Here is a 144,179-nt window from a genome sequence, read left to right on the forward strand (position 1 = left end):
TGTTAGTCTTAATGATTATATTGTCATTAATCATCAAATTCATAATCATGGCCTAATAGTGTCATTTTCGCTACATATATGTCTCTGTTGAGGAAGCTTGGTCACACTTGAGCTGGGTCTCTTTTAACCATTTTCCTCATAAGGTTTCACACATGCACTCTTCTTCTCCACTATGGTCAACTCTTCCTCCACTCCGAAGGTGGTGAGTTCCGCTACTACTTCCAGACCTCCTCGCAATCTTCACTTAAGGAGATCGCCGATAATCCACCACCGAGCCGTCTAGGGGATGGTGGTCTCCAAGAGTAACAAACTCCTGAACTCACGCACGATCAACGCTGAGTGCTCAAACACACGCAACTAATATGACACATATGAGCAACCCAAGCTTCCACACCTCACCCTATTCTCACTAAGCCAAAAAACTTGATTCTCACAAATTCTTGATAGAGAGGGGAGTGGAGCACTCAAAGGTGGAACACCAAGTTTCAACACCTCTCAAGCCTTTGCAAACACCAGAAAAATACGTTCAGACCCCTTCAAATACTTTCCCCCGCGTAAGGAGACAAAAGGGTATTTATATCCCCAACTTCAAAAACTAGCCGTTGGACATATTTTGCACTGATCGGAACATCCAATCTTTCGAATCCCAACGGTAAGATTTGGGAAAAACAACACATCGGAACATCCAATTCAAAACTAACTCCAAACAGAGAACACCGCGTCTTAAAATCGGATGTTGGAACATCCGAAAGTTTAGATCGAAACATCCAATCAGCACAGCTAACACTCAGGAAAACAGTTATAACTTTTGACCCTGATGTCCGATTTCGGTGATCTCAGACTCTACAGAAAGCTTATTCATAGGGATACATAACCCAGCTAAATTCATAATCTAAACCATATTGGATTAAAACTAGGAACACTCCAAAAGACGATTTGAACACTTCCATCCATTGTACAAAGTTTAATGCCCTAAGATTAAACTAGATACCACATGGAACATGCCAAACACCACTAAGGATTGGTTACAACTACTTTTCTCCACTAAGGTCGACAACAACAAAGGGTTAAATCTAAAACACATTTTAGATACCCTGGACTCCTAAAACGAACTCTCATCACAAATCCAACCCACACTAAGCACAAGGTTTGAGCACACGATACAACAATCGAGCAATGCTTTTGGCAGCCCCTCTTGATAGTACAGATATCGATCGTATAACTCGGTCTCCCACCAAACTCCTTGAGACCAGTAAAAACTAGAAATCATATTCTAATTATACATTTTCCTCACGCAATGACATTCGGACTTGACGAACACATCATCCAAGCCCCGATGCTTCTCGTAGCTCTTCAAGGCTCATCATCAACTCCTCTTCTCTTGATGACGATGATCATCCTCGCTTCCCATCTTGATCCTCTCTTGATCTTCTAGAAGCTTGATGAAGTTTACTTGATTGCTTTCCATGCACCAAGCTTGGAAGACTTCTCTTTTCACATCATATTCATTTGGTTCACCACCAAGGTATGAACCGCAAGCATGAAGCATATAAGTTGTCCACTAAGCTTGTCTTGATCTTGCTCTTCCAACTTGGCATATTGAATATCTCAATTCAACTCATGACTTCTTATGGAACCTAACCCTAACTCGCTTTCAAGCACAAAGCACATGAGTTAGTCCATAAAATCTAATTGACAACTTTATACCTTAAGTCACTTGATCTTCACAAGTAACTTGACATTCACTCTTAAATCTTCATATAGAACCTAACCCCACTCACTCTCAAGCACATAGCACATATGTTAGTCCATAAAACTCAATTGACAATAGCATACGTTTAGTCACTTAATCTCTACATGTGACTTAGCCTTTGTCGGAGAGTGAACTCCTGTCGCAGGGATCCCGAGAGACCCCTTTTTAGAGATTCGGCCGGGGGATGATCCTGGAAAAACTTGTTTGGGAAATAAGCGGGAACGGAAATAAATGCGATGGCCGGCGGGAGACGATCACCCTAATGCAAGAAAAAGTGGGTACGCCGGGTTTTAGACAGGTTCGGGCCGCACGGAGGCGTAACACCCTACTCCTGTATGAGCACTATATTTATCCTTGAAGGGAATTCTTCAAGGAGGTATCTGGTTCTAAGGGGAGGGCTGTTTACAAAGAGCTTGAGGCTCTTATGTTTTAGCTTAACTTGAGCTGGTTCGAGTGTCTGTCGATCTATCTTTGGCCCGGTTCGTCGGAGATTGTTGGTCGTCTGGTGGTCGGGGGGCCTTTTTTCCCTTGCTTTTAGTGTTCTCCATCCTTTCCTTTTATAGGCGCGCCGACCTCAACATATCCTGAATGGGAAAGAGGGGACGCGAATGCCAAGGTGCCACGGAGAAAGGCGTAATCATTTCATTTTGGCGAAGTGACAGGGGCGGTGGAGAAATGCGGCGCGCATTCGACCACCAGCCGCTGCGGAAGCCTCGGGGCGCCCTAAAAGGGGCCCACCGGTCAGCCTCAGAGGTGCCCAGTGCGCCCACCCTGTCTTGTTCTTCTGCCAGGGCAGGGTGGCAGGCGGAGTGCTTCGATTCTGGCAACGTTATCCCGAGGCACCTGGATGAAACGGGACGGGACCCGTGCATTTAATGGACCCACGGCCCCCTGCTAGTGCATGGCAGGGTCTGACACTGGGGCGTGGGCAGCTGAGAATGTCAGGATGTCAGGATGTCAGACCGCGCGTGCCTATTAAATGCGGCATTGGGCCTTTGACTGGATGACACCCTGACGACGGGACCCTTCGGGTCGTTGAATGATCTTGCGCGAACCTTCGGGGCACCGAGTCCTCGGGGGCTGCCACGTGCAGCCCCGAACACTCTCTCCTGAGTACTGCGGTGGGACCTTCGGGGCACCGAGTCCTCGGGGGCTGCCACGTGCAGCCCCGAGCACTCTCTCCCGAGCACTTCGGTGGGACCTTCGGGGCACCGAGTCCTCGGGGGCTGCCACGTGCAGCCCCAAGCACTCTCTCCCGAGCACTTCGGTGGGACCTTCGGGGCACCGAGTCCTCGGGGGCTGCCACGTGCAGCCCCGAGCACTCTCTCCCGAGCACTTCGGTGGGACCTTCGGGGCACCGAGTCCTCGGGGGCTGCCACGTGCAGCCCCGAGCACTCTCTCCCGAGCACTTCGGTGGGACCTTCGGGGCACCGAGTCCTCGGGGGCTGCCACGTGCAGCCCCGAGCACTCTCTCCCGAGGACTTCGTTCTTAGTATTTGGACCCTGCAGATCATCGGGGAACTAGGGTGCTCGGGAACCAGAGGCGGCGGCCCCGAGCACCTTCTCCCGGGACTTAGCTTTTTCTTACCTCGCAGGGTGGTGACATGTGGTGGATAGCCGGCCTGGCCTCGGGACTTAGGGACCCCTGGTTCTGAATACACCGACAGTAGCCCCAGGGCCCGTTGGTAGCCGATGGGACGGAGACTGCGAATGGGCCCTTCGTCGCGACCGAGGCCAAGGCTAGCGCGGACGCCATGTGGCAAGCTTTCGAGAGGTGGCCCTTGCGGACCTAGACCTTAAGTACGTTCCAACGGGAAATGAGTGGACGCGTGTCCACACAACTTCCGAAGGGTATGATAACCATACGGGCGGCACGCGCGGTCGCCGCGCAGATCGAGGAAAATACGCCTGGCAACCGCTGACATCGCGCGATCGGCGGGAGATTCGTCTGACAGTTGCGTCGATCGAGGCGACGCTTCGCCGAGCGAACCGTCTGGGGCGGCAGTTTTCGAATTTTGAGATATAAAAGGGGGAACGGATCGGTCCGTTTCCCCTTTTTACGCTCTCTTGCACTTGCGCTCCTGCCTTCTTGGTGCTCCGAAGCCCTCAGGAAAATCCCAGGCGACCGGAGCATTCTCCCTTCTCCCTCTTCTCCACCAAAAAACACCTTCCACCCTGTTGAGATGACGAGGGTTGGAGGAGGACGCCGGGATAGGACTTCGGACAGCATCTTGCCGGAGTCTCGTCTGAGGAACGAGGAGGCGGCGGAGAAGATTAGGAAGCTGTTGGTACCGGAGGGTCAGGAAGGTGCCGTGGTGGTGAGGCCGGCGACTCTGACGCCGGCGACGACCGTCCCTGGGCGGACCGTTCTCTTCACCTCCTTCGTGGCGGCGGGGCTAGTGCCGCCATTCTCCGCCTTCTTTCTGCAAGTTTTGGAGACGTACGGCATACAAATGGCGCACCTAAGCCCCAATTCCGTCGTGGCGTTGGCGGTCTTCGCGCATCTCTGCGAAATGTTCGTGGGGGTGATGCCGTCGGCGACGCTGCTTCGCCATTTCTTCATTCTCCGGCCGGTGGGGAAGAAGAGGGGGCACTCCACGGCGGACATCGCGGGGTGCTGCAACCTTCGGCTCCGGGAAGGCCTGGGGGATCATTATATTCCCCAGGTGCTGCGCAGCAAGTGGGAGGAGTGGCGGCGGGACTGGTTCTTCGTCGATATCGACCCCCACGAGCGCCTCGAATTGCCAGAGAGGGCGGCGGAACCTCGGCGGTCGACGTGGGAGGCGCCGCCGCCAGAAGATGTGAGACTGAAGCCGGTGCTAGAGCGCATCTTGGAACTGCGCGAGGGCGGGCTGACCTCAGTCATGGTGGTTGTGGACTTTCTGCGTCGTCGGTTGGCACCCTTGCGAGAGCGGGCCCGACCAAGCTAGTTCTACACCGGGCCGGAGGACATCACCAGGACCCAGATTGGCGCGAGCTGGGATCTGGGGCAGGCGGAGCTACGAGGGATGACCCGAGTGATCACCGGGACGGAGGACATGAGCCGGGCGGAGCTCCCGTGGCCGGAGATGGCGCTCTGCGCCAATCCCAACCGGGTGGCCATCATGGCGGGGCTGCCGGAGTTCGATGCCCAGGGGCCCGTGGACCAGCCACGAAGCCGGAGTCCCGAGGCCTCCGACCTCCCCGGGCTGGAGGAACTTCTTGGCGAGGAGGTCGCAGGTAGTTCGGCGCGGGCTGGCGACGGGGCCGCCGCAAGCAGCAGCCGCCGTGCCGGAGAGGAGGGCGCCACTGAAGTTGTTGAAGAGTTGGCGCCGGGAGACCGGGGAAAGCGACCCCGGGCCTTGATCCTAGTGCCGGATTCTCCGCCGTCGCCGACGGCAGCGGCGGCATTTCCGGTGCTGGAGCCGCGCCTGGTGCGGATGGGGCCTGCATCGACGCCTGCGACCTGCACGGCGGAGACCGAGACCCGTCCGGCGGCACCCGAGGTTCGCACGACGGCGCCCGTGGCCTGCGTAGTGGCTCAGCCGAGCCCCCAGCGGAAGAGGCGGCGGGAGGAGTCCGGACCGACGGCACCGGACCCGGACATCAGGCTCCCAGCGGCCAAATGGCGGTATCGGTGAGTCTTCTTTCTTGCTTTTCCATGGGCATTTTCGGCCCGAACTAAGTTTTGTCAACTTTCACTTGTCTCCCGCAGGCCAGCTGCAGGCGCTGCTTGGACGGAGAGAGAGCAGGCGCCGGAGCCAGAGCCGAGCCTGCCCGCTGCGACGGCGGAGGCCGGCATAGGATCGGCGGAGGTGCCAATTGACGTGGCGGCCCCTGGGAGAGAGGCGGAGGTGGCAGCCGAAAGAAGGGTGCCGGCGGAACCTACCCCGGGCGCGGAGAGCCCGGGGCGGATAACGGTGGAGGCGGATGTTCTGCCGGGGCCGGTGGACAGGGCGGCCGATGCGGGAACGCGGCCGCCGTCCGAGACCTTGGCTCCGGCGGAGCCTACCCCGGGCAGGCAGAGCCCGGGGCGGATGGCGGCGCAAGGCCCGGCGGAGAGCTCGGCCCCCCTGGAGGCATCGCGCGGAGAAGCCTGGGCGCCCGCAGTGCCCGGCCGGCCTGCCGATCCCTTCCTGGCCGCCATTAAAGGCGTCCAAGCAGCAGTCGGGCAGCTGGGCGCAGTGGTGAAGGCCAAGGAGGGGGAGCTCGAAGCCGAGTGCGCCCGCCTGGCACTGGAGAAGGCGCAGCTGGCGGGCGCCCAGGAGGAGGCCCGTGCGGCAGCCGCGCGGGAGCAGAAACTCCTAGAAGACATCCGCGCGGAAGCCGCTCGAGAACGAGAAACTCTGAAGACCGCGCGGGCAGAGGCCGCGCTGGAACGAGAAGACGCCGCCCGCTTGGCCGAGGCGTCGAGGCAGCAAGCTGCCGAGGCCCTTGCCAGGATGGGGCAGGCGCAGGAGAGGGAGGCGGCAGTCGCAGCCCGGGAGGAGGCTGCGGAGGAGCGGCAAGCCGAGCTGGCCCGCCGGGAGGGCGCGGACGAGAAGACGCGCGCCGACCTCCAGCGCCGGGAAGACGACCTCCGGAAGATCAGAGAAGAAATCAAGCGCTGGGAAGAGGACGTCTCCGTCCGGGAAGTAGACAACGAGCTATCAGCGTCGGATCTCGGAGCCCGGGAGGATTCGGTGGTCCAGCAGGAGGATGTGCTGGCCCGGCGGGAGAATGAGCTGAGTCACCGAGAAGGCGAACTGAGTCGCCGAGAAGGCGAACTGAGTCGCCGAGAGGGCGAAGCTGCTGCTGCGGTGGCCGCCGCGGCTACCAGGGCGGAGGAGAATGCGAAGCACGAGGCGGAACTGGCCGCCCGTGAACGCGCCTTGTCCGAGATGGTGGCCAAGGCGAAGCAGGCTGCCGTCCCCGCCGCAGCTGGCGGTTCTTCTGGTCCGGCCAGGGACCAGGGACTCGAGGCACAGCTGCGGGCCGCCAAGGAGAAGCTCGAGACCGCCTTTGTCTCGCGGGTCAACCTTGAGCATATGCTGGAGGACATCCTCCGGCGGATGCGACGAGCCGTGGAGAAGGGTGGTCTCGGACGGCTTGTCGACGACAAGAAGGGCGACGGCCCCGCACGACAAGTGTTGGGGCTGCAGCAGGTCTGCGAGCGCCTCGAGACCCTGCCCTGGGCAGTTCAGGAACTTGCCGCCCGGGAGGGACGTGGCTTGGCACGTGCCGTGGCCGAGCACGTCCTGGCCTACTACCAAAGCAGGGACCCGAACTTCCCATTGGAGCCGGCGCGGGAGGGAGTAGTCGAGGCTGAGGAGGAGGCCGCCCGGGCAGCGGTTAGGAGTACCGCCTCCGTGGTGGCGGCCGGCTTCAGGCGAGAGGTGCTGCCGCCGCCAGCCCCCGGGGACGACTCGGAGGATTCAGCCGACGCCTCTGCCGCCGACTAGGCCTTCTGTGCCCTCTTTTCTTTTGTTGTAGATGTAGGAGTGAATATTAGGAGTGAACCCTTAGAAAATGCCTTGTATATGTCTTGTGAATATAATGGCAGCTTTTCCTTGGGCTCGCAACTCCAATTTCTCTGTGTGTTTGATGTTTCTTCTGGTGCTCTGCCTGGAAGTCCCGGGGAGTACTCAGTCGGGCCGTTCCCGACCTTCCCATCCCCGAGAAAATGAAGTTGTTCCGGTCGCTGGCGTTGGCGCAGCCAGCCCTCAAGCTCTCGCGAGTCCGCACTGCCTAGGTTAAGAAACGAAGACACAGACTCCCTTGCCCGGGAGATAGATCGATCCTGCTCGGAACACGCCGTGCCTAATGAACACTTTTTCACTTTGCGACCACTCAGTTAGTAGAAGGGAGACGCGTGCGGGCGAGAATGTGACCAAAAGTCCTCGCGGTCCGGTGGTGCCCGGGCTCAAAACGGGCCGGACCGAGCACTGACAGCCCGCCCCCAAGGCCGGAGCTCCGGACTACTCGAGCAGCTCGAGCGATAGGATTACCCAGGGCACCCGAGGACTCGGTAGTGCTCGGGGTCCATAAAAGCAGACCGAACACCACGACGACCACGAAGGGCTTCGGTCAGACATTATCGCAAGCACGGTACTCCTTTCTACAAACCGCTATGTCGTTCTGGGAAAAAGTAGACACGCGGCAGGGTTTTTGCGTGCAAGGAGACCACCTCGCCGAACAGATTAAAGCGCGAGAGCCCCCGAGAATGACTCGGGAACATAAATTTACTGAAAGCAGACTTGTCTGAATATAACCACTCACCGGACAGCTGTCGGCCTTCCGGCCAACCGATCCAGGAGGGGTGTGCTTCCGAGCTCGGGGGCCCAGGGACTTGATTCTTTCAACGGAGCGCCCGAGGGCCCAGAGGCATACGAGGCTCCTAGGTTCGGGTGGCCTCGACCACCCAAGCCTAAGTGGTAGGACCACCCGAAGACCCTTGGGGCCGACCAGAGACCGGGGCATTGAAGCCCTCGCGGCCGAACTGCTTGTGATTGCCAGCCTGTGACTTGAGAGAGAGAATATAGAATTTCTTTGTCTGGTGCGCTCTGTTAGTGCGGTACTTGCTATAGACTGTTCTCGTTTTTGACCCGAGACCTCTCGAATACCCAAACCGGCGAACAAGAGCGGACAGAGGCATAACCTAGAGGTCCTATGGTTCGGTGGCGTCCGGGTATGACAGACCAGACCGAGCACCGACAGCCCGCTCCGAGGGCCCGAGCTCCGGACTACTCGAGCAGCTCGAGCGATTGGATTACCCAGAGCACCCCGAAACTTGGTAGTGCCCGGGAGCCTGCCACGACACCGAACACCACAGCCTACCATGCCGGACATAGGTCAGCGGCGACTGCTCGCATGCATACCGATCGGGATTCTTTTGTCAGCGGGAAAAAAGAGAGAGCGAACTTTTTCTCGCACAACCGAGCTCCTCACCAGACATATTAAACATACGGAATCCAGAAAAAGTATTTTGATATAGCGATTGCTTATTGAAAAACTTAATGTGCAATATTTACAAGGTTGGGTGACATCGACTTACCCCACGGGGCGAAGCCTTCAGACTGCTCGGGCGGGGAGAAGCCCCCGGCCTTACTAACCTGAACCGCGAGCACGACCATCTACGGGTAGAAGCGTCGAAGATGCTCGATGTTCCACGGATTCGGGAGTGGCTGTCCTTCCTCCGTCGCCAACCTGAAAGAACCTGCCCGGGGGACCGCGATCACGGTGAAGGGACCTTCCCACACAGGGGACAACTTATTCATTCCTTCGCGCGACTGGATGCGTCGGAGAACTAGGTCCCCCACCTCGAGAGACCGGGCCCGGACATGGCGCAGATGATAACGCCGCAGACTCTGCTGGTACCGAGCCGCCCGGACAGCAGCACGCCGCCGGCGCTCCTCCAGGTAGTCTACGTCGTCGCGCCTTTGATGCTCCTGCTCACCCTCAGAGTATGCATGTACTCGAGGGGAGCCCAGAGTGAGCTCGAAGGGGAGGACTGCTTCGGCGCCGTAGACGAGGAAGAAAGGAGTCTCCCCGGTAGCGCGGCTTGGCGTAGTCCGATTGGCCCATAGCACGGCTGGCAGCTCGTCCACCCATCCCTTCCCGTGCTTAGCGAGCACGTTATAGGTCCGGGTTTTGAGGCCCTTTAGTATCTCCGCGTTGGCGCGCTCGACCTGCCCGTTACTCCGAGGATGAGCGACGGAAGCGAAGCAGAGCCTGATGCCGAGATCTTCACAATAGTCCCCGAACAAGGCACTTGTGAACTGGGTGCCGTTGTCGGTGATGATTCGGTTTGGGACGCCAAAGCGGCTAGTGATGCCGCGGATAAACTGGAGCGCCGTGTTTTTGGTCACCTTGATGACTGGGACCGCCTCCGGCCACTTGGTGAATTTGTCGATAGCGACATATAGGTATGCATAGCCCCCGACTGCTCGGGGGAATGGACCCAGAATGTCCAAACCCCAGACCGCGAAAGGCCATGACAGGGGAATGGTATGGAGAGCCTGAGCTGGCTGGTGAATCTGCTTTGCATGGAACTGGCATGCCCTGCAGCGCCGAACCAGCTCGGAAGCATCCTGGAGAGCTGTAGGCCAGTAGAAACCTTGCCGGAAGGCTTTCCCGACCAGCGTGCGGAACGATGAATGGCCACCGCACTCGCCCTCGTGGACCTCAGCGAGAAGATCGCCGCCTTCTGCCCGAGAGATGCATTTCAGGAGGATACCTCCTGCGCTACGTCGGTAGAGATCCCCATCTACAATGGCATAGCGTTTGGACTGCCGAGCAACCCTCTCGGCAGACGCCTCATCCTCGGGTAGGAACTTTTCTTTCAAGTACCCTCGGATGTCAGACATCCACGAGGCATCTTGAGAACATTCGGCGAGCACAGCGCACTCGTCGGACGGCGGCGCCCTGACGGGGCTTCCCACTGAGGGCACCGCCGGGGTCTCCTGAATTGAGTTCGAGGTTTCCCCTTCATCCTGTTCGGTAGGCAGGACGGAAGGCCGTGCGAGTCTTTCTTCAAAGACTCCGGCAGGGACGCGCGCACGTGATGAGGCCAGGCGAGAGAGCTCGTCGGCCGGAGCATTGTCGCGGCGAGAAATATGCCGCAACTCGAGGCCGTCGAAGCGTCTCTCGAGCTTTCTGACTGCAGCCACGTACGCCACCATTTGAGGATCCGTGCACTGGTACTCCTTGGACACCTGGTTGACGACCAGTTGGGAGTCCCCTTTGACCAGGAGGCGACGAATCCCGAGCCCCACCGCAGCTCGGAGGCCGGCGATGAGACCTTCATACTCCGCCATATTGTTGGATGCGCGAAATTGCAACTGTACGACGTACCAGAGCTCTTCACCCGTTGGGGAGGTGAGAACCACTCCGGCCCCGGCGCCTTTCAGCGAGAGGGAGCCGTCGAAGTGCATGACCCAGTACCCGGGCGCGTCGTGCCCGGGATAGGCAGAAACCTCTTCTGGGACGACGCAGGGGACGGGCGTCCACTCTGCCAAGAAGTCAGAGAGTGCCTGGCTTTTAATTGCCTGGCGACTGACGAAGTGTAGGTCGAACTCCGCCAGCTCTACTGCCCATTTGACAACGCGCCCGGTGCCTTCCCGGTTCCGGAGAATGGGTCCCAGTGGATAAGTGGTAACCACCGAGACTTTGTGCGCCTGGAAGTAGTGGCGCAGCTTCCGGGAGGCGATGAGCACGGCATAGAGCAGCTTCTGAGCTTGGGGATACCTTGTCTTGGCCTCCCGGAGGACCTCGCTGACGAAGTACACCGGTCGCTGTACCCGGCGGGCCCGGATGGTGGCCCCACCCGGGGGGCTGCCACAGCCCCCAGGGTCGGCGGTATGGTCGGGGTTGGCCGGGCATTCGAGCTCGATTCCTTGGCTGGGAAGAGCAGTGTGCTCGGGCTCGACCCCTCGCTCCGGGGGAGCCACGAGGACAGGTGAGTGGTCGGGGGCCTCTGGGAGCTGGGACCCAGCACCCGGCCCTGAACACTCGTCTCGCTCCACCACCAATACTACGCTCACAACCTGAGGAGTGGCTGAAACGTAAAGCAGCAGGGGCTCACCTTGAGAAGGAGCCACCAACACGGGTGACGAAGTAAGGTACTTCTTTAAGTCGCGGAAGGCCTGCTCGGCCTCCGGCGTCCAGTCAAAATGACCGGATTTTTTCAGAAGCTTGAAGAGGGGGAGCCCTCGTTCCCCGAGCTTGGAGATGAAGCGCCCGAGGGCGGCCATGCAGCCGGCGAGGCGCTGGACTTCCTTGAGTCGAATCGGGGGTCGCATCTGCTCGATGGCCCGGATCTTCTCTGGATTGACCTCGATCCCTCGGCCAGAGACCAAGAAACCAAGGAGCTTGCCCGCCGGCACCCCGAAGACACATTTCTCCGGGTTGAGCTTGAGGCGGGTAGAGCGGAGACTGTTGAAAGTCTCGGCAAGGTCCTCGAGCAGGGTGGCGCGGTCTCGGGTTTTGACCACGAGATCGTCGATGTAGGCCTCGACGTTGCGGCCAACCTGCGAGTTAAGAGTGATACGAATGGCGCGCTGGAAGGATGATCCAGCGTTGCGCAGGCCGAAAGGCATTGACATGTAGCAATAAGTCCCCACCGGGGTAGTAAAAGCAGTTTTTTCCTCGTCCCCTACGGCCATGCGAATCTGGTGATACCCAGAGTTTGCATCTAGGAAGCACAAAAGATCACATCCCGCAGTTGAATCTACGATTTGATCAATGCGAGGTAAGGGGAAGGGATCTTTAGGACAAGCCTTGTTAAGGTCGGTGTAGTCCACGCACATGCGAAGCTTGCCGTTGGCCTTCGGGACGATGACTGTATTTGCTAGCCAGTCGGGGTGGAGGACTTCTCGGATGAATCCGGCGTCGAGGAGCTTGCGGACCTGCTCGTGGATAAACTCCTGGCGCTCTGGCGCCTGCCGCCGGACCTTCTGCTTCACTGGGCGGGCGTCCGGACGCACGGCCAAGTGATGCTCGATCACCTCCCTAGGGATCCCGGGCATGTCGGACGGTTGCCAGGCAAACACGTCCACGTTAGCCCGGAGGAAGGCGACGAGCGCGCTTTCCTATTTGCTGCCCAGGTCGCTGCCGATTTGGACAACCTGGGTAGCGCCTTCGCCCACCTCGACCTCCTTCGTTGGAACAGAGGTGTCGGCGGCGAGTCGGGGTCTGGATGAAGAGGGTCCCGGGCCCCCTGAAGAGCCATCAACCTCGGCCTGTGCTGAGACCAGAGCCATGTATGATTGTTCGGCGCAGGAGACGGCGCCGCGGGAGTCGGTGACCACGGAGATAGAGCCTGCGGGGCCCGGCATCTTAACCGTAAGGTATGCATAATGCACGGCCATCATGAACTTGGCAAGCGCCGGACGCCCGAGGATGGCGTTGTAGGGGAGAGGGAGCTCCGCAACATCGAAGAGGACGCACTCCGTGCGGAAGTTGTCCCGGCTCCCAAATGTGACAGGCAACTCAACCTGCCCGAGGGGCAGGGAGTGCCCGGGAGTTACTCCACAGAAAGGGAGTGACGGTTTTAGGCGTCGGGAAGATACTTGCAGCTTCTCAAAAGCCTCCTTGGAAAGGAGGTTGAGGCCGGCACCACCGTCGATCAGCACTCTGCCGACCTTAACATTGCAGATAGTGGGAGACACAACCAGAGGTAGCCGTCCCACGGCTGCAGTACTGACGGGGTGATCTGCCATGCTGAACGTGATCGGAGCATCCGACCACCTCAGGGGTCTTGTGGCCTCCTCGCTCGGGGTTGCCGAGCACACTTCGCGCCGCATGACCTTGATGCCACGGCGCGAGCAGGGTGTGTAAGCGCCCCCGTCGATGAAGGCAACCGCATGCTCGGGCTCCTGGAAGCCGAGCTCGGTGTTGTTGGGGACGACCTCGGCATCGCCTCCTCCGTGGGACTCGTCGCGCTCCCTCTGGCGCTGCTCCACGAGTCCTTTGACCGTACGACACTCCGTGAGGTCGTGCCATCTGGTCAGGTGTATGGGACACCATTTACCTGGCTCGGGCCCCGCGGGAGCGGGGACCCTCGCTGGAATAGGAGCTCGGCCAGGGGCCGGGGCTCTTGCTGGAGCTGACGCCCTAGCCGGTGCCGGGGCCCTCGCGGGCACAGAGGCCCGAGGAGGAGCCCGAGCAGGGGCCCTGACGGGGCGCCGATCGGCACCCGGCTGACGCTCTTGCCGGCGATCGGGCTCTTGCGGCTCCCTGTGAGCGGGGACTTGGGCTAGCTCAACGGGAGCGGCCTCGCGCTTCCTTCTCTTTTTCTTTTCCCGCTTATCAGAGCGGGAAGAACTTGGCTGGTCGGAAACGGGGCGAGGAGCATGCCATGCCCTGGCCTCCGCAGCCTTGGCGCACTTATCGGCCAGTGCGAAAAGCTCCGCAGGGGTCTCGATCTCGTGCGTACCTAGCTTCTCGAGCATCCGCTCATCACGGACGCCCTGCCGAAAAGCAACAATAACAGCATGGGGGGCCACTCGCGGAATAGTGTTGCGAACCTGGCTGAAACGCTGTATAAATCGCCGTAGCGTCTCCCCTTCCTGCTGTTGGACGGCGTGGAGGTCGCACTCCAGACCGGGACGTGCGAACGTGCCCTGAAAGTTGGCCACGAATTGGTGGCATAGGTCATCCCAGGAGCTGATAGATCCTGGGGGTAAGTTCATAAGCCAAGAGCGGGCGGAACCCCTCAAGGCAACATGAAAATAGTTTACCATCACCTTTTCGCTGCCTCCGGCCGCTTGGACGGCCGTCGTGTAGTTCTGGAGGAACTCGACGGGATCGATGGACCCGTCGTACTTCTCCGGCAGCTCGGGGCGGAACTTGGAAGGCCACCTCACCCGGCGGAGCTCGGTGGTGAAGGCACGGCAACCGGTGCCGTACCCCGCAGCACGAGCGGGGGTTCTTGGTGGCGAGAAGCGGCGAGCCGGGGATCCCCGGTGGTCATGGGCCGGGAGAGAGGAAGCCTGGTCCTCTGCCCCAACCCCCTGCCGGGTCTCCCGCTGATGTTCGAGAGTGACTCGGGCATCTTCGTGGCCCCTCCGCTCGTCAAGGTGCAAACGAAGGTCCCGGGCTCCGGACATGGCCAGGGGGACGGCACTCCGCCTGGAGACCCCTCGGCCCGTGCGGGTGTTGCCCGCTGAGGAGCCGGCTCTGGCGGCACCGTGCTGAGAAGTGGCGCGAGGACTCCCGGCCTGCACCTGGCGACGAGCAGTGCCGACCAAAGCGACGACGTCTTGCATCCACCGGCCTTCCGGAGTGTTTGGCGTGGCCTGAATGGGCGGGTGTCTGAGGAGAGCTTGTGCTGCAAGCAACGCGCTCCCTGGGCTGGCCTCACTGAAAGCGAGCCTGCACCGAGGCGGCACCCGACGTGGTCCAGAGGCAGACCTGGCGGCCGGGGTCCTGACCACCTGCTGGGGGTCGGAAAGTACGTTGGCAGCGGCGGCGGCGCTGATGGGCCCAGCGCCTTGATCCCCTTGGGCGGGAAAAGCCGCACGCGTGGATGGCGGCTGCCGCGGGTACGCAGCAGCGACGGGGCTTTCTTCGTGGGGCAGCGTTCCGTTACTGGAAGTGGAGCCGGAACGCTGGAGACGGTGCCCACCTACCATCTTTTCCTGTGGAGAAAAAAGTGAAACAAACAATCCAGGGATATTCCCCCCTACCTGGCGCGCCAGCTGTCGGAGAGTGAACTCCTGTCGCAGGGATCCCGAGAGACCCCTTTTTAGAGATTCGGCCGGGGGGATGATCCTGGAAAAACTTGTTTGGGAAATAAGCGGGAACGGAAATAAATGCGATGGCCGGCGGGAGACGATCACCCTAATGCAAGAAAAAGTGGGTACGCCGGGTTTTAGACAGGTTCGGGCCGCACGGAGGCGTAACACCCTACTCCTGTATGAGCACTATATTTATCCTTGAAGGGAATTCTTCAAGGAGGTATCTGGTTCTAAGGGGAGGGCTGTTTACAAAGAGCTTGAGGCTCTTATGTTTTAGCTTAACTTGAGCTGGTTCGAGTGTCTGTCGATCTATCTTTGGCCTGGTTCGTCGGAGATTGTTGGTCGTCTGGTGGTCGGGGGGCCTTTTTTCCCTTGCTTTTAGTGTTCTCCATCCTTTCCTTTTATAGGCGCGCCGACCTCAACATATCCTGAATGGGAAAGAGGGGACGCGAATGCCAAGGTGCCACGGAGAAAGGCGTAATCATTTCATTTTGGCGAAGTGACAGGGGCGGTGGAGAAATGCGGCGCGCATTCGACCACCAGCCGCTGCGGAAGCCTCGGGGTGCCCTAAAAGGGGCCCACCGGTCAGCCTCAGAGGTGCCCAGTGCGCCCACCCTGTCTTGTTCTTCTGCCAGGGCAGGGTGGCAGGCGGAGTGCTTCGATTCTGGCAACGTTATCCCGAGGCACCTGGATGGAACGGGACGGGACCCGTGCATTTAATGGACCCACGGCCCCCTGCTAGTGCATGGCAGGGTCTGACACTGGGGCGTGGGCAGCTGAGAATGTCAGGATGTCAGGATGTCAGACCGCGCGTGCCTATTAAATGCGGCATTGGGCCTTTGACTGGATGACACCCTGACGACGGGACCCTTCGGGTCGTTGAATGATCTTGCGCGAACACCCTGACGACGGGACCCTTCGGGTCGTTGAATGATCTTGCCACGTGCAGCCCCGAGCACTCTCTCCCGAGCACTTCGGTGGGACCTTCGGGGCACCGAGTCCTCGGGGGCTGCCACGTGCAGCCCCGAGCACTCTCTCCCGAGCACTTCGGTGGGACCTTCGGGGCACCGAGTCCTCGGGGGCTGCCACGTGCAGCCCCGAGCACTCTCTCCCGAGCACTTCGGTGGGACCTTCGGGGCACCGAGTCCTCGGGGGCTGCCACGTGCAGCCCCGAGCACTCTCTCCCGAGCACTTCGGTGGGACCTTCGGGGCACCGAGTCCTCGGGGGCTGCCACGTGCAGCCCCGAGCACTCTCTCCCGAGCACTTCGGTGGGACCTTCGGGGCACCGAGTCCTCGGGGGCTGCCACGTGCAGCCCCGAGCACTCTCTCCCGAGCACTTCGGTGGGACCTTCGGGGCACCGAGTCCTCGGGGGCTGCCACGTGCAGCCCCGAGCACTCTCTCCCGAGCACTTCGGTGGGACCTTCGGGGCACCGAGTCCTCGGGGGCTGCCACGTGCAGCCCCGAGCACTCTCTCCCGAGGACTTCGTTCTTAGTATTTGGACCCTGCAGATCATCGGGGAACTAGGGTGCTCGGGAACCAGAGGCGGCGGCCCCGAGCACCTTCTCCCGGGACTTAGCTTTTTCTTACCTCGCAGGGTGGTGACATGTGGTGGATAGCCGGCCTGGCCTCGGGACTTAGGGACCCCTGGTTCTGAATACACCGACAGCCTTCATGATTATCGTCAATCTTCTTGAGTTTATCCTTTATTTGCATCACCTAAAGCTCATATGGTATTCCTCAATGAATCCATACTCAATCCTCCATGCATCACATATAGAACAACTTACTAACAATTCTCAACACAATTGTTAGTCCATATGTTTTGTCATTAATTACCAAAACCACATTTAGGGGCTAAATAAACCTTCACAATCTGGCATGTTTCGCTCTGAAATGCCGGGAAACAACAACACACTCTTGTAGGGAAGCCAGTGAACAAGATGTATCCAAGTCTTTGGGCCGATGAAGCATGCTTGTTGAACGAATGTCCTCCCTCAAACCATCAATAAACCGTGTAGTGAAGAACATGAAGTTGAAAGCCGGATTATGTGCTAGAATCAGATGCATGAGAGGTTCAAATTGCTCTCTGTACTCGGTCACCAATAGTGTCTGATAAAACTCGAACAATTGGTGAATATGGTCCTCGTACTGCTCCTGACTGAAATGATCAATCTAACGGCCACATAATTCCTCCCAAGTCAAGGCACAATGTTGAGATTGCAACCAAGCTGAGGCAAATCTTGAGAAATGATAGGAAGCTATGCGAACCTATTGCTCTTTTGGCACCTTGTAGATTTTGAAGTAATCCCCGCATCACGTGTGCCAAAATTGTGCATGATTGTCATCGAAATAAGGAAATTCCAGTTTAAAATGTTGCCCAAGCGAAACACCATAAGAATCAGAACAACTAGAGCAAGCGGTGGCATTATACGGATGTGCAGACATGCGAGATGAAGAATGGTACAAATCAAAGGGTGGTGGTGCACCTGTGACCGGAGGTGGCACATAGGTGCTTGAGCATCTATGGACCGATCCTTAGTGATCATGAAGTTCACGGTGGCACTCAGGCTTGGAGCGGGTTTCCATAGTAGACACTCCTATCATCGCAGCAGGCGGTGCTGGAGTGGAGATGACCACGCTATTGAGCATCGGGTGGTCTTTGATCTACTTGATGTGCACGCGTAACTCATCCATCGCAAGATGAAGCTCTTGAACTCGAGTCTCCATATTGGGCTTTTGTGCATAGAAGGAGTATCGCATTGCTTCGATCTTCTCCTGCGTCAGACGAGAACGGGTTTTCTGCTCCGTCCGATCCACCTTCTGCTTCTGCCGATCCTCATCAAGCCGACGCATAATCTGAGTATCCATGGCTTCGAGATGTTGCTGCTGGCGTGATGTGTATCGAGGCTGGATATATGGAGTGGTGTTAGATTTGTGAGCATACGCCAGGATGATGAGAAAAAAATTGGTGATTTTTTTAGTGGATAATGCTAGATCAGAACTCGAAGAACATGGCTCTGATGCTAGATTGTTAGGAACCTAAGCACAGATGGATCGGTCACATCGAGAGGGAGAGAGAAATGCTAGGAACAACGTGTACCTCATGAAGTGGTCATGCCCAAAGCACGTCATCGTTCATCATCCAGTTCATACCTGTTTGTTACTGCCCCTTGGGCCTGGCTTATAACAACCCGTCGGTCCTGAGCACACACACTTACAGCTGTCTCTCGATCATATAGTACACATACGTATACACTCGACTCTATACGCTTGTATGTCATAGTCGCACTGAGGACGCCCGTCGACTGGTGTGATAGGCCTACCCTGCAAGGCTGTGGAGTTTCGACAAGATGCCAGAGTTTGGGTGATCACCGAGACAGACATGCTCATGTACTGGGCGATGATCGAGGCGTACGACCGTGCTGGGAACGCCGAGGCAACCCTAAGCTTGAATGACCATGCATGCGTGCAGAAATGGCAGCTCAACCCGTCATCTGCGCCACAGTGATCAATGTGCCAAACCGAATGGTCTGTTTGGTTGGCGCCTAACTTTGCCGCAACTTAGGCAAAGTGTGGCTGCCACAAAAAGTATGGTGAACAAAATAGCTGCCACACTTGTGACAAAGTTTGGCTGGAAAATGAGTCTATGACATGTGAGATAGATAGCTAAGAAAGTTTAGTAAGCCACAATTATAGCGTTGAACTAAACACATATCTAAAAATATGTGGCATGCCTAACATGTGGCTAACAACCAAACTGGCACTTGTTTTACACAACCACAAAGATCATAAGTAGTACATCTTATAAATATGGGATAAATGCAAAAACCCCCCCAAAAGTCACTTGGATTTTGACTGTCCCCCCCAAAAGTTGTTTTGTTGCAAAAAAAACCCCCCCAAAAGTTTGATTTTGTTGCAAAAACACCCCTAAAATTCAAATTTTTTAAAAAAAATCATAAAAATTCTAAAAAAAATAGAGACAATTATAAGACCTTTTGTGAAATTTGTTTTCAAAAATAATATCCTTTGCATCATATTTCATGGAGAGTAAGTTTGAAAAAAAAAGTGCAACTCATTTATTAATTCGAGTTAAATGCATAGTTAATTATTTACTAATCTAAAAATCATGAAACAAAATTTTTTAGTCTTCTTACATGATCCTCTATCTTGTAAAAATACATGAAATCTTGAAATAGTTATTGTAACGTGCAGGATTGAGTAAATATGTTACAGATAGATTAATTCATAACTAATCCATAACACCCCCAAAATTAGTGAAACCACTTTTATTAGTTTACTTAAATAATTATTTGTGTAGGAAAAATAATGGTAGAGATGAAAAAGTTAAAATAACATGAGTTACTAAATGAGTTGCACATTTTTCTTTTTTTTCCAAACTTCCTCTCCATGAAATATGATGCAAAGGATATTATTTAAAAAAAAAAATTCACAGAAGATCTTAGAATTGTCTCTAGTTTTTTTAGAATTTTTTGTGATTTTTTTATTGTTTTTGAATTTTTAGGGGTTTTTTTGGCAACAAAGTCAAACTTTTGGGGGGTTTTTTTGCAACAAAACAATTTTGGGGGGGGAGTCAAAATCCAAGTGACTTTTGGGGGGGGGGGGGGGGGTTTGTAGTTTTCCCTATAAATATTGTCCAAACTAAAAGCAACTAGAATAATTAGTTAAGTAGTGTGTAGCCAACCATCCAATGTTCCAAATGCAAGTCAGCAAGTGCAAAACTGCCCATCCAGCCATCCAGTTGCAATTATCAATCAACTCGACCTAGGATCATCCTAACAACAAAAGGAGTAAAGACAGTTCAGTAAACAAAGGACAACACACTGAGTAGTAACAGTGGCAAGTGGCAAACAAACCTCGTTTGGCATCCACAGATTGCGAGCACAACATCGTTAACCAGCACTGATAATGAATTATCAGTGTCGGTTCCCTGTTAGGAACTGGCACTGATAGATATTCGGTAGCCAAAAAAATTGCACAATCCAAAATGCATCACATGCACATGCATCTATTCTTCTAATATTTAAGTCACGATAAACACTTAATACATTAATTCAAACTACAGACATTTCTAAAATTACATCAAATGCCATTACATGCATAGTTGATATCTAAAATTCAACTCCAAATATTACATCAAAATGATTCAGTGCATAAATGAGCGTACTAGTTGTTGCTTCAAATAGAAGTTTCATTGGACTTCCGTAAATAACGAAACTATTACTATCACACTAAAACTTAAGGTATGACTGATACTTTCCTTTTCGGACCTTCCTGCATTGAGGACCAAGTAATGTGTACCCCCACTGCTAGGCAAGAAGACATAAGATTGAAGTCAAGCTAAGATCCATCCGTATCCGAGTGTTCCAGTAAAAATTCTATAGACAAAGAGCAACAATATAGAGGAAAATTTTAATATTATTGAAATAATCCTAGCTACAAACTACAGGTTCATATCACCGACCGTTTCAGTTGCATGTAACCGCGAGAGCCTAGGAGTCATTTCAAGCACATCCTCATTTTGTTCAAGCGTTTTCAATTTGAAATAGCTGTAGTCCGAAAATATGTATCTAAGTTGCAGGTTAACCGATTGTAGAAGCGCATGAACAGCAGATCTTTCAGCCATAAATCTTTGATCTGTTTCGGAGCTTGATGATGTTAAAGTGATATATCTTTCTTTAGAAAAAGTAATGCTAAAAGAGATAGTGATCTTCATCTTATTGTTATCAGCCAATGTGGTCGTCATCACAGGTGGTGTGCCACCAAGGTCCGCAATAATGTCATGTAGCTATTGTAGATAATGAAGCATCTACATCAATCGGCATGTTAGTTTCTAAATTTGTTAACTATAAACTGTAATATTAATTGACCTTCTTATAATTTATAGCAAAGGGATTTTCATCTCTAAGCATACAGATGTACCTAAGAAAAGTCATAGGTATGTCTACATGCCCAGAGAAAGAAACGTCAATACCATATCAATCGGCATATGTGGATAATCTCGCAATTATGTCAAGTCATCAATTGTAGAATAAGGAAGTACCAAACTAGTTACTCACTGGGAAGTAATAGTAACATCTAAAACATCGATATAGCGATACACATCTAATATCATGACATACACATCTAATAATAAGCCAATATATTTTGAACTAAAATACATATATAATTTCAGGACCTAAATTGGCTAACTAAAATTGCTAACTACAATTTGCTAACTTGAATTTGAGAACCAACCTAGGTGTTTCGTGGCCCTTCTGGGTAGGAAGGGGATACACCGTTGAGGATCTAAGGCCAGGAGTACGAGGGTAGTCACCCGGACCTGGGCGGATGGATAGGATAGAACGACCGCCTCCACGCTGCCTAGATCTACGCCCTCCACCTCCACTGCCGTTGATGCTCCCCATGTGGACATCAAGGAGGCGACGAGGAGGCGGCAGTGGGTCGGCGCGTGATGAGGACGAGGAGGCGGCGGTCAGCGTGTAGCGACGACGAGGAGGCAGTGGTGGGCCGACGCACGACGAGGACGAGGAGGTGGCGGTTGGCACACGACGAGAAGAAGGAGGCGACGGCGGGCCGACGCACGACGAGGATGAGGAGGTGGCGGTCGGCGCGCAACGAGGAGGAGGAGGTGGCGGGCCAACGCACGATGAGGATGAGGACGAGGAGGCGACGAGCCGACGCACGATGAGGATGAGGACGAGGAGGCGACGAGCCGACGCGCGACGAGGAGGCTGCGGACAGGGACGAGGCAGCAGTCAGGGAGGAGGAGCGGCGTCAAGCTAAATGAAGCAAACGAGGAGAGAAGCTAAGTGCTGAATATAAATATAACACAGGCATCAGTGCTGATTCTAGTTCCAACCGGCACTGATAGTAACTATTAGTGCCGGTTCTTAAACTCCCACGTGCGAGCAATAATTGAGGCGCCAAGAATCGGCACTGATAGCCTCAATCGTGGTTCGCATGCGGGAGTTTAAGAACCGGTACTGATACGTCAATAGTACCTGTTATGCTCGAACCGACACTGATGAGGCGCTACTTATGACATGTTCTGTAGTAGTGATGATTGATTGTGAAGTGAGGGGACTCAGAGATTTACGTAGAGTATCTTAGGGTTGTTGACATATATAACGATCTTCGCTGGGTTAAGGTTCACTTGAATATAATTTGATTAAGACTAATCAACGGTTACACTGTAGATGAAGATGTCCGCCTCGTTTCCTATCACGCCATAGGTTGTGCCAAGGTCATCTACTAATGTACTATGTCGATGCTATCAATAAGTGTAGATCCAAACATCCTATTTGCGTTTATCCTACTAACATATACCAGGATGTTACATATACGATAATGAAGTATGCATCGCAAACACTGAATTAGATTAAATAGATATCAAAATCATCTCAGAGTTACATAGCAAGATCATCGGTGACCCCGAAAAGAACAAAAAGATTACCCCATAATACCTTATGGATACATAACCGAAGATGCTAAGAAACCTCTTTAGAGGTCCTCCGTTGAAGGAGGATGCCACCCTGCCACCAGTAGGGCAGTGCCACGTGACACACTAGAGTGGTGCCGTGTGGCACTCCTCAGATCTATACGGTGGCACCTCAAACTTCACAAAGGGTGGTACCTTAATGTGTCTAACCCTAATAAGGTATATTTTTTTAGAAAATCTCCATCTTCTCACGGTTGTGAGGTCCTCTATTTATAGGCTATCAGGTGTAATCTTTTTTTAGGCGGGATGAAATAGTCATACATATTTCCTCATCACTCTCTAAAGGTTTCAGGAATCCTAATTCGGGGTGAAGCGGCTCTCGGAGCCGCTAGGACTTGGAGTTTCGGAGGGTGGAGGGGAGAGGCTGGAAGAGCAGCCTTCTCTCGCACGCCGCCACGCGTCTCCTCTAATGGTGCTCGCCCTTCTCCCCACCCCGACTGCCATATGGGTCCCATAAGCAGACAGACAGAAAGGCTCAGCTGCGTCGTCACTCGTCACGCTCCCGGGCCGGCCACTCCCGACCCCAATCCACAAGGAGCGCAGCAACCCATGGCTTCCTTGCCTCTGTGCCGCTCGCCTTCCTCCCTCCTCCCCTCATGGCCTCACCGGCCAATCTCCGCCTCCTTCCACCCGAAGAACCCCTCCTCCTCAGCCGCCGCTCACGTCTCCGTCCAGGACCCGCCTCCCTCGGACCCGGCGCCTCCCTCGGACCCCAACAAATCCAGCAGCAACACGAGGTACCTCTGGGTTAACCCCAACAGCCAGCGCACCGCCGGCCTCGCCCGCGCGCGCGCCGGATCCAGCCGTCGCGCGCGCCTCGCCTCCGCCGCCGCGGCGCTCGGCGCGTGCGAGCCCGCCGAGGCGGCCGTGGCGAACGTGCTTGAAGCCGCCTTCCCCGAGCGTCCCTCCGAGCAGGACGCCGTCATCGTGCTCAACACGGCCGCAGCTAGGCCGGACACCGCCTTGCTCGCGCTCCGCTGGTTCCTGGGAAACGCCGAGGTCCGGAAGAAGGTCATCCTCTACAACGTGGTACTCAAGCTGCTCCGCAAGAAGCGGCGCTGGAGCGACACAGAGGTGCTCTGGGGCGAGATGCTACAGGACGGTGTGCAGCCGGATAACACCACATTCTCAACCGTCATCAGCAGCGCTCGCGCCTGCGGCCTGCCTAGCAAGGCCGTGGAGTGGTTCGAGAAGATGCCGGAGTTCGGGTGCTCACCGGACATGCTCACGTACTCGACGGTGATCGACGCGTACGGCCGCGCCGGGAACGCCGAGGCGGCCCTAAGCTTGTACGATCGCGCTCGCGCCGAGAAATGGCAGCTCGACCCCGTCATTTGCGCCACAGTGATCAAGGTGCACTCGACCACCGGTAACTTCGATGGCGCGCTCAACGTGTTCGAGGAAATGAAGGCGGCTGGCGTGAAGCCAAACCTGGTCGTGTACAACACCATGTTGGACGGCATGGGCCGCGCAATGCGGCCTTGGGTGGTGAAGACCATCCACAGGGAGATGGTTGACCAGCAGGTGCAGCCCAGCAGGGCGACGTACTGCTGTCTCCTGCACGCGTACACCAGGGCGCGCTACGGCGAGGACGCCATGGCCGTGTACCGGCTGATGAAGAACGAGGTGATGGACATCGACGTGCTGCTGTACAACATGCTCCTGTCCATGTGCGCCGACATTGGATACACCGATGAGGCCGAGGAGGTCTTCCGGGACATGAAGGCGTCCATGGATGCCCGGTCTAAGCCTGACAGCTGGAGCTACTCATCAATGGTGACGCTGTATTCTTCCACTGCCAACGTCCTGGGTGCAGAGGGCATACTGAACGAGATGGTAGAGGCTGGCTTCAAGCCGAACATCTTCGTCCTCACCTCGCTTATTCGGTGCTACGGTAAGGTGGGGCGCACCGACGACGTGGTCAAGTCATTTGGCCTGCTCGAGGAGCTCGGTATCAGCCCCGACGACCGGTTCTGCGGCTGCCTTCTCAGCGTGGCGGCGAATACGCAGGCGGACGACCTGGGCAAGGTGATCAACTGCATCGAGAGAAGCAATGTCCAGCTTGGCGCCGTAGTTAAGCTTCTGGTGGACAGGAGCGCCTCCTCTGAATCTTTCAGGGAAGCGGCTAGCGACCTGCTGAGCAGCGCCCGCGGCGTGGTGAAGATGCCTTACTGCAACTGCCTGATGGACCTGTGCGTGAACCTGAACCAGATGGAGAAGGCCTGCGCGCTCCTCGATGCCGCGCAGCAGCTCGGCATCTACGCCAGCATCCAGACCAGGACGCAGACGCAGTGGTCGTTGCACCTCAGGGGCCTCTCCGTCGGCGCGGCACTGACCACGCTGCACGTCTGGATGAACGACCTGTACACAGCGCTGCAGAGCAGCGGCGAGGAGCTGCCGCCGTTGCTGGGGATCCATACGGGGCAGGGAAAGAACACGTACTCGGACAGAGGGCTGGCTGCCACGTTCGAGGCGCATCTGAAGGAGCTCGACGCGCCGTTCCACGAGGCACCCGACAAGGCCGGATGGTTTTTGACGACGAGCGTTGCTGCCAAGCACTGGCTGGAGGCGAAGAAGTCGTCAGAATTGGTTGCTGTGTAAACTGGCTAATTTAGGGCGTACATAGGATTATTTTCTGTGTAATCTGCAGGTGTTTTCTCAGATACCCTCCTCGGCAGATTTCTGCAGGTAGATGCTCAATTGCTTCCTTCTACTTTCCAAAGATCCCTTTCTATTGCTTTCCAGATGCTCAGACCAATGAATACCAGTTCCAGTTCTTCATTCAGTTGAGAAAGTAGTCCTAACTCTTTTTTAACATCAGCATGATACATGCAACCGAGACCTACAATGTTTTCAGAATAATTGTTTGTCCATTAGACAATGGCAAGAAAATGGGGAAGCAAAACTTGACAACAGGCTGATATGGAAGGGGACAAATATGTTGGGCCGGAGCTATTGTCAGTTCAATCTAATGTCATCTAGCAACGCCAAGCTAGTACAAATGGAAAGCAAACGAATGTAAACAACAAGAGTGTAAGAGTGATGATAGCCAATGTGCGACACAAGAGTTCCGAATGGGGGAATAGTTCCTTGAAACCATTTTGAGAAGGAAAAGATGTATATATCGTAATTGTTTGCAGTATGGATGCTGCAATGAAACATTATTTAACTGATTTAAGTATTGATGCTGCAATGCAATGCCTCAATAGATATATCAAAATAACAAGAATCAAAAGATTGGCTATCCTAACCCCATCAAATGGCAATGCCTACTTTAACTACTAGTACTTCATATACATCAATGCTTCATCGTTCAGGGATGCCTTCAAGCAGGGTAACATAAAAATTCACGGTATTTTGGGCCAACTATCTGGAAGCCAGCAGTTCTCTTACTGTACGCATATTTTCATGCTGTCAGCTATTCAGTGCCACCTGCTGCTATCAAGGGCAGACATCACAGGGAGCATGACAAAATCACTGAAATTGAACATCCCCTGTGAAATTTGCTCATTTGTCGAGAAATTCCAAGCCAGTAGCTGTTGGTGTCAGTCCATGATCAGCCAAATACTGGTCATTGAAGAACTTGCTCAGATGCCTCATCCCACTGTCGCAGAGAATTGTCACAATTGTATGCCCTGGACCCAAATCTCGAGCAACTCTTACAGCCCCAACACAATTCATGGCGGAAGAACTCCCAACGAATAGTCCATCATTTCTCAGCAAGAACCTAAGATATGTTCCAAGTAAATTGAGGTCAGAATAATTGAATTATTTCCTGGATTATTGCATCCATTTCTGCAAGACATGAAATACTAAACTGTCCTGTAACTATGGCATGTGACTTCCATTCGGTGCTCCAAATATTTTGACGTGAGATGTGCATAACACTGATCATTGCTTCTAAAACATGCTTGACCCAACAGTTGATTAAGCCTTCCATTGAACTCGGGAGAGTCCCGCATAAAGACATGACAAAAGTTGAAAACTAATATTAAGAGGAACTCCAGTTTCCGGGAAGCAGTACAAGATCAATACTATGTTGTGATAAGATAAAGCAGAATGAAACATGTGAATAGCAATCTGAATGTGAAATGCCATATAGGAAGAAAAAAAACATGGTCTAGTCTAATATTTTAGCAAATTATAGTAAACAAACAAATATTGCAATGCTGAGCTAACTTTTGTGTGCTCATTACTATTAAAAATCATAACTGCTAAACATCAACAAGAGCTTCAACTCTGTGAGTGTGTACCTTGACATCTCAACAGCTTCCCTATCTGTTCCTTGATAAGCTCCATCCAGTTTCGCCATCATGAAATTTCTAGTCAACCTGTTGATTCCGATTCCTTCAGTAATAGTATCGAAAGGGTTCTTCAGCCTTTTTCCCTCAGCCTCCTCTTTTGTGTACATCACCCCTCTAGTAACCTTATTGAACAGACCAGATCCAGGTGGGTCCATTAAAAAGCATCTGACATTTCTGTTCTTTTCCTAAATAGGAAGTATCATAGGCATAAAAAATGTTTATCTGAGAAGAAAATATATGGAATAAATAAATTAATAAGCATGCAAACCTTAAGATACCGTGAGACTCCAGCAATTGTACCACCAGTACCAGCAGCAGCAACGAAGGCATGCAGGGCCCCTTTAGTCTGTTCCCATATCTCAGGACCAGTCCATTCATAATGTGCTCGATAGTTTGCCATATTCTCAAACTGGTCAGCAAAGAAACCTCCCTTTGAATCAGAATTTGGATCACATTTCCCACTGAGTGGCATTTCAGTATTTACATGTGCTCGACCATTAGACTGGGTCTTATTTGACTCTCTCTGCATAGCTGCTAACTTCTCATCCGTCATTTCAGAATTGGCATGTGTTAAACCATTGGGTTGTGTCTCGTTTGATTCTCTCTGTGCTGCTGCTAATTTGTTTGCTTCTAAAGCTCTTCTTCTGGCAATATTGACAAAATGATCGCTGTGAGTGATCGAAACAGGGCACACTTGTTCAACAGTAGCTCCTAGCGCCTGTATTATTTGAGACTGGAAAACAATAGTTTAAGTAAATTACATAAATAAGAGCAAAGGAACAAACAGGGAACTTCTGACTGCTAAGCTGTATAACCTTATACGGTATTACAGCGAGTAGTTTGTGAGAGTCTTTAACAGAAATGCTCAAATGAAACATCTTGATCAGCACTTCAGCTGCTGGGGTAATCCCTTATTTGCCATTGCAAAATTTTGCAATCCCAAAATGTGTCACTGACATGTGGGCCATGGACCCACATGTCATTGACACATTCTACAGAATTGCAATGGTATAGGAGGAATTTACCCCATACAATGGTAACTCAAGTAGCAATTCCATATGCTAGAAGATAGAAGGTTGTAAGCAAAACGAAAATATCATGGAAAGCATAAAACTTCCCTACCTTCTCAATGGCAGCATCATCAGGAATAACAACATGAGATCTACAGCCATATGCAGGAGCAACAGTAGCCAAGCTAATGGCTGTGCTTCCAGCACTCCCCTCTGTTACCGTACCACCGCACACCAGATCTCCAGATTCTAGAGCCTGGAATTGACAACATTTCCAGCGTCATTGAAGTTAAAGGATAAGAGTATAATATAGTATACCAATGTCATATATCAGAGCAGTGAGTTACCAATATAGCAAGGATTCCATGACTCATCAATTAAACCAGTAAAATAGAAAGAAAAAAATGTGCTTAGTGGAACATTTTCAATTTGGCATATGAGGTTAAAATTTGAAGTGCGATTCTTGCTCCAGAATCTAAAAGGGGCAACTCAATCTACCGACAAATATCTACATGCTCAAAGTACCAATAGTGCAACTTCTCACCATGAACTCTGCATTGCAGTTCTTCGCTCCTACTAAACCATTTCAACATAAACAGAATTGCGGAAATTACCTCCTCGATGATCTTAACCGCCACGCGGTCCTTCACGCTCCCTCCCGGGTTCAGGAACTCGGCCTTTCCCAGAATCTACAACACAAAGAACAATCACAACTCACCGCCTCCAAGATTTGCTCAGAGGAGCAAAGCGGAGCAACATAAGTAAACATTTACCACCCACCTCGCACCCCGTGGCGTCGGAGAGGCTGTTGATGCGGATGAGGGGCGTGTTGCCGATGGCCTCCACGAGACCCCTCCGTCGAGCCCGCCGGCCGCTCGCGCGGAACGGCCAAGACGGACGCATCCACAAGAGCTTGGGGCTGCTCTTGCAAAGGAGGAGGTAGCAGGCGATCAAGGATACAGCGGCGGCCGCGGCGGCTGCTCCTGCCGCCGTCGCAGCCGCCATGGCGAGCGAGAGAGTCGGAGAGAGGAGCGACGGAGCGAATTGTGGTTTGGGCTGGGCCTGTTGAGGACGAATGGACTCGGTTCGCATTCACGCAAGGGAGCATGTGGGATGATACACTTGTCAGGCTTAGGCCATGAGCGAGGAGGATTGTGAATAGTAACATAAAAGTATAAGTATTGTACAATAATTTTATATAAAATCTGTTTTTAATTAGATTTATTAAAAATGATCTTATATTTATCTAAAAAAATTCAATTTTTTTGTATGTGCTTTATATTTGTATGTGTTTCATAATTTATGTGCAACATATTTTAATTAAACTCACTCAAAAAGTTTGTGTAGAAATTAAACTAAAATTCTCTAAAAAGACTATTTTTATAACTTCTAACAATTGTTAGGATCTCCAATAAAATCTTAAAAATATTTAAAAAATTCACTAATATTTTCTTATATGATGAACTAATTCTAAAATTATTTTTAGTCTTAGATTATATGGTGAAAAAGTGGATTCCTTTGTAATGCTTCATTTATATACTTACAAAGTAACTCACTTTTAGTGCTAGAAATAATTTTAGAAATTATTTCATCATATAAGAAGAATATTAGTGAATTTTCCCATATTTTTGAGATTTTATTTGAGACCCTAACAATTATTAGGAGTTATAAAAGTAGCTTTTTTAGAGAATTTTAGTTTAAATTCTAGACATATTTTTTTTGGTGAATCTAATTAAAATGGGTTGCACATGAATTATGGAACACATACAAAAAGATCTAGGATTTTTTAAGAAACATAAGACAATTTTTGGGTGAATCTAATTAAAATCAAGTTTTATGTTAAATTAGTGCACAATACTTGTAGTTTTATGCTGCTAGTTATAATATTTATAATTTTGTGTGATAAATAACACAATACTTGTAATTTTGTGTTACAAATGGCACAATACTTGTAGTTTTATGCAATTCACTCTTAATTTTATGATAATGAAAACCAAAAGGGGTAATAGTTGAATGATAATCTATGATATCGTCTCAATAACAAATTTTAGTTCTTACTTTATTAGTGTTAATTTTTAATATATCTGATTACATGTCATTTAGTAACAGATGGAACTCAAAAGGGACAATGGATGGAAATAACAAATGACAGGCTGAGAGCAGCAAATGGAAAAACAGCGACAGTCCTTTACAAATTGATTGACAGCCGTGGTGACAAACACCCTTCACTTCTTTTTGTATCGCTTCCGTTGCATCAGCAACAACATTTATTTGGGCAAAATAGTCATTTCCTCAAAACCCCACAAATTGATTTCTTTCTTTTCAGCAGGCACAAATTACATTTGTAAAGTTCACGGTATAATTTATATGTACAGGAGAGAACAAAGAAACAAGACAACATAAGACACCGCTGCTGGTTTTGTTGTACAAACAATCTCCCAAACTGAATAAATTGAAACATGATCTTCAAAATAAGTCACATGTTGCACCTGTAAGATACAAAGAAATCAACAATGTTAGATCAAGTCTAGGGTGTAGTAAGCTTTTTATGCAAAATGTTTGGAACAATTATTTAGCTTCCAAGATACCTATAAACGAGTACTGGTGAATAAATTATTCAAGAAGTACCAAGCATCTAATGGTAAATTGAGAATGCTTACATGTACATGATAATTGTATTTGCCCTTCTATTAGGTACCCTCATGCAAAAGGGAATCCTCAATACCTCAACGTTCCCTGTTGTCCCAAGTACTACTTCAAGCATCGGAGGTATATGCATTTCCATCATCCTCCATGGCTTCTTGATGTTCACCACACTGAACTCCACATTCGCCATTTGCATCTATAACAGTGTGTGATATTGTGTCATCACGTCCTTGTAAACGTGAAGCATTCAGATGTGCGTTGGAATTCGGATTTTGTTCTTTGTTCTCCTTCCCAGCATCAGAGGTCATTTTGCTTCTCGGCGCCCATAGATGATTTTTCACTGGGCGCTCCCCTTTACCGATAACAGTTCTTGCTCTTGGACTCTCCGATCGCTTAACACTCCTAGTCTTCTCTGCAGGTTCGGTATCTGAATTAGGCTGCTTCAACACTTTCCCTGCCATTGATGCCCTGGGTTGAGATATTGGCCTTCTCCTGTCAATGGCTTCAGATGATGGTGGTTGATGTGACACTCTGGCTGTGCTGGGTTGTCTTTGTTGAGATGTTGATCTTTTGGGGGTAGCTCGTTTGTTAATTTCCTTTGCAGATGAGTTGGATGTTTCATTTCTCATGTCATCTTCTAGTGACTTCAGTCTCCTTTTGAGTTTGTCCTAGGAAACAAGCCAAAATTAAAGAGATTTCTTGAAGAATTGAACGATGTAAATTGCTTCAAATAATTATTTAATATTGCTTACATTAATCTGGGCTTCAATCTTTGCAGATTTCTCGGCTATTGTTATCTTGTCACGCAGTCGCTGTATCTCTCCCTGCATGATTTTAAATGGTTAATTCTCCATGTACAAAATTGTAACACAACTTATTTATGTCAGGCCATCCTTTCAAATACGACACAACATAGGGTACCTGCAGAAGCCTTCGTTCTTCCAGCCATCTCTTGACAGGCATCAGCTTATCAGAGTCGTCTTTCCATTCATTCGCCGCTGTCGATGCAACACGATTGACATAAACCTTGGCTCGAGCTAGCTCCCTCTCAAGAGTCTTCTTTTCCTCCTGCAAGTTTTAATATGTTATAAACAACCAAGGAACTGATGGAATCCAAGTATCCAACATCTGAATTACTTGCGCACTAGCACCCGCACTTACATTCAACTTGGCAGCCTGATTCTGAAAGAAGTGTACTGCATTAGCAACCTCGCCAGTAGCAAGAATGGACTCCTCAAGCTCATTGATGGTATGTGAGAGCTTCTCGATCTCCAACACCTGTTGTCTGTTATTCTTCTCTAATAATTTGTTCTCTTCCTACAAATGTAGTACAGGAAAGAAGCATTAGTTCCACAAGATCCCACCAACACACAATAAGATTTGACTGGTGTGCAATTAAACAATGATGTCATGTACTTAGGTCCTGTTTGTTTCAGCTGTAGATTGTGAAAAACAGTTTATAAAAGCTGGATTGTTAAAAGCTGGATTGTGAAAAGTTGGATTGTGAAAAGCTTTTAGACTGTAGATTCTAAAAAAATTTAATGGACAGTTTAGTAAAATGGACTTTCACAATCTATCAAAAGCTGAGGAAAACCAGCTTCTCAGATTCTCACAATCCAACCAGCAGATTTTAAAAAGCTATAACCAAAAGCTGTCTGTTTGTTTCAGCTTCGGATTATAAAAGCTGAAAGCTAAAATCCGAAGCTGAAACAAACAGAGCCTTACATGGTAGATCTCCATCTGCTTCTTCAGTTCAATGTTCTGGTTCTGAACATCTTCTACTATTAGTGCCCTCTCAAGCGCGCTACGCAAAATGTTCCCTGCTTCGACAAGCGCCGCCTCCTTCAACTTTAGATGTCGTTCTAGCGCCTTGTTGTCATCCTGGAGCACTGCAATCTTGTGACCGAAAGAGCAGCCATTGGTAAATAACTAAACATGCTATGGAAGTTCGTTAGTTGCATTGATGGTGAAACTATGCTGAATTTTAGACTACCTCATGCCTGTACTTTTTTATGTCCGACTCCAGGGGCGCTATGATGGCATCAAAGGGAATTGCTTCCTCATCTTTCTGAGACGAGTAGATCCTTCTGAGTGTTGCCTCCGCAGCGAACTGTGCAGATAATGCTTCTTTACGCTCATTGCTTAGTCTTTTCACATCCAGATTCTGTCATATCAAATAAACTTATTAAATCATTGAGCAATAGTGAAGCATATTTCAGTTCCTATGCAAAAGTATTCTCAAAGTAAAAAAGGTAGAAATACTAAAGTCAAATTGAAGGAACTAATAAACCTTCTGCTCAAGCTGTTTGTCCAAACTTCTCATCTTCTCGTCCTGTTTCCTCAGTTCCTTGCTCAGCTACAACAGTATGAAGTAATGTCAATACCGTAAGCTAGTGACTAGGCATGATTTGTCCGAAGTTACATTCACTTTGTAGTGGAAAATAGTTGAGTAAGCTAGTGACTTTAACTTGCAACGGACAATGCAAAACAACTCAAGCAAAGGGATGGTGAGTAGTTAAGTAGCTTGGTTTCAATAAAATAAAATAAAATAAGTCGAGTAGCTAGGTGTTTTATTAGTCCATGGTGAGTCCTAAGATTTTTTATGCATAGGTGGTGTAATTTGGTACTTCCCCTTCTGGAGTGCCCAACTCTCTTTTCATGAATCTGATGAGTTCCTCCGATCCGTTTCGGAAAAGGAAAAAAAAAAAACTCAAGCTGAAGGGAAGTAAACTCGTTGAGCAAATTACCTCAGCAATAGCCTTGTCTTTCAGAGCTTCCATCACCTTCAAGCCTTTTATTTCATTATATGCATGTCCTAGCTCTCTCTCCTTTTCTGCATCAACGTCCAACATTTAATCTCAGAAAGACAGGACAATATCCTTTTTATACTTCTAGAAAAACATTTCTCAGAAAATATATTCTTGGAAAAACTTATGGAGTACTACTGGACACTTTCCCTTGGAAAAACTTAAGGTTTACGAAATTTCTTTCTTAGTCTGTCCAAAGTGACTGAGAAGTGGAGTAATTTGATAAGAGTGAAGTGGTTGGTTGAGACAGATGACAGCAATAGATTTGAACAAGGAGCTTTGGTGCTTAAAAGTATTAAACAGTAAACTCAGACTGGATGGTTCTTTTCTTGCAATGCAATATCTTTTTAAAAAAAGATATTGGGTAAATCCACTATTATGAAAAAAGGTTAAAGCCAATGGCAGTTCAAAACTTCTAAACCGATTTGCCCTATGGATCAACCATGTAGCTCATAGGTAACAACACCATGGCCCTATACTGTCAACAGACACAAGTAACTGTCCTGAATGTTTGATGATAATTAAGCTAACAAAACTATAGTTCGGCATACATATAAGTGCAGATTAAGGACCCAATAAAACGTGTTCTGAACTTCTGATAGACATCCTACCAACTATGCATGCTATTTCTCCGTTCAATTCCTTGACATGCTACCAACCACGCATACACTAAAATTTCAAAGTTTTTGTCACACCTGTAACTTAGAATCTGAGCAAATCTCCCCACCAACCCACAAGAATGGGTTACTTGTACCACTCTTTGTGTTTACTTTTGTACGGTAGAAAAGGTTGTTTCATCTGATTAAAGCTGATTACTTAGAATCTAGAATTGCGATCATCTAAAGCGAGCATGATAAATTTTTTTGGATAAAATTGGTATCTCTAAAGTTAATATGTATGCTTTTCTGAACAGTTCTTACACGCTTTTTTTCCAGCATGCAGCATATTGGGTCACAACACCCCCAACTGCCAATAGCTATTTAATATGCATGAAACTGAAATGAACACGGCATATGAATTTTCCATTTTAATAACACACAGGTAGTATTCCCTAAATAGAATAAAACAAGGTGAATACATTCATATTGATCGACCAGGTGGCTTAATCGATCTTGCATAGCTAGGACAGAAGTTTCTGCTTATGTTGCCAAGGCAGTCACAAACTTGGGTAAAACGGTGAACTCGTTTAGCCTTTGCACACAGATGAAAACCTTCTTTCCAGATACCAACCTCACTGAAATTCTTGGTCACAAACTCACAACAGTACAAATGGAAATTGCCCCGAAAGTGAAGAACTCTAGAAACGTGCATGACTGCATGGCATATGTTCTAGCCTAGCAGGCCACCTCTCCTGGTCGCAAACTAGGACTTGAGTTTGATGCTCTGAAACTAGGAAGACGAAGCATGCAAATTCCTCAATTTGCCCATAGCCCCATACACATGTCATGCACACATAGTTGCATTGCGTGGGATAAACAATATACTACTCCATCCTAGCACGATTTGTAAACTGTCAGTACTGTGTAATGGTGCAAAGGGGCCATAGTAATCAGAATCACAGTAATATCAATGCGCCGAGTTTATCTATGATTCATGTTGTGCAGTGCGCCATCAATATGGAGTTTTAGGATTTTTTTTTTTTGAAAAATCAGCGTACAACTACGGGTGCAATGATCAGTCTCACACAGGATGATCCAATGCATATATACATGCTACGTACAGCGTTACCTCTGAGAAGATTCTCCAGTCTGTTGAGCTCGTCGACGACGGGGTCAGAATGGCCATGGCCATGGAACATCTCCTTGCCATGATCAACCTCTCCCAAACTACCCATCCCTTTCTCCCTCGCAATGCTATGGAAGACTCGGCCACAAGCTAGCTAGCTATAGCTCTAGCTGCTACAGCGGTAGCGGTTTCTGCTGTTCTCATCTACTAAGGAGAGGACGAAGCGATGCACACCCAAACGAGTGGGCTTGGTTGGGATTATATGGCGCTGCGGGTTTCTTCAGGTGCACCCCATCGTCGCCGCTCGGCTTACGCCATGAAATTGACTGCCGAAGGGAGTGCGGATGAAGAGAAGGCACACGGCCGGGCCGAGGTGACAAATGGAGCCGTGTCCCGAAGTCACAGGTGAAGCACAGAGCTGGCATGAGAGCGACACAGACTTCGGTGGCTTCCTCTTGGAATCGAGCTGCAAAAGAAACATTTGGTCCAAGCAAGCATAATCAGCAGATGAGCTGTTGAGAGGAGATATCTTTAATTACTATTTTACTTTATACTCTGGTTTGTATACTGATTTAAACATGCCATTTTCACTTTTCAGTATTCATTTTTTACTGTTAGATCTTCAGAAAAGAGGAGTATGTCGGTAACGTGTGGCATCACATAACTGGCTAGATATTTCCAAGGGTTGGGCTGTTAAAAACCGGAGATGACTAATCGAACGATGATCAATCTTCTCCGTGAACACAGCGTGACGAAACCAAGTCGTGTTAAATGCAACGTTGATTTGGCAATGGATACTGTTAGGAGTTAGCTAAGCAGACAATGGTCTCTTCTTAGGTACGATGCACTGCGCCTAATCAAAACCCAAAAGCAACCATGTATCTTACCCGTCACTGAGGACCCATAGATATATTGATGCACACTGAAGCGTGTAACGCCCCATTGCTGATGTTGACGAGCGAAGGAGCCTTCCCTTTGTCGTCCGCATCGCCACAGAATTACTCATTGGATAAACTCCAAGGTTCCAAATGGCAGAGAGACAGAGGAGAAGCATTGTGGGCATGAAGTCTTTTAAGGTAAGGACAGGAGACTTTGCTTCTCTTATAAATGAAAATGGCACTTTCAGGACACTAAAAAACTCCTAGCAAAAGGTCGAGCCAAAGTGGCAACCTACCCTTTTTGTGTGATATGCTGTTAAGCTAACCCGTCAGTTAGCAGTTCATATCACTGCTACATAAATGATTTTTCCAAGGAGGCAGATTATAGTCGGATTTTTGGAACTGATGGTAATAAAACTACTACATTTGGTTCCGTAGCTCAGACCAACTGAAACTAATCGTCTAGCCAAAAACTGACTGTAATAATAGTTTATTATAGTCGGTTTATAGTCAGAATCGACTGTAATTATTACAGCCGGTGTAATGTATTTTAGTCGGTTTATGTTACAAAGTGATTGCAATAATTGGACTAATGCAGTCAACTCCGAGCAAGAACTTATTGAAATATGTTGCAGTTGATTCATACATTGAACTGACTGTAGTTAGGGCATTAGTGTAGTTGGTTTCTTACACCAATTGACTGCACTACATCTACATCAATCATCCACTCGAGCAGGTTAACTGAGATGGATGTCTATTTTAATCGACCTCACCATTTTTACATTTTTTTGTTAATGAATTTAGTTAAATAACATTAATTTTTGTTATACTGATTGTAGATGGATCAAAGATGGATACATGATGTCCCCAGACACGGATAAGAATACATCAATGGCGTGAAAGAATTTAGTTAAATAACATCAAGAGTGTTTGTAACAGGTTTAAATGGTTTTCATATTATTTTTTTTCAATATGCAAAGGTTTGTTCTATCTTTGACTCTCTCTTTTATGCCTTGTCATGTAGGTGATTAGATACGAAGGTCACATGTTCAAAAGGTAATTTTTGTTTGAATATTTGCTTATGATTTTGCTTCTATGCTAGTTGGTTCAGGTTGTTGCAAATTAAGATTAAGATACTTGGTTCATATATATTGTTCTTCTATTTGTACCTGTTAACTTGCACGTTCAAATGACCATCAATTAACAATGATATTTCGTTTAGATTACATAAGAAATTCATATATGACCTTACTCTATGCTCATTTTGGAGGTTCTTATCGAATGATTTGTTTATCTGGATCCACTGCATTGATATTCATGTGACATTTGGTTGTTCTCCAGATGTGGCTAATTTCATACATGTACTTTTAGCACCCTATATTTTCATTTTGTCTCTACATTTTTGCCTTGATATTTGGCTCAGCTTAAGCTTATTGCATCTTTTGTTTCTTTCTTTCCTTATTCCTATTTAAATATCTGATTCTTCTATGGATCTTTATCTTTCATTCCTATTGTGATCAGTACATATAAGTTCTTTTTGGACCAAAAATACTGATATTAACCGATTGGTACATTTATTGTGATCAGGTCTCTTATTCTCTCATGTCAGTCATGCTTAGTATTCTGTTGTTTCTACCATTAAGTATATTAGAGAGAGATATGTAGCCATTTTACATGTCTAGAATGTACTTCTGCTATATGAATATGCTAGTTTATCAGTACGTGTTCATGATTTATCTAAGGATTAAATTAGACCTAAAAGTGTAGAAGTTGGTTAAACCGATCTCCACTCTCGGTCTAATCGACTGCACTTAGGGAGTGGTCAATTTGACCGAGGGTGGTGGCCGGTTTAACCGACTACTCAAAATATTGCAATCGGTTATGGTAACAAACCAACTGTAATTTGGAAAGTGCTACAGTCAGTTGTAGTCAATACCCGACTATAATATTCTTTGTATTGCAGTCAGTTTTTCATATGAAACCTAAAATCGATTGTACTATATTGAGTATTGTTGGCAAAAAAGAAGATGTCTTCCACGAACAGAGTGCGGCGTGAGTCTTTTCTAGAGAGGAGACTGAAGCTTGGAGAAAAAATAGAGAGGAGGGAGAACAAAAAACGTGTTGATGGTAAAAAAGATTGGGTCTCCTGGTCTGGTGGCTAAGAGTCTGTATTTATAGTGCCTTTAGGGTGTAAATATACAGGTATATCCTTACAGAGATAATGATACAAACTATCACTACATCGTGAGGATCTAAGGCCAACCGAATCGCACAGTCTGGGTCTAGGTAGAATACTCTTAACCTACTCAGAAGATATTATCTACTATGGCAAATACATTAGTGCAAGTAGCCTTAGGGACACGATACCCAACCGGTTAGTAATTGCAGTGTCACACTGTCCTAGGTGTCAGAGTGACCTTTACTTGCATTGGGATGTCAGGGTGATCACCACTTGCACCGGCATTAACTGTAGGTAACTTCGTGTTAGGTCAATTTTCTTTGGTGTTCTTCTTTTGCTGATATTCTCTCCAAAAGCCAGCTTCTTCTCCTGTCTCGAGAGGTGGTGGCTTGATGGGTTCACGACCTCCGGAAGCCTTAGCTTTTGTAGGGAGTCCAGAGCCCGAGAGCTCCAGAGAAGCTCTTGACGACGTCCCCTTAGTATTATCTGTGGGATGAGATATTTCTCTCAACAGTACCCCTCCATCTATTGGCCCTGAGGTGTGGAGGGGCGAGTAGATATAGAAGGAACTAGCTTCAGTCTAGCCTCATATTAAGGATATCCTAATATAACTTCTAGTCGTTAAAGAGCCTCTCGGTGATGACCGTAGGTGATGGTGACGAAGCCAAATGGAGATAGCATAACCCAAAGGAAACTGCATGATCCAGAGCCCAATGACGAGAGTCGGAGATATCGACTTGGTTTATTTGAAGCTCGGCGGGGATGATATAGTCTAGAGCCTAGCGGGGGTCGCCTGAGGTTGAGTCGATGTCGGAAGGCCATGGGGGTTTGCTGAGATATACGTGCACTGGAGCCTATGCTGAGGTCGGAGGCATAGTATACATTGGAGCCGAAGGCTGTCAGGGTTCGAACGGAGGCAATACACTCTAGAGCCCATGCTAAGGTCGGAGGCGTAGAGGTGTTGGAGCCGAAGGCCGTTGTAACATCCTGAGTTTTAGCATGTTAATTAATTACAAATTTTGCTTCAAATAAAAAAATTGTGATTAATTAAGCTAACTAAAATCAAGGAATTATGTATATGAATATATATATATATATATGTGTGTGTGTGTGTGTGTGTGTGTGTGTGTGTGTGTGTGTGTGTGTGTGTGTGTGTGTGTGTGTGTGTGTGTGTGTGTGTGTGTGTGTGTGTGTGTGTTAGTTTGGCTAAGTATTCCAAAATGCACTACGATAATTTCTAAACTTCTCCGTACATTAAAATGATTAATGTGAATTGGTTTATTGTTTTTATAGTTCTTTGTGTGTTCTTAGATTCTATTCGGCTCAAATGCAATTCGAATCATTCAAAATATATTCAATTCAAATACAAATTGAATTATCCCAATCCAATCCAATTCAATTCATTCATTGAATCATCATACAATCCAAATTCAAATTTGAATCTCATAACTCAAATGCTTTTATTCAAATTGAATCTTCACACATCCAATTTACAATTCAAATACATCAATTCGATTATCACACAAATATCTCTCTCAAGATCTTTCACTCTTTCTCTCACATCTCTTCACTGATCTCTCTCTCACTCATCCCTGGTCTTTTGCTTGGGTAGCAAAAGTCTTCTCTCAGCTTACACCAGCCATCACTGTTCTCCCTCTCTCTTTGTTCATCTGCACCAGCTAAATTGTCCCATGGCTCTCCATGATCTTTCCACGAGCAGGCAACTTGTCCTTCTCCTCCTTCATAACTTCACATAAAAGCCATCAGGCCATATACATATACACAAGCACATGACACCAGCCCCTCACAAACAAGACAGCAGCACTCCCCTCTGCTCCACTCTCCTCTCCCAACACCGGGCAACCACAACCATACACATACAAGCATACACACATGCATACAACACACAGAGAACACACATGGCACAAGTAGCAGCAACACCAGTCCCGTCTATAGCTCCTCTCCGCTCTGGCCCTTCCCCGTGGAGCTGTTGCACACGCCATCGTTGCGCATTGCCATGCATGTTGTCGCCGCACTTCCACTGACCTCCAAGCGTCGCCATGCTGCTGCTAACCCGCACCACGTCACCACACTGTCACGTGCATGCTGCTACTGTGCCACCCCGGTGAGCCTCCCTCTTCTTCCTTCACCCTTCTCTAATCCTTCGCACATGCCGCTGTGCTGCACCTTCGTCCTCCTACCGCCATGGCCCAAATCCGAGTTGTGACCGTCGAGCTTCGAGCCTCGACCTGCCTTCCTCCTCTGCTAGGCTGAGTCGTCACTGTCTCACGCGCACCATTGTTCGGTCGTGCCGTCGCATCCACGTCCTCCGCCACGTCGTGCCGCCCGTGCATGCATCATTCCGCGTGAGCCGTCGCTGGCTAGCTCATGCTGCCACCCGTGTGCCCCTTCGCACTGACGTCGTGCATGTCGCTGCTCTCCACCACGCCATCGCCGCCTGACCATCTCTCCACCGCACTGCACCTTCGTCGCCCGGCCTCGAGCCGAGCCCCCACCGTTGTGCCATCCACGCCTCCTCCCGCGCTGTGACCACGCGCCACTAGCTCGCGCCGCACCGTGTCGTCGCTCGCCGTCCTACACACGCACGAAGAAACCCGCCACCAGTGAGCTAGCCATTATGACAAACAAGTTTATTTTGAAATGTATCAAAAATTTAGTTCACAATGATAATTGGGTATTCTTGATCCCTAAGGTGATTCTATAGACGATCAAAGGATATGAGCATCAAGATTAAGGATCTTCTAGTTCTAAGTGTCACAAGGAGATTAATGACACTTATAGTAGTAGAGGATCTATTTCTTAGTATTTTAATCGTACTATAAAGAGAGGCTAAGAGTAGTATCTTGATCTAGATGAGTCTAGACTTAGTTGGATGCATACTTGTGAAATTCTAGCACTAGGTAGCTCAAAGAAGCTCATGGATGAGTTGTCGAGAAGTTAGAACTCAAGAAACGTTGAATTGGATGAGTTCAACAAAAATTGCATACGTCAGATGGTCCGACGCTCAACAAATTGAACTCGCCAGAGTGTTTTTTCAGAAGAGGTGCTTCAAGTCAACACATTGGATGGTTCGGTGTTGAGGTTGGAATACGCTGGAATTTTTTATACAGAACCGAAGTTTTGTGTAGAAAAAGTGGTTATACACGTTGGATGGTCTAGCGTACACATGGTGGCTTCAGCGGAGTAATTTTTTCGAAGAGGGTTCCGCAGCCGGTTTGGCGTGTGTCGGAGGGTGAACTTCTAAAGTAGGGATCCGGAGGGACCCCCTTTGAGATTCGGTCGGGGGGATGATTCTAAATCTGTTTGTGGGTGAAGTAAATGGGCGTAAATGTGATGGCAGGTGGAATGGAATGATCGAATGCAGGATGCAGTAAATGCACTGGAGGGATTTTTAGACAGGTTCGGGCCGCACTGAGCGTAACACCCTACTCCTGTGTGTATGCTATAAATGCACTAAGAATGTCTCTCAGGGATATTGCTGGTTACAAGAATGTCTGTCTATCCTAGAGCTTCGGACTTCTTGTTCTTCGGTGGTCTCAACTTCTGTGCTTGTACTGGGGTGTTCTTCTGTCTTCGGTCTTCGTTCCCATCCGAGAGAGAGAGAGAGAGAGTCAGAGAGCTGGATTCCGCCCTCCTCGTTTCCATCGGCTCCTCTTAAATACTCGCCGGCGGTAGCATGCCCCGAAAGGGAGGGCACGAGTTCCAAGGCGCCATAAATGGAAAAGCAGCTATTATGGGCTGCTGCGCTAAGTGACGGCGGGGTTGAAAACACGCCCCCCGCCCGGTCTCGATTGTCATGATGACGTTGGCAATGGGCGCCACGGAGAGGGCCCACCGGGCAGCCACAGAGCAGCCCGGTGTGCCCGCCCGGTCTTGTTCGTCTGACACAGCAGGGCGGCATGCGGGGCGCCTTGGCCTCGCGATGCTATCCTGAGGCGCGCCGGATGACGCGGGATGGGACCCGTGCATTAAATGTCCCCACGCCCTCCTGCCAAAATGTGGCAGGGACTGACACCGAGCGTGGCTGGAGCAGTTGGAAGTGACAGGCCACACACCCTCTTAAATGCGGCATCAGGCCTTTCACGGGCCGACACCTCACCGCTGGACCTCTGTGGGGGCCACCGGTGAAGGACTTCTTAGGCCGTCGGGGAACCGAGTGCTCGGGGGGTCATTGTTCACATCCCCGAGCACTCTCTCCCGGATATGCCCTTTCTTGATCCTCGGGGAACCGAGTGCTCGAGGGCCATTGTTCACGGCCCCGAGCACTCTCTTCCGGAATTGACTGTTCAGATCCTCGGGGAACCAAGTGCTCGGGGGCCGCTGTTCGCAGCCCCGAGCACTCTCTCCCGGAACTTCCTTCCTTGGGTCCTCGGGTGCTCGGAGGCCACTGTTCGCAGCCCCGAGCACACCATTCCCGGTACTCAGCTTTTTTGGTCGTCGGGGAACTTGAGTGCTCGGGGACCACTGTTCATGACCCCGAGCACTCTCTTCCCGGCACTTGGTCTTCGCAGATAATCGGGGAACTCGGGTACTCGGGGACCACTGTTTATGGCCCCGAGCGCCCTCTCCCGGGACTTAGTCTTCTCGCGCTTCGGGGAGATCATCCCCGCGGGAGGTCGCCACGTGGCAACCTGCTGGTCTGGCCTCGGGACTCGGGGACCCCTGGTTCCTGTGTCACCTACAGCGTGGTTATGCACACCGGATGGTCCAACATGAGTATAGGAGGCTTCACCAGAGTGTTCTAAAGTAGTAATGGCTATTGACAACTGGCATCGGCTAGCTTTTAGAAACGATACACGTCGGATGGTCTGACGTATGTGAGCTGGTGCGCACCAGATAATCCGACATTCACAGAAAATGTGGGTGGTTGGGCAACGGTTGGATTTGGACCTATAGCCTATAAATGCCTCCTCACTTCGTCTCACTTGCACCTCTTGCAACCTAGATGAGCCCATACATTGTCTGGGTCATCAAGAAGCACGAGAGATCACTAGAGTGATTTACAAAGTTCCTAATTGAATATTAAGGACATCATTAATGCTTAGAGAGTAGCAAGTGTGCATCTAGCTGAATTTTGGACTTGATCTCGGTCAAGTAAAGCTATTGGCTTGTTACTCTTGGTGGTTGACAATACCTAATCGATCTTTATTAATAGGAGGTATTTTGGTGAGCTCTAAGAATTCTTGTGGGAGTCTTGAGAAGAAAAATATACTTGGTTTGATATCCGTCAATCTAGAGATAGAGAAGTAGTAATCATGAGGGAGCATTTGAGTCTTGGTGACTCAACAGGGAGCGATATCCTAAGTGGATCCTCCAACGAAGACTAGAGGGGAGTGCTAACTCCTCGATATCCTGGAAAAAAGTTGGTGTCTTCTTGTCTATCTCTTTACTTTCCTGCACTTAATTTGAGCATTTACATTCTTGCAAACTTTCAATTATGCATTTACTTTGTATTTCTAGTTTGCTGATTAGTTACTTATTCATGCAGTTGTATTTCTTTCCATCTATGCTAAGGTTGCTTACTTTTCTAGAATTCGGTATAAACAGTTTTAATTAGAGCCCAATTCTCCTCCCTCTTGAGCCTTTCGATCCTTCCAACGGGATTTAAGAACAGGCGACCGACGCTATAGAAAAGGAAGGGGATTCGGGAGGTTAGGGGTGACTCTGACATGCGAGTCCGGTTCGAGAGAGAGAGGGGAGGGGAAAATTAGGCTGTCACAGTCAGTTCATATGAAAAACTGTATGAAATACAAAGAATATTACTGTTGGTTTCGTTAACTAATCGATTGTAATATTTTGTATAATACAGTCAGTTAATATGAAAAATCGACTGCAATACGGAGAATGTTACAATCGGCTTCATTAACTAGCTGATTGAAATACACAATATAGTATAACTAGTTCATATGAAAAACCAACTGCAATATAGAGAAATTTACAGTAGGTTTGTGAGTGGAACTGACTATAGTACTTTGGTTAGTTCAGTCAGTTCTTATAACTAACTGCAATAGTTGATGATTTTTGCAAACCCCTTTTGTAGTCGGTTCGAAACCCGACCGTAAAAACAGTTACAAACCCGTTGTGAAAATGATTTCTATAGTAATGTGTATATTTTTCTCTTGAAGAAGGTTCGTGCGCATATTTTGTAGTTAAAAAACTTTTTCCAAGATAAAGTTAGTAACTAGCTTACTCATAAATCAAAATAGTTAGGAAATTATAGGTGAAATCTGGGCAAATCAATCTATGGTCTCTGCCCTTCTCTAGTCTATACTAAGTCTTTGAGCTAACCCAGCAGTTCGTAGCTCATGTGCATATTTTGTAGGTAAAAACTTTTTCCAAGATAAAGTTAGTAACTAGCTTACTCATAAATCAAAATAGTTAGGAAATTATAGGTGAAATCTGGGCAAATCAATCTATGGTCTCTGCCCTTCTCTAGTCTATACTAAGTCTTTGAGCTAACCCAGCAGTTCGTAGCTCATGTGCATATTTTGTAGGTAAAATCTTTTCTAAAATAAAGGTAATAGTTATTTTACTCATAAATCAAACTATTGTGGAAGTTCTGGATAATGTCTGGGCAAATCAATCTATTTTGGGTCTTTGAAACTTATGGAACTCAGGATATGTTCTTGTGGTCTCTGCCTTCTCCAGCAACCTGTGTTAGTATGCGGTGGTAGGTAGCAAGCGATAGGAAGTTAGCAACGGAAGCCTCCTGAATAGCCTGATCAACGTAGATCATGTTGTAGGCATTGAATAGTTGTGAGCATGGTACTAACTGATTTAGCTGGTCAGATTGGGACTACACAGTTAATGGCATCCTTTCTTTCTTCTTCTTTTTTGCTTCTTCTTCATGAGATATTCCTGGCACTAGCCCAAAAGTATTCTTCCTCTGTAAGTTTAACTACTACAGAACAACTCTACTTTTTTTTTGCAAGGAAAAGGGAAAGAAGCTTGTTCCACTGTTACCTTCTTACTTGTAGCTAAAAAGTGGCACTAGGCTTGCGGTGCTAACTCCTACAAGGACTCCTTTAGCTCTCCAGTAGGTGTACCGTAAAGGCATAACAAATAAAACAAAGATGCTGATTATTCAGTTAACTAAAATTGGTTAGTTCACTTCACCCCCAAATAGAGCTGATAGAATTATCCATGAATACTTGCATTATTACCATCAATTGAGTTAATGATGATGCATGAATTGGTTGTCGGCAACTTATGGAGGTCAGGACTCATCAGGATATCAACAACGTCAGTGCTAGTTGTTAATAGTCAGATCGAGATTAATCCACTAATCATGCTTGTCTAGAGCCAATAATTTTGATCATGAACATGACATTTTTCTGAATTGCGACGTGGACCTAACCGTGTGATGTGTGATAATCTGAGTGACTCATTGGCTCATTGCATTTCCCTCTCATCCCATTGAGCCTATGGAAATTAGTTTTTATTGTAGTGATTAAAAAGTGATGACCCGCAAAAGGAAGAGGGTTAATTTGTAGGTCAAGCTGCAATAGTGCTCATGCTGTCCCTAATGTGGATCAGGGACACATGGACTCAGCTTTTAGCAATGTGACATGAACCAAACAACATGATGTACTAGTGTGTTAATTGCTTTATACCTTCCTTTTCCATCCATTGTGCCATATACTTTATATCTTGAGTACCCCATGATTATAAAGTAATGTACTTGACAGTGGCGTTAATTTGTAGGTTAAGCTACAGCAATGTGGTTCTCAAAATTTTATATGTATTACCATCTCAGATTTTTTCTTGGAACTCTTAGTATTTTTCAGGAAGCAACACAATGTGCACTAAAGTAAATGAAAAAGAAAATCCAGAATACATAGAAGGATCTACACATCTCTTGTCAAGAAGGAATCGGGCTTGAACTCATGCCCTTAACCACCAAAACCATGCGCTCTACCACTAGGTTACACCAGTTCGTCACAGAAGAAAAAGAAAATTGCTTCTGCGCAACTTAGTTGCTTGGTTCAGTGGATGCTCAACTCTGAGGATTGGTTGAGAGTTGAGACTCATGTCCAGATGATAGTTCCGTTCTCTAGATAAGAAAAAGAAAGCGCGTGCTTGTTTTCTAGATATTTGATCGACTTACTGGTACTATGACCATCTTGCTCGGAGGATTACTGTTTACACCTCTTCTGTACCTTTCCTATATAACTTTCATAGTGACAAAGAGAAATATCTTTGACAGTTTTTCAATTTCACAAAGAACAAAGTAAAGATCATTAAGCAGCTTTTGAAGGTACTCACGACTGAAGTTCTTCAAGCCGTTAGAGGAAAACTGATAACATAGGAGTACCTTGTTCAGGACACCTGCACCAAAAGCTTCAGGTCCACTGTACTACAGGCTTTTCCAAAGTTCATCAACTGAAAAGCAAAACGAAACTATCAGACCAGTCTGAAACTCCTTAGTTTCAGTCATAAACTCTTGTTCAGTGCAACGTAATAGAGATAAATTTTTCTTCAAATCAGCGGGGCAGTAGTTCAGCACTGTGTTCATTACACAAAACAATTATTTTCACACACTCACATTAGCAACCGGCAAGATTTTCAGCATTGAAGTTTTCCATCCTGGTGAGTTACCATCTCCACCGTACTGACAAATGCCCCCAAAAATCCGCTGGATGTGAACCGCACGATCCAAGAACCAGAGCCATGATTTGGTAACCCAAATTAACAGACTGATCAAAGCATCCAAATTGCCAAATTACTCAAAAAGGAAGTATTACTCCGATTCCTGAACTCTTCTGAAAGCGGCGGCGAGAGGGCTGGCGATGAAGAGGGATTCATGCACTCAGTGGACGGCGGCGCCGAGCCGGGGAAGACGACTGGTGCCGCGGCGGTCGGCGGGGCAACAGAGACTCGAGTTGCTTTACGATTCCAACTCCCGGAGTACGGTGCAAGACATGCTTCAAGATTCGTAATGTCACTGACATACCGGTCCCACAGTCAGAGGTCCAGAGCGTTTACCGGGTATAGACTCGAGACAAGTCGCTCGCACAAACCATCGCCTCCTAGCCCAGTAACCCTAAAGCCTCCGTTCCATGGCGTCCTCCTCCCCCCCGCCGCCGCCACCGCCGAAGCTGCCGATCCCCGGTCGCCGCAACATACTCATTACCAGTGCGTTGCCATATGTCAACAACGTCCCCCACCTCGGGAACATCATCGGCTGTGAGCATCCCTTAAGCCCCAAAGTATTCCTCGGTTTCTCTCTGTTCGCCGTTCGTTTGATGGGGATTCGATTCGATGTTCGTGGTATGCGCAGGTGTGCTCAGCGCCGATGTGTTCGCGCGGTACTGCCGGCTGCGGGGGTACAACGCGATTTACATATGCGGGACTGACGAGTATGGTACGGCCACCGAGACGAAGGCCATGGAGGAGAAATGCACGCCCAAGGAGATCTGCGACAAGTAAGCACGCCTCTACTTCACCTCACTTTTCGGTGCTTCCTAGTTGTTGTAGAGGAATCGGTTTGGTTTTATATGGTCTCGCTCGAGCTGTCTGATTTGGGGTTATAGGTTCAGGACGAGCTGGAGAAGTGACTGAATTGCCTGGGGTAGCATATTCTTTGCATTTGACGTTAATTCGTACACTCCTCGTGCATGGTTTTGAATTTTGGTGGTATGAGGTTGGGGTGTTCGATAGTGAAGTACCAAGGTAAGTATGATGTTGAGAATTAAAAACTTGAATACGGAGGGATTTATGGGCTAAGTCGATAAATTGGTTCACATATCAGTTGATTTGCTTGCTTCAACTGATTTCAATTTACTAATTTTGGTTAGACTTTTCCTAAATCACATTGATCAGGAGGACTCGTGCTGCAATAGTTAGTTGATTGGTGATTTGATTTGTGCAATAATTTGTTGATAACATAATCAGTGATCATGTGATTTTGTTTGATTTTGCGTGTTCAATGACTTCAATCTGCATGTGTTGAATGAAGCTTGGCATTTATATATCTTCCATAGTTATAAGATTTGGACTTCTATGAAATCCACTGTATTTTACTTTGCCTTCTAATTTACACATGAACATTTCAGTTATCAACCTGTGATATGCTATATACATTTCTTGGAAACCTCAAATCTGCATATATTACATAAAGAAAAGAAAGCACTTTCTTCATAGGAAGCTTTCCCTGCTGAAAATGTAGGTATCATGCTATCCATAATGAGGTTTACAAGTGGTTTGACATAAAATTTGACAAGTTTGGGCGGACGTCCTCTCCTGAGCAGACAGAAGTCTGCCATGCAATTTTCCATAAATTGATGGAAAACAATTGGCTTACTGAAAATACCATGCAGCAGGTACAACTTATTCTTGGTGTTGTACTTGTATATTCATCTTCACATGTTGTTTCTGTTATACAAAAATTATCTGCTTTGCAGCTTTACTGTGATATGTGTCAAAGATTTTTAGCTGATCGTCTTGTGGAAGGAATATGCCCAAACAAAGTCTGTAATGCAGCGGCACGAGGTGATCAGTGTGAAGTGTGCACCACAATGTTGAATCCAACTGAACTTATTGACCCAAAGTGTAAGGTAAGCATGTCCAGTTACTTACTGTGCACTGCCTTTTTTTTGGTCTGTATCAACATAATTGATTTAAGCATATATAATGTGTCATAAAACTGTGCATTATGAACTTCCCTTGTGTCTTCTGGCTTTCCTTAGGTCTGTAAGAATACTCCACGTATTCGTGATACAGATCACTTATTCTTGGAGCTTCCTCTATTGAGAGACAAGTTGGTAAACTATATCAATGAAACTTCAGTAGCTGGTTCGTGGAGTCAAAATGCCATTCAAGCAACAAATGCATGGCTGAAGGAAGGGCTAAAGTCGCGCTGTATCACCAGAGATCTTAAATGGGGAGTTCCTGTCCCACATGAGAAGTATAAAGACAAGGTTTGGGAATATCAGATATGAAGGAATTCTGCAGTAATGCATTTATCCGATTTCCCCATTTTGATTATTTTCAGGTGTTCTATGTTTGGTTTGATGCACCTATTGGCTATGTGTCTATTACGGCATCATATACACCTGATTGGGAGAAGTGGTGGAAGAATCCTGATAATGTAGAATTGTTCCAGTTCATGGGCAAAGATAATGTGCCATTTCACACGGTAAGATGCTTATAACATTGTGAGCATTTTCTTAAGCCATCCGAGAATCGAGATTTTTTTGTCATGACAGGATCAATGTCTGAATAATGGGCTCTTTTTCCCCTTTCATAATGTTGCTATAGCTTCAACATTTATCAATTTATCATCTATTGAAGGTCATTGCTCTGTAGGGATGGTAGTACTTTCTAGGTACAGTTTGGTTGGTTTTCTCCATATAACAGAACTTACATATTAAACTCAAATATCTAGTTGAATGATAACGACTGATCAGTCTCTATTCCATTCGCTTCATTCAACCTTGATCTGCATAGATTCCTCAAGTGTGTTCTATCATTGATCATATGCGATTATTTTTATTGTTAAGGATGTTTTATTTTATCTTAGATCCCAGCACTCCTATTAAGGACTGCAACCACAAAATTCCATGTTTTTAAGTGTATAGATGGCACTTGTGTATACTGCCATTTTCTTCTTATGATGTACTCCTTTTGGTTCAAGTTCTTATTTGATGAAAGGCAATTTTCAGATCATGTTCCCTTCAACACTACTTGGAACTGGTGAAAATTGGACAATGATGAAGACAATAAGTGTTACTGAATATTTAAATTATGAAGCAGGTACATGCTATGGTATTTACATTGTTTTTTCCTAATGATGGGTGTGTACACAGTTCATGTGGGTTATTAGTATCTGCTAAATGCTTGTATACTTTAACTGGGGTCCTTCTGGTCTTGGAAGAGATGTTTGGTCTTTTGGTCAACTAAATTGCATTTGTTTTCCTTTTGGCTGTACTTCCTTGTTGATCTTGTGCTGCAAGAGAATAGTGGCATGAAACTGGACTGATGCTCATGCGACAAGATTGCCTAAGATGTTAAATTACTATACCATTAGTTTTTCATTCTCCTTGCTGTTCTGCCTATTTTTTTAAAGCTTTCTGTTCTGGATTTTTTTCCGAAGCTTTCTGTTCTGGCTTTTGTCTTCAGACATGCTTCTCTTAGTCTTCATTTGTTATACCCTTGTACTGAACTACCATTTTAAACATTATTTATGATGAAATATAATTTAAGTGGTTTCTCTTAAATGGCCTACTGGTATGTCATTCAAATCTTGTTGGATAGGAGCATGGCAATCTAATGTGCTTTGGAATTTTGCTTGTGCTTCATTAAAAAGAACATGATGTAAATGCACTCCTAGACCCCCTAGTAGAAGAACAAATCCCCGGTATGTACACAATATACACATCTATTTCCCGGAAATAACTAAATATTGTTGTGCCTGCAGGAAAATTCTCCAAGAGTAAAGGTATAGGAGTCTTTGGTAATGATGCAAAGGACACATATATTCCTCCTGAAGTGTGGCGATACTACCTGCTTATGAATCGCCCTGAGGTCAGTACATATACTTGTTTAGTTGATCGTCAAGTTTGTGTGATAGTACATGTTACTTTTACTGACATGTTTGATCTGATCTACTCAGGTATCAGACACACTCTTTACTTGGGCCGATTTGCAAGCCAAATTGAACAGCGAGTTACTGAACAACTTGGGGAACTTCATCAATCGTGTGCTAAGCTTTGTTGCAAAACGAGCTGGTTAGTCACAGTCTTACACCAGACATCTTTACTGTCTATGAGGATTATCAATTGATAGGTTAATCTTCTGTGATTCATCAATGTTCTTGTTCCATACTTCTCTGTAAGTTCATTTTGTTATTGCTTTTGTAGGAGCTGGATATGATTCTATTGTACCTGAAGCTCCTCATGCTGAGTCACATCCATTGACGAAGGCGCTTGCGGAAAAAACTAGCAAATGGGTTGAGCAATATCTAGATGCAATGGAAAAGGTAACTTATTTTTAACTATGTGAAACAGAACAATTCCAGCACTGCATGTTTAGCGTTCTGTTTTGCCATGCCAGCTACTAGCTTTTACAACATTGTGTTGGTCTTTTTTATGGCAGGTTAAACTGAAACAAGGACTGAAGAGTGCTATGGGCATATCTAGTGATGGAAATGCGTATCTGCAAGTAAATCTTTTTCTGCCTTTGTTTGTGTTCATTTTCCCCCATGTAGTCTGTAGTGACTCTGAGTTATCCTTTTGCTTTGCTAAATTTATGTAGGAGAGCCAATTTTGGAAACTTTACAAGGAAGATCCAGCAAACTGTGCCATTGTGATGAAAACTTCAGTTGGTCTTGTCTATCTCCTTGCCTGTTTGCTGGAGCCTTTCATGCCCTCTTTTTCTAATGAAGTATGATCCTATCTGTCACAGAATCTTGTAAGATTATCTTTGAATAGTGTTCACCCCCTGAATCTCGCTATGTGTTCTCTTTTGTAAGGTGTTGAGTCAGTTAAACTTGTCCCCAGAAGATCTGTCATTCAGTGAAGAGAAAGGAGAAATTGTAAAGGCAAAAACTCCTTGGAATTTTGTACCAGCAGGGCACAAAATAGGAAAGCCTGCACCTCTATTCAAGGAATTGGTGTGTCTTTGTATTTCACAGTTGTGTTCGTGTTCATCAGTTGGCCATAATTTTACATCTCTGGACTTCCAATGAATGCAGAAAAATGAAGAAGTAGATGCCCATAGGAAAAAATATGCGGGCAGTCAAGCTGAGAGGAGCTTAAAAGTGGCAGCTGTCGCTGAAGCCAACAAAGTTGCTAACCAGCTCAAGGGCACAAAATTATCTGGTAATTCTCTGGACATTCTCATTTATTCTTCTTCGGTGTTGGTTAGAATCATGTCCTAGACTATCGATCTCCTTTTACTACTATTACTATTACTTTTATTGCTATTACCTTGTTTACTTTTTTGTCCTCTTTTAGTGGCTCTTGTTGGATTTATCTCTAGCCTACCCCATCTTGCTTGGTATTAAAAGGCTTTGTTGTTGTTTAGAATCAGTAGGAAAAACATCATCTTTTTTTTTTGCTGCACGTTTGGAGACACAGAAAATCCATGTTGCTGGGCATAACCTTGATGAACTCTGCACGTGTTTACTTGCACAAAACTATGATGCGAGTGTCCAACTGTCCATTACATGGCAGATTTCAACCCTTTTCAGTTTGAAGTGCTTTGACTATTCTTTGAGTTATTCTCTCCCAAGATATTTTAAATTCCAAGTCATTGGTTAGTTTTCCTCTCACATTTCTTATCCAGAGGGAGGTCCAAAAAAGGAACAAAAGAAACAATCTTGTGGTTCAAAATCAAAGACGACAGCTGCAGATGTTTCAGTTGCAAAGTTGGATATTCGGGTGGGACTTATCAGAAAAGCAGAGAAGCATCCAGATGCCGATTCCCTTTACGTAGAGGAGATCGATGTTGGAGAGGAGGCACCAAGAACAGTGGTTAGCGGCCTTGTCAAATTCATTTCTCTTGAAGAGATGCAGGTTGATCTTTCATTCTTTCTAAGCATCATTTCGTCTTTCTAGATATGTTCTTGTGATGCCACGCATCACTGATCTTGTATATCTGTTATGAATGAGCAGAACCGGAAAGTATGCGTTCTCTGCAATCTGAAACCGGTGGCAATGCGCGGTATAAAATCACATGCAATGGTTTTGGCTGCATCAAATGAGGACCATACGAAGGTAAGACATCCAATACCTTTTCATTTGATAAAATTTACATTAAGCCCTCTTATGCTCACAAACTGGAAATGCGTCGTCATAATGCAGTACCAGTCATTTTGATTTCTGATTACGCCGAACTCCGTGTGAATTTAGGTTGAGCTGGTTGAGCCACCAGAGTCTGCTGCCGTGGGGGAGCGGGTCAGCTTTGCTGGGTACTCGGGAGAGCCTGAGGCTTCTCTTAGTGGCAAGAGCAAGACGTGGGAGAAGTTGGCCGCTGATCTGCACAGTAACGGCGAGCTTGTGGCGTGCTACAAGGATGTGCCGTTCACAACTTCGGCTGGAGTGTGCAAGGTCAAGACAATAGCAAACGGAGAAATTCGCTAGACACATTGCCAAACGGCGGCTAGCTGATCGGATCTGTCTGATTTCATTGAAAGTAGTATTGCTGATTTCTTTTCCGAAAATTTTGATCTTTCCATTTGACGAGTTGTATTTTGAGAAAATCCAGTACAACTACTCCAAACCATTGTGATTTAAAAGAATGCCATTTGGGTTTCCTTTCTTGATTTTCACTCCGCGACTCCATGCTCCATTTCCCAAGCCTGATCCACTGCCTGACATCTTTTTTCGCTCGTACAAAAAAAACTCCAGTGCATCCAATTACCCTTTTGAGGCTTGTGTACACAAATCCGTCGCTATTGTTAGGAGTTCTGAATTGCTGCTCGATCCAGTCCTCGCTGCCTGCCTGTTGATCCGTGGAAACTAGCGAAGAGAACTCGAATGGCTGCCTGGACAGGTCCCTGGTGAGCAATCACGCTCAGTCGCTCGCCACGAGCCAGCCGCCCCACGTCCCCACCTCACCATGAATCCATGATCGCTGGGTACTGGGTAGTTGTTTTTAAGGGTGCAACAAGGACGTACACTCACACCATACTATACGCGTATGCGTGTTCATACACACGCTAAGTAATGGATTGAAAGGTACGAGAACTCTAGTGTGCCGGAACGCGTAGTACAACTGATTGCTGGGCAGTTGCATGGCATACAAATGTCATTTGTTGCGCGTGTCTCTTGGAGCCGAAGGCGCGCGGTCTATAGTGCTGCGTACTGTGCGCACATCACAAATGGAGTCGCTTGTCCTTCCGGGCCCATGTCCTGCTTAGATAGTGTTTGGTTTTGTATATCAAGTGATACATATGAGATGATTCCGAATATATTTCTGTTCATGTGTTTGGCTGGCAGAATGATACTAGCTCATCCACGGCAGGATGATACAAATTGTAGAAATATTCTCTCAATACCATGTACCATCATATTCAGAAAAATTAGCCGAACGACCTGCACATGTTTTGTCAACTCTGTTAATCATTTATGATTAATGACTATCAATAGTTATTAAGAATTTTTAGTTAAATATTAGTTACAATTAAATGTTATTAATCATAACTAATTATTATTGTAGGTATATAGTGACGATGATTGATAACTTAAATTATGGTTAATTGTAATTAGTAGTGATTAGTACTAATTAGTATAGTTTGTTGATAATAGTAAATATAAAAATTATTATTTTTTAAAATAATTAAGTTATACATAAATATAATACGTGACTTTTAGGTAATTAAACATGTTCTCATATCATCCAATATACTCAACCAAATACGTTCTCATACATCTAACCAAACAACATATATTTATCCAGTTATACCACCTTATCCAAAACTATCCTATCTATTTAGAACCATCTCATCCGATTCAATTTGAACCAACCATACAAACAATACCTTACTTTTTACCGATCCCCACTCTATATATACAGCACCGGCCAGGAAAGCTGCTACATCACGAGCAAGTACCAACTGTTTGCTGCTGGGGATCTCGGACTGTACATGTGAGACCGATCCAATAGCAAATGCATCCAGCCAAGTACTCCCGCCGCACGTACTCTTTTGATTTCCACCACCTTTTCCCCTCAAATTAATATGCTTGATGTTATGTTCTTGTCGAATTAAACCGAATTGCAAAAGTCGGGAGCTTTTTAAGAAGCATGTACCAACGCATTGCTTATTGGTAACGAAGAAGGATTGCACAAGCGGCTAATTCAGTTTACAACTTTTTTTTTAGTAGAAAGGGCAAATAGTATTTGAAACGAAAAGGTAGTACTTTTGGTTTGGTATTTTTGCACAAACGTTTGTTGTAGGAGGGCGTTCCACCCACGTGATTGATGCATGGAAGGCTTTCTTATAAAACACAATTGAAAAACCAGAAATGAACAACCTACTTCCTCGGGTTGGAATCCTCCATTTTGGAATACTTTACCTCAATGTTCGAAAGGTCATACTGATGGGCCTACCTCCTGTTGGCTGTGCACCTCACTTCCTCTGGGAGTATGGCAGCCAAAATGGGGAATGCATCGAATATATTCGGGAAAAATGAGGCTCTTGTCTTTTTTATTCTATAACTGGGCACCGCTTATCTCCAGCCCCTGAACTTAGCGGATATTATGATAGCACCGAATTTCTAGTTACTTCTAAATAATGGAAGAACTTCTTTCTATAACTGCAAATATTATGGAACTTCAAGCCAGAAAAGAATCTCCTAACTAAGATTCCATTCTTCGAAACAAAACAGAAGCATATAAGCACTTTCGACTTGATTTGCAGTAGGCACGTTATTCGCTAAGAATAGTTTCGTGATAGGTTTTTAGAAATAGGAAATTTGATCAGCTTAACTGAGTTTATTATGGATCCCTGATTTACCAATAGTGGAGACTCAATCTGGAGACGTTTCTGACGGGCGGAGTTCAATGGATGCTATTTCTCCTGCAACTGATCCAACGAGTTCAACAATTGGGGACTTGAAATGATAGCGGATACTAAACTTGTTGAAGAGATGAAATAGAACCAAGGTCTATCTTTTTTATCAGAGGTTGAATCGATCATCAATTTTTTTTGAATAAAAAAATTCTGATTTTCTGAGTCTAGTGAATAAATGGATAGAGCCTATTGAGCATAATGATACGAATCGGGCTTTAATGAGTTCTAATATGCAGCGCCCCCGAGTCGCTCGAGGGCATTTCACTCCTAGCCCGGAAGAGAAGGTTATATATAAAGGGCTTGTTTGCGACTAGCAGTAGCTGGAAATGACATATGACTTTATGGATCCCAAGGAAAATGGTTTACTCAGAGCCTTGTTTTGGACAACTATGGATTAAATATTAACTCTTTAGCTTGACAGGGAAACTAATTCACGTTCCTTCTAATCAGAATAAGATGGGGTGGACTGCATGCCTACAAGTCTACAAACCATGTTTGCCAGGATAGAAATGTTGCTATATGATTAGGTTGCAAATTTATACAGAGCTTAAATATTCCATGTTACGTACATATAGCTTCAGGCAGGCAAACATATATATCATCCTGCTCTTGTTTACTAAAGTTTAGACGACTAAGTAAATGGATCAGACTTACTTCAAGACAAAGACAATACATGTCTCGTGTGACTCATTATTCACACGAAAATTAAAGTTTGGTATTCCAAGAGCATGCATTTGCTAAAAAAGACAATAACCTTTTAAGTTCATGTTTTTTGGCAAGACACATATTGTATGTGTTCTAATACTGGGAACTCACATACAAATTCGATCCAGGTTGCCAAACATTTGACATCTAACAATGCCGTAGTACACTGGATTCCAACTTCACAAGCATTTTGGATCTGAGATACACTGAACCAGTTCCATTTGTTTTCCTGGACAAAAAAAGGGGGAAAATGTCACTTGCAAAGACCAGGAAAAATAGGAGAAGAATGTAAGATCAGATCCACGTGTCAGTGACCCATGTCCGGAAAAATAGTGTCCTGAGTTCCTGACAGGAAGGGAAGGGAAGCCCGACAAGCCCTAGAGCCGAACAGCAACGCTGCGATAGGCCAATAGCTAGCTTCCTTTTCCCTCTCTCTGCAGTAGCTTTTCGCTTTGTGGTGGGGACCGCGAGGGGACGAAGCGCGCAGCTGATGACAGCCGTAGAGTGATAGAGGATGTGGCGACGCGTGTCGACGCGCGTGCGGCTGGAGGGGCGGAACCGACAGGGCTGGCCCGGTGGGGGTGGACGAGCGAGAGAGATCGGTTGCTAGACTGATAGATCGATAGATAATTGAGAGAGAGAGAGGGGAGGGCAAGACATCTAGAGAGAGAGATGTAGAGAGAGAGAGAGAGGGGAGAGAAGGGTCAAAACTCTCTGAAGGCACCAAAAGCATCTCCGCCAAGGATATGATCACACAAGCCTCAGCTTCTTAGAGAGAGAGAGAGAGAGAGAGAGAGAGAGAGAGAGGATGGGTCGCGGGAAGGTGGAGCTGAAGCGGATCGAGAACAAGATCAGCCGGCAGGTGACGTTCGCGAAGCGCCAGAACGGGCTGCTCAAGAAGGCGTACGAGCTCTCGCTGCTGTGCGACGCCGAGATCGCGCTCATCATCTTCTCCGGCCGCGGCCGCCTCTTCGAGTTCTCCAGCTCATCATGGTACGTACTCGCGCGCGCGCGTGCTGCCCAACATCTACTCCACAACATGTCATGCATCCTAACGATGAACAACTAAACAAGAATAACCGTCATATATACATCTAAAACGGAATATAATCCATCCAGCGCGAGCGAAGTTTGGACTAAACTTCTTGTATCCTTTTAGTTTATCCCCCCCCCCCCCCTTTGCCTTCGCTTGAATCTTCATGCGCAGATTGTTGTAATTGCCTTGTTAAATTCGTGCTCTCAATTTATGGCTGAGAAGAACGGGCTACGTTCCGCAACTTGCTTACAGATCTTGTGTATCTGTATCAATCTCTTTGGAAAGCTTCCTCTCTCTTCTTTTTGGCCTTGGCTGGCTTTGTTTTCTTTCTTGGTTTCAGTTATTCTGTCTGTCTGTTCATCATTTTATTTTACATCCAAGATCTGGCCAAATAACTAAGCTGGGATCTTTCTATTTCTTATGTTCTACTTCTACCCACAACAAAAACGAAGTGCTATATCCCTCAACGTTTATCATGTAAGGATTTGATTTTTTTTCAACTCGCTTTCTTGCTATAACGGCAAGAATAAAGAAGCTATCCACCTGCTTCCTTCTTCCTTCCATTTTTAGCATTGCTACTTCACATCTTCCACTTTCAAGTTCTCCTTCCTGCATGTCTGTTCCTTTTCCCATTTCTGCTGGTCATATCGGCTGGATTGCTTAGCTTGATGACTGAGCTCGACACACGCACGAGCGCACAGGCTCTCAGCGCGAACACACACGTGAGGAGGCACAGGCACTCAGCTCCTTCAACTCATGCGAGAACTCAACGCTACGTACTGTGGAGAAGCTAAGAACTCAACGCGAACGTGCATGCACTCCACGCCTAAGCAGCGCCTACTAACACACGAACGTGCATGCACTCCACGCACGACTCAGCTGGCCGCACGACTCGGCCGATTACATGCCCACTAACACATGCACACAACTGACTCAACTATCATACGCGTACTGCTAGTCCGGACTGGATCACTACGGAAGACTCGATCGACAGCAACATGGACCAGTCAAGATTAACGCTAACATAGCTGGCGGTCCACTGGTCCAAGCATGGACTTGTGCACGGAAAAGACTTCATCTGCCGGTCTAGCTATGCCACTACGTAGAAATTCTCATTAGTATCGGTTCAAAATCGTTATTAATGATGAGTTTTGAACCGACACTGATGAATCGATACTGATGGGCAATGATCATTAATGTCGAGTTTGGAACCGGTACTGAAAATCACTAGTATACGATATGAACTGTGTTTTTCATCCTTTTCAAAACCTGTGGGTTACCACCAATTCGTGCATATTTTTAAATATTTGCGGTATATTTATAGACATACATATTTAAATTTAATTTACAAGACGTTAAGTTTCATCATAGCATATATACACAAACATTTATAAATTTCAATTATAAAACATCAAGTCTCGTCATAATATACATAAACCGCATACATATCAAGTTTTACATGTCAAGTTTTATTACAATAAGGATAAGAAATTTAATTACATGTCAGTTGGTTTTACATGTCAAGTTTCCTTATAATAAGGATCTGGAGTTTAAAATTTCTTGTTAATCAAAGGGTCTGAATTTTGACCTTTCTTGTTGGTTGAAGGTAACAAGAATAGCAAGCGCGAAAGAGATTCATCTAAGGTAACAAGAATAGCAAGCGCGAAAGAGATTCATCTCTTAAAATGACTCAGTATAATTGTCGCATAATCCTTATCATTCTACCAAAAAACTATGAGGACAAAATCACACAGATACAATACAGTTCAATCAAATGACCTAACTACTCAGAACAGTTGAGCTACAAAAATCAATCTTTCAAGAAATTGATTTCATATATATGTGATTAGCCAAATATCAAAAAGGAAAATTTATAAGACATTAACTAGTTTGGACATTAACTAGCCTAGACATATGAAACTTCACACAAATGACGAATGGATCACAATGAGTATTTTCACTTATCTTCAAATTAATACGTTCAATGTCACAATATTTATGAAGACGTTAATATATAGCTCACTGGCTACTACTTATAGCTGGTGTAGGATCGAGAGGCTGACTAGAGGGGTGAATAAGCGGTTCTAAAAACTATCTATTAATTTCTCCGATAAAGATGTGGAATTAAAATAATTAGTTACAACACGTATAACCCCCTCCCCTCCAAACTCTATGTCTCAACAAAGTGACACATTCTATGTTTATATTAAGGTTTGCAACCTAGGGTGACATGTAAGCAATTATGATTCTAAGAATATAAATTGCACGAGGTAAATTGCATGAAAGTAAATATCATAATATAAATGTAAATAGCTCGAGAGATGACACCCAAAGTTTATCCCGTGGTATCGGTGATTTACCGATCACCCCTAATCCACGTTGAAGTGGGTTCAACCTTTTAACCGCTCCTCTATCAAGTATGCGATTCTCACCACGAGAAGAGACTCTTCACGAGCAACTTGATCTTGAACTGGTTAATCCAATGAACCACCCACTACCTCAATTTCACTAGAGTAGTACTTTACCTCTCCAGCGAGGTGTGAATAAAGCCTCTCACAATCACCACCGTGGCTCCTTCACAAGCTTCTTTGAAGGACTCAATGACGCAACCACCTCCCAGTCGTCTAGGAGGCGGCAACCTCCAAGAGTACTAAGCCAAGACGAACTAGACTCTCACCAAGCGTCTAAAGCTCAATTACTAGTACCAATGCACTTGATTATTGCCTCATAACCCTCTCGTGTGCAACACATGCACAAATGTATGGAGAGGACTTTTCTTAGCTCAAATATGATCAATGGGGGCAGAAGTGATACTCCAAATCGCTGTAAAAGGAGTATATATAGGCCACACCACCCAAACTAACTATTATACCAAAAGCTGACATCTCTGTGCATCTGGCGGTCAGACTGCAGTTCACCTAGCGGTCGGACCGCCATTGGACCAACGACTCTAAAATTAGCCTTTACAGCATTTTCACCTTTCCAGGGGTCAGACCGACCCTGTTGGCGGTCAGATCACCACCTTAGTGGTCGGACCGCCATCCTCTCCAGGAAAATGGAGGTTCTCTACAAGCTCCGACAGTCAGATCGTCGGATCGGCCTCCTTGGTGGTTGGATCGCCACCCGATCTAGAGAGATAAGAGTTCTCTGTTAGTTTCAGGAGTTAGACCCCCATCTTGGCGGTCAGATCGCCACACTGGCGGTCAGATCGGAATTCTTAACGGTCAGACCGCCACTCCCAAAACAGCATTGCTGACACTCAGAGAAACGACGATAACTTTTGAACTCGATATCCGATTTAGGTGATATTGGACTCTAAGAAAAGCTTATTCAGAGGGCTACACATCCCAACTGATTATTTGACCTTCAAACCCGTTGGATCAAACCTAAAATATAGTCCAAAGATCCACCACAATGAAAACTACATGAACCTCAAACTTTTGCAAAACAAATTTGCAACATAATAGTTCCATGAGACCAAGGGTTAATGCATTCACTATGTCAACTTGCAAACCACATTTGTAAACTTAGTGACATGCTACATAGAGTAGGAACATGAACTTAACCTATTTGCAAACAATAGCATCCTACCAAAGAGAGTATGCACATGCAAGATTGAGTTTATCAACATATGGTAAAACTCAAGAAATCGTCAAGACCCCTTTTAATAGTACGTCATTTATCATATAAATCTGGTCATTACTCTTCTCTAATCACCATTGACCGGTAAAAGAAAATACCCTATATTTTATACCTTTGCCTTGAGCTAGTCATCTCGTTGAACTTGATCAACACATCATCCGAGTCCTGATGTTTTTTCTAGGTTGTCCTTAACTCTTCACTTGAGCTTGATAACGATGTTAATTCTCACTTCTCATCTCGATCATCTCTTAATCTTTCGGAAGCTTGATGAAATTCACTTAATTGCTTCCTATGCACCAAGCATGAAAGACTTTTCTTTTCACATCATCTTCATCCGGTTCACCACCGATATATGAACCGCAAGCATCAAGCAAATAGGTTGTTCACTAAGATTGTCTTGATCTTCTCTTTCAACTCAACACATTGAATATCTCAATTCAATATTTACCTTCATATGAAATTTAATCCCAACTTACTCTCAATCACATAGCACATGTGTTAGTTCATAAAACTCAATTGACAATTTCATGCCTTTAGTTACTTGATCTCCACAAGTAGCTTTGATCTTCACGCTTATTGTCAATATTCTTAAGACCATTCTCAAACTCTGTGGTCTCTTTCTCTCTAGTTTCTTCTTCTTCACATGAGCATCACTTAGAGCTTATTGACCTCGATGCATATCTTTTGATCTCATGAAATTTCTCAACGAATCCATACTTTATCACTTTATGCATCTCCTATGAAATATCGTACACACAATTCTCAACATAATTGTTAGTCTATAGGTATTACCATAACTTACCCGAGAATTACCTAGAGCTCATTCATCTTGATGCATTTCTCTTGATCACATGATATTCCTCAATGAATGCATGCTTAATTCTCCATGCATCACCTATAGAAATAACTTATTAACAATTCTCAACACAATTATTAGTCTATAGGTATTGTTATTAATTACCAAAACCATATTTAGGAGCTAGATGCACCTTCAACTGGCCGAGAGATGTGTGTGCATAGCAAGCTATTGTAATTGAACAATTACTCTTCCTAATTACAATCTCTCCACTATCCTTCCCAAATTCCTGCTTCCAATTCCTGCTACATTATATCTAGGTTATACGAATTGCATTCTACTTTTGTTCATTGACTCTACTAGGATCCAATAATTATATCGTGGTTCATATATTGCTTAAAGTTCTAGAAAAACTTGTGAACCTATGGTAAAATTCTTAGAGTGTGCATCACAACAGATTCAGTTCAATTCACACAGATGACAATTTCATGAATTTGTTTAGCAATACAAATGGAATCCAATAATTCTGCAAAAATTCACAAAAATGCCTCTAAATCTTGTGAACCTATGGTAAAATTTTCAGTACCGAAGCACACATTCATGTTGATTTGCTGAAGCACACATCCATGAGCACAAAAATACAAATGAAAAACCTAATTTGATTGCCACCATGCGACTGTGGAGCACACATCCATTTTACAGTACCTCTAATTTGCCCTAAACCCATATACACTTTATCTCTGAATTCCTTGTATTTGGAATCGAACCTCATCCATTGCATACCATCAGCAAGGTGTTTAAGCATTCCATCTTTCTTACGTTGTTTGGCGTGCCATCGCATCAGCTCGGCATTCGTTCTGTTAGCAAACAATCGCTTCAAACGAGGAATTATAGAGAAATACCAAACAACCTTAACATTGGGTCTTTTCTTCTTTCTCTTCACCCTACATCATCGCTCTCGATATCTTCAACGAGACACGCTTCTAAGTCTGCATCCTCGCCGCAAAAAAACATGCAGTCGTTTCTACATGTATATATTTTCTTTACTTTCAATCCCAACAGGTAGACAACTTGCTTTGCATGGTATGTGTTTTCGGGCAACACATTGCCCCTTGAAAGCAATTCCCTTAAGAATTCTAACAATTCATTGAATCCATTATCGATCCAACCGTTGTTAGTCTTCATTTGCATCAGTGTCAGCACCGTATGCAACTTGTTGTGCTCATCTTTACAGTTCAGGTAAACTGGTGTTTTAGAGTCCTCTATCATGCGCTAGAATTTTTGATGTTATCTTTCACTGGTGAAGTCACCCTCCTTATCACGCAATATTTGCTCTAAGTCGTCTTCATTATTATCAACTAAAGTGTCCTCTCCATCGTTCTCGACAAAAGTATCTTTAAATGCTGACATATCGAAGTTTTTGTTAGCCGTCATATCATTGTTTATGTCTTCTTCGACTCTTGGTTGCCCTTTATGTCCAACATTTTTAAGTTCACCGTGCTCAGTCCAACAGGTATAGCTAGCCTTGAAATCCATGCAAATCAAGTGTGCACGAATCTGCTCTATGTTTAAAAACTGTTTCTCGTTCTTGCAGTCGACACATGAACAACATATATAGTGATCGGTACACTTTCTTTTTGGCTTCTTGTATACCATGACAGTCCTCAGAAAAGCCTCAACGTCAACAATGAACTCTGGCCTCGATCCTTGTACATCCATGACCTGTTCATATGCAAATCATTATAATTAAACAGCTCTAAAAAAAGCCTTAACGCCAATAAAGAACACTGGCTCTCGATCTTTGTACATCCATGACCGACCATCTATAAATCATTATAATTAAACATATTCAACATATAATCATTAAACATTTCAAAATCTAGAACAAATTCATTGAATTACCTCGCATCTTGATTGGTCCTTATTTGAGGGTCCATCTCCTTCTGGTATTTGGGCTGGGTCGGGGGATCCATCTTTCAAAGGCTGCCGTGTCTGATTGTGATCCGTGGGTGGACGTGTCATATCTAAAACACAGTATTATATCAATTTTATTAAATTCACTATGTTGATTAATGAACAAAAGAAATCCATCGAATTGTTATTTAAATTTAAGACTTTAAAAATAAACGCAATCCACATACTAGAAAATTTGAGCTAGATTTTAGGGTATTTGTAAATATCTCCTTAATTTTTTATTCTTTACAAGGATGCTACTCGAATGACATTTCTAATGGTATTTTTGTAATTTTTTAATGGTAATAAGGTTCAAGTAGTAGCAAATTTATAATTGTCTCTAGATTTTAATGTGCGCACCCACATCTATTTATATGTGATTTTAATCTACTCCTTAAATCATCTATAGTGATAAAATTGCGATCTTTATCTAATTTATATCGATATTGGAGCTCTTGCTCATTCTAAAATTCAACACTAAGGAACAACCACTTAAATTCAAATCTAGAGCAATCTAGCAATTAAATCTAACTAAGATTCAAATGTACATCATCTCTATACATCTAACAATGACAAAGATACAATTTTTTTCTAAATCAGATCTCAATTATATCTCTAAATCTATAACCATAGAACAAGCACCAACCATCAACCCTAGAACAATCTGTCAAGTAAATCTATCTAAAAAGAAATATAGATCATCTTACTAATCTTAGAGTATTTGACTCCTCTAAATCTTGAATCCTCCAACCATAAAGATGGTAAAAATAACGGCCAATATTGTTCTAGTGGGCTTGCGGTGGTTCTATTCTGATCACGTTTGGGAGTGGGCTTTTATACTATAGCAACTATCAGTACCGGTTGATATATATAACCGGTATTGATAGTGACTACTAGTATCGGCTTTTAAGAACGGTTTAGTCGTGATTCATATGTGAAAGTTTAAAAATTGATATTGATACATCAATAACAGTGATTACACCTAAACCGATAATAATGAAGGTTTTATGTATGTGGTGTTCCATTGAAGCGAAGCGATGTAGCTAGCTGGTGCTCGAGATCGATCTCGTAATGTTATCTAATCTTCCTTGAGCCCCGTGTCGAACTACTCGATTGCTTCTTTGACCGTCGAACCTTATTTCATACACTGACAAGTCGCAACTCGCAAGTACTACACGCTAAGCGGTGAGCTTTTCCTTCACACGTCATATCAAGGCAGCTCTCAGCATCTATCGCATGCAATATAATGGAGTTTGAGCAGTGCTTTCATCCTTGTGCGTAAACTGGATAAACAGATGCACAGTGCATTAAATCATATGTTGGAGTATTTCTTTTTGATGTTTCTTTCTGAAGATTGCCCCGTACCTACAGTTCTTGTCTGTCAATTATTTCTGAAGCTGTAATAATATAATGGAGCCCTCTTCTTTCTTATGCATGCAAGTCAGTTCTTAATTTTCAGTTCAGTTTTGATGGCTCTGGGTTTTTTTTCCAGACCCTTATTGTTTTTTAGATATTTTCCTTCCAATGGTTCATAATGGTGAATTTTTATACAGCAGTACGCATATAAAGAGAGATCTTCAGTAGCAAGAGTGTGGATGTAGGTGATAAGTAGGCAACGGGCAACCATATGAAAAATACTACCTTGTAGCTAATAACAAATTGTAGATTGAACATGTGTGTCCTAACTTGATTTATAGATTGCATATATGAATAGGGTTTAGTATATGCTTACTCTAAAAAAGGTTTAGTATATGCTTATTGCTACAAATTATATATAGTGTACTCTCTCTGTGGATTGTTAGATTACAAGATAGAGGCACCAGCCACTCACGTACTCCACATGGGAACGCTTCTATGCATCCACTAAGCATGATAGGAATAAAGTCTTCGAAGATAAGGGAGTAAAGGCACACGCTATATATAACACTCATGTTTGAATTTTAATAAACTAGTACATTTAATTAAACTATACAAATTTCATGGATAATTAAAAGTCTCTTTGTCTGATTATAATTTATACAAACTACATGAAGTCTTGGAACAAATGTAATTAATTAGGCATGTAATTTACATATAATTGTAGTTGGAAATGACTCATTATTTTTTTCTAGAAGTTTTAAATATGAATATGTTGATAGAAATAGATCTACAGGCAGATTTGTGCACGAGGTTGGAGTCTATTTGTATTTTGAAGTAATTATTTGTCTACAAGTTAATTTCATGAAGCTACAATTTTACATGAAATCCTTTTCTTTTCCGAAATTGGTCGTTCATAGATATCTATTTGAAGCCTATAAATTAACTTGAAGCATTGATATACATTACATAAAAAAAATCATAAATAACAGGTGATAACCGTCATGCATGACGGGTCCTGCATATGTCATCTTGAACGTGTCATTGATAACTAGTCATAAGTGATGGGTAAAGATCCATCACTATGAGGTCGTAAGTGACGGATCATAACTGTGATCCGTCATTTATGATTGATAAACATTTTTTTTATTTTCTGAACATGAAAAAGGTCAAAAAGAAATATTTTTTACTCGAGCCATCTGAACGCAGGGGCCACCATCACTTGCCACGTGTCACATGCTATTTTTCACACTGTTTTTATACTCTGCGTCCTGTAGGAATCAAACTCGCGACCTCCGCTCGCTTGCGTTGCTCCTTACCACCTCATCCTCGCGTGCATTCTAAAGGAAGCTGGATATTTTATCATTTTAACATTTTTTGCCGAATGTCATAAGTGATGGGTCATAGTTATGACCCGTCACTTATAATTTTTTTTGTCGAGTTATAATTTGATAGGTGATCCAGAGTGATCTTTGGTAAAATAGGTCTAACTTTTGTATACAGACTCTGATTTCAACATTTTTTTTTAACTCTACAGACATCTACGGAAAAATTTATATCCATTTCTTTCCAATTTTGTCGGGTTCAGTGAAATTTTCAGGACCAAAAACGACCTAGAAGATTGAATTCTGGCCCCCTGAAGTTTCTGCACAATTTTCAAAACGTGCGTTTATGTCTATAGCCACCATCCCTTACATCAAACTTGAACGGAAATGTACAATGATTTCTACTCTAGTGCTACTGAGCTTAGAAGAATAAAATAAAATAAAAAATAGCATCATTAACATATATTCTCAAGATTGTATTGTATGTGTGTATACCCCTGATGATTAGAGAAAAATAACATAAAATAATTGGAGTATATGGATAAACCAGTATACATACATATATATACACACATGACATAAACTAGGGGTACATGCACTTTTGCAACACATGAAATGATAGCTCTATGTACATATGGATCATGTACATCTATAAAAACAACCATAAATGTCACTAATGAGTTAGTCATTGTTGACGGGTCACAACTTGACCCGTCACTAATGACTGGCTAGGATGATTCATCACTGATGAGTTAGTTATTGGTGATGGATTACAACTTGATCTATCACTAATGACTGGCTAGGATGACCTATAACTGATGAATCATCATAGGTGACGGGTCATAATTTTGACCTGTCATCTATGTTTGGTCTAGGATGACTCATCACTGATAAGTCATTATTAGTGACAGGTTATAATTACGACCTATCACTATTATCATCAGTGACAGGTCATGTTCATGTCTCTTTTGTCTGTTTTTCACATAGTGATAGTAGTCCAACCATATATAGATGGCTAGATGTTTTTCACTTAGATTAACGTGAGATTTTTTTAGCTATTTTCCTTTTTATTTTGTTAATTGGCAATTTGTACTTTTTAATTAAATATTGATCAATCTGAGAGCTATAGAAAAGCCTCTAATTAGTACTATGTATAAAGATAGTTTGGCAGAATTTAGAGATAAAGTCGAGGAGCTAGAGACAATTTGCCTTAAGTAGCAGCTAGCATCTCCTTGCAACCTGAGGTTGACATTTCTGCCCTTTGATGTTTGAATTTGATGGGTTTAATTAGACAAGATTGTTAGGTCGGTGTCATTCATCAACATAATTATCACTCGTCATGGAATCCAATTTATGGGTCACAGAAGAATATGTATATGGTCATCAAGATTATCACTAAATGTAAGCCCTACAGATCAAAATACTTTGGTACAGTTCGTTAATGTGGAGCATTGTGGCAGTTAGTTTTGTACAATAAATAGGTGCTAGAAATACGGACAGCTTCTTTTAATTATTATGTTTAGAAGTCAGAGGGGTTTTATGGATGGCTACCATTAACTAATAATTTTGAAATTAAGAAAGGAAAATGATGGTTATCATTAAGCACAGATCATATCATCACAAGTTGAAAAGCATTGGCCAACTAGTGGGTTAGTCCTACTGCTGTGTAATGTGGGGTTCTCTGTCGAATTTCAGTCCAACCTACCTATTTTCTTTAGTGCAGACTGACCTAGTTAATTGTTTAGATATTTTGAGGAACTACCACCAGCATGAAGTTTCCACAAGTAAGCGCTATATAATATTTGTGCCAAAAATACAACATTTGTGTTTCTTGCATTTACTATTTAATTAGTATTATGATCCGATACTACAAAGATCAATTTATCAGGGCTAAAACCATGGCAGAAGTAAGACACATCTAGATAATCCTCTGAATAGTGGTGTTGTCTCGAAGCTCTGACTCTCGTGAGAAAGTCTTGCCTTTGGCGGAATAATGTCCAATAGTAACAAATGGTGCATCCATAGGTACTGAGGTCCGTTAACCTCCAATTTTACAAATTAGCCAGGGGCAAGTTTTTTAACAGTTAACTATCCTGTGTTGCAAAGGATTAAAAGAATTGTATTCCCAGTTAACGAGAGCTGCCATTGCTTCTCATGGCCTACACCACAACATTAGCTCCATCAAAGGCCTAATAAGCAACCTTATTTACCCTAGCACACTCATACTTCGTCCTCTATGCTGCATCTACACTGCTCCCTCAACTCGGTTGCTACGCCTAGATGAGCTCTACCGCGGCACAAGGAGCACCTCGGTTGCCATGACTGTATGATGTGCCAAACCATCGGCCCTAGGACCACACATGGCGATCATCATAGCCAAATTGGGTCAAAATGGGACTTAAGGAGGTGGTCTCATTGCTAGAACACCATGAACAAGATGTGTCCTGACAAAGTTGGAGTCTACTATTGCTTCATTCTTTATTGTGGTGACTGTAGGGGTGGCAATGGGCCAGGTCAGATCTGGGTGAAGCAAAATCATGCCCGACTCGAAACCCACCAGTCTCAACCATACCCGAACCCAAATTGATAAATAGGTGAAAATTGGCACCTAAACCCGCACCCACTGGGTGCTCATCGGGTTTCGGTGCCTGTCGGGTTTCAATCAACGTAGCACGCGAGGATGGATCAGCTCATGCATGGAAACTAGCGGTGAGGGCGTGCGGCGGTGGCGGCGTGTGGGCACGGGGAGCCAGGAGGTTTGGAATTGAGCGAGGATCCCAAACAAGTAGCCGAGTGGGTGGCAATTAGGTTTCCCAGCCGTGGAGTGGAACGTGGATGCGTGGGCTGTCTAGGCCGACTAGGCAACTGAGCCTCAAAAGTGAGCTATAATATACTAATTCGGGCGACTTGATGGCACCCGCAGGCGAAAATTGAAACTCGAGCCTAACTTGACCTAGTTCGGGTACTCGACCCGAAGGACCCGTGGACGAAAAATGTAATCTGAACCCAAACCCGTTGGGCGAACCCACAAGTACTTGAACCCATGGATCCAATTGCCACTCTTAGGTGACCGATAAAACTAAGATGATGCATAAGGGAGGGTGAGGATCAAAAGAATGAAGGGATAATTGCATAAATTCCTTTAGAAGTCAGTCCCATTTCCAAATAGACCCTAACACCTCCAAATATTGTGTCCAGGAAAAGGGAGAACAATTGCACGGAAAAGGGAGAACAATTGCACTAGCTAAGAGATAGCGTGTCATACATTTGGAAGGTGAAAGATGAATGAATTACCGTGACGAACTATAGTTGTAAGGATAGTTGGGTGTGGTTAGTTTTGCACCAAAGGGGTTGTATGGGTATTTTTGTTAAATGTAAACTGCTAGCTTGTTATCATTCTTAAAATTGAATAGAAATGGATTTCTGTGTTTGGCTGGTGGTGTACAAACAGCAGTAAATTTAGATCATATGCATTTTTTGCACCAAAATCAAAGTGGATGTATGGATTTTTTTTTTCTAAAATGTAAACTGCTAGCTTACTGTCAATCTTGAAATTGAATAGAAGTGGGTTTCTGTGCTTAGCTGGTGGTGTACAAATAGCAGCAAATTTAGATCATATGCGTTGCATCACTCGTGATTTGTATAAAAATGGAATATTTATAGAGGTGTAAGCTATGGAATTTGCACCTTAAACCAAAAATATATCTAAACTGAGTTATATCTAACAAATGTATAAGTCGTGCTGACATTTTGAGCGGCGACTGAACTTATTTTCTTATGAAAACCAGTGGGCAGATGCTCAAACACATTAATCGGAAATCTCAGTCGAAAGCTTTATAAAGTTAATGATGTTTGTCGGAACCTTATCAAAGAAACTTCGCTTTTTTATTAATTTTCACTGAACATATACATTTTTGTAAACAGAGATTTATATAAATAAGTGCATTATATTTTTTTATATGGCTACTGTGTCTTAAACAGATACTAATCACTCGACTCCACATTTGTATTTATTAAATATTAGTAGCGGTGCTTTCGCCAGATCATGGAATCAAATCCCAAGTCTCCACGCATGTCTTAACAGAAATTAGTAGCTCAATTCAGTCTCGCCATTCTATGTTTATTCTGTCAAATTAAAGCTCCTCTTTTAAAGAGCATACAAAAAGGAGTATTAAGATGAAAGGATGTGCTTATGCTATCATACAATAACTAAACAAGTCCGATCGATGCTGCAACTTTCTCTGGATTATTTGTTTGCTGCTAAATATCTTTATTTTTTTGTAAAAGGCTTGCTTGTTCAATTAACCAGCCACTGATTATTTCGATTACTTGTGCCAACAGCATGTACAAAACACTCGAGAGATACCGCAGTTGCAACTACAACTCACAGGAATCAAAAGCTCCTCTGGACAGTGAAGTAAGCCTTATTAAGTTCTTAACATCCTTTTCAACATTTGTATTATTATATACACAAAAGAATTTAATAAGTTAGCGACTCTGTTGGTCTCTTTCGGTGACATATCGGTCACTCCAAAAAACAATAATCAAATATATTTTCTCATTGGTCAAACGATTACATTCATGTCTTTTTCAAACTTATTAATGCCATACTGTTTATGCTTCCATTTTTGTCTTTTTAGTTCACACAAAAATATAGTTTATTATTCTAGAGCAATATCATAGAGTCTCCTTGACTATCCAGCTGGAAGTGTGCAGACATCACATAACAGTATATCATTGTCGGCTCTAAAAACTCTTTCATTGTCAGTTTTGGAACCGATAGTGGGTAACAGACAGTGATAGTTGGGGACTATCACTGTTGGCTCCGTGGACCGGCAGTGAAAGGGGTTATCACTGCCGGCTGAAGGATCCGGTCGGCAGTGATTCCCTGGGTATCACTGCCGGCTGGTGGTTTTAGCCGGCAGTGTTGTACCTCCCCCTACTCCGACCCGGTCATCCCTTTATGTTCTTTCTGTCCTCCCTCTCTCCTCAATCTCTCCGTCTCTCTCCCACTCAATACATGCATACAATGAGACATATGTAATGTAAATCAATAATAAAGGCACATTCATTAATACATAATAATTTATGTCACACATATATACTTAATAGTTCTCATAGGTCACCTCAAAAAGTCGATCTTGTTGAGTCAGTCCAGTATCCCTCTACCTCTCTCGTGAAGAGGACCGCGTCTCCGCACGGACGGCTGATGGCATATGTACATGCGAGGATGCAGGGGGCGATGGTGGTGGAGCGGAGGACCCAGCCATGCCTCATCGATCGTAGCGTAGACTAAGCTCCAGGCTCGTCGGCGTGTCAAAGACATCGAAGTTTGACTCCTGAACGCTAGTACCTTTGAGCATTCGGTCTCCTCCGTAGCACACTGACGGGCCACCCTCTTGTCCTCCTTCTCCTCCTGGGCACGCTTATAGGATGCTGCTTCTTGCTCCTCCGCAGCGCACAACTGATGGGCTAGCCTCTCATCCTCCTTTTGGGCGCACTGACGGGTCACTGCTTCTTGCTCCTCTTTCGCATTATCGTTGGAAGGCCATTCTATCGAGGAGGATGGGAATGACACCGAAGAGGAGGACGACAGTGTCGAGGAGGATAGGGACAGCGGGCTCGGGCTCGTGGTCCTTCGGCGGCATAGGCTCCTCGGTGTCGGGAGACGTTTTGTCAAAAGGCACAGGACGGAAGGGGAAATTTTTTTGAAGTATCATAGGGTGCAGGCGTTGAGCCATTTTATCGGGGAGTGCTTTCCCTGCTGGCTCAATACGCTCATCGGCAGTGAAAGGATACCTTCACTACCGACTCAAGAGGATCACCCACTGCTGGCTCAATAAATCTGCCGACAGTGAAAGTAGTTTCACTACCGGCCCAATATGTCCACCGGCAATGAAACCCCTTTCACTGCTGGTGCCGCAGTGTGAAAAAAATTGTTTTAGTTTCGCACGCGCGCACAGAGACTCGAACCCACGACCTGCACCAAGTAAAATCATACAAACTGCTGTGTTACCCACAACCCGATACGTATTTTCTAGTAGCACATTTTCCTTTGGAAGCAATTTCTTCAATAACGGTAACAACTCTGTGAAGCTTGTATCAGACCACCCGTTGCATGCCTTCAATTGCAGCAGTGAAAGCATAGTACGTAACTTTGTGCGCTCCTTCTCGCAGCCCGGGAACAACGGTGTTTTAAAGTCCTCTACCATATGCTGAAACTTTTGAAACTCTCTTTCATTGGTGAAGTTTCCCTCCTATCGCGCAACATCTGCTCTAGATCATCAACGTCAGTGTCGGCCAACATCTTCTCTAGACCATCATCGGCCAACGTATCTCCGACATGCGGCATATCGATGTATTCGTCGACCGGCATATCGGTGCACATGTCTTCGTCTTCTCTTTCAATGTATTGCCCTTTCTCTACGATCTTAGCTTCACTGTGCTCGGTCCAACGAGTATAGCCAGGCATAAAGCCTCTTGGCATCAAGTGGGAATGTATCTGCTGGGTGATGAAAAATTGCTTCTTGTTCTCGCAATTGACGTATGGACAACACATATATTGAGACTGTGTATTTGACTTGTGCGTCGCGGCTGCTACCAGGAAACCCTCCACGCCGTTCTTGTAATCTGCGCTCACACGACTCACATCGTACATCCATCTTCTGTCCATCTACAATTATATCATTATTGTAAATCCAAATTTAAAATATCTAAAGATTTTGCGATCACCAATAAATAAATTACCTCGCCATCTTCTACCGGCAATTGACCCGGGTTGGAGGAGTCGCCTTTTGTATGCTTTCGCCTCCGCTTTTGATGAGTATTTGTTGGTGCCATCCTTAAAAATTTTCTTTATTATTCAACCCTTATCTATAACTCGTTAAGGAAAAATGAAAAATAAATACACTCATACCTAAAGTTTCTATATTGGAGGTTGTTAACTAAATAAAATATAAAAAAATACAATTGGATCTTTCTACATACCTAAATATCATGGCTATTTTTTCTAATTCATTAAAAATCAAAAATAAATATACGCATACCTAAAGTTTCTATATTGTAGACTTCTAAATTTATTCCTATGGTTCATTAGGATTAGCTTTGAAGATTTGCCTAGGTCTCTACAGGGATAAGATCATCTTTGGTTTTTCAGGCAACATTTTGAGATAAAATGCTAAATATGGGATTAACTTTGTGGATTTCAACTTACTTGACCTCAAGAGGCTCCTGCTAGAAGCTTACATGTTGTTGGGGAAAAATCCAGAGTTCACTTGCCTAAAAAATGAAGAAAAGGCAAAAATGAGCAAATGAAGAGGAAATAAGGGATTTTGTTTGGATAGCTAGAGAGAGCTCATCTAGACCTCCTTCTTGACCAGAATTGAGCTTGAGTGATGGGGGAATTAATGCGGGAGAAGGGATGAAGTGGTTGTTGCTATAGGAGATTTTATGAGGAAGAGAGTTCTGAAATGGCTTTGTTAGTTCGAGGTAGAAGAAGGTGGGGAAGAAGAGGATATCACTGTCGGCTCATATATTCTGCCGGCAGTGATGTAGAGATATCACTACCGATCTGTAGATTAAGCCAGTAGTGATGAGAATGGGTGCATCACTGTCGGCTCAATCCATCAGCCGGCAGCAATGACCCTTATCACTGTCAGTTCATAAGTCACGATGGCTGATTTTTTCCGCGCGGCTAATGAATCGGCAGAGGACCGGCAGTGATGGGCCATCATATAAGCCCAGTTCTGTAGTAGTAACCCTGATGCAACTCCAAGTAGAATCCTCTAACCTTAGGGATTCCAAGCTTTCCATCGATGCTCATGATCTCCAGCTGGATGTGACATCTTCTCGTCAGAACAACTGAGTAACCCAAACCCATCACCATGCTTCTGCTACCCAATTCATCATGCCAATTAGGCCATGGCTTCAACTCCACCTGCACAACTTCAGCCATGTTGTTTGTGTTGGTTTCACCACTCTTTTGATGAACATAGAAATGATGAGTAATTGTGCCTTGGACAGCTTCAGCTTTACCACCCTGTTGAATTGACTCCTCAGTGTTGTACATTAACAAATCAACTCTTTGTGCACCTACTGTTGCCTTGTGCTGTTGTAACCGATATGTATACAAACCTCTCCAGTGCTTGCAAACAATATTTTTCAGCTTGCCTATTTGATTCAAGTATGGAGATTCTCTTAGCTCAGACGTGCACATTTTGTTAGGATCTGCAATGATGTACCCCACTGAGATGCTCTGAATTCGGCATTTGTTGGAGCAACCCGTGCAATACAAAAACCATACATCCAGCAGTTCTATAAGGTCAACAACCTTTGACAACTTGTCACCATTGTATATAGTCATGTGATAGCCTTTTGATTTGGTAGCTACAGCAAGGAATATTGTACCACTGAAGTTTAACCTACCCCCAAGCTTCAGTTGAGCTATAATTTTGTTCAATGAAACTCGAGCATTCTGATCACTAGGATGTGCTACGAACTGAAATTCCAACATTTCGCCAATCAAAGCTCTAGGATTTAGCAAAATACCTCTATCAAGCCCTTGCCGATTATTATTGCACCATGCAATTGCAAATGATAAGGTAAGTGGAATCTGGAATGCCTTGCTAAGAATGGGGAATTGTTCAACTAGAAGCCTGAGCTGACCAATTCTTGCAGTTTTAGTTAACAACTGAACCCTTCTATGAATAGTGAAGAAATGGAAAGGAAAGACATCCCACTGAATAGCATAAACATGCTTCCATCCACACACCCAAGATTTGTTGTAGACATCTAAATTTGCATCAGAAATATATCTAAACCACGAGAGAGTAAGCTCAACTCCTTGTTTGGCATGCAAGGAGACATTGCAAAGGACCCTAAGTACAAAGGTGGGCAGGCAAGGAAGACTTAAATCCACATTCTGAATATTCCCAGTTGCAAATGCCACCTCTCCTCTTCCAACAATAAGTAACATCGACCTCATAGAATATTTGATCCTTCCAACAGAAAATAACACAGAGCCAACACACCATCTCATAGCAAAATCTTTTGAAAGTATTTGTAGTACTTGTAGTAGGACAACTACTCATATACATTTCAATAGAAAAATTGGACCATGTTGAAATTTTAGGAAACCCATCATTGAATGGAAACACTTTTAATCCACTTGGACTGTGCTGAAACAACACTTACTTAAGCTCACTAACGCCAGAGCAAATTCATCTCGAAACAAACCTAGCAAAGCAGGTGGTGGCCAAGGGGTTTTAAAATGCATGAACACCACATATTCTTTGCATTTGAGGATTTTTAACTTGTGTTATGCACTACACAGGACAACGCCCAAATTGAGAACAATCCATGGGCATGTACAAGGGAGTCGTTTATCTTGATTGGGTGGCCCTTGTAATGCATTGTCAAGTAACTCGAGTCCTTGTTTTCTGCACTTACAGATCTTCCAATGAGAACACATATCCAAGAACATATTGATTGGCCAACGAGTTACACAAGTAGCAAACTGTAGCATATACATTCTACGAACTGGCATCGGTGGCGCTATTGCTCAATAGTAATTTAACCAAGGCCATAGTACTGCTCGCCTCTTGGCACCGTTACCCTCAGTGGCAGGATGTTCTTTAGGGGAAGCTTTAGGACAGGGAGGTATCATGGTAGTCGTGGCATCAATGATGGGCCTCAATAGGCCAAGGCCACGGCCATGTCCCTGCGTCAAGCACCTGGCGGGCGTCACCTTGGGGAAGCCAGTGGCGACAACCAGAGTGGCGATGGTAGCTTCGTGAAAGTCCCCCAGCTCCACGAAGGACGTGGTGGTGAGGGAGACATGCTAGTTCGGCGCAGCCTCAGTGGAATGCGCGACAGCGGCCATGGGAACGATGAAGTCGACAGTCATCGGTACAACAGCAACCGACGGAGCAGGATTGTTGATGACGATGCCGAGTGTCGAGGTGGGCATGACGGAGGATGGAGCCATGGCTAGAACATCCATAGACACCATTTGCCGACTGGGAATTTCATCAAACATCTTGCACACACGTTGGCAAACTTGCCTCCTTCGACCCTTGGCCTAGCAGCAACCACTGTGTGGTTAGTGGCACAGACAAGAGAGGTCGCTGGCGCCATCTGCGAGGCTGTCGACGCTCTTGCAACCTTCTGAGCGGTTGTCATGTCCTTCACCCTCGCAATAATCGCCACGTTGGAGGCTTGCACTTCGGCCAACTCCTCGGCGATCTCCACCAACTGCTTCTCCATCTTCGTGTCACTTAGAATCACCCTGGAGCATGAGGCCACCGGAATCGAAGGGTTTGGTACCAGATTGTCATGTACCCTATAATCAAGCACCGATCAACACAAGTATAAAAGTTGTATTGTCAAAATCCCAACTGGATACTTGTTGTTTTAGGATCCTAATTTGGGGAAATGGAAGCAAAGACTGGGGAAGAGCAATCTAGAGGAAGAAGCACGTGAATGGGAATAGAGAAATTAGCATGAGGGAGGATCAGAGCTCGAGGAAGGAGGAGGAGCCATTCCATATTTTCTGTTTTTTGTTTCTCCTCTGCGCTGCTGCCAGCCAAGCTTATGTAGCTTCAGCCTCTCCCTCCGGGTGGGCCTCCCGTCCACATGTTCGGCCCGGCATCTAGCCTGGCAGCTCAGGCCATGACACATTCTTTCTCAGCATTTGTCTATAGGCATAGACGATACAGCTAGGATCGTGTTAGCCTTGAATATACACAATCATATGATCGTCTGTTGGTTCTGTGCAATTTTATTATGACTTTAATATACTTTCCAGAAACTATTTCCCAAGTCATAGAGATTGACTGTGATTTGAGCGTTGGTTCTTAGTTGGGCTTTTATTATTTCATAAGGGCTGGCACAAAGGCCACTGGGCATATTTTTCCCCCTTCAACAAATGCTTGTTTTTTGATTTCATCGAATGTTCTTGCATTGCAATTCAGAACAAAAATAAGTTTTTCACTTTGAGAGGACAGAACAAAATGAAGTTATTGCAGGGAAAATGAGATAGTAAAAATGGGCCAAAATTGGTGACCTGGACAAGTGGTGAAGGCCTGGCAAGCTGATGGGGTCTGCCTTGTACATTGGGCCGTCCGTAGATATTAGGCCGTCTGTAGAGATTGAGCCGGGGCACTTTGTTGGGGCTGTGGCGATGGAGAGCCGTAGTAAGATCAGATTTGCTAATTTGCGGAGGAAGCAAGATAGGCCACGTGGCACATATCATATCGTCCGAGAGTAAGGGACTGATTGTTAGACCCTAGCTCCATATTTGCTTCATAGATGCACAATGGAGTGGATTCATCATAATAAAAACGGGTAATATCTTTTTAATTTGATGGGCTAGTTGATTTTCACACAGATGATTTCATATTTAGAGCAATATTTCAACCGCTTCATAGAATTGGAGTCATCTCGTTTGGTAAGACTTATCGTGGATCCCAAATCTGGAGGCGTGCCAAACACTCACTGAACTTGCAACGGATACGCATTTTTTTTCTCTCTCTAGACCACATCACCACGTAACTCCCTGCAGTCTGATTTTCCAATTTCCATCTGATGGTCATAAATAAAAAAAATTACTCCATATGTGATAATTAATATTTTATAAGTCCACTGCAAAGTGTACCACAAACATCGAAAACAATATTTGTTGTAAGGGCATATTTGAAAGAGCTCCTTTGATCTAAGTTCTCCGCGAGAAATAATTTTTTGATAAAATGATTCTGTGGCTGAAAGTGATTCTCTAGGATAAACTCTACATAGAAAACGATTCTGTGAGAAAAGTGAACCAAGAGAAGTTGGCTTTTTCAGCTCATAACTTCTAATTCATTTTAGGGAATCACTCTCACGAAATCACTCTGAGAACTAAAAACTGCAAACTATCGTTTTGCAGAGCTCCCATTGATTTCACTCTACGAGCTAGTCTGTGAGCTCCGTCAAACAAACTCTAACCCTACCATTAAATTGCATAAGAACAATTAGTCCCAACTCCCAATGGGAAAACACCAAAAAAAAATATAAACACAAATCCCGATACAACATATTTAATGAGAATTTAACAATTAATAATAAAATATTTACTATAAAAATTGTATATCGTAAAGAAAGATATCCACCGCACATATGCTCTTAATTAATACGATATGGTAAGTTCTATAACCGTCATGAGATAATAAGGCATGTGTCGATATTTCACACAATTTATCGTTCTCTGGACCGAAACCATCCCTATATTAAAAAAGAATCCTACAGATTCATAAGTAATACAATTAAAAAAAGTTACACTTATAGATTACAAATATGATATGTCTTCCTAACTTGACTGTATAAGGAAGGGAGGAGGTATGTCCATTGGAGGATCGATTGATGAGGACCTAGACAAGCCAGAAGTTGGACAAGCAATACAAAGCGAGCCTAGCCGGATAGACACGGAAACAACCTATTGAGATCCATAACAGTTTTAAATCACTATTAGATTTATCCGACAATGACTTTATGACTTAGAATCTGAGAGAACTCATCGAGATTCTTAGAATTATATCTAGACACACCCTCTATTGTAATCTTCTTTTTCTGATATTAATCGAAGACATAAGTACAGAACATGACGTAGAGCTATTATTCTAAGAAGATCTGAACCTATATAAAATATCATGTCCTTCTTTTCGATATACATAATTGATAACCAAATATCTCTCATAATCGATCTTTAACAATCATGGACAACACCGAAGGAAAGATCACCTCAGCACGTCACATAGAAAAATAATTTTTTTTTTATCATGGCAATGATACTTTGTTAAAACAGATACTAAAACTTCTTAATTTTATCATTATATAGGTATTCCGTATTCACCTGGCACAAAAGTATACCCTCGTAAATAAACATGTGTTTTTTTAATGCTAGCGACATCTTGATCATTTTGTTCGGCCTCCACATCTGCTTCTGCAGCGAGCAGATAATTAGGACACATTGTTTTAATAGAACTATACACCGTTCATTATAGAACTATCTTTGCTTGGTTTGAGAAAATAAGAGCAATATCTTTCTTTGGTTTTTGAGAAAATAAGAACTATCTTTGTTTGTCTGACCAACATAATCTATGTATTGATCTTCCTTTCCAAGCATGATCATCTCACTTGAATTAATTTGTTTCGTTGTATTATTTCTTGTTAAAACTTAGATTAATTACGAGGATTATTTGAAGTTGAAGACCAGAGTTACATTTCTTCAAACTACACAAAGGTAGTCTTTAATAAATTTACTGATAGATTGTTTCTGTTGCATAACAAATTTGTTAGTGAGCCTATGACATCCTAGCACAATTTAATTTGTTGTAGAAATATTCTTGGTGAGGATCTGGGTCCACTTAGCATGAAGGAGCTCGAGCAGCTTGAGAACCAAATAGAGATATCCCTGAAACATATCAGAACAAGAAAGGTATAAAGCTTGGCTAACTTCAGTATGTATATTCCATTATTTCTGTCCATTGTGTGGCTTGCTTATGACAAGGGTGTATATGTCTACAGCATCAAGCGTTGCTTGATCAGCTCTTTGATCTGAAAAGTAAGGTAATAATGATGAATTTCGATTATCTTTGTTTCCACGAATTCCGATTATCTTCTGCCTAATTTTATATCTGTTTCTTCCATGCACACTAAACTTGTTATGCCGAGCTAACAATGATATTTTGCAGGAGCAAGAATTGCAGGATCTTAACAAAGACCTGAGGAAAAAGGTAACATCACTGACCTTAAAAATTATTTCTGTATGATGAACTTGGCCGTTAACACTGCATATTTTTCTTACTGTTCTTGATGAGGATTGGAATAACGTTTGAACCGAATAAAATATTTGTTCCGATGTGGCTAGATGAGAAGAACTTACTGTTCCATTATTTATTTGTTGCAAGTGCCAGTTGCAAGAAACATGTGGAGAGACTGCGCTACATATTTTGTGGGAGGAAGGTGAGCACAGTGGCGCCAGTGGAAATGCTATTGAGCCTTATCAGGGATTCCTGCAGCACCCAGAGAATGATCCCCTCCTGCAGATTGGGTAGGTTTTCCCAGTCGATGGATCCATGAATAAGATTTTTTTATAGACGGGCCTTTTTGTAAAAAAAAAATATAGAAGTAAACTACAGAGCTGAAATTTGCCAAAGAAAGAACTGTTATATGAATTTATGCGGTGTTAGCTCACATCAGAGTCAGGCTCCCATGATCCCATCACATTTTCTTTGGAGAAATAGAACCCCAGCACTTCAAATTCAGCGTTTCAATATTAGCATGCTTCCGTTCGTTCTCTAACTGCTTCAACGCATGTCCTCGGTGAAGATATCATCAACAAGCCTGCATGGACCAGCTGAACAACGAGGACATGGCGGCGGCTCACCACGCTAACGAGCACGGCAGATCTGGGTGGATATGATGGGGCTGGCAAGATGATTCAATAAGCTGATGCGTGGCCTGGCAGGAATTCATCCCCGCAGGATGCAGTTCCGGTCCCTCTGTATATTGAAACTACTCTTGAGACTTCCCCAGCAATGAGGGAATAGGGGAATAATTGGAGCACGTATTGGTAATGGGCAGCGTGGCGCCTCCGTAGTGTGGGCTTGGACAGACTGTAATGGCAAATTTGACATCTCGTATTCTCGTGTGCAGAGCTTGAAACTTTATATATATTTGGTATTTTGTGTGGTGATGAGTACTGCGCGCAACCCGAAGAATAGAGAAGATGTGCTGGGTGAGCTACGTGACGTGCCAATGGCTTGCTGTTTCCTCGGAGCTGCGCCAAACCCTCTTCGTTTCTGCAATTCTGGGGATTCAGTCTTCGGAGATCGGAAGCCCAACTCCACCAGAGTTCACCTCTACAGTATCCGATACGGACGGAGGCCGGCCGCAAAAACGCTAGCCGGTTTCCACCTTTACAGTGATACCGACGCCGGCCGGCCGCAAAAACGCTCCAGCAAATTTGCAGCAGGAACGGGCTGCCGTAACAACGTAGAAGATGACTGGGGTTATAAATAAGGTACATTATAATAATATTATAAAAAACAAAATTTTAAAGTATCTTTAGAGATAATCTAACACCCGGCAGCTGGAAGGACACCGCCACACCGGCGTAACCACATGGCAGCAGGCAGGCAGGCAGGCAGCAGCCCGGGCGCGGGCGGATGAAAAGCGCGGCGGCAGCGCACGTACGCGCTCGTGCGCGTCCCCCTTTCTTCCAGTGCGCAGGAAGGCGTGCCGCGTCGCGCGTGGGTGTGCTGCAGCCGGACGGGCTCGGGCGCAGCGCGCGACACGTTCGTGTGCCAGGGCCTCACTGGCGACTGGGTGCCGCCGATGCACCGTGATGAGGAGATCTGACGGTCTGCCGACGACTCACGCGCGCCCCGCCCGCTGCGGTCTTGCGGGAAGACGAGGCGACCCGCAACGAGTCTGTTCTGCTCTGCTGCCCCGCAGCGCCGACGCGTGCCCGAACACCGCGCGCGTGGTGACTGGGCCAGAAATTGCCCGAGAGCATGTAGGTGCCTGGGCTGTCGCTCGCGTGGGCGCTCGGCCCTCCGCTGTCCGCGCGGGGCCTTCGGCACCTTTGACACCGCCTTTTGTACTCGCATGGCCCGTGGGCCGCAGCATCTTCACGCGAGGGTTAAACAAGAGTTTTTTATTTTTATATTTTATAACATTAATATTTAAATAAAATTTTTGCAAGAATAGACATCTACCGCTCTTTTATAGGGTGGGTTAGACCTTTACTACCCTTGAAAGGGTGGTAAGCACTCATGAGTAGCAGCCTCTTACCGTCCTCTGATAGAGTGGTTAGGTCTTTATCGCCTTATCAGAGGATGGTACCGTGTGAATAGTACTATGCTAGAAGTAATATTCACGGTTCTATTTTTCGCTCTCATTTTCTATGTATAAAATATGATATTCTATTGCTCAAAAATCCTAAAAAATTTTGTACGTGTTTCATAATCCATGTGCAACCTATTTTGATTGGATTCACACAAAAAGCCTGTGAAGAATTTAAACTAAAATTCTCAAAAAAAAAGGGCTACTTTTATAACTTTTAACAATTTTTAGGGCCTCAAATAATTTTTCAAAAATCTAGAAAAATTCAATAATATTTTTATTATATGATGGATTAATTTCTAAAATTATTTTCAGCCCTATGTTATATAGTGAAAAAAAGAGTTTCTTTGTAATACTCTATTTATATGTATTTTTATCATTTCATGTGATATTCTTCTTTTTATTCAATTTGAATTTAAACATATACATCCCTTGACTGCACTAGAAGTACTGTTCATAGTTCTATTTTCCCCTCTCATCTACTCTCTGACCTGAGATGTTGAAGTACCAATCAGTTCTATTTATTTTTTATTGCATCAAGATTTAACATTACACTGCATGTTATATCTAGAAAGCTTTATATCCTAGCCATCATCCAGACCATACCAAGTATAAGCACAAACACCATTATCTTAAGATGGTTCGGACTTCTTTCCATTTCATTTATTTTCATGGGCACTTCCTTCAGAGCATCCAGTTGCAACCTTATGTCATGTAAAAAGCCTACTTTGTACCCTGTATCTGTATTCTGGTTCATCACTTCCTCGATAGTATGGCTTCTGTTGTCCTCCAACACATCCTCCCACATGAAAAGGTTGCATTTCTACAACTCATGGAAAACAACAATAAGAACATTCAAAATCCAACTAATGTTGCACATGGTAATAAAACTCACCATAGCATAGTATCTGAGGAACACCCTATCGTAGTTGGCTGGAGTTCTTGTCAAACTCTTTGACTAGATGCTGGGAACCGTCTGTTGCAAAGTAGGGGCAAGTCGATGGTTTCAAATCGAAAAAGCAGGGGCGCTGACGCTTTTGGCCCATTAAAGAAACTAGAAGAATTAGGGAAATGAGTTCAAATAGAAGATAAAAATCGTTTGCTAAATGAATCCCAATTTGTTGAACGTTAATTATGTGACCCTGTTCTACTATTTGGTTTGATCTTGTAGTCCAAAGAATTCCATACCATGACGTATCTGGGATAGTAGTCATTAGTAAAAAAGGGAATAGTTATACAAACAAGTGAAGTAAACTCACATCCAATAGTCCAATAATTCTTATATTTAAACCACTCTGAGTCATTTACAAACGAGTGAAGTAAATCTATCTCCAATAGCAACCGCCCTGTGGAGCTAGGTGCTTGAGTCTATAAAAGCACATGCATGTGTTGAGGTAGCTCTATAAAAACCGTTTACAACTTATGCATGAAATGACTATCGCTTTCCAGCAAATGAACACATGAGTTATCATTTCATGCTTAAAGCTCTGTCATGTGGTCACTTCGTGTCTGAAACCTTAGTCAGAATAGAGATGTTGATATTTAATTTATGATTAAAGCTTTATCGTGTGGTCACTTTCGTGTCTAAAACCTGAGTCAGGACAGAGGTATTGTCATTGTATGGTTAAAGCTGAGTTATGTGGATACTTCATGTCTAAAACCTTATGCACGACAGAGTGTTGTAATTTCATGCCCAAAGCTCTGTCGTGTGGTCACTTCGTATCTAAAGTGTGAGTCACAACAGAGATGCTCTGCTGACAGCAGTGTGCTGTCATTTCATGATTAAAGCTGAGTCGTGTGGCCACCTGCCCTGTGACACACCTAGTCGCTGGAGAACGCAATAGCTAAATTCACAAAATTGGAAGTAATTTCAGAAATTAGTCCATCATATAAGAAGAATACTAGTGAATTTTACCAGATTTTTGGAGCAACATAAGTTCTCTATTTTATACAAAGAAGATGAGAGGGCAAAATAGAGTTATGAACAGTACTTATGGCGTAGTCAAGGTGTATATGTTTGAATTTAAATTGAATAAAAATAAGAATATCACATGAAATGATAAAAATGCATATAAATAGAGCATTATAAATAAACTCATTTTTCACCATATAACCTAGGACTGAAAATAATTTTAAAAATTAGTCCATCACATAATAAGAATATTAGTGAATTTTTTCATATTTTTTGGAAATTTATTTGAGACCCTAAAAATTATTAAAAGTTATAAAGTAACCCTTTTGAGAATTTTAGTTTAAATTTTACATATACTTTTTGGGTGAAACTAATTAAAATAGATTGTACATGGATTATGAAACACGAATAAATTTTTCTAAGATTTTGAGAGCAATAAAAAACCACTATTTTGTAGAGAGAAGATAGAAGGAGAAAATAGAGTTATAAACAATACTTCTGGCGTAGTACTGTTCATACATGTCCTCCCTCTGATGAGAATGCAAGGGTCTAACCGCCCCATGATGGGGCGGTAAGTCGTTGTCACGGTACCATGGGTGAAAAAAATTTAGCATTCAACCAAAAAACAAAATCACTACTGTCGGTGTATCAGGAACCGGGGGTCCCTGAGTCCCGAGACCAGGCCAGCTGTCCGCCACGTGTCACCATCCCGCGAGGTCCCTCCTGCAGGATGAGGAAAATCTAAGTTCCGGGAGAAGGTGCTCGGGGCCACAGCCTCTGGTCCCCGAGCACCCCAGTTCCCCGATGACCCGCAGAGTCCAAGTACCGGGAAGAAAGTGCTCGGGGAGGTGCCTGCTCGCCCCCGAGTACCCTAGTCCCCCGATGGGCCAAAGAGCCAAGTGCTCGGGAGAGAGTGCTCGGGGCTGCACGTGGCAGCCCCCGAGCGCTCGGTTCCCTGAAGGTTCTACAGAAATGCTCGGGAGAGAGTGCTCGGGGCTGCACGTGGCAGCCCTCGAGCGCTCGGTTCCCCGAAGGTTCTACAGAAGTGCTCGGGAGAGAGTGCTCGGGGCTGCACGTGGCAGCCCCCGAGCGCTCGGTTCCCCGAAGGTTCGCGCGAGAACCCCCGATGCCTCGACGACCCAGGAGGGCCCGCCGGCGAGGTGTCAACCAGTCAAAGGTCCAAGGTCGTATTTAATGGGCATGCGCGGCCTGACATCCCCGACTGCTCCCGCCGCAGTGTCAGTCCCTGCCATGCTTTGGTAGGGGGGCGTGGGTCCATTAATTGCACGGGTCCCGTCCCGTATCATTCGGGGTATCTCGGGATAACGTTGCCAGGATCAAAGTGTTCCGCCGGCCACCCTGCCCTGGCAGAAGAACAAGACAGGGTGGGCGCGCCGGGCGCCTCTGTGGCCGCCCGGTGGGCCCTCTCAACGGCGCCAGGACGTCCACAGTGACGGGTGGTCGGATGCGAGCCGTGTTTTTCCACCGCCCCTGTCACTTCACCCAGAGGGAATGATGACGCCTTTCTCAGTCGTGGCGTCTTGGAACTTGAGCCCCCTCTTTCCCATTTGGGGTATGTCGTGGTCAGCGAGCGTATAAAAGGAAGGGATGGACAACACAGGACCAGGCGAGATCAAGGAGAGAGAAAAAAGGGAGACTAAAGAGAAAAATCGAGAACACATACCAAGACAACCCGAACACACGAGAAAACATCCGAAGACAGATCGAGACGATCGAAGACATCATCCATAGAACACCGCAAGCAAGCTTGAGCAGAGCTAGAGCAAGGGAGCCTCAAGCTCTCAGTTAGACAATATATTCTTGTAACCAGACATATCCCTGAGGGATCCCCTTCGGGGAAGGATATTGCATCCACACAGGAGTAGGGTATTACGCCCCCGTGCGTCCTGAACCTGTCTAAACTCCGGTGCATTTATTTCTCTTTGCACTAGGTCGACCATCCCCCACCACCGGCCGTTGCATTTATTTCCACTTCTATTTTATTTTTCCGACGAACTCATTCAGGATCATCCCCCGGCCGAATCTCTAAAAAGGGGTCTCTCGGGATCCCTGCGACAGGAGTTCATCCTCCGACAACTACGAAACACCGAAACCTTGCAACATAAAAAGGGAGCTAAGAGAAGGAAACTAGAAAGAGGTGAACACAATCACAAATAGAAATATAAACTCCATTGCTTGCAGAGATCAACCCTATTTCAAGCAAATTACAAAGATTCTCCTCACAAAAAAGCTCTCACCTGTTACAAAGGCTAAGCTCTCATCTGTCATCTCCTTTAAAACCCTACCATACAAACCCAAGTGGCTGGCTCAAAACTCTCATGCAGCCCTATCTCTCTATTTATAGGTCCTTGGAGCTTTCTTAGATGCCAAGTTTTCTTATTCCCAAAGTGTCCCTCCTACCTACCATTCTTCAATACACTCATACCTATCACTGAGGGTATTTTGACCATTTTCTCCTCTGTCCATTGAACAGCCATTGCGCCTTCATGGCTTAGCTTCTCCTCGACGCATGCTTCGTGTCGGAGGATTAACTCCTGTCGCAGGGATCCCGAGAGACCCCTTTTTAAAGATTCGGCTGGGGGGATGATCCTGAATAAGTTCGTCGGAGAAATAAATGGAAGTGGAAGTAAATGCAACGGCCGGTGGTGGGGGATGATCGACCTAGTGCAAAGAGAAGTAAATGCACCGGAGTTTAGACAGGTTCGGACCGCACGGGGGCGTAATACCCTACTCCTGTATGGATGCTATATCTTACCCTGAGGGGGATCCCTCAGGGATATATCTGGTTACAAGAATATATTATCTAACTAAGAGCTTGAGGCTCCTTGTTCTAGCTCTGCTCAGGCTTGCTTGCAATGTTTTCGTCTGAGTGTGGCACGGTCGACTGCTTGGGTTTGTCTTTTTTCCAATTGTCCTCTCCTCCAAGATTTTCCATCGTTCTCTTCTTTCTGTATGCCGATCCTTTTATGCACTCGCCGGCCGCGACATACCCCGAACGGGAAGGAAGGGGCGCAAGTTCCAAGACGCCACGACTGGGAAAGGTGTCATCATTTTCTCTGGGCGAAGTGACAGGGGCGGTGGAAAAACGCGGCGCGCGTCCGGTCACTCGTCACTGTGGACGCCCTGGCGACAGGCGCCGTTGAGAGGGCCCACCGGGCAGCCACATAGGCACCCGGCGTGCCCGCCCTGTTTTGTTCCTCTGCCACGGTAGGGCGGCGGGCGGAACGCCTTGATCCTGGCAACGTTATCCCGAGATACACCGGATGATACGGGACGGGACCCGTGCAATTAATGGCCCCACGCATCTCTGCCAATGCATGGCAGGGACTGACACTACGGCGGGAGCAGTTGGGGATGTCAGGCCGCGCACGCCCATTAAATGCGGCCTTGGACCTCTGACTGGTTGACACCTCATCGACGGGCCCCTCGGGGGCCCTTCTAGGTCGTCGGGGCACCGAGTGCTCGGGGGTACTGTTCACCTCCCCGAGCACTCTCTCTCGAGCACTCTCGCACGAACCTTCGGGGAACCGAGTGCTCGGGGGCTGCCACGTGCAATCCTGAGCACTCTCTCCCGAGCACTTTTGCACTGACCCTCGGGGAACCGGGCGCTCGGGGGCTACCGCACACAGCCCCCCGAGCGCTCTCTCCCGGAACTTAGCTCTTCTAATCGTCGGGGGACTAGGGTGCTCGGGGGCGACCGGGCACCTCCCCGAGCACTTTCTTTCCAGTACTTGGACTCTGCGGGTCATCGGGGAACTGGGGTGCTCGGGGACCAGAGGCTGTGGCCCCGAGCACCTTCTCCCGGGACTTAGATTTTCCTCCTCCCGCAGGAGGGACCTCGCGGGATGGTGACATGTGGCGGACGGCTGGCCTGGCCTCGGGACTCAGGGACCCCCGGTTCCTGATACACCGACACTTCGCGATGATGCAACATGCACCTCATCGTTCCACGGTTTTGAGGCCAAACTGTGAAACTACCTTGCACGTTTCTCAAAGCATGACTCACTATCACTTGCTTACCCCTTAAGCAAGCATCCCAATATCAACACGTGTACTTCGTCTTACGATCTTGACAGCCGGCAAGTCTCTCCCGCTTTTGATCCCTCGAGTCGCCTTGTCACTTGCACCAGTATCCCCTTCTCTTGACTTTGTTAACACGTTGTTTTCATCCATCTTCACATGTTTTGCTTAACTTCCACATGCACAGCTTGAATCACCCTTGACTCTGACCGGTCTTCTCAATCGTCCAACACTAAGCAATCCGTTGAGCCCCAATCTTCCCACTGTCGATCGTCAAGTTGCATCCATAACCCCTCACTGGTTTAATTAACCTTGATGGCTTCTGCCTCAATCGATGCGACCAGCGGCGCTGCCGTGCGGAGCCGCAGAACTCAAGAGCCAGGTTGATTGCAGCAAGCATGCTTGGAGTAAATACACATGCACCTGCCATGATCACAAACCTTTTGGATTCTTTGTTTTTTGTTTTTGTTAAGAGAGAAAAAAACGGTTGGGATAGAGGGAGAAATATTCACTGCTATAGAATCATTTGTACAGACAGTTCAAAATCTTCATACGAGATGCTTTTTCTAACAGTCTATAGCAAAGAGTCTATACAAATGATTTGTACAGATTTTGAACCGTTTGTAACAAGGAATCTGTACAATTAGATTTGAACAGACATTAGTATGAAACTGTTTGTACTAATCCTGTTGGAAACATAGCAATACGGTTGGGAACGTGAGAATTGATTTAGAGTTAGAGTATTTACACCCACTAGCTTTTAATAGGGTCTATTTGGGAAGAGAATACCTAAGCACCGGAGAAAGTCATCACTTTAACAACAAACCCAAAAGGTCATCTAAAACATAATGGAGGGAGTAATATGAGATCCAATAGTACTACTCCTACTTATATTCTGTCTCATCACGAATAAGTATGGCTTTGACATTGATTTTGTCTTCTTAGACATAATTTTAATTATAATTTCTTTGGTAATAGATTTGTAAAACCTAACAAAATATTATGAAAGTACTTTTAAGAAACTAATTAATCATGTAACTTTTAAAAGGTTAGCCAAAATAACTATAAAGATAATATTAGTCATCAAAATTTTAATTGCATACATTTAAAATTAAGCTTTAGACTGGAGGATAATGCAATTAATGGAAAACAACCAAACGAATTTCTTTGGACCTATATATAAAGATTGACCACATGCATCACCTCTGGCCAAGTTCTCGGTCAGTACAAAGAATGAAACTCCACATGCATTATAAATTAAGTAAACACAAATGCACATAAGAACTTATATAGATGGCTAATAATATTAATAAATTAAGTAAACACAAATGCACATAAGAACTTATATAGATGGCTAATAATATTAACCTCAATACTTATAGAGGGAGTATTAAGACAAATATTATACGGTACCAGCTGGTCATAATTAAAAGGGTGCGCACACTCCAACAAACAAGAATACAACAACAATAACGACCGGTAAAAATTACACTGGATGCGCATGCATGCATGCATATATAACGGCGATGAGATAAGTGGTCTGATGATAGATACTCGATCCCGGGCTACTGCACCGTCTATCGAGACCTAGATGCTGCGCTCAATCTGCTTGAAGATGTCGAAGTTCTCGACAACCTGCTCGTTGGCCCTCTCCTGCAAGAGTATATATCTGTATATGACATAGCCATCGCGTGTAGGAATGTCTCTATATGTATGTATACATATATACAAGAGATGCATGCGTTTGTACTTCTAGATCAGAGCGTGGTTAATTAGTTATTATTACCTGAGGTCCGGGCATAGCTCTAGGCTCGGGAGCGCTGTTGGAAGTGGCAGTAGAGACAGTCGTCGAGCAGCGCGGGTCACATTTCGCCCACTGCAACCCATTACAGAAAATTAGAGACATGCTTATTTATTTTTCAATTTACCCGAGCAGTTTAACTAGCTGTGTTAAGAACATAAATAAATCAGCTTGTTGTGTTTTCAGGGACATATATAGCTTGATGTCTTACGTTCTTGGCAGCCATGCTGAAGGCCTCCCTGTGAGGGATATCTGGCTTCGCAGCTTTGATGCGCTGTATCTCCTCCCTGCCACACATATATGCATGCATCCTCCGGTAAACTATTGTTATGAAAATGATGCATTGATTGGATGTATATCGATGTACACTATCGGTTGCATATTTCTAGGTTATATCATCACACAGCTCTCCTTTTCTTCAATAGATTGGTTTTATGTCTTAAATATATGTATTTTTCCCAAGCAGTCTTCAGCTCAAATATGGTGTAAAGATTCTCTGTACATACTGACTTGTAGTCAAGTTGCCCCACTGTCAGTTACTAAACACCAATTAAATCTCATTGAAGTAAATTGCAAAACGAACATATTAATTGATGAATTGTGACAAAAACACATGGTTCACAAAATGTGACAAAAACATATGGTTCACAAAATCCTGTAGGAATTCATTACTTTTAGGTGAAATTGCAAATACCCCATACAAGTCACTTTGAGTTGCAAATACCCCTACAAGTAATATAGTTACATTTACCATGCATCCTACAAGTCCAAGCCTTTAGCAAAATTCCCCCTTATGGTTCTCACTTGAGAGGCTATGTTAACATATTTGTCATGATACGATCTTGAGTGCTCCACATAGGTTGATTGCACAGATAGTAAGCAATTGTATAGATGGTTTAACTACGTGTTATGACACACTAAAGTTCTCCTTTGGTATGAATTGTGAAGGAAGTTGCAATGACACATTTGATTAATTGAACTTTAGTGAACTATTAGACCCTTCCCTATCCCCACATTTCCATATTGATAGCCTACATGGAGCACTTGAGGTCATATCACGGAAAATATGTTAACACGCATCAAGTTAGAAATCTAATGGAGGGATTTTGCTATGGGATTTGACTTGTAGAGGGTAAATACAACTATTTTACTTGTAGGAGGACTTTTACAACTTCAAGTGACTTGTAGGGGGTATTTGTAATTTTCTCTTACTTTTAGGAAGCACACAAAAATATCTGCATTTTGCAAATATTTTATTATTTTATATAATCGAGGAATACAACTTAGCACTATTTGTACTTTAAAAACTATACCCTAGTTACACATAGTTAAGTATCTAAAAAAACTACACACAATTAAAATTGTGTTAATGAATTTAGTAAATTGCAAAACTAACTTGATATATAGCAATAAGAAAGTAAAGAGTTGAAACTTTACAGTTTGAAAAGTGCAATCGTAAATGTAAAAAAACCACAGCACATAAAAATGAGTGTACCTTTCTCTACAATGGAACATAGGCAGCCTTCAGGTGGAAAATTATTCAATTCACTCTTTAAAAAATGATCATTGTGTGTAGCATATATGTGTAGTCATTTTTGTTGTTTTCCCTCGCTGCATGTCGTTTAATTTGGTTTGTGAGAAGTATTCTTTGTGATTTTATTTTTCTATAGATTTAATTATACTCCTACTAACTTATATAGTCTTCAAAAAGAAAATCTGCAACTCAAGACTCCCCAAATATGTTAATAATACATAGCGCAGTCTCTTAGACTACATATTCTGATAATCGGTGAATGCATTAACAATTTTTCTACATGAACAAGAGCATGTTGTTGTTCGTTTACTTCGGTTAAAACAACATTACCTAAAGAGCTCAACCCTTCCAAAACACTATTGCATGTGCTATATATGTATTCTTTAACAAAGATGTACACATAATGGCAGTACATACTAATTATATGATTTAATCGCACTATTGTGACACTAAAAATAAGTTAGTGTAGGATAAGATTTATCTTGGTATGTTTGTATTATATTATTTGAAGAAGAAACAAATTTTCTACCGCCACATCTACTTTTCAAATATTAATTTATGTATATAATATCATATAATCTTTTTCAAATAGGAAATGATGCATGCATACATGTGGTGTTAATTGATTAGTAATTCTGAAAATGGTCCAAATGCATTCTTGGCCCAGTTGAAATGGAGTGATCTACTTTTTTAAGATTCCAGCGGTTTTAATCTAGAAAAAGGTTTGGACGAGTATCTAGATCACTAATATTTCGCTCGAGCTCAGCAAGAACTTATCTTGAAAACTAGTTGGAAATTGGCAAGAAAATGCTAGCTTCGTTGAAACATGCACTTCTCAACTAAGTTATAGCTTGGAAAGATCTACAGAAATTTAGTCTAATCCAGACTCAGATTCAATATAATATAGTGCAAAATATTATAACAAAACATCTGTTTCGGGATCAAACATTTTGTATGCAGCACCTTTGTTAAATAAAACGGTAGCATTGCAGTACAGTTTTCTTCAGAATTTAGGGCGAAAGGAGAGGTATGAGAAGGGCAACCTAATCATGAGGCAAAATGTTGTATGATGTGGTGGACTATAAATGGTCTATCTAGCTATTGTGCTTGAGTATTTGTACTTAATTGGTCGACCAGCAGAAAATACTCTGAGCTGCCATTGACATGCTTCATCTCACATTTATGCTCTTGTAGGTGTACATGACAGGCATCATCGATCTCACATTTGCACTAATGTAAGTAGCTGTGTACATAACAGGCTTATATCGTACTGATTAGCAAACCGGCCTAGGGGTACTAAATGATACCCAGTGTTGAGAAAAGAAATGGGGATGTATCAATTCTGGGGGCAAATCCATTTTAATTGAACTTTTAACCTACTTTTAACGTTTGTGAAGATATCACAAAGTGTAAAATTAAACAGATATACTGAAAAGATCACCAAGACTACATCACATAAACTATTGGGAATCATGCATTTGAACAAACTAAAGGCAAAATAAAGTGTTGTCTCACCTCATGAAGCGATTGTAAGCAGATGGAAGGCGGTGTTTCTTTTCTGGGGCTGCAATCAGAGAAAAAAGATATTGAACACAAGAACAACATTAATTGGTCATCTTTGTTGCGTCAATAAAGCAAAGAGTGATGAAATAAGAACGTAAATAAGATAACGTATGACCAGAAAGAAAGCAAGAAAGCAAAGGAAGAAGGAAGAAAATAAAGGAGATGGTGAATGTGTTTGCTACTACTTACGCTTGACAACAAAGGGCACTCTCTGGCTGACCTCCGTTGATGTCGGCGAAGCCAGCGGCAGTTGGTTCCTCCTGCAGTCATTGCAGGGACCCTAACACACCAAGAAATGGCCACATAAGACTCAAGGTTAGGCCCCAGCATTTCAAGATCTCACAATATTAGCGATGCGCCATAGATGATGACAAATTCATTTCCTAACTACCACAGTTTCCAGATCTCATTGAGTCCTCAAAACTTGTCATGAATGGTCATCTTTCCAAAAAAAATTGTTTTAAGCAGAGATGCTGCTGCTGCCGCCTTAAAAAAGCTCAACTGTCTTTTCGCAGCGATGAGGGCTTTCCCAGACCGCAGATGAGCAAAAGAAATCTTTTGTAGTCCAGCGTTGTTTAATCTTGCCTTGCAAACAGTACTTTTGAGCGATTCAATAAAGCAAGCAGAGAGAGAGAGAGAGAGACTGCAAACTCCAAACATACAAATCGAAGTACCACAACGATGAAACTGAAAATAAAGAAATCCACGGCCATATTTCATGAGAAGATCCGACCGAGGATCTATGTGTGCACTGAATCCTTTCCCCATTGTCCTCCATTTCTTTCTTGAGTGCAACTTCTTTCTATTTCTTACACCTTTTTTGGTTTTCCTTCTCCCAAGAAGCAATACCATATTCAGAAGAGAGTAAGAGACAAACACAGCAAGGAGAAAAGTTCATCACTCTCCAGAGAAGACGCAACAGATGCAACCAGGAAGAGATGTGTGGGTGAGTTTAGCGATATACCTGAAACGGTCCCAAGGGGTGATCAGTCGGGGAGAGCGGCTGCACTATCGGCGGCCGCGGGCTGAGGTAGGAAAGGTTGTTGCAGTGGCCGCATTTCACAGTCACCGTGTCCATCAGCCTCTTGCATGGAACGCCAACCTGCAGCTACCAAAGAAGCACAAAATTAATCAAAAATGCAATCAAATGAACCGCTTGTTTTTCCTAACTTCCCTTTGCATGGCACTGTCTTTGAGTACGTACTAGTAGTTATAGTCTCAAGGAAAGAAAGGGAGGTGCAAAAAGGGAGAGGAGAGACGAGCAGAAGACATGAAATTGGATTCTTCTCCAATTAAAACTCCAGCATGCATGTAACAACAAAGGTGAAAGAAATGGAAGCACCAAATAAATGGAAGTGAAAGATGGAACATGACTACACTATATATATCAGGAGACCCCGTGAGTAGTAGAATATTCCACAAAACATCAACGGCCAATGAAACACCACGAAGGCAGCATGGCGCATCAATCATGTCCATGCGCAATTGTAGTGGATGTTAGTGCTCCTCCAATCACAAGGCAAGACGCTGGACTTAATCGGTCGCCTGGTCCAGCTCGTACTCTTGTGAATAAGCTAGCACACTTTCATATAACGAACATAGAGAGAGAGAAGACAGAAAAAGTTTTTCGGCATCAGAGCAGACAACCTAACACCTCTCCAAAAGAAGTCAAAGCTAGAGTTCAAGAAATGCCATGTCCTGCGATCATTCTTTGTACTGTATCATGATATCCCTACGGTGTTTCGGATCCAATTTCTCGAGGAGTTTACCGCGAGCACGGTGTTGCAGAAGGCGCAGCGCACGTAGCACAGGTGCTCGGACTGCGAAACAAGATCCATGCTTGCTTGGTGGCCGGGGGGCGAGGTGACGGTGTGTTAAGCTCTAGTAGTGCTATAGGAGGAGGGCTGGAGAGCAGGCGTCTGTGGTGAGGCGAACTAAGGCAGAGAGGAAGAGGAAGGGGATGTAGAAGAAGAAGAGGAAGGAGACAGCTAGCTGAGAGGAGTTGGGTTCCAAGAGAAGATGGGGTAGGGTTTCTATTCCTTCAATAATGCCTGGGTCCCACGCACAAGGATCCGTACGCACGAGACCAACCACAGCGATCGAGCGAGCGAGCTGCACACCATAAATCTTTTCGAGACAAGCAAGAAGATGCATGCACGGACAGCCTAACCAGCTGCATAGTGATCCATCCATCTCTCTCAAATGTAAATGTACACCTCAAGGGAAAAGGAACAGTCACCCTGCTCCTAGCATCTCGGGGCCTATGGCGCATAGTGCATGGTTGGAGTGGCGCATCCATCCAATTACGCGCCTTTGATTGATCCGGTACTACTGCTGGCTAGCTCCCTGTGGGAGGGTACTAGTAGTGCCTATGTGCGCGTGTGATTGATGAACAGATACGTATGATGATCGATCGATCAATTTGATGCCTCCGAGGCGTTTTGTATAATCGTGTTTTGGTCGAATTGTGAGCCATCCATTGTACGTAGATCGCGACATCTCGCAGTTAATTGTATTTGTTGTTTTATTGACGAGATCGATCGATCGATGCGCGTGCTGCTGCGACTTGGAAGTGTACCCTAGCGGCGGGGCCGGGGGTGTGCATGCATCGGGCTCGTACGTTTGTGACGTATTGTGTTACTATAAATTCGTTTAATTCCACGTGTGACGATTTTGAATACACATATATATATATATATTGTACATGGGATATGGCTAAAGGAAAGGCATCAAAGAAACTTTGATGGTGACCTGTCTTGAGTTTGCATCGTAGGTCTAACATGTGGTTAAGCTGTTGTTTTCAGAAATGCTTTTTTCAGGTTCGAGTAAAACTTCATCACTTTCTGATGTTGGATTTGAGGGTACGCGGCAAACTAGAGCCATGTAAAAAAGGATCTAACTTCTTAATTTGGTTTCCCTTGCAAAGAAAAATCATAATTCATCCGACGGTTGTTGTGATTAGACTGAAGCAGAGGCCTAACAAAAGGTTTGCATAATATCACCCACACACTTTTATGTTCTAGCTCATTTTTCAGAAAAAAGACAAAATAGCAGAAGACATTCAAACCCATACTAACGTTGAGGACAGTACATGTGAGGCTAAATAATGATACCTACATGGTTCTTAAGCATTATGGGGTTGAGAAACACAACACAGATCCAGATTGTTGCTGTGAAGCTAACAGCTGCATGCATGCCTTGTTATGTTTGCTACATCTTTTGGTATAGTACTACCACTACCTACACACAAATAAACGCCACATGCAACTTGGATATGGATGCAACCACAACCTACTACTCACCATCTCCATCTTCAACGAAGTTGTACTCTAGCTCCTCATCATCTTAAAGTAGCAAGGTTGAGTACTGAAACTACTCAATAAGTCTTAACAATATTTCAAAGGGTTTGATATACTACTATAGAAAAGGTCATCACTATCCCCTTTCACTGTTGGTTTGAAAATAACTATCAATGATAAGGTATCACTGACGGTTCATAAGCTGAACCGGCAGGTCCTAACCATGAACCCTTAAGAACTGATAATGTTATGTCACAGCCAGTTCAAAAGCTTACCGACAGAGCAATAATTGAGCCAATACGAACCAGCAGTGATAATCCTTATTCTGTCGGCTCGTATTCAAAACAGGCAGTGATAAGGATTACCACTACCGGTTCTATCCTCACCAACGGAGTAAAAATTGAGCGAAGATGAACCAGCGGTGTTAATAATTATCATTGTTGGTTATTATTCCAAATTGACAGTGATAATTCTTCTATAAATCAAGCCCATCTACCTCAGTCACGTCCTATCTCACTTTGCTCCCAATCTCTAGAAGCCGCTCCCGAAGATAGTGGTGGTCGAAGTGGTGCGACGGCCACTGCGGCCACCTCTACCCCTTGTGCTCGGCTTCCACATCCTCCAAGCTCGTCGCCGTCTCGCTACCGCCCGAAGATGCTCCTAAGGGGTACTGGTGGTTTAAAGTGGTGCGATGGTCATCATCGCCATTGTGGCTACCTCTACGTCTTGGGCCCAGCTTCCACGTCCTACGTGGTCATCGTCGTCTCCCCATCTCGGCTTGAACCAGCAATGATAGTTAGATTATCACGGTTAGTTCTTGGCTTGAACCAACAGTGATAATCCATGATTATCACTGTCGCTATTTCACTACCGATTGCATAAGGGGAGTATCAAGGATGAAGATATAGGACTATAGTTTGGGCATAAAGCCAATTTTATATGGAAGGTGAATTAAGGTGTAACACAAAGTTCAAAGCATTTGAACAACAGCTAGGTTTGATCAATATGAAGGGGTTTGTTGGTCCTAGGGAAGCTATACATTCCCTGTAGTTCCCATTTTAAGTTGGTAGACACTTGGTCCAACTAGTTCAATGGCACACAACTGATTTCCTCCAAAACACAGGCACATTGCCTACTCACACATCAAGAAGAACGCACGTAACCAGTAGTCTTACAATTGTGTGGCTATAAATTCACTTGTCCATGACCGCTGACATAACTATTCGAATAGATTAACATTCAATAGAGTTGTACAACTTTACTTATACAATATGCTCAGCCCCCAACCATCGTCGCTATGGGGCAAATCATGATGAGGCTTCTCAACCCTCCCTCCATGTTGGACTCCCACTTATGGAACATCCCGGGGGCTCATGAATCTTCATGCCATTTCATCTCATTACAACCTTCAGCCAAACCTCGAGCATGCTATCACATAGATCACTCAAGTCTTCTCCTAGATTCTTGCTGCTCTTTGCCATCCGAGTGTTATGTCCAGCTTGGTTAGCAAAGATAAAGGGCAAGCCCTTTACCATAATGGAGGACATGCGGTTGCATAAGGGTGACTTAATTAGCACGACAACACAACGATTCGGTCCTTACATGACCAAGGCAAGCATCTTCATAAGCAACAAATACCACAAAGGCAGACTTGCTCTCAAAGGCACCGTTCTTGAGGACTACCTTACTCACCCCTGCTAAAATAGGTTTATCCTCCCAAGGTTCCATTATCATCAACACCACCCATTTGACACATACCCACTCACACCACCAATCACGCACCACTATGCGTTTCACCCATTTGCAAAAGCATGACATCATGTTAAATAAAGTGAATAAGTACTCTCAGAAGAGAATAGAGTAACAAGCCCTAAGCATACTAGTATCAAGGCAACCAACATCATTATATCAAATGCTGAAAATAATCTGGGATCATCATGGAACATGGTAAACAATAATCGAGATATGGCTCAACAAGTTAGGTCATAACTAACACAAGCACTTAAAGTAAAGCTAGTAACATGCATGCACAACTACTAAGTTCTAATTTGACATTTTAAATAGTTGCAAACATGGGATCAAGATGATCAAGGAGTTAGAACTTTCCTTCTCTAAGGTATTCTTTTTTTATCCTCCTCATAATCCAGGTCTTCGGGTCCTTCCTCGAACACTCCTTCCTCTTCTATTGATCGCGATCTTTCAAAGGAAAATCAAAGAACAACTAAGGGACAAACTAAAAAAACCAAATAAACTCCAAGGGAAAAAACCAAATAGGAAAAATAAGGGGATCTTAAATTTAGATGAATTTAGACGAAAGAATCACGAGAATCAAAGTTGAAACGGAGCAGAAACGATCTTCAAAAGATCATTAGGAATGTTAAATAAAAAAAAAGAAATATTCCTCATACTTAAATTAATTTTTAAAAATTGAAACAGAATGTTTGACTGACATGTGGGACTGGGTCAATGGCCAAATATTAGATAGACATATGTGTCTGTGTATGGAATAGGGGGTCCCCGTTCTGAGAGCCCACACCAGCCAATGTCAGTAGCAGAAGATTTTTTCAGACCAGGATCCCACCGCACGACCAGTCCGCGCCTTTATAACTAGGATTCTTACCGTATAACGAGATCCCACAACCAGCCTTCACTGGTCGTAGGACAAGTACTCACCAAACTAATCCATTCTCATTAAATACTTTTCACTCAAGTGTTTTTCTTTCCCTAGGCACTCCTCCCAAGCAGGCATGTCGTGGCCAGCGTAGAGTTGACATGCATCGTCCCGTAGCATTAAACGCTACAGGACGGCTTAGGCATGTTATGATGCTTCACAGGAGCACGTGCGAGACCGATGATGAGACAGGGCAGACCGGCTAACTGGGGTGAGGTAAGCGTGAAGGTGTCCAGCAGATGGGATGGGCTTGGCAGCTTCATCAGGGCAAAAGGGGCACATGCATCGCCCATTATAATAGCCTAAGGTTGGAAGGTTTACATGAGGATGGGTTGACTGCTTTTGCGCCCATTTGTAAGTTTTCCTTCTTTTGTATATAAAGAGTAGAACGGTCTAGCATGGGAGAAGGGACTCATCTGTAACAAGTTCACAAAAATTGATAACAAAATACATAGGGCATAGGGTTGTTATCCTCCGGGAGGCCTGAATTTGGATATTCCCTATGTTCTTGAGTTCATCACAAACACACGCACACCGCAAACATTGTTCACATACGCATCAACCGTACACTTGAAATCATTATCGGGGACTAACCCTCGATAGTTGGCACACGAGGTAGGGGCACATTTCTGTGTTTTGGTAAGTGTTGGAGATTAGATTGGGCAACCCATGACCGGATCCATAGTAACCGCTGAGTCCCGTTCTGAGGACTCCGGTCACCGTGAGGTGTTCGTCATGGGGTACGACCCATATGAGCCTGGTGTGTTCCAGGTATTGGACACCAAATTGGTGTCCGAAAGCTCCAAGGCTCAACGGGAAGTTTGCATGATCCCCAGGCCACACACCCAGAAGGGAACCAGACTGGCACCGGACACGAGGACGCTTTGGCATAGCCCCAACCACCACAGCGTTGACCGGAGGAGCCACCAAAGAGGACACAGTCTTTGGCGGTGGCGTCACCAAGGCTGTTACACCACACAAATGCTAGGGGCTCCCCCCCCCCACTCGTGATATGTCACCACTCCACGTTCGACAGCTCGGCTATAAGGCCATGACGCCTGCGTAGAATCTACGAACTGTGTGAATTCTTCTTAGCCACCCACTGATAGCAGTACCGGAGGGTTCATTAGTAGTGCCATGGTTGTGCGACCTCAACCAGAGCCATCAGCCAGGCAAGATCCCCAAACAAGTAAGAGGGTACCTTAAAACTAATCAAGTGTGGGGCCTTTTTGGTAGGGTCATCTCGAGGACAACAAAAAGGGTCTTCGCTCTTCGAGTTTCTAATAGAAAGAACAACCACTTCCGATAAATAGCATGAACAGGGACAACCTTCCAAGATCTCAACAGGTGACCCTTTTCTTCTCCTGTACTAACCACTCCTCAACCAGACGAGGAGTCATTGCCCTATTTTGCAGCTACCCCTACAGGTCACGGGACCGGCACTGGTCGTTAAGCGGTGAGGGTTTTCTATGACTAGAGACGAATAGGCACAGGACCACACATGTCGATAGGTCGTGCACGTTGAATGGAATAGGGGCTAGAGCGATCTCGACCCCACAAGCCAGCAACACCTTTAGGTACACATTTCAATTATATTTTTAGGTCACCAAATAGTATTGCAGAGTATGATGGCCTCTTATCAGGAATACGAGCAGCATCCGCACAGGGGCAAAATGCCCACTAGCGATGAGGGACACGCTACTAGCCGTAAGCCGGGTGCAGAGAGTTTCCTATGCTCGGACTAGATGATGGCGATATACCTATCCGAAGTGAGAAAGCTAGAGCAACGCTCCTTCAGTTTTGAAGTATAGAACGTCCCTCGCAAGGACAACTTCCTACCATATGAGTTGGCCTATTTAGCCTCTTCTTGCGTACTTGTCCCGGTCGAAGTCTTTGAAAAAAGAATCACACAACCACCCACTGCGGTCTCGGACCAACGTGGAAGGGATGCTCCCTTTGGAAACAGTGCACCAAAGGCAACACCTTTGGAGGCAACACCTCCGTCGGTGCCATTAGCCTTAGGTGGCCATCATGTTGTCGCCCTGCTCGATTTGGGTACGACCTAGATGGATCAGATCTTGGATTACCTTCAGAATCAAGCAACCACTAATGATGATGGGTCTGCAGAAAGGGTCACATGGTAGGACCACAAATACTCCTGGGTAGAAGGTAACCAAAGGAGCAATGGCCTTTTACTAAAATAGATCACTCAGGAAGGAGCACAGCTTTCCCCAACATCCTCAGAGGTATATGTGGTGGTCACGTTTCATACCGCACTCTGGTCTGGAAAGCATTCCGGTAAGGATTATATTGGCCAACGACCCTACAGGATGCTTGCGAGCCAATTAAACGATTCGGGTCAGGTTAAAACCATGGCTGATATACCAAACTACCAACCCAAGCACATCAAACCATATCACTCTCTTGTCCTTTCACTGTCTAGACGCTCGTTATCATGGGACCGTTCCCTAAAAGCCCCATGCGGTCTTGAATTCCTGTTCGTGGTAGTCGACAAATTCACTAACGAGATCAAGGCCAAGCCTGCTAGGAAATTCGCTACCACAGTAGCGATTAAGTTCACACAAGTAGTGGTAGTGCGATTTGGCTGTCCAAACCACATAATTACAAACAAACGGGACTCAATTTGCCAGTTAGAGAGCGCACGTCGCCTCGTATGACCAACTACTTGCATGGCGACCAGGAGACATGGCAGAAGGACAATACTAACCCGAGCGAAGAGTCCCACGAACATGCTCAAAATTCGAGCAGTCCGATACCCTTAGAGCCTTAGATGCTACCGCGACCACAGGGTGCGGAAGCGAACACTAGCCATAGGTGACCTTGACCTTGGACGAGTCTAGGAATACGACATGTCATAATAGGTTCCCCCCAAAGGGGAGGGGTCCTACAAAGTGGTCTACTTTTCCTGACCTGACACGGTTGACTTGGCCAGAGGCTGGCTAGAAATTACACAAACTCATAGAACACGAATTCTATGTGTAAGGCTACTCGAAGACGAGCCTGTTTTTCTATTTTACAGGATCTTCTGGATGAGCGTGGAACATGGCTTGTAAGTTTTTTTCAAATTCAAAAATATAATCTATTTTGTAGGATAACCTGGGTATGCACAGTCTCACCAAATGGTAAGTTTTTTTTATTCATAAATTTGACCACCTAGTCGACAATTTTTCGGCCGACCAGACTATCGGGGGCTTTTGCTTTTAGGATATGTAGTTTGCTTTTGAGCAGCATGCAGGTTTTGTTCTACCGGATTGATCATATTGTTGGGGTGGGAGTCAAAATTGATGCTGTCATAGTGTCAAAGGTATGGACATCCAAGGGATGAAAACCACAAGGCCACAAGTCCAAGATCGGGTGGAGCACTGGTCACCCATGAATTGCACATCGTGCTAAGGGCCATCCTAAGCACTAGGAACGTTGATAGCGAGCACCTCGAATCTACTCACCACTAGAACATAGAAACCTTGTTGTTTGCGTAGTGTCGAAGGTATGAGCGTTTGAGTTATGAAGGCCATGAGGCCATAAGTCCTAGATTGGGTCGAGCGCTGGTCATCCCCGAAGGGCTCATCATGCTAAGGGTCGTCCTAAGCGCCAATAATCTTTCTAGAGAGCACCCCAAACATACTCGCCACTCAAACACAGGAAAAATTTGCATAAAGACTAGTCATTTCATTACAAAGTGACCACTCGGGCAGCTCTTGTGGGCTAGTTCTAAACAGTCTATTCAGTACACGTGAGACCCAAAAATATGTGACAGTGGATCGAACCTGACAGACCAAATAAGGGAGCGGACAGTGGGCAGATATGAGTCTGCGAGTTTATGGAGCTCCTCGGTGGTCTTTGTGACACCAGGAAAGCCTTCAGAGACTATCGAGATGAGGTCTATATCCAGAAGGTGCTCGTGGACACAGACTAGAGGACAGGTGCCAGTGGCTCCGACATCCAGCAAGTGATCGCCCACCGTCACGCGTAGCCTATCCTCAAGGCCACTCACTTCCTCGGAGGCCGCCAAAGACCAATCGATGTGACCAGTCAAGGTGTCTCCAGGCGTTGGGCGAACTTGAACATCGGGGGACCGTAGCAGCGAGTCGAAGGGTGCAAAAGCTCGGATGAGGTGATCATAGAAATATTCTCGCCTCTTGTCGCTTTCTCTAGCCATCTTCTCCAGGTCTCTCCGTGCCACGAGCAGCTCCTACCGACAAGTTGGTCAATGAAATAGGTCGCAAACCACACAGAAGCCAGCCGATCAGGTCTCACTTAGCTAGCCTAGGACTAACCCATGGCTAAGTGCTGGTAGGACCAACACACCTCTAAGATCACCCTGCAGGTTCTCTCGCTCAATCGTAAATCCAGCTCACACTCGGCCACCGCTTTCCGGATGCGCCGATCAACGGAATCTTCAATAAGAGTTGTTAGGGGTTCGATGCAAGCAGGTGGGTCGGCTAGTTCTGGTCGCACCACTTCCACCAGACACTGGTCATGGGCATTGTTAGTAGGTGCGGTCAGGGTCTCAGAGCGAGGGGGAGGCTCGGTCATTTTAGGGCTTCAACGACCATGGAGGCAACACCAAAACTCATCAGAGAAATCAAAAAGCTTCATTTAAATATAATACATAGTCTAAATTATAGTTTGATATTTACTCCTCGGTTGCCTCCACCAGGAAGATGGATCCAACGTAGTCCACCGTCCCTTGGTACTCCCCCTGTAGTCTCTCCTCAACTACGGGTCTCGCAACCGCAACCCCCTCCCGAATGAGATCGAGGTTGAAGTTGGGATCGCGGTTGAGATAGCACCAAAGGATGAACCCCGCCGCATCCCTCACCACTTGTGCCACAACCTCGGCACCCCTTGCTATCAGAATACCTGGGAGCTCGGAAACTTCTCCAAGAGAACCTTAGCTGTATAGGCCTAGGCCTGGGCTGTGTGCAGGTCCTTCGGCTCAATGATCTCCAACCCAAGGCTCCCCAAGGGCTCCTTGAGCGCCCTAAAAGCATTTTGGAGAATGCTACAAGTGGTTCTCTCGTCCTCCCTAAGCTGGGTGTGTTCGGAGGCGAGCGTAGTTTTTTCTCATTAGAGCTCACCACACTTCTACTAAAGCACGAGCCACACCTTTTTTTCTTCGGCCAGCTGCCTCTCCAGTTCAATGCACCTGCTGACATCCGCTTCCTTAGCTTCAATCAGCTTGCGGATAGAGGTTCGAAGCTGGTGGATAGGGAGAGGGGGTCGGAGGCTGGAATGGGCTCTATGACTGGCTCAACAAGCGTGGGAGTCACAACTTGACCCATCACTAATGATCCACTCATCAGTGACAAGTCGTCCTATGCAAGTCATTAGTGATAGGTCAACTTGTAATCCGTCACTAATGACCAAATCAAGTTACTAATGATAGTATTCGCAAATAACTTGTAATACATCACTAATTAGTCATTAGTGATGGGTTATGGTTATGACGTGTTACTAATGACCTTTGGCAAAGAAAGTTAAAAGGATAAAATATCTGATTTCTATCACGACTATGTGATAACAGAGGTGGTAAGGTGACTACACGCGTGAGGAGGAAGTCGCGGGTTTGATTCCCATGGAACACAAACTTGAAAACAATGTGAAAAAACGTGGTTTGTGAGGCATATGGGATGGGTCTGTGTTGGAATGCCTCGGGTGAAAAAATATTTTTTTGACTTTTTTTGTATCCAAAAAATACGAAAAATGTTCATCAGTCATTACTGACGGGTCAACATTACAACTCATCACTAATGTTTAGTCAATAGTGGCGGGTCACGGTTATGACCCGTCACTAATGATAGAACATTGCTGACAGGTCATGGTTATGACCCGTCACTAATGGCCTCATTAGTGACAGGTCATCACCCATCACTAGTGACCTATTATTAGTGACGCGATAAGTGTGACAGGTACAGGACTAGTCACTAATGCCGGTTATCACCCGTTACTAATTACTTTTTTTACATAGTGTGGAAGGTTTAGATTGGGATGGATCGACTGCTTTTGGGTCCATTTATAAGTTCTCCTTCTCTTGTATATGAAGAGGAGAACGGGTCTAGCATTAGAGAAGGGACTCATCTGTAACAAATTCATAAACTCTGATAACAAAATACATAGGATGTAAGGATGTTATCCTTCAGGAGGTCTGAACCTGGATAACCCCTGTGTTCTTGAGTTCATCACAAACACACGCATATCGCAAACGTTGTCCATTCGCCTATCGACCTGTACATCCCGGAATCATTGTCATGGACTAACCCTCAACAATATGGGTCCCACAGTATGGTCAAAGTCAATGATAAAAGATTTGACTGATAGATGGATCCCACTATATGGCCAAATCCAATGTTCAATATTGACCGAGTCAATGGTGTGGTTGATTGATAGGTGGGTCCCACTTATTGGCCGACTTCAATAGTCAAGGCCAATAGTAAAAAGGTTTATCGAATCACTGAAGGTTTAACTAGGTGTAGCAAAAATGACCTTATTAGGCCATGATTGTGATTTTGGTGATTAATAACAACATAGTCATTGGGACTAACATGTTTGTCAAGAGTATATCTTAGTAGGTCTCATGGATGTAATACATGAAGAAGCCACCGAAATTGGGATAAAGTTTGGTTGAATTGGAAAAAGTCCCAGGAGAAATGACTACACCGGATAGTCCGGTGCTCTGGGTATTTGCACTCACTGGAGCATCTCTGTCAAAATGGGACAGAGGCATGAAAGCCTCACTGGATAGTCCAGTGATGAAGCAAGGCAACACCGAACAATACACCGGACAATGAACAATGCAAAGATGAAAAAGATGCAGAAGACCCCACCGAATAGTCCGGTGATTGATTTGAAAACACCGGAGGCAAGCACCGGAGCATTGTTGAAAAAGGGAAGAATGCAGTGACCTCACCGGATAGTTCGGTGATGATATGGTAAGCACCGGAGAAGGCACCGGAGCAATTTACACAGAGAAGATGTTGGCTCGGATGGTTAAGGTATACTCACCGGAAAATCTGCTGATGAAGATGGAGTGTACACCGGAGTATCCGGTGTTCACAGAGGCTCGAGTGGGTTCCAACAGCTAGTTTGTGAGAGTGTACTCACCGGATGATCCAGTGTTAGTACTATTATTCTCACCGGATTATTCGGTGTTAACAGCTTTTTAGAGCTGTTGGGTTAACGGCTAGTGCACGAGTTTGAGGCTATAAATACCCCTCCATTCAGTCATTTGAGGGTACTGGAGTTCAGAGAAGTTCATGTGCACCTGAGAAGACATCCAAGCCACCAAAGTATTTTAAGTGATCATCCAAGGCGATTAAGCACAAGATTAGTGAGTGATTAGTGCTTATAGGCCTAGAGAGTGAGTTGCTAGGTGATTGCTGCCCAGAGAGTGGATCAAGGAGTGATCCAACAGTATACCTCTTGGTACGTCGGCACCTTGGAGTCTTGGTGACTCGCCGGCAAGCTTGTTGACCCTCCGACTTGGTGTGGAGCGGCGGCAAGGCAATTGTGTGGGGACGCGAAGACCCATGCCTTTGTGGCTCAAGCTCCGAAGTGATCAAGGCGGTAAGAAGCCGGAAGAGAGGCTAGTGGTGAGACCTTGCCTTTGTGGCTTGGTGGCTCATCCAGGTGGAGGTCTTGTTTTTGTGACTTGGTGGCTCAAAGGCCGTGATCGGGTGCGACCGGGAGCATATCATTTGTGGAGGTCCAACGTGGACTAGGGGTGGCATTAATACCATCGATATCACGGGAAAAAAAATTATTGTACCGAGTTTGCTCTCTCTACCTTATTTACGTTTTCGTATTTACATTCTTGCAATTTACTTTCCTAGATAGGTTGCAAGCTCTTTTGATCGGTAGAGTAGACACACTAAATAAACCTAGAGCATATTTAGATAGAAATTGCTATAGGTTTATCTTGTGTAGTATTTTGAGCCGAAATAGTTCTAAGTATTCTAATTCACCCCTCCCCCTCCCCCTCCCCCTCCCCCTCCCCCTCCCCCTCTTAGGACGTCATTGATCCCTACACTAGGTGAACGAAATGTTAGACTTGGTAGACGATTGAGTTGATTGGGTCAAATTGGTTAGATTGGGCTAGAGTGGGCCAGGTCGAATTGGACTAATTTAGCATAGTTGGAATTGGGCCCACAATCAATGACTAAGTGGATTGGGCCATTGACAAGGTTTTGGTCCACATTGGACTAAGGTCCATAGATCATTGACCAAGGTCATAACCAAAGAGAGTGGCCCTAGGTGGACCAAACCCATGGGCTAGCCTACTTAGCAGCATCAACATGCATCGAGATTGCGGTCAAACTGACGCGATAGCCAGCTATGTAGGATGACTGAAGGGGTGGCACTGCACAGTACCACTTCGAAGCGGTGGCAAACTCGCTGGGACTTTGCAAGAATTGTGCAAACAGTGTGGGACCTAGATGAGATGCACTTGCCGGTGTTCTATAGGATATGATAAGCTCAAGGGTGGGGTCTACGTCGGCGGCGGCTACCTGGAACAACACCAGAATGCTAACAAAGGTCGCAACAGTGATGGTACAAAGGAACATGAGAACTTAGTGTTCTTCAACTAAATTGAGGCTATGGGCGGCTCTGTACATGGTGCGGTCATGATGTTGATGGTGAGGGCAACCGAGCTAACAGCCTAAGGATGACCGGCGATGAGGCTTGGCGGTGGCAGATGAACCAAGCTCGTGCTCATGTGGTGCAGTGTGGAAACAAGGAGAGGTGGAGCTTGCTAGCGCACGAGGAGATAAAAGGGGGGATGTGGATGTTATACCAATGCTCCGATGGGAGAAAAAAGGGCTACCAATGGTGAAGAAGTTGAGTGGCAGCAATGGTTTTTCCTGAGTTCCGGTTTCGAGCATGCTCTGATGGTCTTGAAGTTACGCGAAGACACGAATGAGTTACGGGATGGCAAGATGAAGCTGAAGACAATACATGTGGGTGAGGAAGCTCACTAGAGCGATGGGCAATGGAGGCAAAGGCTGGGCTGGCGATCTCCCCCACGGTGGTCTTCTTCCCTCCCTCCTCCCTGCAAGAGCTAGCAATGACATGATTGGCGCCAGTGGGAGCAGGGCAAGGTCGTAGGGCATCGTTGTGAGGATCGCGACGGCAGCATTCGCCAAGGCAAGGGAAGATTGAGGGTATAGTTTCGATGGGGAGATGTGGCAGTCGAGCTAGGAAAGTGGTGAAGAGGGAGAGGAGAAGGGAGCTGGAGCTCCATTTATGAGAAGAGGGATGAGCTAGGGTTTTGGCTCACAGGCAGGCGTAATTTGGATCCCGCCGCCCTAAGGTGCTAGCTGGCGGAGCAGAGAAGGGCAGTCGACATGAGGTGGATGAGAGGTGTGGGAGCCCATGGCGGTTCACGAGCTTGCAGGTGCAACATCAATGTTCCAAGGCCGAAGCTTGGACGATAAGGCTCACTGATTATTTTCGGGGCTATCTAGAGGTAGAAGAGGAGGTCGATTTGACGGGTTCGCATGTCGGTGAGGGAAGAAGGGAATGTGGCCTAGGCGTGTATGCTTTTGTGTCGGTAGTGTGGATGCGAGTTGGGCCATTGTGGGTCGAACCAGTGCGGTGCTAGATGGACACAATCCACGTTGGCGTCAACACAGTTGTAGGCCAAGTGAGCGGAGATGTTGGGCCAAAACAGACCATGGTGGTGCGAACATAGGCATGCCATAAGGCCGAAGTGAATTGGGGAGTGTATTGGTATAGAAAGAAGTTTTGGTCCAAGAGGATGGGAAAGAGAAATGGCAGTTGTTGTTGGGTTGGGTATTAAAACGAAAAGGATTTCGGCCCGATAATAAATTCAAATAAAGGATTAGATTTAGGAATTAATATAGGGATTTAAATGAAGGAATATATTTGATTAAAGATTTAAGAATTGATTGAGAGAGATATTAGTTCGGGCATATGGATTTGGAATTCAAATTTGAATTTGAACTAGAGGGTTTGGATTGGAAAGCCAAAAGGATTTATATGAGGTGATAGATTTGGGAAGGAAGAAAGACTGGGAATGCCCGATAAAGATTTGAGAATTAGAAACATATTTGAGATTTAAGATCAGGAAAACCAATTTGAATAAGGGAATTGGTTTAGGAAATTGAAATATGAATTACAGTCGGAAACTTGGAGGGAGAACAAGATTTGTATTTAGCGTTTTGCTGGGAAGTTGAGAGCGAGAGCTATATTTAGATTTGAATCGGATTCAAATTTAAACTAAACACTCAAAAAAACAAACAAAACCCAAGAAAAACAAAATTAACCTATTAATGCATTGTTTAAATTTCGAATTGTTTAAAATGAGGTGAAATCTAAACACACAAATCATATTAATCTAATCAATTGCATCTAGTTTATTTATAAACTTAAAAATTTTAGTGAATTTCACTACCTTGAGAAAAAGGCAAAACACAGGGTTAGATAACGATTGAGGTTAGGTAGGACTGTTGACGGGTTTTGTTGCACAAACACGTACTTGTTAACGGAAGCTTTTGTTCCTTTCTCGGGGACCTGGCTTTTATGTTTTACATGAAAGAAGATATCAGAGAAAGGGATCGAGCAAGCGTATAAGTTGTTACTATCATTGCACGAAAAAAGATTTTCGATGACGGGTGATAACTATATAGACGATGGGTTTCACATCTGTCATTTTAAATACGTCACTGATGACTAGTCATCGGTGAGATGATGATCCATCATGGATGACTACATTAGTGACAAGTCATAATAGTGACTCGTTACTTATGAAGGTCATCATTGATAGGTTATAAGTGTGACCCGTCACTTCATAATCTTGACACATCACTAATAACCGATGAACGTTTTTCGTGTTTTTTACATGAAAAAAGTCCAAAAAAAATTCACCTGAGCCATCCAAATGCAAGAGTCATCACCACTCGCCACAGATCACTTGATATTTTTTACACTGTTTTTATACTCTATGTTACGTGAGAATCGAACCCGCGACCTCCCCTCGCGCGCAACCCCCTTACCACCACACTCACACATGCAATATGATGAAGCCGAATATTTACCTTTTTAACCTTTTCTGCCGAAGGTCATAAGTGACATGTTATAACCGTAACTTCTCACTAATGATTGTACAACAGTGACGGGTTGTAATCTTAACCCATCTCCAATGACTATTTTTGCCAATAGATGATCCAGAGTGCCTTTGGTAAAACAGACATAACTTTTACATACGAACTCCGATTTTGACTTTTTTTACTCTATAGACATCTATAGAAAAAGTTATATCTGTTTCTCCCCGACATAGTTGAGTACGACAATTTTTTGGCCTAATTCGGCTTGAAAGATTGTGTTTTCGCCCCCCAAAGTTTTTGCACCGTTTTCGGAAATAAAAAATATATTTATGCCTACTACGCTGTCGTACCCTACGCCAGTTTTGTTCAACGAGTGAATGGAAAATCATGAAATAGGCCAAAAATAAGTTATAACTTGTTGATGTATTTTTCTGTAAATATTTGTAGTCTCTTACATCTTTGGTTTGAATCTTAGCTATGGCATGATTATAAATTTAGTGTTTATATTTGTGCTTTTATTCGTTAATGTTCGACTATAGCATGGTTGTAATATTTCTGCACAATACATTTAGTTTTAAATTGGGAAAATTAAGTAATAAAAGATAGTATCTGGTCAGCTCTAATAACAAAGCTGAGTCATCAGTGACGGGTCATAATATTATCTGTCACTCATGACTTATCATCAGTAACGGGTTGTAACATCACCTGTCATTTATGACTAGCCTAGGGAGACCCACCACTGATGATAAGTCATTACTGATGGGTCGTAACTGATGACTAGTTTAAGATGACATATTACTGAGATGAGTTGATCAACAGTGATGAATCATAATTTCACCATCAGTGATGAGTTCTGATTCGACTCCAACACAAGCCTACATAATTGACATGTCGTAACATAACATATTACTTATAACTCTTAAGTGATTGAGGATATCTGTAGGCACTATCGATGGGATTATTAGGTGTATCTATTCATGGGAAAAAACAAGACGAGGGCAAAAGATTTTCTTTCTAGGCAAGTAGGCATGCTGCAGGAAAAAGACGACGCACGCATGCATGTGGATGTCCCCAGAATATATATTTTTCCGTGATTATTTGACCGTTGCAGTACTTTGCCAGTATACATGTCACAGGCTCACAGCTATCCCATGTCTCTGCTTCACACGTGGAGACAAATTAATTAAGTAGTGCTATATGGATGAATTATTTCATGATCTGAATATTTTTTTCGAGCAAATGATCTGAATATATTACATACCGGCCTTCTTAAAGCAACTAAAGTTCACTGAAGCATGCAATTAATTGGCTTACTGTGAGGATCTTCATCGATCATCTAATGGCGGTTGACCAGTAGTAGTACGTGGACTGTTTTATCGTCATGGGACAACCTTGTACTGTTTCTTGGATTCAGGCAGCAGCGGCAGCAGCAGACGGCGGCCATTGTGACAAGACAAAGTGATTGCATAACATTGGGACACAAAGTATCTTATTTCTGCCGACATTTATATGAAACGGAAGCGACGTTAATTCCTTCAATCTATGTGACATATGATATGGTAAGTAGATCCACCAGTACAAGGCCTGTTAGGGATATATCCATTGCATATGTCTGGACTCTGGAGGTGGCATATGATCGACAGATATGATATGAAAGGAGAGAGCATGCATGCATGAGCGAACGTTGCCTGAACTAATTAACCATGCTGCTAGCTAGAAATCGCGTATCGTGCAGCACAAATGGGACCATGCCGCGCGCGTTCGATCGATCGATCGATCACTTGGATCATGCGGCTCATGCATGGCATACATGCATGCAGCTGGGTGCTGCAGCGAGATGTCCACCAGTCCGACTACTTTGATCACTCACCAGTTTGAACCAGGCCGGCGTGAATAATTGATGGGCAGGGAGATCACAGGATTCATCACTACCACATCATATATCATGCATGCACAGGCCGGGGCGGTCAGGCTTGATTGACAGGGGAGGGCGCGCGCGCATGCATACGCATCATACTATGCAAGAGGTCCTGGGGGCGCACGGCGTTATTAGCGAAAGAATCTGATCTGAGATCGATCGGTGTTATTTATGCCGCAAAAGCTTGAGCCGGCCGGGTGGCGACACCCAGTGCGCGACGACGACGACCGCGGCTGCTCCTCGCTCCTGCTCAGGAGTAGTCAGTGCCTGCCCCTGCACGCCCAGGCGGTGAATGCGCCTCCTGCCTCTCTGGCCCCACATGCATGTTTGACACACAAACGCATTCATTCACAGAGAGAGATAGAGCTGCTTCGATGGAGATCAGATCACAGAGAGAAAGATCAGTGAGAGAGAGAAGGTAGTGCATACTGTAGAACCGACACATGTTAATTGGAAGAGAGAGAGGTAAAGGCGACTAAGGGATCGTACGTGGGAGTGAGAACTCTCAGATCACAAGAAGGCTAGCTAGGTCATTTTTTCTTCTGTCGAGGTGAGAGAGAGAAAGAGATAGACAGAGGAGAGAGAAACGGGATGATAAGGCCATAAAGAGAGCACATCGTATAGGTCGCTGTCTGGTGGAGGTTGGCGACTGCGACCCCGCGTGGTGATGTGACGAATCCTGAGTTTCCTTTCCAGGAAAAAGCGCGCTCACCCTCTACCCCTCGCCCCAGCTTACTCCCGTGGTATAAGCCACCAGGCACAGCCCCAGCAGAGGCACCGATCGATCGATCGCTTGCTTATTTTTTACTCAGCTCCTACCACTACACTCCCAGCTACCTGCTGTGGCTAAGCTCTACTTGCAATTAACCTGCCGTGCCATGCCCTAGTAGGCATGCAGAAACACCGTACCGGCCAGTGAGTGCACTGATCACTACCCCATCATATCGATCGCTAGCGCCGTGCTGGCCGAGCCTTAAAGCGATCGCATGCATGCCGGTTTAGGGTAGGATGGAAGGAAGATTCTAGGATATCTTGTCACTTCACACACCACCTTTGGTTTGGTCTCTAGCTGCGTGCTCTGCCCCTCTCGCTGCGCGCCATCCTGAGCTTGTGTGCATGGCATGGCCAGGGTATGTTTTTTTGCGGGATGCGTAGCCATCTGCGCATCTGAAACTGCTCGGACGACGCAGCAGCAGCATGCCCATGCTCAGGCATCAGCTTCGTACTCGCCAACAGTGGCGAGCCACTGCTGGGAGCATGTCGATCGCTCCTCAGACGCGTGTGTCAATGTATGCAGGCCATTGATTTGGATGCCAAGGATGGCTGGAGCCTGGAGAGGTGTGTAGAGTAATAGCTAGCTGACAATGGGAGAAGGGCAGGCGCAGAGATAGCTCATCGATCACACGCCCTTCCTCGGTCGCCGTGGCCTCCCTCACACATCACGGTTATTGTGAGCTCTCAAGCCCTAACAGTGATCCCAACGCTGAACGGTGTCAGTTGCAAACCGAACACACATTATGCATTGTGATTGATCAATCAAGTCGCTTGGATTCTTGGAACAATCGGATTGTATGCTAGCATGGTCCCAATGGGGAACAAGGTACTCACTGTTTGCATACTTTCATAGCTGCGTGCATGGGCATGCAATATGGCTAGTTTAGAATAATTGACACCATTCATTAATACGTTCACACCTCCAATATGCATTTGGCATATGTAAATAACTTAGTTGCTATTCAACATGGGTGTGCCTGCTAGCCTGGATGGGGCCGGCCAGGCTCACTGTGTGCAAGGATATGGTGTTTGATTGCCTGGACGGCTCTCTTGGCCAGACTCATCCGATGCAAAATAACTATTGCAGCCTGGCTCCTAGAAAGCGGATTTCATCCGCGTTTCTCCCTGGCTACGCTAATGACACAATTAACGTATAATTAGGGAGTATTAACTCATATTAGTATATTTTAAATTGGACTAAGACTTAATATGATAAATTGAGTATTATAGAGTGTATTCATAAAAAAATGAACATCTTGTTAACACTTTCTTTTTATTTCAATATATACAAAATATAATATCATACGAGCAACCAAACATAATCTCTTCTCAATCAGACTATGCACATACAGTCAACCAAACAAATAGCACTGCATGCATCTAACCTAGCTTAAATGAGCCTGGCTCACTAGATATAAGTCAGGCTAGGCCATGCTGGCAACCAGACGGGCCCATATGTATTGCATGCATATGTACTTCTATGTATTCATCAATAACAGTCTGTATATAAAAACAAGAATTAGATACAATGCTGTTTCTTGATACACTCGATAACATTCCAAACGTTTGAGAATATTGTTAGCACAGTAACATTTCTAGCTATTTCTTAAGAATAATTATATGAACCCGGATTCTGATAGTATACATTTCGTAATGTTATTGCGCTTCAGCGGTAACTCTCCATATATTTAGGTTTGTCTATTCAGCTTCTAATTCTGGATTCTATCACCCAAAGGTGAAGCCCAATCCGATTCTCTAGGAATCGATTCTTAGAATCTAAAATCACCTCAATCACTAGAATCAACAGTCTAGCTTGAATATGCTTATGTAGATCCACAATCCGTCAATAAGGCTTGTCATCGCCGCTTCAGCTTCAGCTTCTCAGCAGGATTTTGTTGCATCTCATGATGTAGCGGAAGCAAAGATTGAACTGGGATAAGGCTACGCCCAACGGTTTTCCTTCGGGGACGAAAATCCCGTCGTGAAGGGATTTTCGTTCCTTTCAGCACTCCAACGGTTTCCCTTCACGGTTTTCTTCACGATAGGATTCCCAAGGTTATTCCCTTCGGGATGAAATTCTCTCTCATTTCCCTTCGCAATTCCCCTCGAAAGGAAGTTGTTGAAGATGAGAGAAAATAAAGAGAATGAGAACAGGAAAGGGAATCGAGAAGGGAACGAAATGAAGAGAATATGATTAGAGATGATCTAAGCACAAGCTGTCCCTCCCCAACTTCTCCTAGAAGCTTGCTTCTGCACACACAAAAGCTATAACGAAGGAGGCCTATATGCTAGTGTAACTCAAACTATACCCCACAGTGTCAGCGTATGTTGTGTTATGCTAGCATATATGCTGTGTTAGCTCAAAACGTGGCACTTCTAGGTTAACAATTCAACAAAGTGAGGTGCTATGCATGCGGTCATTCCGACGTGGTGGCTCAGACTTTTGTGACTTATAGGCCGCAGGCTGTTGTAGTTGAACCTGACGATGTCAAGTAAAAAAAAGCTTCATAAAATAAAGGTAGTAAACCCGTTTGATTTTACACAAAGAAGTTCAGTTCTTGGGATTGTTAAGGAAATTTCCCGTACACACAAAAAACATTGAAATCATTGCTAGTTTGAATTGTAGAATTGTCCCGGACGCTTATGTTCATACATTATATCTAATTAATTAAAGCTGGGGTTTGCGTATGTTCGCCGGGTCATGCGCCCTATAGGATCTCCTTTGCCTCCATCGCTGCTCCTATATATGTTTTGTGGAGCCGGCAAAAGTGAACACGAACAGTCACGTCGTTCTGTAGATACACAGTACAACTTTATAATCGTGAGTAACTAAACAAGTGTAATACTCAAATATGTAGTTCATTATTGAGAAATTAAACTCAGTCTGTGATTGGTTGTGTTGAACCTACTGTGGAAAATCAGCAAGTACCCTTGTTTAGTCAATCTAGTACTAAACTTTAATAAAAACATTTGTCCATCAGTGGCAAACCCTTCCATAATTTCTAAATAGCTTTATCATATATAATCCACCACCACAACAAACAGGGATGTACATTTTGCGCATCATCTGCCGGCCAAGGTATGAATTATGACTCCTCATATATTTTTTATGTCTTGGTGAAACGTGAAAGTAAGAAATCTCCACTATAACGGTGATATAATCAAGATGCGTTTGGTTGGAGGGCAAGGATTGATGGGTTATAGCCATTCATATTTTTAGGGATGTGGCTATCCAAGTTGTATTTTTGGTTGGGTGGATAGGATGATCTAATTTTGTGTTTGGTTGTAAGGATGAGGACTGATAGAATGAGAATAATTAATAAATTATATCTCTTAATTTCAAAGAATAATATAATCATACACTAATCAACAGGCACTAACATTTATCAATGTTAATCTTATGATAATAATTACTAAATACCAAAATATGTTAATTATCACTAATTGTACTCTAATCGATACACTAATAGTGATAAATACTAATTAGCAATACATCATGCTAATTATTACTACTTATTTTACTAATGATCATAATTAGATAAGGTGGACGATTTTATCTAGTCAAAAATATTGGCTCAATCTATTCAGCAGAAAAATAAAATCCTCACAGTTTGATGCCCCTATCACCAACTAAACCCAAACCTCAGTAATTCTTTGACTTTGACACTTATCAAAAGAGCCAAGACACACACACATGAGGGCACACACGCAATGGTGGTGCAATGAGGCATGCACGTTGGTACGAACGAGCCTGCGGGCCCGCGCCCCTCCGCGCTGGTTCGTACAGAACTGAAACACAGCCCCTTCTCCATCTAGCCGCAGCTAGCCTTCACCCTTTCCGCTCTCGTCTAATCACACCTCGCCCGCTCGCTGCACGCCATTTTACTATCTCCGTCTCTCCCGCATTAAGGCGGTTGGCTCAGTGGCTTGACCTCCCAACGCTCGCCGCCGGCGGCAGGCAGCCACAGCCTCCATCGCAATATAATTATTAATTAGGGCACTTTTAATTATTATAGATAGTGCTAGTTAGATGTGGAGAGAAAAAAGTAGGTGGAGTGAAGATAAGAGCTAATTGTTATCTTTTATTTTATTAGTATTAAGAGAAATCTTATAGTGTTAGTTCTTGATAGAGAGAAATCAAGAGATAACTTCAAGTATTATGAGGTATAAAATATTAAAAAGAATTAAAAATATATTGAGAGAAATAAGAGATAGCAGCTAGCTATAACTATTAGAGATAGCCTAACCCTATGGCATGCATGGCAACAAATCGATCAAAAAAATTGAAAACCCCTTAGAGCCCAAGAACGGTGGCAGCAGCAAACTGCAAAAGGCAGCAGCATCTCTGTAGGCGCATGCCCACGCCACACGCATCAATCAGATCTGTCTCCCATGCATGGATGGATCGGTCAGACCAAGTTACTATCACCACCGGCAGCAGCTGCCGGATTTAGCCGAGACCGAGATCTAGCTAGATGCTCGCCTCTACCGATCTGGCGATCCCACTGAGGGAATATTTAACTTTTTTAACTCTATCGAGTGATAATTTTAGAACGATAAATAAATTTTCTTAACTTCATAGTAGTAGGTTTAGTGACAAATTTATCATTCTACCGAATAACAATATGGTAAAAAAAATCAATACTACAGAGTGAGGAGCGAGGCGTATAGGGCGTCGTTTGCTTAAAACAGCAAAGGGAGGGGATGGGGCGGCAGGCAGTAGAGGTAGACACGGGAAGGTGTATGCGGCTGCGCTTGCGTGCGTAGACGGGTGGGTACGGCGGGCGCAGGCAGGCAGGGACTTTGATGGATTTGAGACAATCATTAGAAACGAGGGCGCACTCACTCCCTGCCATTCTGGGAAAAATGCTAGCCTAGCTTGCCATCGACCGATCCGTCCGTCCGTCCGCTCGTCCCCCGTAGCTAACTTGTTAGGTAAGGTAGCTCGGCCTCGATGCTGGCCGGGTCGGTCAGCGCGGCGCCACGGCCGCCCGGTGGACGGACTCGCGCGTCGTGCTAGCTAGCTTGCTAGCGCTGGAGTAGCGGGCGAGCTAGCCCCGTCGGCTTTCGCGGATCCCGAACCGTGTGCATGCATGCGACGCTGCGGGCGCGCGTGCCCCGTGCACCACGCACCCACCCATCCACCCGGCCGGCTTGGCACACGGCATGCGCTCGCTGCCGCGGACGGCGCGCGGCGTGGGGACTCGGGCCGGGTGGAGTGCTTTGACCGGGGTCAGGGACGTGCCTGCTAATCGGCTCTCCTCGCTACCGGGTGGTGCCGCGTGATCGAGTTGCTTCGTGCATAAGCGGTGCATGTTACTTAGCTGCGATATTAGTGCTAGTTACGTGTCCTACCAATGCTACACAAACCTCAATTCATATGACTGGCTATCGCTGTGAGTTCGCGCCGAACCGATAATTATAAAATATCGTTATTGATTCGTAATCTTCAATGACCAAATAATCACAAAAACTGCAATGATATCACTTATTACTACTACAAAAATTAGCATTAGTACTAGTTTAAAACCGTCATCAATGTCAGTTTTTGAACCGGCACTGCACAATTGGCATTGATAATCTAGGATCATCATTATGCTTGCGGAAGCGGTAGTGATACTTTTTATCACTACCGGTTTTAGCAATGAATTGAAAATGTTAACACAACTATCACTACCGGTTCATGTCATTGAGATAGTGGTGTTATTTGTTGGTTCGTGGCTTAAACCAATAGTGATAATTCCACACAAAAAACAACACATATATTTCGCATACAATGTCATCATTCATTTATATAGAAATTAAAAAATAGATATTAATATGTAAAATTACATACCTTATCATGAAATAAGCCTTCCCTAAAAATATTTTGGTGGCTAATCCTATGTATAGCAAAGAAAAGTTTACCAAGGCAGAGAGAAAAGGAACGTGGCTTCGATAGTTCTAGGATGAGCAACTTAGAAAACCTAATGCATCTTCCTCTCTCCCTACCCAGGCAAAATATACTTTGCTATTATTTCTCAAAGTTTTGTGGCTAATCCTCAACCTTGGTACCATCAGCAGTGGTCATCAAAGGTGGCAGGATAAATAATCATCATTGACAAATCAAACTTTTAAACATAATTAGTCTCATAAACCTAAAAAATAAAAGAGAATGAGTCAAACCTTGCATCAGAATGCGGAGACAACTATAGATGAGCACACACTCGACAGGGACAGTGAAAGCACGTGCAAGGTGCATGTATAATAATCATCTCTATCGAGTTGTATTTATATATTATGGAAAAATAGAACTCTTTTTTTATCATTTTCATATTCAAATATAATAGAGGAAGATGTCAAACTCTGCATCAGAATGTAAAGAAGCTACACACTCGACAAAGAAAGTGAAAACATGTGTAAGATGCATGTGTAATAACCATATATGTCGACGTGTGTATCCGTCTATATGGAAGAATAGATCTTGTCCTTCATCATTTGCATGCTTAAAGGTATAAGAGGAATATGTCGAACCCTACATCAAAATGTGGAGATGACTATAGTCAAATACGCACATGACAAAGACAATAAAAACATGTGTAAGGTGCATGTGTAATAACCATCCTTGTCGAGCCTTGTATTCACATATATGGAAAAATAGATCTCCCTTTTCATCATTTGCATGTTTAAAGATAAAAGCAACTTAAGATAAAAAAAAAAGAATGCAACATACAAAAAGGAATGCCTCAAATTTTGTGACCCGAGTTTCAAGATGACACTTGGGGTAATAATATGTAGGTACTTTGTACTACCTAGACATAACTACCTCCAAATGTCACCCATAAAACTCATTGGACATCAACTATCATCATTGGATTAAAAAAAATCAACTTACATTTCCCTGTGGCCTTAGATTAGGGCACAAACCATCATAGCTATCATATATATGTGTGGACTCAGAAATGGCACAAACAAAATAACCACCCTATCATCACTCCGCACCTTCTTTTTATTATCTCAATGAATTTATCATCTGATATTACAAAAAGAAGATTCATAGTGACGATATTGATGAAAATAGCCATTTCACCTTAGCCTACTATTTACCTCAGCATCATAGGCACTACTACAGAAATGATTTAGTGAGACGACCCTGTACAGATGCTTCTATGGAGCCATATGTGCAAAGATTATCACAGATGGTCCAAATAAGAATCGTTTGCAAAGATGACAACACATGTCCGCAATTGGTGGGATGTTTTTAGTACAGACGATTCCTATTTGGAACCGTCTGTAATATTAATACAGAAGCATCATATTTGGAGCCGTTTGTAATAAAAGAAATATCACAGCTGACACCAAATAGGAACCGTCTGTAACATTAATAAAAATGGCTCATAGTTGGAGCCGTTTGTAATAAAACAAATATCACAGATGGCATCAAACAGGAACCGTCCATAAAATTAATACCACACCGGAGTAGCTATGCATCTGCACAACTTAGCTCTCCCTGTAACATGCTCGATCAACATGACTTACCTAGCGGCATATTTGAAGGTGACCGCTTCTTCGACGACATTCCAAAAGAGGTCCTTAGCGAGAGATAGCCCATCAAAGACATAGAGGCGATCACTAAGTGCAAGCTCATACTGCCCACCACTCTTGGTTCCGATAACATCATTGAGGTTGGGACGAGCTTGGTTTTCCCATGGGGCGGAGAACAAATGATTCACGGAGTCCCGCTATAGCCTGGTTACGCTAGGGTGTCAGCAGACATGGTATATAAGAATTGCATGTCCCTCCCACTTCCTATTCCTCTAAAGGACGACGTCATGACACTTGGGGAGGCTGTCCACTCCTTCGTCCAGTGGTCATGGAAGTTCATAACACTGGTTATCCCTCCACCGCCTCCACAGCCTCGATGGTCGCCGTCTTTAGTACGTGACAGCAGTGACTTCTCTTTTCATCATGCTCCGCCAAAGGTCAAATCTCCTTCTGCACTACATGAGCGACAATAATTGTCTAGCAAATATAGCCAATAGTCTACCAAAATGACACCTTTCGGAAAGCACAGAGCAAGCAAACAGTTGTACATGAGTGAGAAATAAGAAGAACTTCTGTCAAACACCTATGTGGTAGGCCAGCCGTTACTGAGTAAGAAAGTGTTTGAGCAATTGGACTGGACAAGTATCATTTTGCATGACCTATACATGAGGAGGTTCCATGAGGAGAAATATATTTCTCCTTGTTTTAGTGCCAAGTACTAGCGGCAATATTTCCTGCAACCAGCAGAAACCTTTCTCATGACCTTCGAGAATTTATCCCTCCTCTACCGTCGTGACGCTCTTGACGTCGGCCTAATGAGATGCTGGACACTGTAAATGTTATTAATCGTGGTCTATGCTTAATAAACCGTCTAACTCATTGATACGTTTATTCATTTACATTACTCTTATGTGTTGGCACATGATTCAAGAAGCTAGGAGAGAGAATCTGAAAATTGGATTCCTCGATCCACAGGTCATATGTGGGCCAATGATCACTTTTTCTCGGGGGGGGAGGGGGGTTGAGAAATACTTTGTGGAAGCCATGGTCGCTCTTTGTGAAACGAAGGAACTTATTCTTCTACCATACAACTACCGAGACCATTGGATGGTAGTTTGTATCTTTCCACAGAATTAACACTCATATACTTTGACCCTAGGAACTAGAAACAAAGAGGTATTCAGATCAGACAGAATTGCTAATAACAGCATTCACGAAGTATGTTTCAATGGGTGGGCTTGTGCGGAGAGAAAAAACCCTTAGTGACCCACCAACATAAGTTTTCGGTAATAATTTATCCGTCGCACATCAATTTACCATTATAATATGCATTCTATAGAATTAAATTTACCGTGCACAAATTTCTGCAGTGCCACAAGCAACCGCAAGGCAACAACTACTGTGGGTACTATGATGCCCAGTATATGCTGCAAATTATTGGCTCTAGTCCACAAGTATATCCGTTGGTTAGTGTAATTACAGTATATTAAAATACATTTTTCATCGTTGTGTTTTCTTTATTGTGCCTAACTATTTTAATTTTCTTCTATAGACATATGAATTTCCTACAAATATTCTCGACAAGGACAATCTCATGTATATTCAAAAATAGCTTGTCAGTTTCATACATGGAGGGATCATAAAGGAGACCGACGAATTTTATGATCGCAACAACTTTAGGAGCCATGTTTGTAATCTCAACAAAAACTAGTTGGTTTAATATATTGAATTGCTTGTATCTTGTGCAGTCCATTGATTTATTATACCTTTCTAGCTAATGATATAGAAAATAAAGTAAATAAACTCATTATTTCCTTTTAATTCAGTGTGCTAAAGCTAACTTGTTGGTTTATGTATTGTCAGACTCGAGAATGAAGAATGAAGAATGAAGAATGCTTTGCGGCACAGTGACTTAGTGAGTGCATTTTACTGATCCTTTGCCTTCTTTTACTTATCCTTTTAGCTCACATTGATATGTTTCTTGCCTTTGCAGATTGCTGGTTCGATGGAAGTGCTGCCTTGGACAACTGATTGAGCGACTGTATTTGCTGATGAAGTTTGAAAGAACTAAATGTTGAATGTTGAATTAACATTGTGAATGTTGAATGAATGATTTGTTGTGTGTGATATTACAAATGATCTGCTATGTGTGATTTACTGAATGAATATACAAGGGCTGTGTAAACTCAAATTTATATTATTGTATAAATGATTAGTACATACGATTCTAGGACTATAACTGTCTGTACAAAAAGCGCAACAGACGGCTCCACTTTATACCATATGTACTGTTCCAAGTACACAGACGGCTCGATATTGGAGTTGTATGTGATATTACACTAGTACAGACGGCTCTTATATCGAGTCATCGGTGTTATTACACTAGTTCAGACGGTTGTATCCTTAAGCCGTCTACATAAATATTTTGTACATACGGTTCAAAAACCGTATGTACAAAACTGATTTATACAGACACTTTGCTATAGATGATTCAAAAAAATATCCTATACAGGGTTTTCAAACCATCTGTACAAAGATTTCTGCAATAGTGAGGCCAACAACATAACCATTATCTATCATTGTAACCACCCATTACCGAAGCCCACACGCATGACATCGAAACATCTCCACCTATTGCTCTGCTGCTCCGTTGCCGGTTGCCAGTAAGGCTCCTTTAGCTCAGTTGGTCCCATTGAAACCTCCACCACATCTCACCGCTCATTCCTAGTAATGTGGCTAGGCACCAAAGCACATGCACGCTCATTTCCATTTACCCAGGCTGTCGTTGCCACCTTTGGCATGCTGCTGGTGCCGCTTCAATGAACTCTCAGTGACCCTGACCCCACCAGTACATCCTTCTCGCCTCGTAGATCACTAGCGACCCACATACACTCGTACCCACCATCAGGATCGTTGTTTTGGCGAGCTTCCTGACGTGCCCCACCGCGGAACCGAGAAGGCTACCACTGTTTCGGCGGCCATCATCCTCGTCTCGTTACCACATGGTGTACCTTTTTGACCTAGTCACCCAACCACCTCAGCCCTAACCCACCAGCACCGGTTCACCGTGAAAATACCCTCTTTGCCCAAATTAGTCCATGAGTCCATAAACCCAGTCCACATCATAGTTTTAAGCCCTGATCGAAAACTAAGTCAATGTTGACCATTGACCATGGGTACCAGTCTCAGACCTATTTTTCAAATCTACAAAAATATTGAATAAATCCAAAAACAATTTTCCATTTTTCTAGATAATATTCCAAGGAATATTCCCCTTTTTCTTGAATTAACCTTTTGGCAATCTTTTAGGAACCATTCCTCCTATGTTTCAACACTAATTTCAATGATTCTTTTGCCTAAATTCATTTAAAATAAAGATCTATCCAACCCCAGTGGTTTCTCAATTTCGAGAGTTCATTTGAATTTTTTTGTTTTTCTAATTTGTCGTAGTTTACTTATTCGACGTTAATTTACGTACTTTAGACGAAGAAGCATTTGAGGAAGAGCCCTAGGACCCAGATTATGAGGTAGGATAGGAAAAGGACTTTGAAGAAGGCAAGTACTAACTTCCTTGATCATATTTAACTTATGTTTTATAACCAGAACCCAGTAGAGTCTGTTTAAAAATGTATGATTAATTTAATTACTTTAAATGATTGATTAGTTATGACCTACCTTGATTACTACCTTGTTGCTGACTTACCTGTTTACCTTGAAAACCTATAAGGTCCCCAACATCAATTATGTTTGAGTGTTTAGATGATTGCCTTGATTACTAGTATGCTTAGGGCTTCTACTCTTCAAATAAATAAGTAGTTGAGCACCTTAATCATACTCTTTGAAAAATGTGTTAAGTGTTCTTGGTGGTGTGAGTGTGTTAAACATGTAGATTTCATGGAACCAAAAGTCTATTTTGACAAGGGTGAGTAAAGAACCCTGCCTAGGCGGGTTTGCCTTTAGAGTAAGGTTTGCATATGTGGTGTTCCTTACTAGGAGTCACTTGCCCTAGCCAAACAAGGGCCGGTTCATTGTGCCATCATCCTAAGCAACCCTAGTGCAACCAAATCACTCTTTTATGGGAAGCGCTTGACCTCACACCCCACTAGCCGAACCCAGTATCCATTCAGAGGCAGGAGATGCAACGGGATTAAGGAGAAGACACGGAAGAACCTAAGTGAAGTCCCATAGTCCGGCCAGAGATTATAAAGTTGTTTTAAGTCATGTTGATCATGAGCCCCTAGTTTAGTGTCCCGTGGGTGGATATCGTAGTGATGCTAGGTGGGTACGGGGCCTCTTTATGTTGGCCCCACCAGTAGCTAAGGTTGGAGGCAGAACATATCTTGTGGGTAAAGTATACAACTTATGAAGATCGAGTTTAAGCCTATTCAAATAGTCGTATCCATGATTATGAACGCGCGAAGCTTTGGACACACGATAATTTGCCCAACTGCATACCTTGTTGAAGAGTGCATGTGGGTTGTGCACCCGTGTTTTGGAAAGTCCAGCTAAGCATCGTAGGCTAGAGAAGACCCTGTATCCGCCAGCTAATAAAACTTGGGAACTGGCCATATGGATGTATCTAACCCAATGGCAACAAACATAATTTGACTTAAATCATGTTTTACAAAATGCTTTCAACTCTGCTACACAAAACCAGCCCTCACATAAAAAGTGGCTTTATGCAAAAACTAAACCCTATAGCCTTATTCTTGGTTATACCCCTTATGCATCTATCAACCCCTCTAAGGGGTGCTAGGACATGCTGAGTACCTTAAGTACTCACTTTTGCTTGCTGACTCAGATGAAGAGCTGGAGTACGACTTCGACAATGATGGTGATGAAGAATAAGAGAAGACTAGGGCTACATCCGCACCTAAGTTGCCCGTAGGCATTGTGCTACCTTTATTTATGCTATTGTGCCTCTTTCCAATAAGGTCATCGATCATGGTATTGAACTATGTGTTATAATACCTATGGAGACTCTATTTATAGTGTTGTAATAAATCAATGTATGGCTATGATGTCAATCTGTTGAAAATATATGAGCTACTGATCTAAAGACTGATATGAGATACACATTGGAACCCTAAAATGGGGATCAGACAACACTAGAGTATGAATATAATTCAAATTTCAGGTATCCCCTATCACATAATTGTTAACTATTTAACTCTATTTTTCAAATTTCTAAAACAAAACACTGTTAACTATGCAACTCTATTTTTCAGTGCCACCAACAAGGAGTAGGTCTCCATTGTGGTTTCTATGTATGTTACCATATGAGATTAATTGTGCAACATAAAGGCTCACAAGAGGTTTGTCCATCTCTTACATTTAACTCTAAATATCAAAGAATAGATGTATTAAAGTTGAGGTGCATTCTAAATGATGTAGGTGAATTTTAGGATTTTAGTGGATTAATTTTCTATTATAGAAATTTTAGTTGAATTAGCATGGGCTTATGATGATATACACTTATATGGTTGAGGGTAGTAGCATGACTATCATAGGTACGCATCTTCTTATTCAATCTCTCTCATACTCTATGATGTGAGGAATAAAAGAGTGTGTAATTATGGTAATTTACATGTTGCTATTTTTATGACATGTACTTCTGAGCTAGGGCCCTTTTTAAGTTTGTGAGACTAACGATGTTTTGATGTTTGATTTGCCTAAGAGATCATATATGTGTGGATTTCACCTGGGCAGGAGGAGATGAAGATTCATTAGGTTTTCTAGGGTGCTCATCCTAGACTATTGGTATCACCTTCCTTCTCCCTCTGCCTGGATGAAATTTCTTCTGCCATGCATATATAGGATTAGTCACCAAACTTTGAGAGATCATAGCAAGGTAAATTTCACCAATGGGTGGAAGGTGCATTAGTTTTTCTAGGGTGCTCATCCTAGAACTACTAGAGTCACCTTTCTCCCTCTTTGTCTTTGTGAAATTTCCTCTGCCATATATAGGATTAGCCACCAAAATATTTTTAGAGAGGGTGTATTTCACCTACCCGCACGCATTTTGCAATAACAGAGACAGATCCTCCTTAATGATGCTGAGCTATATAATGTTATATATTAATACCTACTTTTCAATTTCTATATAAATAAATGATGAAACCATACGTGAGTGATGAATTACGTGTGAACCATATGTGATATGCGAATGATGAATATGTAAATGTGAGCTTTTTTTAGATTTATCACCGTCAGTTAATGCCATGAACCGACAATGATAATAACTGCCTATTGTGGTAATTAATCTCACTGCCGATTGCGCAATGCGGTTTAAAAACCGGCAATGGTGGAAGTTTCTACAAGTAGTGAGGGTGTGGTGGTTTTGCGGCCAGGGACCTTTTCTTTCTTTACATAAGGCTGTGCACTTGAGGAACAAGATGACCTCTCGGTCGCTAATATAAATTCTAATCGAATGTCCATAATATATATGATTGAGAGGTTAATCCAATTTCAGCTTAGTGATGGGTAGTCAGCACTTCAAAAAAGGATGGTCCCTCTATGGTCTGCCTACCATGAGGCCTACTCAAAAAATTCACAATGTTTGTATCCAACAGAATCAAAGTTATAACCTCACAAGGGGTGAATGTATACTACATGTATTTGTGTGGAGTACGTTTGGGTGAATGTGTATAGTATTATGTACTTATCGTGTACATAATGTTGATGTGAAGGGACATATGCTTGTCGTGGGTCAAAGAAGGGCGATGGGCGGGGACGGCGGTGGGGGCAAGAAGTAGTGGGGTTAGGGAGCAACTACAGATCATGAAGGAGGACAACGTTGGGGGTGGGGTGTGCTGTAGCTGGGCACATTTCTTTGCTACGTAAGGTTGTGCACTTACGGGACAAGATGACCTCTCAATCGATGAATTCTTATCCAACGTCCATAACATATGTGATTGAGAGGTTAATCGAATTTCAATTTACTGATGGGTAGTCAGAGCCTTCAAAAAAATAGATGGACCTTCTATGGTCTTCCTTTCACGAGGCCAACTCAAAAAATTCACATTGTTTGTATTGACCGGAATCGAAGTTATACTCACAATGGGGGAATGGATAGAAGGCTAACAATAGATCGGGTTGGGTCTGGATGAAGCAAAACCATACTTGATCTGAAACCTGCTAGTCTCAACCCGACCCGCACCCGATATAGAAAATGGACAAAAACTAGCACATGAACCCACACCCGTTGGATACCAGTGGGGTTTCAGGTGCCATCGGGTTTTCACTCTCAAATCTAGATCTCCCTCTGAGCAGCAAGCCGATGGAGATGGGGGCATCAGGCGACGGCTACGCAGGGAGGTGTTGGTGCAAGGCGGCGACGACAACGGTTGTGCGTGGCGGTGACAGCTGCACAGAGCAACGACGATGTGTGGTAGCATGGGGCAACAACGATAGTTCAGCGTGGCAGAGCGGGGCGGCAACGGCAACGGCACAAGGCGACAGCGACAATGGTGTGGGGGCGCGCATGGTGACGGCAGCTACGCAGGGTGGCACCAGTGCGTGGCGGCACAGGGCAACAGTGGTAGCTACGCGTGGCGGCGCTGGTGGGTCGTGGAGCGGGGTGACGGCAGCGAGGGTCCAAATCGGGGAGGCGGGGACCGACACTGGGAGTCCAAACCGGTGACTCGGTGAGAGAGAGATAGATGGAGAGAGAGAGAGAGAGAGAGAGAGAGAGAGAGAGAGAGAGAGGAGTGTTGGCAGTTAGGATGGTAGATGGACCAAACGGGTCAGATAGAAAGTTGAAATTAAATAACCCGTACCAGGTTTCATAGGTACCTAACCTAACCGGTAGGCAAATTCAGAAACCCAAGCCTGACCCGACCTATTTCAAGTACCCGACCTGTCAGATCTGTGGACGAAAATTTGAACCCGAATCCGGACACATCGAGTACAAAAACCCGTAGGTACTCAAACCCACGAGTCCAATTACCAGCCCTAATACATAGTATATGTATGGAGTATAATTGAAGAAGTTAAAAAGACTTAACGTACACGTAATGTTGATGGGGAGGGACCACGTATCAGGAAGACAATCAAAATTACAAAGAGATATTATAATCATGATGTACGTGCATATGGATGCATATGTAGCCAGTCAACAAAGTGATGTGTCACATGCTGAGATAACAGCAGTAACTAAACACGTTGGTCACGGATTCCCATGCCAAGCCTGCCCCGTCCGGTGACTTCGACGACACATGCAGCGTCGTGGCATGACTACCGGCCGGGCCGAGCTAGCATAACAAACACGGCCGGCCGGCAGCTACTCGCTACTCAGACGCACCCGCGCGCCGGCCGGCAGCATGGGTCGATCGATCGAACCGCGCGCGCGCATGGTCCATGCATGGGTCGACGACATGCGGCATGGGTCGACGACACACATGCATGGGCAGCGTCGTCGCATGACTGCCGGCCTGACCGAGTTAGCATAGCCAGCACGGCCGGCCGGCAGCAATCACGTACGCACCAATGCAAATTAAGCCGGGACCTGATCTCCGACGCCGCGCGTCCTGCCGCCGTGCGTTCGCCTGCCCGCCCATCGCTGATCCCCTGCCGGCCCTGCGCCGCCCACGTATAACGTACTCCCACATATTTCTAGCTAGCCGTCCGGTGACGAACCCCACACCGGTACACCACCTGATGGGGTTCGGTCGATCCGGCCGGCCTGCGCGCTGCTGCGCCTCGCTGCTCCTCCTCGTCTCGATCTCATGTCGCGCGCTCGTTTTGCCAACGACAAACACTAGTGAGATGTTGCCATGTTGGACGCGACTAAATTCCTATAGTAGTTTAGTATGTACATCCATATTTAGTATAATTTAGTTTGAATGCTACTGATCTTTTTATTTATGGGATATTTAACATCCATTATATTTTTGATCTGAGCTCCAAACATATTGTTTACATATCCACTTTAATATGCGCTAAAACCAAATAAAAAAAAAGGAAAATCCATATGTTCTTTTCCTGTTCATCCAGTTAGATAAGCATTTGCGTTAAAAGTTTTAAGCAAACCAGAATGAACTCAGAAGCAAATTGGAACAAATATGCAAGCAAATTGGTATGAAATCAAAGATCATAAAAAGCAAATAAAAAAAGATTTGTTTTGTTTAAAACAATAGTGCTTATGTTTAAGATTGAAAAATGCCAAAATAAATGCAAGATTTACACCTAGATAGTTGATTATGAGAAGCACAATAAGGATGGCTGCAAATAAAATAGAAAAACAATTTGATGTATTTCATTTGGCAAATTTGTAGTAGTGTATGGGCAATTTGGTAGAACTATAAACAAACCTAAAAAAACAATTTGATTTATTTTCTTTGCAAATCTGAAGCAATATATAGGCAAATCGATACAAAATGCAAAAAGCAAATCGATGATGAATCATTGTTTATGTCAGCCGGATCTGTAGTTGTTCCTGTGTGTGCATCTTGATGAAGCATCACATTGGTAACAAGAAGAATCATAGAAATGTACCAGTAGAGAAAAGCTTTCTCCAAATCAACCTCCTCCCCATTTATTCGCGACTCGACTAGCATTGATGCCTCTCCTCTTCACCTTCACGAATGCCTAGCTCAGATGCACAAGAGAATGCCTCAAAATCCCACACCTGATGGCCTCCTCCATGATCGCGCAAAGCTCTGATATGACTTTTGATGAGTCAACTCCCTTTATAGTCATGCTTACAAGATTTACAATCTTGACACTAACACCATCATAAAATCGTGTGATGTGACTTTTTATGAGTCAACCCCCTGTGCTAGTTCTGTTTTTAAATGTGTAAGTGATCAGGAGATGAGCGAGAGCATCTTTATAGATGACGACATTCCATCTCTTGGTGATGACGAGGATGATCCACTACTTTCCTCGACCGCACCTGCTCTAGAATAGGCTCCTGCTTCTTCTACTCCAGCAGAGAGGCTTGCAGCCTCTACTTTCACTTCAGCTGCTTTCGAGCTTGCACCAGCTGTGTTTGAGGTGGAGGTTCTCTCAAGGTGTGAGGTCTCTTAACACATTCGGCGGTTACACCCTCCACAGACAATGATCGGTAACATCAATTAGAGGGTAACGAGGTTCAAATTTGCTTCTCATGCTCATTTTACTGATTATGTATTCATCGCTTCTTTTGAGCCTCATGATGTTAGACATGTTTTATCTGATTCAAATTAGGTCAATGTCATGCATGAAGAGTAAAAAAACTTCGAGAGAAACCAAGTTTGGGTTCTTATAGAGTCACCTCCTAATGTTCACACCATAGGCAAAAAATAGATTTTCAAAAACAAACAGGGGAGGATGGGTCTGTAGTGAGAAATAAAGCTAGACTAGTGGCTCGAGATTTTACTCAAATAGAGGGGATAGGCTTTGGAGAGACCTTTGCACCGGCAGCTAGGCTATAAGCAATTAAAATCCTCCTTGCATTTGTGACATCCCAGGGTTTTAAGCTGTATCAAATGGATGTCAAAAGTGTTTTTCTTATCATGCACTTGTGGCCAAGTTTACAAAAAGTATGAGTAAGGAGTTTGAGATATCGATGATGGGCGAACTCAACTTCTTTCTTAGACTTCAAATCAAGCAACGCAAGCAGGGTATATTCGTCCACTAGATGAAGTACACCAAGGAGCTGCTGAGAAAGTTTGACATGAGCGACGCGAAGCCCTTGGCGACACCGATGACTACCTCGACTGTGCTTGATCCGGACCAAGCCATTGGCGACGCCGATGGCTACCTTGACGCTGAAGTTAAAATGTGTCTTGGTTTATATGTGATAAGTGATTAACAAGGTTGTCGATTTAGTTTGTCGAGTTTTAGATTACTTTTGAGCATTTTGATTATGGACTAACTAGAGTTGGAGTTGGAGAAATATATTTGCTTGTCTCATGGTGTGCATGCGACGAATGCAACTTGGCGATCGCCAGCGGGTGATCAGGGCTAAGCGGGTGCTTTGTGCCGAATGATCAAGGAGATCAAACGGAATCAAGGGTGATCCTAGCTATATACGTAGAGGTCAAGCAAAGTATGAAATAGAGGATGAAGACAGTGTGTTGACAAAGTAAAGCGAAAGGGATGTCAATGCAAGTGACAAGGTGGCCTGAGAGATCGGGAGCGGGAGAGACTTGTCAGCGGTCAGGATCGTAAGATAGAGTACACGTGTCAATATTAAAGTGCTTGCTTAAGGTGTAACCAAGTGGCGAGTCATGCTTTAAGATGCGTGCAGAGCGTTTTACGGTTGGGCCTCAAAACCGTGTAAGGACTGGAGGAGTATGTGACACCATCACGAAGCTTGCGTTGAGGCGAAGCTAAGTAAAGGCGATGCTCCCGTTCGATGGATGGAGAAAAAATGGACCAAAATATCATCAGTGTTAGGTAAGAATGTACTATAAGAGACAGGTATTTTGGTAACAAGCTAAGAAACTAGGGGTCAAATTTTCTAGGTCTATAAATAGAGGGATAAGCTATGAGAGAGTTTGTACCAACCACTTGAGTCTCTTGTGCCACCCATTTGAGAGCCTAGTGCTAGGGTTTTAGATAAGAGAAAGATGAGTGCTTAGATTATGTAATAGGCGAGAGTTTTTAAGAGAAAAATCCTTATAATCCGTCTAAAATAGGGTTGATCTTTTTGAGTAATGAAGTTTATATTTTTGCATATGCTTGAATTCCTCTTCTTCTAGTCTCTCTCTATTGATTCTTTTGCAAGTTTGCAAGTTTTTCTTTTTCGGTTGTGATTTTTGTTATTGCCTTTGAGCTGCGATTTTTCAACCTTGGAAAGTTGTTCTTCTTATTAATAGAGACATAAACGTTCATATACTCATGTAATTAAGAGGGTCTTGAATCCCCTTATCTCTAAACCATCAACTTGGAGAGTTGTTTCTTTAAGTGACTATCATTTTGCTTTGTTCTTTATTCAAGTTTCAAGTTTTTATGCTCAAAGACATGGAATAGTTTTGAATAGAGCATATGGTTCATATTCCATTCGTAGAGTCATGTTGACTTAGAATTTTCTTTCTCGTTTTATCTAAATTTTATGCTTCCGTTTGTATGTTTTTTTTAAGAGCGTTGGATGAATAAGAAATATATCATCTATTTCATAAGAAATTTATAAGACTTTTATTATCCTTCTCTAATTGCCGTTCTGGATCCTACACCAGGACATACCTTTTCTTTGGATCGAGCTAGTAGCTGCGGGCCATATATCGTCCATCTGATCAACTGATTCTTTTAGCCTTAAACATGTGAGTGTCGGGCCTGGCCATGTGTGTATGTTCTCTGCTTGTCTTGTATCTGAACAAAAAGTACGCCTGATAATTTTGCTTTTGGTCTCCGACGCATGCGTCCACTCACAAGAGTACAAACTCTTGGCAGGTGGAGCTAGAAAAATGGAGCGACTAGGTAATAACCATGCATGTAGTACGTACTTCCGTACTAAGTCTAGCTAGCCTTAGCTTTGCACATTTCTTGGACACGCACACACCCTAATATTTGTACGTGCAGCAAAATGGATTATTACAAGACGTACGTGGTAAGCTTGCTAATGGCCGATGAAACTAGCTAGGGTTCTGGCAATGAGATCATACAGAGGAGCGATCGATTAAATGATACCAACCGGCCGGCACCGACGGATCTAGGAGCTCACTAGCAAGCTACTAGTTGTCGGGATCATATCGATGGTTGAGAAGAGGAGCGTTCAAACCAAACCTCCCCTTCTCATTTATATACAACGAGATCACAGGACCATATTAGTTGGGGATTTGGGGTTGCTGGCCGGCTAACTAGCTAGCTTTAGTTCAACGATGGCCAGGACTACTTCTATCTTACTCCAAACCGACAAAGAGTACAGAGCAGGGTGTGGAGCTAGCTGTAGAGAGCTAAGAGATAAGGAAAGGAGAGGACACGTACGGTGTGTTGATTTGTTTTCAGGTGACCCTGACCTTTTAGATCGAGACTACTGCAGCTTGTTGGCTAGGTAAACTAAACAGCAGAGCCAGCTTGTTAGTGGTTAATTGTAGATCATCAGGTTTTTAAAACGCATGCACTACTCCGAATTAGAAGTGCCAACATGCATTTTTCTGAAAACACAAAACAGACGATCGATCGAGCTGGAATTACATTTGGTGAGCTTTCAATTCTCAAGCAGCTTAATCTGCAGGCTTGCACGCAGTAAAGATAAGATCCCATTGGAGGAGATGTGGACGCTCGGAAAGCGTCATATTTATGTAGGACGTTTGCGCGAAATCGCATGCATGGTCCCTGCGACAACCTCATCAAGGGACGATATCTTTTTTGTTATTGGATTTGACAGCATGCAGTTGTACCAGAGAGATGCAGTTGTACCACTCGAGGGGAGCAACTGGCCGGCCGGATAGCACAACAAAATTGCCAGAACGGAACCACCTGAGCAGGATAAGATGGGATCCCAGGGCGCCCTCGTGATTCCAAGCACGGCGCTCCCGTCTCTGCTGTCCATATCTGACTCTGTTGTACTCCTAGAAATTTTATGAAATTTGAGTTTTAGTATATGCTTATTCCCGAAATATTATTTTCTCGATGAAAAATCGTGATACACATGCATTGATTGAGGGAATAGTTTTAATTTGTTACAACATCTGTGTCATAATAGACAATAAAATGTCTCGGAAATATTAATTTCACATGCTGTAGGACTACCGCTATCGAAGTGTTACTGCCAAATGATTTTTTCCATTACTAAATTGGCTGTTTAAATGGACCAAATTAGATCCAAGAACAATTTTCTGGTCATCCTGTTTTTTTTTTAAAAACGAAACTCAAGGGCCGGGCAGAAGGTATTCCAATGAGATCGACTGTATGCAAGTACTACTCCAGCATTTAGGGGGTCCATAGTTATGATCAACTTGCCACTATCCAGCATGAGATGTCGACCAAAAGCTTGAAATAATTCTGACTAGCTCTGGCCTCACCTTTACACCTGGATTGTACTTAGGGACTATGGAAAAAACTTTTACTATATCCAAAAACAGAATTACAAAACATAAAGAAAGTTAGGTGAAACAACCACACACCATTATTAAATTATTAACCTCTTCGACAGCAACTAATGAGTAAGATGTAGAAATATACCAATAATAAACTGCACTCTTGAATTCCCTCAATAGACATATATTGCGGACTAATTCTCGGGAAAATAAGAAACATAACGAAACTAAGGGAACCATTTTTCTGAAAAGTACTATTCTTCATGATCGGTTTATGTCTTGATAAAATTAGTCTTTATGGACATGTGTGGTTGAATTACGAACTTCGAACTTCTGTTGCAAAACATATGGATCTTTTGTGGCCCATTATAAGGATATCTTGTCATCAACTGTGTGTATCGAAAAGAAGGACGCACGATATTTTATAGAGGTTTATGCCTCTCTTAGGATAATAGTTCATCTTATAAGAAGACAATTATAATGGGGGTATGTATATACCTAATCCTAAGGATTTCGTTGAATTCTCTTATGTTCTAAATCATAAACCTATTGTAGGATGAATCTATAGGTGGCTCGAATCTACTGTGGATTTCAATTGGTTTTTTCTACTTCTATCCAACTAGGCTTACTTCGTATTGTATGTCCAGCTTCTGACTTTGAACCTCACTTCCTCCGATGGACGCACCCTCTCTCCTCCTTACATAGTTTGGTCGGGGAGACGTACCATACTCAGAGTCTCTAAATGTAACCTTCTCGGATTATATTACTTATGAATATATTTGAAGGACTTCTTCCTAATTCAGGGATGATTTTCATGTGGAACACGATGATCTGTCTGGAATATCAATACATATCTTAGTTACCTTGTGACGATTCTGAAACCTATCATATCGGATGAAGGGCATGTATATGATAGTGATCTATCTTCAGGATATACCATATTTCTAGTAAATCCTTAATTATTAAATCCTCATCAATATTAATATTTGATTATTAAATATTTATAATTGAATTTTTCAAGAAACATGAAAATATTAAAGGGTTCCTTAGAAAAAATAATTTTGACCACCTCCATGCTCAAATTAGTTATGGTCCTTTATAGGGTGCAAACTTGATACGTATCAAAATTGTAAATTTGAATATTCCTGCATAATTTTACAAAATTCAACAGGCAAGTATATATGGGATCTTTTACAATGAATACCATTCTGTACATACATTTTCATTCTCATTTCTAGCTACGTAATTCCAAATATCAACATTGGCATGAGGACCACCACGCTCCGACGTCCTAGCTATCTATATGTTTCTCCAGGCAGCGTGAGTGCACAAGTAGACGAGAAAAAAAAAGGTAAGAAAATACTAAGCAACAAGGTGCCAACCCCACTTTATGTCGCATCGCATGCATGATGCATGTGTTCTCCGACCTACAAATGTATGACGCATCTACTAGAAAGTACATGTCCCCAGCCCTGCAAATTTTACTACCTCTTAACCAGTTCATTTTTTCTACTGCATGCACCCTCTGATCCTATATCCATGAGCAGGTAGATGTGTATATATGTGCGCATTAAGTTGGATCGGAGGACCACAAATATATCCTTCATCAAAGACGGAACTAAGGACAGCCCAATCCTCGTAGGGTCGCACTGGGCAGTGCTTGTCCCAAACTAGCAATGGAGGAGCTCTCCTTGTCAATGTCAGTAGTACGCGCACGACAGACGCTTAGATCTCTGAAGTTTTTTCTCTCTTTCCTGGCGAGATCTGAGAGTGCAGCAGTGCCATCCTTTTTCTCTGTTCCGCTCACTCGATCCCCACATGGAAACTAGTGTTCAACGGCGTTCGGTTTGGACGGTGTTTATTCATTTTCATTAATTAGATGATCAAACAATCACGTGGACAAGCCAAGAGCAAAGTGCCACATCTCTCATGGCAACAAGAGCAAGAGGTACTATTTCCACTGTACAAATATTGGAACCACACTTATTGATTGGACCAACGATTAGGATCATGTGATAATTAAGATCAGTATCATGTATAATAAGGCAGTTCAACACAGGTTAAATAATGGTCTCGCTAATAGGAATAATCATACATCAAGTTGCAGCTCCAGGGAATTGAAATGGCATATGTGATATGTACATGCAATTAATACAGTAAAGCCTAATCTAGAACACAAAAATTGAACTCCTGGATGTGGGGTTTCTACCTAGTACGTGCCAAGTTCATATATAGGATCGGGACCATATACCCCGAACGGTGAATATTGAATACTCACTCCATTTTACAATATTTGTCCACAGCCCACCATATGCACTAACCAAGTGAGTACTAGATGTAAGAGAGTGTTAGTATAAAATACCCCTACTAAATGGCATATATAGCACAACCAATTTTAGTCTTTCAAAGCATTTAATTAGGGGCAAGGAGTGGAAACATTGTAACAACTACACTCTTGATTTCTTCCATGGATAAATATTTTGAAACGGATACTCCTGTAAGATCCTTCGTTTCCACGAAAATTCCCTTACTATAATTAGTCACAATTGCCCTCTCATTGAGAAAGACATTATAATCTTGTGGAAACAGATCAATGGGGAGACCATGGACAACCATTGTGAAATAGAGTAAATTAGTCATGTTAGCATCAAGTGTCCGTGCGTGCGGCCGGATGCTAATACCATGATATTAATCTGTAACAATTATAACCTTAATTTTTTATAAATGTATGCCACTTTTTCACTCTCGGTAACATATAAGAGTAATACTAAGGCGGGTCTTGTACCATTAATTTGATAACAATATGGCGTAAAAACCTATTACTATCAATTACTCCCTCCATCTTGTGATACAAGAGGAAGTAAACCTCTAAGGAAATAGGCATGTTCTCTCGCTTAGGCCTACTCACATTGATTCAAAATATAAGTCATTTAGGACATTTATATGGTTTCCAAGATAACACTCTAACCAACATTTCTATGAAATATGTGATTTCCAATAAAGAGAATAGTATATTTTAAAATTATTTTTCATGATAGATCTAGTAAAATATTTTTGACAGATGTTGTTTTTAAAAGTAAAGTATTTATACAGAAGGATGTTGTTTTTTACAGAAAACCAAAACACTTTTCTATGCAGGTTATCTACAAGAGCACGTGTTGAATTCGCTTTTGATCACTACTCCAAAAGGAGGAAAGAGACTTGATGAGGGTGTCATGTCGTCGTTTGGAGACCACCTCAATGGACATTTTCGCCAAATTTGGATGAATGTTTAGCAATAGATTAAGTGTTTAATGATGAACATGTCTATTTGGTTAAATCTCCTTTTTCATTGTGTCGTGTGTTGGCTTTTGGAAGACAGAGTTTATCCCAAAGCAACAGCTTTTGTAATAAGAAACGGTCAGATACATCCTTGAATGTAGAGACCGGAACTTAATGAAAGAAACTCCCTTTTTCTAAAAAGATCTAGTAACATTAATTATAATGTCGATCTCCATAACTCTTTAACTATTGACGGTCAAAACTAAAAAAAAGTTGACCAACACAAATATAAAACATATACATACATACATATATAATACCCCAGATTAGCCCGCTACTATAACATTAATCTCCTTCACTTATCCACTGATGCAAGCATGCGACACGCTATGATCATTTCGCCCAAGCCATAGGATGGTTACCAACAAGAAACTTTGACTAACTTGACTGTCCTTGCAGTATCTACTTGACCTCCAACTTAACGGAGCATCAAAGATGTGCACATCAATTCGATTATCCTAACAAAACTAGACCGGAAACCAGTGCAGTGTGTGAACTACACAGATGGCACATCTTTGGAGGAGTTGACCGTGCTCCTAGAAACCTAGGCTGTCCATTCGACTCCCTACCGACCCATATCAACGTAGGGCATTCAGAGTTTCAGATGGAGAAGCGCAGCGCAACCATTTTATACGCCCAAGTTTGGAGCAGAGCAGAGCAGCTGCCGGCCTGCCGCGCCGCTGCACGCCCGCATCAATCAATTCACGGGCCGCCTGCGAGCCGCGACGGCGGCACGGTCAGAAACTCGCAGCGACAGCCGGCAGCATGCCGGCAAGTGCTGACACGCGCCACCTCGTCTTCCCCAAGGCGTCAGGGCCCAGCTGCTCGGGCTATGTGGGCTATGGGCCTGTAGGTGTCGGCATTTGGGCTAGAAAGCGCCGGGGTTATGGGCCGCGCGCCGGCTTCGATCTGTCTGTTCCGTCGACAAAAACGAAAACGTCCAGATCCAGTCCAGCGGGTTTCCACCCACGTGCGCCAACGCCCAAACGGCGAGAAGGGAAACACAGAGGAAGCCGGCAGGGGCGAGGGGAGCGGTGCGGCCGGTCGCTTCCCGCGACCGCGAGGCAGGGGCTCCTTCAAGATCTGCGCCCGCAACTCGCGGGTCAGAAGCATCAAGTTTGATTTCATTTTTAAACGGTACGGGCTCATGTGTTACAACAGTAATTAAATAATTTTATGTTATGATATGTGTTGTGGTTATTGAATAGTTAACAATGAGCGGATGTCGGTATCTAGGTTGAGGACAAACGATGCGACCTCGCGTGGCTGTTCAACGTCTGCGCCTATCGGGAGACCAACGGTGATCCCTTCTTATATGCTATTATCCTAGTTACACAGGACACGCGGCGACTCACGATGAAAAAAGGCGAGAGAGGGAGCAAATATGGTGAGTGGGCAGGGAGGAGGCGAGAGAAGGATAGATCACATGGGCCCACCTATCAGCGTGTGAGGGGAACGGGCGGACGAAGGTGCGGACTGACGATATATGGATTAGGATTTTTGAAGTATAAGAGAAAAGAAGAGAAATAGAAGGAAAAACTAATTTAGGTAAATATAAACCTGCAGCAGATCACTTATAGTTATAAGGAGTCCTAACCTTGCTTTTACTAAAGAAATGGAGAAACAATTATTAAAATTATCAAGTCTTTATCCTAATTGTCATCCACTTTAGATAAAAATAGTTTTCTGCTCGTGCATTGTAACGGACGTTAAAAATTTGTTAAATAAAACTATGCAGAATTACCAAAATTGATGGTCGGAACTAGAGTACGATAACATGAAACAGTGAATATCACGTGGAAATAAAAAGAAGAAAAGATTGAAACCAAGCTCAACTAGATCGGTGCTATTTGAGCCAATCCATCGGATGCCTTACAGGCGCTACGCAATATAATGTTTTCAGCTTTGATGGCAATATGGCACTACGGACTTCTATTGAACATCTTGTAGTCACCACCCACAGCATCCTCTTCGAACCAGACGACGACACCAAGGATACCAGCAAACTACGACAGCACTAATTGCTGATTTATATGAGGTTTCTTTTCATAGATTTAGATAGTATAATACATGTGCGTTGCAATGGTATATATATCATAGCAATATTCTCAATTATTTCGTAACTACATGATAGTAAGGTGCCCGTGCATTGCCACGATTTCTAAAATTTTCAATAATGCTAAAAAGATAGTATGAAGAGTGGTTTTCTCTTGAGCATTTTTCACTAAAGGGATCCCTTCACCAAAAATACTAATGCAAATTGTATATAACAATCAAAGATATGAAGTAAATCGGTGCTAGCTAAACTGAGGGAATCATAAGGTATTAAGCCAATATGAAATATTTTTGATAAGCACATGCAAAGTAACAGTACACAACACAACCGATTTTCCAATACTAACCCTAAGCAAGTTGCACATTGCAAGGAGTTACCCTTTCAGTCAGGGATGCAACCTCTAAGATATCATGAATTTTATCATCCCCTCGAGCAGCCATCTTTCTTTAAAGTTGCCATCCATGCCTTTTCAATGTTTTCTGGAGCTTCAGGTTTGTAGCAATCCAACATCTCCATCCATAAACTTGCGTTCTAAAACTGGTAGCAGGCCCTACCAATGCAAATTGGATATAACAATCAAAGATATGAAGCAAATCAGTGCTAGCCAAATATGGGAATCATAAGGTATTAAGCTAATAATGAAATATTTTTATAAACACATGCAAAGTAACAGAACACAACCCAACCGATTTTCAATACTAACCCTAAGCAAGTTGCACATTGATATGAGTTATCTTTTCAATCAGGGGTGCAGCATCCAAAATATCAAGAATTTTATCATCCCTTCAAGCATCCAACTTTCTTTGAAGTTGACATTCATGCCTTTTCAATACTTTTTGGAGCTTCAGGTTTGCAGCAATCCAACATCTCCATCTACAAACTTACATTCTAAAATTGGTAGCAGGTCCTACAACCTTTGTATAGATCATACAAAACCATTAACTTATATACCAGGAGGATTTGTTCGCTATTCTTGAGAGAGAGAGTGTGTGTATCAATGTAATTTATTGTATTGTATATTGTAGTCCTTATAGTGCTTCTGTAAGTTTAGTTCTTATAATTAGAAATTTAATGTTGAAATACCCAACTTCACAAAATAAATCACGCAAGCCTCTTGCTAAAATGAAATTCAGATAACATTGTAAGCAAAAGTAGCAATCTAATAATGCTTTTGCCATTCATGTCACAGAATGAGTTCCCGATCAGAGATGCAAAACTTGCAATGGAATTTCTTATTGGAAAGCATATTGTATATACTCATAAAGAAACTAATGTTAAGATATCTTAAATACTCAATTGATGCTACTTGCGAACACTATAACAGTGAATCACAGAAAGACCAACTTACCATCTCTAATGAAGGAACATGCATACGGTTAAAATCCTTTTTCTTATCAAAGCTCTGGAAGGAAATTAAGCCAAATGAGAAAACAGGATGACCCTGGAGAACATAGTGCACTATAATATGGTTGGAAATGTAATGTGAAGTAAGGAAAATTGAACAAATTTGTGATACCATGAATATAAAGGTATGATTCCCAAGTCACCTATCATTCTTGGGTCTGTATCCACACCCAGATCACTACACGCATCAAGCAATGTAGTCAGTTTCTCCAGCGAATCCATCTGAAAGAAAGAGATTGAGAAACCGAGAGAGCCCCACCAATAATTTGTATTAGCATATAAGATCAATGTTGTACTCAAATAAGAACACAAATATATTGTCTAGACATGGTTCATCTAGAAGTACACCCTCCATTTCATCCTTTTCAGTTATATGCTCTACAGCAAGGTGTTAGATAATAATTTGCACAAAGTTATTTAAAGATAACCCTCCCAAGTTCCAACAACTACTAATATGTGAAGACCACAAATAATATTATCAGTATATTACTACATTAAAACCTGAAATGCAGTTTAGATAGATATGATTGCTATAAACACAACAAGCAAAACAGGCATTGATAACCCATTACATCAAAAATAGGCATTCTAAGCAGCTCACTACCCAATGGCAAGCACTACCAGACAGACGTTCTAATACACAATTTGATCAGACTCAGTGGTAGTCCATAGATAGCTACATCGGCTTTGAGAGGAGAGGACTCACTAAGCAATAGCATACGCCGGAACAACTACACCAAGGCGTTTCGTTAAACACCCTGCTTGTAGCACACATAATGCGGAGAGGAAGAGGCAGATAAGGAAGGGGGTGGGAAATAGAGGAGGAATGGACTCACGTAGCGGCCGAACTCACAGCGAAGCCAGAGGTCATGGTTCCCAGACATGTAGAAGACGACCCCGAACCGCTCCATGAGCACCTCCATGGTGTGCGCGAAGTTGTCCTACGTCTTGGCCACGTCCTTGGCCACGACGAGCGTGTCCACCCCTCCCCCGCCACCCTGCGCCCTAACCTCGGTCGGGAGCCACCGCACCCGCTCCATGTTCTCCAAGTAGTAGGTGTGGAGGTCGGACACCACGAACACCTATGTGCGGTGGCGGTGGCACATGCATCGGGGGCAGCGAGACTTTCACGGGCAGCGAGGGCTAGGTGAAGACCACTGGCACCGTGGGCAGGGTTGCGGGATTCTTGGGCACCAGAGACAGCGAGGGAAACATCGACGACAGAGAAACCTTGTGCGGGGTCAGGGTGGAGAAATCCAACCACAGGGCTTAGGCGGTGGGTGTGAGGAGCCCCATGGGGTGCTGGTCGATGTCGGTGGCGTGATGAAGACAGTGAGGTTGCTGACCCTCCTGGTCATTTGGGGAGGAGGGACGGAGGCGGCTATGATGAGGAGGAGCCTATCATGGTGGGCGCCTAGGCTCGAGCGGAGTTATGGTTGGAGGAGGCGGCGGCAACCTAGAGCAGTCTGTCCATACCGGGTCCCTTGGTGTAACAGACACCAGCGAGGTTGGCAGGGGTGACTCTGGCCTCGACGAGTGCAGAGCGAAGGAGTAGGAGGAGGTGCGTGAGATTGTGCTGTGTGGTCTCTTGGCGAGGAAGCCATTGTAAGGTTGTAGACTTGCAGGTAATGTGGAGAAGAGAGATTTTGAGAAGCGAAACATGTGCGAACGAGCAAGTGAAGAAATCGTTAAATGACACAGAGAGAGGGCCACACATGGAGAGTAAGGATTCAGAATGTCGTTAAAGCACACATGGAGAGGGTGGCCCACACATGGAGAGTAAGAGCATCTCCAACCGAGCCATCTTCTCACCCCCATCCTATATTTGAGAAAAAAAATGATGAAAATCGGTCTCCAACTGACCCCCTATCCGACCCCTTTTATTTGAGGAGCCCTCAAATCTCCTTCCTCACCCCATACATCTAGGGGCTCCTCATCCAACCCCTCATTTGGGAGAGAGCGGAGAGAGAGAGGGGGGAAGAGAGGGGAGAGAGAGGAGAGAGAGTTACCAGATATTAATAAAATAGAGGTAATTCGAATATAGGGGTCAAATATGAGGGGTCGGTTGAAACGCGTTGAGAAATAGAGAATAAAATCTGAATAAAAAGTCTCTAAATAAGAGGAATAGGAAGTTAAATATGAGTAGTCGGTTAAAGATGTTGTAAGGATTCAAAATAAGCGGACTTATTAGTATTTTTTAAGTACGAGATAGTCATAGTCCTAGTCTTCCAATTCCGTGGCAGCGGCGACAGCCTCCTCGTTCGCCTGCCCCCGAAATCCCAAATCGCACGTCCCCAGTTGCTAGACCCGCGCGCCCGATTAATCCCATCCTCCCGCGTTGACTCGGAGGCGTCCGGATCCGGCGATCGCCGCGCAAAAGCGATTGCCTCAAACCCCGCGATAAATCGCCGCCCTCCGCCTCTGCCGTCCCCCAAACCCCGGAGCCGTTCCCGGAGTCACCGCGGTGCAGAATCGGAGGTCTCCGAGAGGTGAGAGTTTCCATGGCTTCTCCTTCCGGGCAGGCATCAAATGGCCGCCGCTCTCGGCGCTTGATGGCTACAACGGAAGTTCCTTGCGACGCTCCCTTGGGTAGATGGGTGCCAATTATTTCCTGCGATGTTCTGGCTGCGCACGAAACTGCCAGTACTTGCTCTCACCTAACAATTGATGCCTTTTTCTTTTCCTTTTTCCATGGCGGCGTTTTGTCCTTGCTATTACTTCTTGCGCTAGTTTATGATGCATGCTCTGGCGACTAAATAATTCCAATTTTTTATTTTTTGTTTTCTTAACAGAAACTGCGACGCTTCATGCGACTAAGCGGTTGGTAGTGCTGGGCTGCGCAAGTTCAGGGAACTCTTCGTGTGCTTTCAACCACATTTTGATGCGTCCTGGTGGTGCTGGAGCTGCCACGTTCTGGTTGTTGAGAGGACTTTGTTCTAAGTACAGTAGCGAGGAAGGCTTGCTGAGGTATGCACTATTGGTTTTCTTATCAGCAACTAGCGCATCGCATTATGAGGACCTTGTCTGAGTTGTCCTCCTTGACTTGGACCAAGTGCTTA

General features: G+C 44.4%; 7 protein-coding genes across 11 annotated transcripts in view; 4 read left to right on the forward strand and 3 right to left on the reverse strand.

Annotated features, from left to right (window-relative positions):
- The first annotated feature begins 22,914 nt into the window (after nucleotides 1–22,914).
- On the forward strand, nucleotides 22,915–25,256 carry LOC133916640 (pentatricopeptide repeat-containing protein ATP4, chloroplastic). The gene has a single exon (XM_062360403.1). It carries the CDS (start codon nucleotides 22,916–22,918, stop codon nucleotides 25,070–25,072), a length of 2,157 nt encoding a protein of 718 aa, XP_062216387.1. The 5' UTR covers nucleotide 22,915; the 3' UTR covers nucleotides 25,073–25,256.
- Nucleotides 25,257–25,539: 283 nt separating this feature from the next.
- On the reverse strand, nucleotides 25,540–28,875 carry LOC133916641 (cysteine synthase 2). The gene is made up of 6 exons (XM_062360404.1): nucleotides 28,566–28,875; nucleotides 28,400–28,474; nucleotides 27,898–28,041; nucleotides 27,044–27,508; nucleotides 26,725–26,960; nucleotides 25,540–26,198 (listed from the first exon to the last, which is right to left on the reverse strand). Exons 1-6 carry the CDS (start codon nucleotides 28,788–28,790, stop codon nucleotides 25,979–25,981), a joined length of 1,365 nt encoding a protein of 454 aa, XP_062216388.1. The 5' UTR covers nucleotides 28,791–28,875; the 3' UTR covers nucleotides 25,540–25,978.
- Nucleotides 28,876–30,072: 1,197 nt separating this feature from the next.
- Nucleotides 30,073–35,298, reverse strand: LOC133916642 (microtubule-associated protein 70-4-like). Its single transcript, XM_062360405.1, has 10 exons — nucleotides 34,967–35,298; nucleotides 33,179–33,264; nucleotides 32,722–32,787; nucleotides 32,425–32,595; nucleotides 32,157–32,327; nucleotides 31,593–31,748; nucleotides 31,353–31,499; nucleotides 31,184–31,255; nucleotides 30,446–31,099; nucleotides 30,073–30,274 (listed from the first exon to the last, which is right to left on the reverse strand). Exons 1-9 carry the CDS (start codon nucleotides 35,070–35,072, stop codon nucleotides 30,542–30,544), a joined length of 1,533 nt encoding a protein of 510 aa, XP_062216389.1. The 5' UTR covers nucleotides 35,073–35,298; the 3' UTR covers nucleotides 30,073–30,274; nucleotides 30,446–30,541.
- Nucleotides 35,299–47,039: 11,741 nt separating this feature from the next.
- LOC133916643 (probable methionine--tRNA ligase) lies at nucleotides 47,040–53,312 on the forward strand. Its single transcript, XM_062360406.1, has 17 exons — nucleotides 47,040–47,227; nucleotides 47,322–47,466; nucleotides 48,210–48,363; nucleotides 48,445–48,597; nucleotides 48,730–48,960; nucleotides 49,035–49,178; nucleotides 49,705–49,795; nucleotides 50,460–50,566; nucleotides 50,655–50,769; nucleotides 50,902–51,020; nucleotides 51,137–51,202; nucleotides 51,296–51,424; nucleotides 51,513–51,653; nucleotides 51,735–51,861; nucleotides 52,328–52,557; nucleotides 52,657–52,758; nucleotides 52,894–53,312. Exons 1-17 carry the CDS (start codon nucleotides 47,101–47,103, stop codon nucleotides 53,122–53,124), a joined length of 2,412 nt encoding a protein of 803 aa, XP_062216390.1. The 5' UTR covers nucleotides 47,040–47,100; the 3' UTR covers nucleotides 53,125–53,312.
- Nucleotides 53,313–56,945: 3,633 nt separating this feature from the next.
- On the forward strand, nucleotides 56,946–81,095 carry LOC133916645 (MADS-box transcription factor 1-like). 4 transcript variants are annotated; one of them, XM_062360407.1, is made up of 8 exons: nucleotides 56,946–57,254; nucleotides 70,711–70,786; nucleotides 79,581–79,642; nucleotides 79,738–79,837; nucleotides 79,927–79,968; nucleotides 80,094–80,135; nucleotides 80,310–80,452; nucleotides 80,731–81,095. In XM_062360407.1, the coding sequence occupies exons 1-8, from the start codon at nucleotides 57,070–57,072 to the stop codon at nucleotides 80,822–80,824; spliced, it is 744 nt and encodes a 247-aa protein (XP_062216391.1). In that variant the 5' UTR covers nucleotides 56,946–57,069; the 3' UTR covers nucleotides 80,825–81,095. The 4 variants fall into 4 exon arrangements, with proteins under 4 accessions (XP_062216391.1, XP_062216392.1, XP_062216393.1 ...); XM_062360408.1 differs by having other exon boundaries at nucleotides 80,316–80,452; XM_062360409.1 differs by lacking the exon at nucleotides 79,927–79,968.
- An 8,526-nt stretch (nucleotides 81,096–89,621) lies between these two features.
- Nucleotides 89,622–95,054, reverse strand: LOC133914436 (protein DROOPING LEAF-like). The gene is made up of 7 exons (XM_062357539.1): nucleotides 94,869–95,054; nucleotides 94,064–94,207; nucleotides 93,289–93,379; nucleotides 93,052–93,100; nucleotides 90,214–90,289; nucleotides 89,988–90,077; nucleotides 89,622–89,854 (listed from the first exon to the last, which is right to left on the reverse strand). The coding sequence occupies exons 1-7, from the start codon at nucleotides 94,935–94,937 to the stop codon at nucleotides 89,789–89,791; spliced, it is 585 nt and encodes a 194-aa protein (XP_062213523.1). The 5' UTR covers nucleotides 94,938–95,054; the 3' UTR covers nucleotides 89,622–89,788.
- Nucleotides 95,055–143,328: 48,274 nt separating this feature from the next.
- The window catches only part of LOC133916646 (GDP-mannose transporter GONST3-like), a 4,177-nt gene continuing 3,326 nt past the window's right edge, over nucleotides 143,329–144,179 (forward strand). The window contains exons 1-2 of one of the 2 annotated variants that reach the window (XM_062360414.1): nucleotides 143,329–143,763; nucleotides 143,913–144,087. The gene's annotated coding sequence lies outside the window, so the exon portion shown is untranslated. The remainder of the gene's footprint in view (nucleotides 143,764–143,912; nucleotides 144,088–144,179) is intronic. The other variant, XM_062360413.1, reaches the window with a different exon arrangement.

The sequence above is a fragment of the Phragmites australis genome, chromosome 4 (assembly GCF_958298935.1).
Source record: "Phragmites australis chromosome 4, lpPhrAust1.1, whole genome shotgun sequence".
Lineage (NCBI taxonomy): Eukaryota > Viridiplantae > Streptophyta > Magnoliopsida > Poales > Poaceae > Phragmites > Phragmites australis.

What these genes read in the sequence shown, in the direction of transcription:
- LOC133916640 (XM_062360403.1), top strand. Translation starts at nt 22,916, where the DNA reads ATGGGTCCCATAAGCAGACAGACAGAAAGGCTCAGCTGCGTCGTCACT.
- LOC133916641 (XM_062360404.1), bottom strand. Translation starts at nt 28,790, where the DNA reads ATGGCGGCTGCGACGGCGGCAGGAGCAGCCGCCGCGGCCGCCGCTGTA. An exon ending in GAGTCTCACGGTATCTTAAG is followed by an intron (nt 26,961 to 27,043) that starts GTTTGCATGCTT and finishes CTTCCTATTTAG; the next exon opens with GAAAAGAACAGAAATGTCAG. An exon ending in GAAGCTGTTGAGATGTCAAG is followed by an intron (nt 26,199 to 26,724) that starts GTACACACTCAC and finishes AACATATCTTAG; the next exon opens with GTTCTTGCTGAGAAATGATG.
- LOC133916642 (XM_062360405.1), bottom strand. Translation starts at nt 35,072, where the DNA reads ATGGGTAGTTTGGGAGAGGTTGATCATGGCAAGGAGATGTTCCATGGC. An exon ending in ACTGGAGAATCTTCTCAGAG is followed by an intron (nt 33,265 to 34,966) that starts GTAACGCTGTAC and finishes ACGTTGATGCAG; the next exon opens with AAAAGGAGAGAGAGCTAGGA. An exon ending in TAAAAAAGTACAGGCATGAG is followed by an intron (nt 32,328 to 32,424) that starts GTAGTCTAAAAT and finishes TTCGGTCACAAG; the next exon opens with ATTGCAGTGCTCCAGGATGA.
- LOC133916643 (XM_062360406.1), top strand. Translation starts at nt 47,101, where the DNA reads ATGGCGTCCTCCTCCCCCCCGCCGCCGCCACCGCCGAAGCTGCCGATC. An exon ending in ATCTAGATGCAATGGAAAAG is followed by an intron (nt 51,021 to 51,136) that starts GTAACTTATTTT and finishes TTTTTATGGCAG; the next exon opens with GTTAAACTGAAACAAGGACT. An exon ending in TTTCTCTTGAAGAGATGCAG is followed by an intron (nt 52,558 to 52,656) that starts GTTGATCTTTCA and finishes ATGAATGAGCAG; the next exon opens with AACCGGAAAGTATGCGTTCT.
- LOC133916645 (XM_062360407.1), top strand. Translation starts at nt 57,070, where the DNA reads ATGGGTCGCGGGAAGGTGGAGCTGAAGCGGATCGAGAACAAGATCAGC. An exon ending in AAGCTCCTCTGGACAGTGAA is followed by an intron (nt 70,787 to 79,580) that starts GTAAGCCTTATT and finishes GTTAAAACTTAG; the next exon opens with ATTAATTACGAGGATTATTT. An exon ending in GATCCCCTCCTGCAGATTGG is followed by an intron (nt 80,453 to 80,730) that starts GTAGGTTTTCCC and finishes TCCTCGGTGAAG; the next exon opens with ATATCATCAACAAGCCTGCA.
- LOC133914436 (XM_062357539.1), bottom strand. Translation starts at nt 94,937, where the DNA reads ATGGATCTTGTTTCGCAGTCCGAGCACCTGTGCTACGTGCGCTGCGCC. An exon ending in ACCCCTTGGGACCGTTTCAG is followed by an intron (nt 93,380 to 94,063) that starts GTATATCGCTAA and finishes TTGGTGTGTTAG; the next exon opens with GGTCCCTGCAATGACTGCAG. An exon ending in GCTTACAATCGCTTCATGAG is followed by an intron (nt 90,290 to 93,051) that starts GTGAGACAACAC and finishes TATGTGTGGCAG; the next exon opens with GGAGGAGATACAGCGCATCA.